General features: G+C 48.2%; 1 protein-coding gene and 1 long non-coding RNA gene across 3 annotated transcripts; one reads left to right on the top strand and one right to left on the bottom strand.

Moving 5' to 3' along the window:
• Positions 1-35,412: 35,412 nt before the first annotated feature.
• Positions 35,413-97,815, bottom strand: LZTS1 (leucine zipper tumor suppressor 1). 2 transcript variants are annotated; one of them, XM_070459712.1, is made up of 5 exons: positions 97,496-97,815; positions 46,428-46,538; positions 41,751-42,228; positions 39,610-40,398; positions 35,413-36,201 (listed from the first exon to the last, which is right to left on the bottom strand). In XM_070459712.1, exons 3-5 carry the CDS (start codon positions 42,093-42,095, stop codon positions 35,548-35,550), a joined length of 1,788 nt encoding a protein of 595 aa, XP_070315813.1. In that variant the 5' UTR covers positions 42,096-42,228; positions 46,428-46,538; positions 97,496-97,815; the 3' UTR covers positions 35,413-35,547. The 2 variants fall into 2 exon arrangements, with proteins under 2 accessions (XP_070315813.1, XP_070315814.1); XM_070459713.1 differs by lacking the exon at positions 46,428-46,538.
• A 9,328-nt stretch (positions 97,816-107,143) lies between these two features.
• LOC139032370 (uncharacterized) lies at positions 107,144-114,268 on the top strand. Its single transcript, XR_011484883.1, has 2 exons — positions 107,144-107,302; positions 114,060-114,268. It is a non-coding gene; the product is annotated as an uncharacterized lncRNA (long non-coding RNA).
• The last annotated feature ends 18,558 nt before the right edge of the window (positions 114,269-132,826 follow it).

Below are 132,826 nucleotides of genomic sequence, written 5' to 3'. Positions count from 1 at the left end.
TATGGACTTGAGGTTTTGTCTGTGAAACACTAAAACAGTGCTGGGTCAATGGTAGGTCCACAGTAGGCCACTTTTAATAACAAAGCTTTATTAAGGCAGACTTAACTACTCTTAAATGATACTTGGAACTAGTTCGTTAAGTAGCGCTCTTGTTAGTTATCTTTTAGTGAAAACATTTTAATTAAAAGACCAGTTAAAGTTATGCTTTAATGTAGACTCTCACTATGATTGAATTTTTTAAAGAGAAAAAGTTTTCTTTGCAGTTGGCTTAGAGTATTTGGTAGGTATCTTCAAAGTTCAGGCTAACTAAGTCATTAAAAATTTATTGCTTGAAGTTGACTGTCACTTCAGTCTGTAAGGTTTCGTGTAAGTGAAAAAATGTTTTCCGGCTAATAAATGCCTCACTGAGATGTTTTATTCTCAGCAGCTGTGGATGGTGTCTAATGTCTGGGGTGAACAAAGCACTGTCTGCTTTTGAAATTTTCTCTTATACCAGTAATGGAAAGTTAGCTTAGTCCAATATTAGGGAACAAATGAAAATAGTTTCCTAGGCCTAACTGAAAGTACAGTTTAAAGATGACAAGAAAAGCTCAGCAAGGCAATTTTTGAAGGACAGAGAACTTAAGTACAAAGAAATGGGTTTGGAGGACTTCTCTAGTGGCTAGGACTCCATGCTTCCAATGGAGGGGGCCAGGGTTTGATCCCTGCTCAGGGAACTAGCTCCCACATGCTGCAGCAGATCAGTGCAGTCAAATAAATAAAGATATATAATAAAAAAATTTTTGTTTTTTTAAGTGAAAATCACATTCCTAACTCAGCTACCAACTGCAGTTTTATTCCAAACTTTCTCCAGTCTGGAGTTGAATACCTGCCTAGCACTGAAGCAAATGATGTCATGTCCTAGCCTGCATTCACCCTGCAATAGCAACAGGGAACCGATGTTGAGAGACAGAAATCTCGCCAGTGACTTATCAGTCATAGAGCTTTGTATCTTCGGCAAGAATGGCAAAACCTGCCCAGAAAATGTAAATGTTTTCAGACAGCTGGGCAACTTGGACATTGTTGATCCCCTCCTAATGAGTCTGCTGCAGTTCCCTGTCGAGGAAAGAGCAGTCTCTGCCTGTGGCTGCCCTTGAGGCTGAAGACAGATGACTGGTGTTCAGTCGCTCAATCATCTCTGACTCTTTGCGACCCCATGGGCTGCAGGACACCAGGCTTCCCTTCTTTCACCATCTCCCCAAGTCTGTTCATGCTCATGTCCACTGACTCAGTGATGCCATCCAACCGTCTCATCCTCTGCTGTCCCCTTCTCCTCCTGCCCTCAATCTTTCCCAGCATCAGGGTCTTCCAGTGAGTCAGCTCTTCGCATCAGGTGGCCAAAGTATTAGGGCTTCAGCTTCAGCATCTGTCCTTTCAATGAATATTCAAGGTTGATTTCCTTTAGGATATTCTGGATGTCTGGGCTTGGTCAGTCCCCTGGCAGACCTAACCTTGAGTGGAACACAAGGCAATTTGCTGTGATTGGTGGCAATAAGTAGTACACATAGGACAGACCACTTTTCTCCAGGCTCTGCAGCATTTTATACGTTTAAAAAATTTGTGACTTTTTCAGGGCCCTGCAAGAACAGCAGAACATGAGCCAGAACCTGGATCTTTAAAGAGCTTACAGCACTTTCTAGAGTGCTCTTCTAACAGCCAAGAGTCACTCCATCACTGGAACAGGCATCCACAAATCTGGCCATCCTCTGGAAACTAGGACTTCACGTAGTGGCTAAAGTTACAGTGTTTTATGGGACATAGTGGTACTGTGGGTATAAACAAAAGCCTTGATGGGCTCGGGACAGGAACCTTGGGGGTCACAACACAAGCTAAGCTCTTTGAGACAGCAGACTCAAAATGCTACGAGGTTACTTTTCAGTTCGGTTCAGTTGCTCAGTCATGTCCGACTCTTTACTACCCCATAGACTGCTGCACGCCAGGCTTCCCTGTTCATCACCAACTCCTGGGGTTTACTCAAACTCATGTCCATTGAGTCGGTGATGCCATCCAACCATCTCATCCTCTGTTGTCCCCTTCTCCTCCTTTGTTCAATCTTTCCCAGCATCAGGGTCTTTTCAAACGAGTCACTTCTTTGCATCAGGTGGCCAAAGTATTGGAGTTTCAGCTTCAACATCAGTCATTCCAATGAACACCCAGGACTGATCTCCTTTAGGATGGACTGGCTGGATCTTCTTACAGTCCAAGGGACTCTCAAGAGTCTTCTGCAACACCACAGTTCAAAAGCATGAATTCTTCAGTGCTCAGCTGTCTTTATAGTCCAACTCTCACATCCATACATGACTACTGGAAAAATCGTAGCTTTGACTAGACAGAACTTTGTTGGCAAAGTAATGTCTCTACTTTTTATGCTGTCTAAGTTGGTCATAACTTTTCAAGCAGTTGTATTCTTCATCCCACTAGAAGGCAGCAGCTCCTGAACCGTCGGGCACATGCAGACACTTCTTGCAGCAGAAGGGCAGTCAGGGTTCACTGAATCACATGGTGTTTTTGTGGAGCTGCACGTTAGCCTGGGTGTCATAATGGAACATGCTCTAATAAAAATAAACCAAAACTTGTACAAACAGGCTCACACTGTAGAATCAGGAGATCTAGAAGGATCGTAAGGGTTTTCTTGCCCAACCCTCCTGATGACTAAAAGCCCTTTTAAGCCTCTGCAGTGGTGAGACTCAGCTTCTGGTGATTCTGGAAGTGTCTCAGGAGGCAGCCCACTCCAGGGATGGACCTCTCTCATGGTTGATATCTTCCTGAATCAAGGTAAAACTTGTCTCTCTGTAAGCCTTCCCAGATGACACTAGTGGTAAAGAACCCACCTGCCAGTGCAGGAGACGTAAGAGATGTGAGTATGATCCCTTGGTCAGGAGGATCCCCTGGAGGAGGGCATGGGAACCCACTCCAGAGTTCTTGCCTGGAGAATCCTATGGACAGAGGAGGCTATCTGTCCTATGTCAGGCTGCAGTCCATGGGGTTGCAAAGAGTGGAACACGACTGAAGCTACATAGCACACATGCGTAGGGTCACATAGTGGTGTCCTTGACCTTCCTCCCAGGGCTCTTGTGTGTGAAAACACAATACCGCTCTGAACATAGTTACCACTTCTATATCTTCAGTCTAAATATTTTCTAGATCCCTCAACCATCTTTCACTTCATGGGTGATAGGATTACAAATCTAGGAAGCATATTAAAAAGCAGAGACATCACTTTGCCTACAAAGGCCCATATAGTCAAAGCTGTGGTTTTTCCAGTGGTCATGTATGGATGTGAGAGTTGGACCATAAAGAAGGCTGAGCAGTGAAGAACCGGTGCTTTCGAACTGTGGTGTTGGAGAAGACTCTTGAGAGTCCCTTGGACTGCAAGGAGATCAAACCAGTCAATCCTAAAGGAACTCAACCCTGAATATTCATTGGAAGGACTGGTGCTGAAGCTGAGACTCCAACACTTTGGCCACCTGATTGGAAGAGCTGACTCACTGGAAAAGACCTTGATGCTGGATAAGATTGAAGGCGGGAGGAGAAGAGGGTGACAGAGGATGAAATGATTGGATGACATCATTGATTAAATGGACATAAGTTTGAGCAAGCTTTGGGAGATGGTGAAGGACAGGGAAGCCTGGTGTGCTACAGTCCATGGGATCACAAAGAGTCAGACATAACTGAGCAATTGAACAACAACAATGAGGATTATTTATCCCTTCAGTAACTGACCCAGATCTAATATAAAACAGGGATCTTTGTACTTCACTTTTGGCTTTATGTTGTAGCTTTATGTCTGTAGATGGTCTCCAAAATGTAGAGGTTTAATCCATGGAAATCGAGGAGTTGGAGTTGATCTTCAGTTGATCTCCTCAATTCTCACTGAGGCTAAGGTTCCTGGAAACCTCAGTATGCTCAAAGCTAAAACATTCTAATCTCTGGTTCTATTATACTTTCCCCCATGATCTGCCATTCAGCAGCAATCGGGTATAACCCAAGCACAAAGGACATTTCTTTAACAGTTTACTTAATAAATACATTACTCACTGTACAGATAAGACTCAAGTACAGATAAGTACAAACACATAAGAATCCCATAAACCTATCACTCAGAAAAACTGTGAACATTTTGTCCTACAGAATCCCTGAACAGTCATGCGTTTGCCAGCTGTGGCTTTGCCCACCCATCTTTCTAAGCCAAAGCCGTTGGCAATTATGGCTTCTTTTTCCCACAGACTGGGTATACTGACCGTGGGACTTACGCCAAGAAGAGATGTGTTTAAGCTATAAGTTCTCAGTGTGTTGTGCTCAGTCACTTCAGTCATGTAAAGCTCCTTGTGACCCGATGGACTGCAGCCCGCCAGGCTCCTCTGTCCCTGGGATTCTTCAGGCGAGAACACTGCAGTGGGTTGCTGTGCCCTCCTCCAGGGGGTCTTCCCGACCCAGGGATTGAATCCTCATCTCTTGCTTCTCCAGCGTTGGCAGGTGGGCTCTTTACCACTAGCACCACCTGGGAAGCCCCTTAAATTCTCAGTACATACACTTACAAAACAGTGAGCCACATGGTTTAATTAGAGTGCCATCAGAGTTAAAGCAACACAGATCATGGACCTCTCCAACCTCCATGAAGGGAATTATGGTCCCCTAGTACTACTTCTCACAAAGGTGTGATCACTCACCTAGAGCCAGACATCCTGGAATGTGAATTCAAGTGGGCTTTAGGAAGCATCACTACGAACAAAGCTAGTGGAGGTGATGGAATACCACTTGAGCTATTTGAAATCCTGAAAGATGACACTGTGAAAGTGCTGCACTCAACATGCCAGCAAATTTGGAAAACTCAGCAGTGGCCACAGGACTGGAAAATGTCAGTTTTCATTCCAATCCCAAGGAAAGGCAATGCCAAAGAATGTTCAAATTACTGCACAATTGCACTCATCTCACATGCTAGCAAAGTAATGCTTAAAATTCTCCAAGCCAGGCTTCAGCAATACATGAACCATGAACATCCAGATGTTCAAGCTGGTTTTAGAAAAGGCAAAAGAACCAGAGATCAAATTGCCAACATCCACTGGATCATCAAAAAAGCAAGAGAGTTTCAGAAAAACATGTATTTCTGCTTTATTGACTATGCCAAAGCCTTTGACTGTGTGGATCACAATAAACTGTGGAAAATTCTTCAAGAGATGGGAATACCAGACCACCTGACCTGCCTCTTGAGAAACCTATATGCAGGTCAGGAAGCAGCAGTTAGAACTGGACATGGAACAACAGACTGGTTCCAAATAGGAAAAGGAGTACGTCAAGGCTGTATAATGTCACCCTGCTTATTTAACTTATATGCAGAGTACATCATGAGAAACGCTGGGCTGGAGGAAGCACAAGCTGGAAATCAAGATTGCCGGGAGAAATATCAATAACTTCAGATATGCAGATGACACCACCCTTATGGCAGAAAGTGAAGAACTAAAGAGCCTCTTGAGGAAAGTGAAAGAGGAGAGTGAAAAAGTTGGCTTAGACCTCAACATTCAGAAAACTAAGATCATGGCATCCAGTCCCATCACTTCATGGCAAATAGATGGGGAAACAGTGGAAACAGTGGCTGACTTTATTTTTCTGGGCTCTAAAATCACTGCAGATGGTGATTGTAGCCATGAAGTTAAAAGACACTTACTACCTGTAAGGAAAGTCATACCAAACTAGACAGCATATTAAAAAGCAGGGACATTACCTTGTTAACAAAGGTCCGTCTAGTCAAGGCTGTGGTTTTTCCAGTGGTCATGTATGGATGTGAGAGTTGGACTATAAAGAAAGCTGAGTGCCAAAGAATTGATGCTTTTGAACTGTGGTGTTGGAGAAGACTCTTGAGAGTCTCTTGGACAGCAAGGAGATCCAACCAGTCCATCCTAAAGGAGATCAGTCCTGGGTGTTCACTGGAAGGACTGATGCTGAAGCTGAAACTCCAATGCTTTGGCCACCTGATTCGAAGAGCTGACTCATTTGAAAAGACCCTGATGCTGGGAGGGATTGGGGGCGGGAGGAGAAGGGGACGACAGAGGATGAGATGGTTGGATGGCATCACCGACTCAATGGACATGGGTTTGGGTGGACTCTGGGAGTTGGTGATGGACAGGGAGGCCTGGCATGCTGTGGTTCATGGGGTTGCAAAGAGTCGGACAGGACTGAGCGACTGAACTGAACTGAACTGAGTACTACTTCTCAGGCTTTCTAAGGGCTTCAACAACCTGTGAAAACATCAGGCAGTTATTTGTGTTTTGTCAAGGATTCTGAAAGATACAAGAACATGGGTGTGAAAGATGTTTTAACCCAGTAAGGGCTGGTATGGAGAAATGTAATCACAGGAGTCCTCTGGTGGTGTAGTGGTTAGGATTCCAGGCTTTCATTGCCATGGCTGGGTTCCACCCCTGGCCAGGGAACTGAGATTCTGCAAACCAAGTGGTGAAGCAAAAAAAAAAAAAGAAAGAGAGAGAAATATAATTATAGCTTACTTCTTCATATCATGCTTTCCAGGAGAATCTGTTTGACAAATCATTACCTGAAGCAGGAACACTGAAGGTCTGTTCTGGCAGAAGAATGGTTATTATGACTTTGTGCTTTTTTCTAAAAACAACAACTTTATTGAGATTTCATTCACATAACATACAATTCATCCATTTAAAGTATGCCTTTCATTTTTTTTTAAGTATAGTTATGGAGTTGTGCAACTGGCCCTACAATCAATTTTAAAACATTTTGATATTCACCCTCTCCCCAAAAATAACAAATCCTGTACCCATCAGAAGTTATTTCCCATTTCCCCCAAGCGTGTTATTCCTAGGCAACCCCTAACTTCTCTGTCCCTGTGGTTTTGCCTATTCTGGACATTTCACATAGATGGAATCTGCTTTCACTTAGCCTGATGTTTTCAAGGCTTATCCACATGGCAGAGTACATATGTCAGTGCTGCTCTCTCAATTCATCCCACCCTCTCCTTCCCCTCCCCCAACCCCCCATGTCCACAAGTCTGTTCTTTACATCTTCATCTCTATTCCTGCCCTGGAAATAGGTTAATCTGTACCACTGGACTTGCCAGGTGGCTCTCGCGGTAAAGAACCCACCTGCCAATGCAGGAAACATAAGACATGTGGATTTGATCCCTGGGTCAGGAAGATCCCCTTGAGAAGGGCACAACAACCCATTCCACTTTTCTTGCCTGAAGAATCCCATGGACAGAGGATCCTTTGGGGCTGCAGTCCATAGGATTGCACAGTGTAGGACACGACTGAAGTGACTTAGCATGCACGCGCATACCATTGTTATCACAAAATTCCTAACCTTTTCCACCTTGCATTTATTTTGATAATCCAGAGCCTGTGCTTTGCAAAGGTAGGTTTATTTCCAGGTCCCCACCTGGTGGGAAAAGAACCACATGATATCTAATCCCAAGGGCTCAGACTTGACCTCAGCTGTGTGCTGGGCTTGTGCCCAGCATCCCTCTTAAGGCTTCGTCCTTCCCGTCTTGCTTATGTAATGATGGACATTTTTTGCCCTTCATAAATTATCAGACAAAACTCTAGAGGACGTCGTTCTAGGATTCTATGACAGCAACAGAATTTTCACACAATGGGTGAACCATTTTACTCAAGGAAAGACCACTGTTAAACCCACAGTTCTGCTTCCAGACCAGTTTTTCTACTGGAGATGATCTTTTCTAGAACAAGAGAGAGGGAGGACGTTAGGAAGCCACTGCTCTTTCCCCCACATACCTGGCAGAAGCCTGGAATGAAGGAGCTCTTGTTTTTCCAGGGCTGGGAGCGACAGGACATTTTTCTGCAGCCTGCCTGCTGAGGTCTGTTCTCTGGTCTTCCCTTTATATTAAAACCTGGAAACTTACACATAGGAAGAGATGGCACCACAGATTCAGGTGACGAGAGCTTTTGGGGAGCACGTGGTTCTCTGCTGCTGCCACGTGAAGAGAAGGGATGTGAAACAGGATTTTACTCAGAGTCTCTTCGAAGATTCCAGCTGTATTGCTATTCTCAGCCCTGTCCCTCGATCTCACCTCAACCCACAGAATTATATTATTTACAACCATCCCAAGTTAGGCTGAGATAACATTGTTTCCCTTCACTGGAGAATCATGGCAGCCAAGCAACGGACCTGGATTTGATGGCAGAGCTGGGATCAGAACTCAGGGGATCCTGAAGTCAAGTTGAGTGTCCTTCTGTCATCCTGTATCTCTGTTGTGGATAGAAGCCTTCAGTCGGAGCCAGCCTAAGTGGGAAATTGTGTGCTTTGGAGCACAACAGACCCAAGCTGAAATCTATGATCTACACTAAACTATGAGAATGTAGGCAGGTCATTTACCAACTCTGAATTTTATCATACAATGGAGACAACACCTACTCTAAACTTAAGGATTAAGTGAAAACACTACAAAATACCTAGTCGAAAACATGGGTTTGAAAAAAAAAATCCTCTTTATTTTACTAATGGTAACTGATCACAGCTATGGAGAAATCAAATGCCTGCTTCTCAGTGATTAAGTCATTTAATCTTAGTTTCTTCAAATATAAAACAAAATGAGCACTGTAGGGTGGTGGTAGAAATCAAAAGTCATTAAGAGGACTTCCCTTGTGGGCCAGCGGTTAAGAATCTGGCTGCCAATGCAGGGGACACAGGTTCGATCCACAGTCTGGAAAGATTCCACATACCTCTGGGCAACTAAGCCCATTTGCCACAACTACTGAAGCCCACATACCCTAGAGGTGGGCTCATCAACAAGAAAAGCCACTTCAGCGTGAAGCCAGAGCCCCGCAACGAGAAAAAGCCCACTTGCAGCAACAAAGACCCAGCACAAATTAAAAAAAAAAAGTCATTAAGAACCATTTAAAAACTCATGATCTCAAAACAAGGAGGAAATATTAAGGCTCCATGTTTCTTTTTTTTTTTTTTTTAAGGCTCCATGTTTCTTGAAAGAATTTCTGATCTTAAGATGCTTTAAGGGAGTTCCCTGGTGGTCCAGTGGTTCAGTTCAGTTCAGTTCAGTTGCTCAGTCGTGTCCAACTCTTTGCAACCCCACGGACTGCAGCACACCAGGCCTCCCTGTCCATCACCAACTCCCAGAGCTTACTCAAACTCATGTCCATTTGAGTCGGTGATGCCATCCAACCATCTCATCCTCTGTCATCCCCTTCTCCTCCTGCCTTCAGTCTTTCCCAGCATCAGGGTCTTTTCAAATGAGTCAGCTCTTCGCATGAGGTGGCCAAAGTTTTGGAGCTTCAGTTTCAACATCAGTCCTTCCAATGACTATTCAAGACTGATTTCCTTTAGGAGAGACTGGTTGGATCTCCTTGCTGTCCAAGGGACTCTCAAAAGTCTTCTCCAATGCCACAGTTCAAAACCATCAATTCTTTGGTGTTCAGCTTTCTTTATAGTTCAACTCTCACATCCATACATGACTACTGGAAAACCAAACCTTTGACTAGATGGACCTTTGTTGGCAAAGTAATGTCTCTGCTTTTTAATATGCTGTCTGGGTTGGTCATAACTCTTCCTTCCAAGGAGCAAGCATCTTTTAATTTCATGGCTACAGTCACCATCTGCAGTGATTTTGGAGCCCATAAAAATAAAGTCTGTCACTGTTTCCACTGTTTCCCCATCTATTTGCCACAAAGTGATGGGACCAAATGCCAGGATCCTAGTTTTCTGAATGTTGAGTTTTAAGCCAACTTTTTCACTCTCCTCTTTCACTTTCCTCAAGAGGCTCTTTAGTTCTTCATTTTCTGTCATTTAAGGATGGAGTCATCTGCATATATGAAGTTGTTGATATATCTCCAGGCAATCTTGATTCCAGCTTGTGCTTCATCCAGTCCAGCATTTCTCATGATGTACTCTGCATATAAGTTAAATAAGCAGGGTGACAACATACAGCCTTGACGTATTCCTTTCCCGATTTGGAACCAGTTTGTTGTTTCCATATCTAGTTCTAACTGTTGCTTCTTGACATGCATACAGATTTCTCAGGAGGCAGGTCAGGTGGTCTGGTATTCCCATCTCTTTAAGTTCCAGTGGTTAAGACTCTGCAATCCCAATGCAGATCTGGGCTCAATCCCTGGTCAGGGAACTAGAACACACATGCAGAAAGTAAAGATCCTACAAACCCTGATGAAGATCTAAGAACCTGTGTGTTGCAACTACGACCTGGGGCAAAGTTAAAAAAAAAAAAAAAAAAAAATTAAAAAAAAAAGAAAGTCTTAAAAAAATTACTTTGTGTATCCAGGGGAAGTTATGCTGTACTGTGTCTATTATGTGTCTGTTGAAATACTTTCCATTTTGTTAAGGTCAGTACTGAGCTGAGACACTGAATAACTTGCCCAAAGTCACAGACATGGTATGATTGACCTGCCTGTGACTCGCAGCTTCTTCTTCAAAGACTGTTTTTTTCAGGATGTAAAGGTCACAACCAAGCCCTTGAGTCTTGTTGGGAAAATGAGACCTCTGGCCATAAAGATGGGTCACACAGAGACTTGGAAGAGCCCCATAGGGCTCCTGGAACTATTGTTGTTTTCAATTGCTCAGTCATGTCCGACTTTTTGCGACCGCATGGACTGCAGCATGCCCGGCTTCCCTGTCCTTCACTATCTCCTGGAGCTTACTCAAACTCATGTCTGTTGAGCCAGTGATGCCATCCAACTATCTTACCCTCTGTCGTCCCCTTTTCCTCATGCCCTCAATCTTTCCTAGCATCAGGGTCTTTTTCAGTGAGTCAGCCCTTTTCCTCAGGTAGCCAGTATTGGAGCTTCAGCTTCAGCATCAGTCCTTCCAATGAATATTCATGGTTGAGTTCCTCTAGGATTGACTGGTTTGATCTCCTTGCAGTCCAATGGGCTCTCAAAAGTCTTTTCCAACACCATAGCTCAAAAGCATCAATTCTTCTTCAGTCTTATTTATGGTCCAACTCTCATATCCATAAGCAAATCTGAGAGATGATGGGCTCAGGATTGACATTTTTTTCCAGAAAAGCAAAACAAAACCCTACTGAGTCCGTACTGCCTTCTCTCCTTACCCACCGTCACTGCCCCCAAATGGATCAGGAGAGAAGCCTCCAGAGACCTGGTGTGAGGCTGGTCACCTGGCATCTATGTGGTCCCATCCTTCTCCCCCACTGGGAGTGTGTCTCATTTCTGCTGTGTGGTATCCACCCAGGAGTGGATCTCAGGGGACAGGGTGGCAGTGATGAGGGAACCCTTGAAGCCTCAGGACAAGACAGGCTCCCGTGCCTCCAAGAAGGCATTACCCTGCAGGCTGCAGAGTCTCAGTGGCACATCCCTGTCCTCTCCGAGAGAGGTTCCCTTCCCCAAGGAGAAGCTCAGGAAGACAGCCTTGGCATCACCCCTAGGCAGCAGCTGAGAGCAGAGAGGCGTCCTGAGACAGGCTTATCTGAGCTCTGAAGTGCTTCTGAACTCAGTGCCCCCAAAGAGGAGAAGGCTTGCCTCTCCTCCCCAGCCTGATCAGTTTATTGAGATGTAATCGATATACACCACTTCCCTGGTGACTCAGTAGTAAGGAATCCACCCGACAGTATAGGAGATGTAGGTTTCTCCCTGTGTCTGGAGGATGCCCGAGAGAAGGGAATGGTAACCCACTCCAGTATTCTTGCCTGGAGAATCCCATGGACAGAGGAGTCTGGAGAGCTACAGTTCCTTGGGGTGGCAAAAGAGACACCACTTAGCAACTGAACAACAATTGACATATAACATTATATAAGTTTAAGGTATAACAAAGTAAGGATTTATGTATCTATGGCAAAATCATTGCCACAGTAAAAGATCCTTCACCTGGCAGGGTTAAAACTTTTCTTCCTTGTGATGAGAGTTCTGAGAGTTACTCTTTCAGCAACTTTTTTTTTTTTAAACAACTTTCAAATATGCTGCTGTTAACTACAGAAGAAAGCTGAGCACCGAAAAATTGATGCTTTTGAACTGTGGTGTTGGAGAAGACTCTTGAGAGTCCCTTGGAATGCAAGGAGATCCAACCAGTCCTTCCTAAAAGAGAACAGTCCTTTATCCTGTCAGGATAAAGCAATTTTCTTACTGATTTTGAATTCATTTATTTGGCTGCTTTTAATTTAGGCAATATGTTCATATGGCTCTTCTGATGCTTTTATTGTTCACTTCTAAAGAGAAAATACTCTGAATTTTACATTTCACAAGAGTGAATTCTTTACTTCACACTATTGCTTTTGAATTTTTGATCACAGTTATGGACTTTTTTAAAAATTCAATGAGATATTACATTGCACACACATGGTAGTATATTCAAGATTTATAAAACAAAAAATCTGATGCTGAAGCTGAAACTCCAATACTTTGGCCACCTCATGCGAAGAGTTGACTCATTGGAAAAGACCCTGATGCTGGGAAGGATTGGGGGCAGGAGGAGAAGGGGACGACAGAGGATGAGATGGTTGGATGGCATCACCGACTCGATGGGCATGAGTTTGAATAAACTCCGGGAGTTGGTGATGGACAGGAAGGCCTGGCGTGCTGCGATTCATGGGGTCGCAAAGAGTTGGACACGACTGAGCGACTGAACTGATCTGAACTACAGTCATTATGTTGCACATTGCATCCCCAGTACTTACCCGATAAGTGGAAGTTCGGACCTTTGGATCACCTTCCCCCAATTCTCCCTCCCCCACCACCTGCTTTTGGGAACCACCTTCTGGTCTCTTGTTTGTACAAGTTCAGTTTTTTTTTTAATTCATGTGTAAGTGAGATCACACAATATTATTTCTCTTTCTTATTTCATTTAGCGTAATGCCCTTCAAGTCCATCTGCATTGTTGCCAAAAGGGCCTGGAATTTAATTCTGAGATAGTTGTCTGACAACATCAGCATCCCTGTGCATGTGCATGCTAAGTTGCTTCAGTTGTGTCTGACTCATTGCGACCCCATGGACAGCAGCCTGCCAGGCCCTTCCATCCGTGGAATTCTCCAGGCAAGAGCATGGGAATGGGTTGTTATGCCCTCCTTCTGGGCATCCTCCTGACCCAGGGATCAAACTGGCACCCCTTATGTCTCCTGCACTGGTGGGCGGGTTCTTTACCACTAGTGCCACTTGGGAAGCCCATAGCACCCCAGGGAATACCAGCTCCTTCACAAGTTTTCTAGAAAGGGTCAGATATATCCTTCTCAACCTGTTCTCTCTTCTCTGCTCTCTCCTCCCTTCCTGTCTCCTTCTTGCAAATCTACACATGTCCTCAAACAGTTGCAGTGAGATGTCACTTCTGACTCCACAATGGAACTGCTTTTTTGACTTGCTTTCCATTGCTTTTGTTACTACGATCATACATAATGGCCTGCCTCAGAGAATCCTGCCCCTCTGCCTGACTGTTACAGTGCCTTTGTTCAGAACCCTGTCCACCTGTATGCACATGGCAGGAAGAAAGATATTAACACATCTCCTGGCCTGAGGCTTGTCATTCTAGGAGATATTTGCAAGAATTAAATACTCATTTTACTTTGTTTCCTCACCTCCCTCCATCCCTGATCTATAAAACAACCTGGCATCCAGACCTTGACAAGATGGTTATATTGAGACGCCTGCTCAAAATAGTCTGCAGTCTTCTCAGTCATCCCGCTTTCTGAGTAAGGTCGTATTCCTTGCAGCAACACCTGGTCTCTCAGATTCATTGGTCTGTTGTGTGAGGTGAGCAGAGCAAGCTTGGACTCAGTAACAAAATTAACAGCTGTGACCCACACTGCAGGCTTGGGAGTGCCCGTTCAGACAGGTTTTCTTACGCTAGTTGGAGGGCATGAGGCAAGTAAAGTTCATATCAGGCAGGCAACTGAAACTTCTACTTTAGAAAACTCTCCAGAAAGCACTGACTGATTTTTTCAAATATATACAGTATTATTATTTCTTAATCTTAGTTTGGCCACGTTCCTTGGCATGTGGTATCTTAGTTCCCCAGCCAGGGATTGAACCTGCACGCTCTGCAGGGGAAGCGAGCAGTCTCAACCACTGGACTGCCACAGAAACCCCAGGAAGCACTGACTCTTTCCTGAAGCCTGCTTTGGGGCTGGCCTGGCCTGGAAAAGTCGGGAGAGGCTCCTCCGCGGCAAACCCATCAAGAACCAGGACTTGAACTCCTCTGCGCTTTGAGGTCCATGTCGGTCACTCAGCAAGTTAGCTGGGGAAACAGATTAGCCATATACTGTTAGAAGAGGTGTCTGCGAAGTGGTAAAACTCCTCTAAATCCTGTTACAGGAAGAAAAGCAAACTGGAAACAAAAGCGAAAACAGAGTCGGACACGACTGAGCGACTGAACAGAACTGAGTGATTCTTGGTGCGTTTCCAGTATCCACCACAAGGTGGCAGTGGGCTACAGGAAAATAAGGGGCTCTTCAGGGCAGGTGTGGGCTTCCCTGGCGGCTCAGAGGTTAAAGCGGCTGCCTGCAATTGGGAGCCCTGGGTCGGGAAGATCCCCTGGAGAAGGAAATGGCAACCCACTCCGGTATCCTTGCCTGGAGAATCCCATGGACGGAGGAGCCTGGTGGGCTACAGTCCACAGGGTCGCAAAGAGACACGACTGAGCGACGTCACTTCCACTTTAGGGGCAGGCAGGCTGAGCCCGTCAGTCTGGATGTTATGGAAGAGCCCTACTGGCCACTCATGTGGGAGTCATCCCAGGCACCTCCTTTCCCTACCCTCATTCGACCCCTGGGTCTCACCATAGTCCAACAATCCTACACCCCAAGCTCCCTTCTGTGTGTGTTTTTTGTTTTTTTTTTGGGGGGGGGGGGAGGATTCATCTCCTCCCCTAGGACTGGGTAGCAATGGCTGGAATTTATATATTTACTCTGTGCCAGGCAGAGATCTAAACATTTACCCAGTTCATTTAATGATCACAACAACAATATGATGCTGGCACGGGTCACCCTGTAATGAAGTCGGTGAATGGAGATTAAGAGCGGCTTTCTTGATCACATGGATTAAAAGCCCTGGGTGACTTCCCTGGTCATCCAGTGGCTAAGACTCCATGCTCCCAATGCAGAGGTCCTGGGTTCGATCCCTAGTCAGGGAACTAGATCCTACATGTTGCAACGAAACAGTCTGCATACTGCAGCTAAAATTGATGATCCTCATGCCAAAACTAAAACCTGGAGCAGTCAAATAAATATATATTTTGTAAAAAGCCCTGAGCCCAGGCTTTACCAGAGGCTGTTTCCCCAGCAGTGGAGCCCCAGCCACAGAGTAATCCACACCTTCTTTCACAAACTCTTAAGTCACTCACAGCAAAACTCCCAGGGAACTAACACAACATTGTAAAGCAACTACATGCATGCATGCATGCTTAAGTCGTTTCAGTCTTGCCTGGCTCTGTGCTACCCCATGGACCATAAACTACAAGGCTCCTCTGTCCATGGGATTCTCCAGCCAAAGATACTGGAGTGGGTTGCCATGCCCTCCTCCAGGGAATCTTCCTGACCCAGGGATCTATCACAGGTCTCCTGCATTGCGAGCAGATTTTTTTTTTTTTTTTTTTTTTTTACCATTTGAGCTACCTGGGAAACCCCTCTTACAAAATGAACGCCATGTGAAAGCAGTGATGTAAAGAGAATGTCGTGTAATGATTATGATGATGCAGCTACAAGCCAAGGGATAGTGAGATGGCCATCAAGCCCCCAGGATCCGGGAGAGATATACTAAACAGATGCTCCCATACAGCCTTCAGAAATAACCTACCTTGCAAATACCTTGATTTGGGGCATGACTTTAACATGTTGAATTTTGGACCCTCAGAAATGTGAGGCTATACATATCTGTTCAGATGCACAGCTTGTGGTACTTTGTTATGGCAACCTTAGGAAAAGAATACAAGATTCTAATACTTCCTCTTAAGAGCCTGCAGGCATGTCCCCTGCTGTGGATCAGGACTGTCCTCCTTGGGGGCCCGAAGGCAAGGGGCAGTTATCATCAGCTGTAGGAAGCCTTTAATCTGCAGGCTCCAGAGTTTTGGTGGCCCAGCCCTGTGCCTCCCAGAAAGATGCCCTCCAAGGAGTTGCCTTGGTAGCCTTGGTATCACCCCCAGGTCACAGCTGGGCATGCCCTTGAGGGGTAACCCCACATCCCGGCTCTGGCTGAGTTTTTAGACCACAGGCCAGCTGCCCCTGCTCATGGTTTGGTCACCAGTGACGGCAAATGCCCGAGGGCCTGTCTACCTTCAGGCTGAGCACTGTGCAAGGACAGTGTCCTGTTAACCTCAGCCAAGATAGATCCAAATTGGGAACCTGAATGAAGCAGGGGACCCTGGGAAGTGACTGGGGCTGAGAAGGGCAGATCAATAGGATAGGAGGAGGAAGAAGGAAGGGATTCTATATATATATGAATTAATATATGATACTTTTCTCTCTGACTTACTTCACTCTGTGTAATAAGCTCTAGGTTCATCCACCTCATTAGAACCGACTCAAATACGTTCCTTTTTATGGCTGAGTAATATTCCATTGTATACATGTACCACAGCTTCTTTACCCGTTCATCCTTTGATGGACATCTGGGTTGATTCATGTTGATAGGTCAGAAACCAACACAACCTTGTGAAACAATTATCTTCCAGTTAAAAATAAATAAAAATTTTAAAAGCCATAAAAATAAAAATTAAAAAAAGAAGGAAGGGACTGATCAGATTTTACTTGGTCTCAGCACCAAGGATGGCTCTGAGGCTGCTGGGTCTCCAGTTCCAAGTTCCACACTGACCTGCCTTCCCCAGGGATAGTGCTGTGACTTAACCTTTCTGAGGCCCCTTAGGGTCCTAGTGGGGAAAAACCTTGTTGGAAAAAAAAAAAAAACACTTAATATTTATTAAAAAAAAAACAACCACAGTATTTCTAGAAAGAAAGCTGAGCACCGAAGAACTGATGCTTTTGAACTGTGATGTTGGTGAAGACTCTTGAGAGTCTCTTGAACTGCAAGGAGATCCAACCAGTCAATCCAAAGGAAATCAGTCTTGAATATCCATTGGAAGGACTGACGCTGAAACTAAAACTCCAATACTTTGGCCCCCTGAAGCGAAGAACTGACTTACTGGAAAAGACCCTAATGCTGGGAACCATTAAAGGCAGGAGGAGAAGGGGACGACAGAGGATGAGATGGTTGGATGGCATCACTGACTCAATGGACATGAGTTTGAGTAAGCTCTAGGAGTTATTGATGGACAGGGAAGCCTGGCATACTGCAGTCCATGACTGAGCAACTGAACTGAATATTTCTTTGTTTTAAAATTTTATTTATTTATTTTTGGCTGCTCTGAGTCTGTTGCTGAGCATGGACTTTCTCTAGATGCAGAGAATGGGGGCCACTCTTCATTGTGGTGCGTGGGCTTCTCATTGCAGTGGCTTCTCTTGTTTCAGAGTATGGGCTCTAAGGCACACAGGTTCAAGAGTTGCAGTGCTCAGGCTTAGTTGTCTGACTCAGGCTTAGTTGCATGTGAACTCTTCCCTGGACCAGGGATCAAAACCATGTCCCCTGCATTGCAAGGCAGATTCTTTACCATTGGACCACCAGGGAAGCTCCCTGTTAAGTATTATTGATCTGAGCTCTACATACACATTCTACGCCCGACCTGAATGACCAATCCAGGGGGGGTATTGTGATTCCTTTTACAGATGAGAAAAATGAGACTTGCATTCCATAACTTGACCACAGAGTCATGGAGTCTGGGTTGACAGCAGTCACCCTATCTGGTCTATGACTCCCAAGCCCTGGATTTTGGAGCAGAACCCTCCCTCTCCCCATGCTGGCTGTAGGCTGTGGCCTTGGTTTCCTTTTTCTGTTTAGCTGCACTGAGTCTTCACTGCTGCAGCAGGCTTCCTCTCGTTGCAGTGGCTTCTCCTGATGTGGAGCACAGGCTCTAGGCACTAGGCACTCGGGCTCCGGCAGGCGCACGGAGCAGGTGCAGGAGGCCACTCCGGGCTCTAGAGCACTCCGGCTTCAGTTGTTGAGGGGCCTGACCCAGTAGCTGCGGTTCCTAGGCCCTAAAGCACAGGCTCAGTAGTTGCGGTGCACGGGCGTAGTCAATCCACAGCGTGTGAGATCGTCCGGGATTGGGGATCAACCTGGGGTCTCCTGCATTGGCAGGCAGACTCTTTACCCCTGAGCCACCAGTAAGCCCTGTGGCCCTGGGGATTGAGGTGGGGTCACACAGTGCCACTGGACAGCCAGGCGGGACCCCCTCCTGCCGCCCCGGTGCTCTGAACCTCCTTATCACCAAGCTTGCCCTCCGACTCTCCATTCTCGTCAAAACCACCAAAAGCCTGTCCGCATCTCGGGCCAGAGCCCAGTGGCGCCCAGGGCCGCGGGGAAGTCAGCTGCATCGGAACAAAGGGCCGCCCGCGCGCTTCCTGCCCTCCCCCGTCACACACACAGCCCCGCGGGGACAGCAGGTATGAAAGCAAATGGGTAACAGCTCGGCAGCTGCCGGCAACACTCGGTTTTCTTAATTCCCTTTCCCGCTAAGTGGTGATTACTAGACTGCCTGGGGCCTGATCCTTCCAGCCACCTGACTTCAGCCAGAGGGGCTGCGGAGCGCCGAGCAGCTGGCGGGGCGCATTTCCGGCGGCGGGGAGAGCGGCGGCGGCAGATGCCAGGCCCCCATTATCCCGGGAGGGGCCGTATTTGCACTTCAAAGGGGGTCAGGCCCCAGCGCCCCCTTCTAAGGAGCCGGGTCTATTCTGGGGAAAATCCAGTTGCTTTGAGAGAGTTCCCCACCCGGGTCCACCCCCTTCTTAACAGGAGGGCGGGTTTAAACAAGCCAGGGAGTTACACCCCACTCGCTGGGCCCTGCCAGGGACCCTCTGGCTGTCAGCACTCCTTCTGGTGGGGTCTGTTCCAGGCTGAAGGGCTCTGGCGTTTAGCCCCCACTGTTTCAATGGCCTTTCATCTCAGTCCTCCCAACACCCCTCCTTAGGGGATAAATCACGTGCCCCCTACCCACCCCAATGTTGACATCCTGACTCTCAGTACCTGGGAACATGAATTTATTTGGAAATAAGATTACAACAGACATAATTAGTTAAGATGAGACAGGCCTCTAATCCAAGATGTCTGGAGTCCTTACGAGAAGAGGAGCGAGACAGATGGGGATGGCAGGCAAAGAAAGAGAGACGCAGGGAGAACACGGCCAGGGGGAAATGCAGGCAGAGACGGGAGTGATGCTGCCACCAGCCAGGGAACACCCAGGGAGACAGAAGCTGGGAGAGGCAGAGAGCAGGTCCCCTAGTGCCTTCAGAGGGAGCATGGTCTTGCCAACACCTCAATTTCAGACTTCTAGCTTCTAGAGACAGACAAGACATAAACTTGCCCAATTCTGTCCCCCACTGCTAAAAAGCCACTGTCCTGGTTAGCCTCTGGGCAATGGGGCTATAACAGCCATGCCAAGCTCGGGTGTGAGGGTCTTTGCATGCTGTAAATGCTGTTGTAAGCAGATAAGGATGGGGGCGGGGGTGGGTCCCTGGAGAAAGAGAATCAGACATGCTCTCTTGATATAAGAAAGGCCATTTTGGGGCTGAGTCATTTTGTGATCCAAGCCTGACCACAGTGAATGTTGAACCGTTTCAGTCATGTCTGACTCTTTGTGATCCCATGGACTGTAGCCCATCAGTCTCCTCTGTCCATGGGATTTCCCAGGCAAGAAATCTGGAATGGGTTGCCATTTCCTTTTCTGGGGGATCTTTCCAACCCAGGGATTGAACCCGCATCTCTTACATCTCCTGGGTTCTTTACCATTAGCGCTACCTCCGAAACCCTTAGGTCTCAGTAATTAGTGATTTTAAGGGAAGTAAGGGAATGGCAGAACAAAGGAAAAGTGGTCAAAAAGCAACAGAGTCCTAGTTCCTCCCCCAAGAACATGTGCATTTTTGAGTTCTGCAGTGACTAAGACCCACACCCAGGTAGAGGGTGGAATGATGATGCTGACCCTCTGAACTTCCATCAGCTAGAGCCTGGACTCTGTTCATCTTTGTCCCAGTTCTATGCTGAATTCTCTTCTGCTTAAGTCCCTTAGGATATGCATGTATCCTTAGTGTAAATGTTAGGCACTCAGTTGTTGCTGACTCTTTGTGACCCCATGAACTGTAGCCCACCAGGCTCTTCTGTCCATGGGGTTCTCCAGGCCAGAATACTGGAGTGGGTAGCCATTCCTTTCTCCAGGGGATCTTCCTGACCCAGGGATCAAAACCTGGTCTCCTGCATTGCAGGAGATGTGATTCTTTACCTTCTGAGCCACAAGAGAAGCAAAATTTCCCCAATTTTGCTGTTCAGAGAGGCACTGCTTTGGGAAACATGCCCAGTTCTCCTGACTTGCTGTTAGAAATGGGGCCTTCCTTCTTCTGCTCCTTGCCTTGATTGCCTTTGGGCTTCACACCCAGCAAGAGGCAAACCCCATTTTCAGGTAACACTGTGTCCTGTGAGACCCCGACCTACTCCTGGCAGTGGGTAACATAACAGGTGGGGTTGTGTCCCTACTCACAACCCAGGGCCCCCAGCCATGGCAGAACTGCCCTCCTCCTGGTGCTCCCCTTCTGGAGATGCTGGCCATCAGCTTTCCAGGGCAGGGCTAGTCCAGCACTCAGACCTGCAGAGGTTGCTAGCATTTTTTAAAAATATATCTATTTATTTGTATTTATTGGCTGCATCTGTTCCAGCATGTAGGATCTTTCATTGCAGCACATGGCTTCTTATTGTGGTTTCCAGGCTTGCCTGTGGCATGTGGGATCTTAGTTCTTGGACCAGGAATTGAAACTGCGTCCTCTGCATAGGAGGGTGGACTCTTAACCACTGGCTAAGAGGCTCTAGAGCTAATATTTCTCAAAATGTCTCTGCTGGCCTCAGAAAGTGCAGAAGGAGAGATGAGGGGGATCGACAGACAAGTGGGAACCAAAGGAAAGTGTTGTTCCAACAGTCACTGGGTGACTAGCCCTCATCCAAGGCACCTATGAAGTGAGGACAACATTCCTCACAGTGCAGGGTCATTGTGCATCCTGGGGGCTATGGACCTGCAGCTGTATCACCAGCGTACTTGCCCGGCAGAGTCTGCAGTCATCAGCCTCTCCCCACCAAGAGAAAGGAGGGCCAGTTATTGTGCTTGCCCTCATGGGGACACAAAGCAGGAGGACCCCGCCCCAGCTTCTTTGCCAGGGTGCTGTGGCAGCCTCAATGATCTCTGCTTGCCTCATTAGGTTGCTGAGTGGACATTCGCTGCCCTTCCCAGTCTGGCCGTTTGTCCCCTGGCCTTCTCCCTCCCCTCTGTGTACAGCACAATAGCCTGGAAATGGCCACTTCCTCTGTCATTCACTGCCTGGGACAGCCTCCCCAGGCAGTCTGAGGATGCGAGCTTTGCCAAGTATCCTCCAGATCACCATGGCCAAGGGGGTGGGGGACCCAGACCCTTGGAGGTTAAGGGGTTTGATCAAGGTTATTTTGACTTGTGGTGCTGGAGAAGACTCATAAGAGTCCCTTGGACAGCAAGGAGATCAAACTAGTTGACCATAAAGGAAATCAAAGCTGAATATTTATTGGAAGGACTGATGCTGAAGCTCCAATCCTTTAGCCACTTGATAAGAGCCAACTCACTGGAAAAGACTCTAATGCTGGGAAAGATTGAGGGAAGAAGGATAAGGGGGCAACAGAGGATGAGATGATTAGACATATCACCTACCCAACAGACATGAATCTGAGCAAACTCTGGGAGATAATGAAGAAGAGGGGAAGCTGGTGTGCTGTAGTTCACAGGGTTGAAAATAGTCAGACCAGCTTAGTGACTGAACAATAACAAGGTCATTTAGAGGAGCAGGCAATTGAGACCTGTGGGAAGTCTGACCCCCATCCAGAGCCTCCCTCTGAGCACTTGCTGTGGCCAGAGAAGTGCCCAGCCAGTTTCAAGGGCCCCTGCCTAGAAGTTACCTACAGCTGAACTGGTGGGCTGGCTCTTGGGCAACCCTCAAAACACACAGCACAGCACACCCCAAGCCCCCTCCCTTGCAGCCCCAATTCCTCCCCATTCCTAAAGTCCCAACCCTGGAGATTTGATTGGGACATCCCGGGGTCCTTAAAAGTGCCCGCCATCAGGTATGTCAGACATATCCAATCAGTTTTCCTTTTCCTCTCTGTAATTGACCCAGACTTGTAAACAAGTATGGTTCTCAGCAGGCTTCTCAGGTGGCGCTAGTGGTAAAGAACCCATCTGCCAATGTAGGAGACAAAAAGAGATGCAGGTTCTATCCCTGGGTTGGGAAGATCCCCTGGAAGAGGGCATGGCAACCCATTCCAGTGTTTTTGCCTAGAGAATTCCATGAACAGAGAAGCGTGGTGGGCTACATACACTCCATGGGGTCGCAGAGAGTCAGGCATGACTGAAAAGACTTGGCACACACGCACGGTTCTCAGCACCGAGTGTCGCCGAGCATCTGCAGACTTGTATTTTGGATGTGGAGAGAGCAGAGTTGTGGGGGTAGGCTGCACTTGAGCTTTGCAAGCTTAGGACTGTTGGCTTGATCTTGGTGGCGTCCATGAGGGCTTGGAGGCTGTGGTGGAATGAGCCGGAATGGAGGCCCCCATCCAGGAAGCTTTGGTTGGTGGTATTGGTGTTGCAGAAAGGGGGACCCCTTCTAGGACCCAAAAGTGGCCTCTTGCCTGACACTTGGAAATGAAGTGTCAAAGAGACACACACGCTGACAAAACAAGAGACTTTATTGGGGCACCCGGGCCGGGGGCGGGGGGAGCAGGAGGGTAAGCAAACCCAGGAGAACTGCTCTGCCACATGGCCCACACTCTCAGGTTTTATGGTGATGGGATAGTTTTGGGTTGTCTCTGGCTAATCACTGTGGCCCAGGGTCCTTCCTGGTGATGCACACATTTCTCAGCCAAGGTGGATTCCAGCGAGGAGGATCCTGGGAGGTTAGTAGGAAAGGTGGCCTCTCCTTTTGACCTTTCCTGAACTCGAGGAGGATTCTGGGAGGTTAGTAGGAAAGGTGGCGTCTCCTTTTGACCTTTCCTGAACTCGAGGAGGATTCTGGGAGGTTAGTAGGAAAGCTGGCCTCTCCTTTGACCTTTCCTGAACTCGAGGAGGATTCTGGGAGGTTAGTAGGAAAGCTGGCGTCTCCTTTTGACCTTTCCTGAACTCGAGGAGGACTCTGGGAGGTTAGTAGGAAAGCTGGCCTCTCCTTTTGACCTTTCCTGAACTCGAGGAGGATTCTGGGAGGTTAGTAGGAAAGGTGGCCTCTCCTTTTGACCTTTCCTGAACTCGAGGAGGATTCTGGGAGGTTAGTAGGAAAGCTGGCATCTCCTTTTGACCTTTCCTGAACTCGAGGAGGATTCTGGGAGGTTAGTAGGAAGGCTGGCGTCTCCTTTTGACCTTTCCTGAACTCGAGGAGGATTCTGGGAGGTTAGTAGGAAAGCTGGCCTCTCCTTTTGACCTTTCCTGAACTCGAGGAGGATTCTGGGAGGTTAGTAGGAAAGCGTCTCCTTTTGACCTTTCCTGAACTCTTCTGGTTGGTGGCGTCTCCTTTTGACCTTTCCTGAACTCTTCTGGTTGGTGGTGGCTTGTCAGTTCTGTGTTCCTTACCAGGACCTCCTGTAGTAAAGCAACACAGAGATGGTCACTGTGGTGCCTGACCAGGGCGGGCTCTTCCGGTCAGTGCTATCGCTAACACAGGGTTCTGAGGTGAGAGTGGGCAGTGAGGACGCAGGAGGGGCGGGGGAAGAGAGAGGAGGGGGTGCGGTGATCTGGTGGTCCAGACCCTCCGCCCACCCCCCACCACAGGAGGAGGCTCGCCCCCGTTCTGCCCAGGGTGCAGTGGCTGCCACGCTCAGCCGAGCCCTTCTCTGAGTCTTGCCTTGTGTCCAAGCTGCAGTTCAGCCCAGGAGTGGGAACAGGAGTAAGGCCCAGCCCTGCTGCTCCACCATGCACTAAGATTAGTGGAGGCTCACAGCAAAGTCTTTCTCCATGCCATCCTGCTTGCTTCCTTCTCTGCCATGCAGCTGGGAGAGATTCCCTCTCCAGGAATATCTCTAGGGGAAACTCGTCTGTGTCAAAGGCACTTTCTGGAGGTTGATCTGTGCCCAGATGGGGGGTAGGGGTGAGAGGGGAGACCTGCAGGGCCTTTCCCCATTTAGCAGTGGCCCCCACCTCGTCCTTTGCCACACACACCTACATACTCACACCCCTTGAGCCTTAATTTTCTTTTCCTTTTTTTTTTTTTTTTTTTTTGGCTGTGTGGCACGTAGGATCTTAGCTCCTCGACCAGGAATCGAACCTATGCTCCCTGCACCAGGGAAGTCTTGGGTCTTAACTCGCTTTTTAAAAAGATGTGTTTATTTATCATGTGTTTATTTAGTGGGTCTTTGCTGCTGTGCCCGGGGTTTCTCTAGTCACGGCGAGCAGGGGCTGCTCTTCACAGGGTTTCTCATTGGGGTTGTGTCGCTTTCTCATTGCATTGGCTTCTTTCGTTGCAGAGCGCAGGCTCTGGGCATGCAGGCTTCAGTAGTCGCAGCTCTTGGGCTCTATAGCTTGTGGCACATGGGCCACACGTGGGAGCTTACTGGACCGGGGATTACACCGGTGTCCGTTGCACTGCAGGGCGGATTCTTAACCACTGGACCACCAGGGAAGCCTGTAGGGTCCCAGTTTTCAACATCAACTTTAAAAACATCTAGAAACCAGAGAAAAGTAGCACTATTGTTTTGCTGCTTTAACCTTCTACGTGTGTGTATTTGTGTGTGTAAGAAACGTAAGTTAGCTTAGTAGGCATTTCCTATTCTTTTTTGGGAAGGCAGTTATAATTAAATTTATTTATTTCTAATTGAAGGTAATTGCTCTACAACATTGTGTAGGTTTCTGCCATACATCAACGTGAATCAGCCACAGGTACACTCCTTTCTCATAGAGGTATGCCCTTTGGGAATCTGTAGAATTCCCTACGAAACAAAGATATTTGAAAGAAGATGGCAGTGTGAAATTGAGCCTGAGAACGTCTGCTTTTCTCGGGTTCAGGAAGAAGGAGGAGGGAGGTGGTAACCAGATTGAGGAAGACAGGCTTTGGGGTGGGGGTAGGGGTTGGTTTACTAAAGTTTTCCCGGAGCTGTGTCTCTTTGCAGTGCCAGCTCTCGTTTGGAGCTGGCCAGTTGGCATCGCCATGGCCCCTCCCGCTTTCTAAGTATAGTCTTTGAGGCCCAGCCAGCTGGGAGGCAGAGCCAGAATTTCCCTGGAAAGCATTTGCTTTCACAGACCTGGGTAGGGGAAGCTGGTACAGGAGGCTGGGGGTCTGGACAGTGGGCACAGGTGCTCAGACTCCTCCTGTTTCTTGTTTTCTCGGGTGGGCCTGGCTTCTTTGGGCTCCCTGTCTGTCCAAGAAGGGCTTGGAGGGACGGTCCTGGGGCTTCTTCCAGGCTGGACCTCTGGCTGGGCAGCCCTCTCCTCCCATCTGCATGCTTACTAAGTCACTTCAGTCATATCCGACTCTTTATGACCATATGGACCACTGCTCTGTCCATGGGATTCTCTAGGCAAGAATACTGGAGTGGGTTGCCATGCCCTCCTCCAAGGGATCTTTCTGATCCAGGGATGGAATTCGTGTCTCTTATGTCTTCTGCGTTGGCAGGTGGGTTCTTTACCACTAGCGCCACCTGGGAAGCCCCTTCTCCCATCTGATGGTGACCAAAGCAGAGGCCAGGAATGGCCGCACTCTGTGCTGCTCAGACAGGCATTGGCAGGGGCAGGGGGTCAGGTGGCCCCCAAGGGAGCCTGACCCACTCAGATGGGAGTGGGGGAGAAAGGCAAGGTAGGCTTGAGCAGCTGACCCCCCTTGCTGAACCCCTGTCCCATCCGCCCCCCATCCCAACCCTGAAGCCCAGCAATCTCACATGACCTCACTCGTCTCCAGTGTGGGAAATACGTCAGAAACCAGTTCACTTCCTCTGGGGTCCCTCTCCTGGGATGTCGATACTTCTGAAAGCTCAACCTAAGGCCAGGCATTTCTAATAGTGGAATTTCAGGACTCTGTAAGGGACGAGCCTGATTGAGGGGAGATGGGGAAGAGGGGCTCAGAACACAGCCTTTTATGGCACTTCCAGATCTGCCTGCCAGTGGAAAGAAGGGTGAAAGGAAGAGGCAGGCTCATGCCAGAGAGAGAGACTGGGCAGTGGCCACAGGTAGGCCTCATGCATGCGGCAGGGGGTAGGTTTGTGTGTGTGCGCGCAGCCATACTCAACTCTGCAACCCCAGGGACTGTAGCTGCCAGGTTCCTCCGTCATGGGATTCTCCAGGCAAGAATACTGTAGTGGGTTGCATTTCCTTCTCCAGGGGATCTTCCCAATCCAGGGATTGAGCCCGTGTCTCCTATGACTCCTGCACTGGCAGGCAAATTCTTTACCACTGTGCCACATGGGAAGCCCAAACCCAGCTTCTTCATGTATAAAATGCAGCCTCCAGTGAGGGCAAACCTCATGTGGATTTGGGAAGTCATCCAGCCCCGGCCCAGGAGCTGATAACTCCCTTCCGGGAGTGGATGGCACCCACTGGTCCTCACCCCACCATCTGCCTGCTCCGTCGTTCCCATTGTTCAGCCTGGAGAACCAATCAATCCAAGGGAAGCCTGGGCCTTGAACCCTCCGGCTACGTACTGCCTTGCACTTGGCCCCACAGCCCAGGAGGGTGTCACCGTGTGATGGATGCTGGCAGGCAAATTGTCCTGTTATTTTTGGTGCAAGGAATTTAATTTGCCTCACCTGTCACTGGTTACAAAAGCTGTCGTGAGCCTACTTACTGATCAATTAGCCATACATAATTAAGGCAGTGGGACTGGGGGCACGGGGTGAGTGGAAGGGAGAACACGACGGTGACTGTGTGTGCATGGGGTCACATGTGCATCAGTGTGTGCAGGGTGGAGAGGGGAGGGGCTGTGACAGAAGAAGGACTGCACTGGGGAAGGTGGTGAACTGCCGTCTAACAGGCTCCCTCCAGGCATGGGGTTTGGCCATTGTCACAGTCTGGCTGGGGCTCAGGCCTGCTCCATCATCACCTCCAACTCCCCCCCCCCCCCCACCACCCCAGCAAATCCTTCTTTGTTCCTTTCTTCCCTCAGCTGTACCCTCTGTCCCAGGAGCTTCTTCCCCACACATCAGCCTTCTGGAGTTTAGAGCTGGGGAGACAATGCTGGGGGGTGGTAGGGAGACAGTTGACCAGAGTAAAGTCAGCTGTTCTCCAAGGCAGGGAGCTTTGCTGGGGCTGCAGGAGCCTGGGCCAACACTGCAGTTTATCACAGCGTGAAGCAGTGACATTATATTAACAAATAATAATAATTATGGTGGGCTTCCCAGGTGGCGCCAGTAGTAAAGAACCCGCCTGCCAATCCAGGAGATGAGATGAGGGTTTGATCCCTGGGTTGAGTAGATCCCCTGGAGAAGGAAAAGACAATCCACTCCAATATTCTCGCCTGGAGAATCCCATGGACAGAGGGGCCTGGTGGGCTACAGTCCATAGGATCGCACAGAGTCAAATATGACTGAAATGACTTTGAATGCACACACAAGCATACAATACTTATGGTAACAATAAAATATGATAGCAGTGTAAAAATAATAGCAATGCTCAAGCTTTTATTAGACATCATTTCACTGAATTGTCAAAACCACCCTCCAAAGCACAAGGAAGTTAAGTCACTTAGCCAACATCACACAGCTCAGCAGCATCAGGGGCTGGAGGTGAACTCAGCTAGCTCTGAGTCTGCATTTGACCCTGGCCATGCTGCCTCCCATTGAGGCTCCTTGGCTGGGTCTCAGGGTGGAACACAGGACTGGGCAGCAAAGTGTGTTTTATTTATCACTGTGCTCGTCTTTTGTTGCTGCATGGACTCTGTCTAGTTGCAGTGAGCAGGGCCAACTGTCTAATTGTGGTGCACAGGCTTCAAGTTGCAGTGGTTTCCTTGTTGGGGAACTCGGGCTCTAGGACACATGGGGCTCAGTAGTTGTGGCATGTGGGCTTGCTAGTTGCCCCGAGGCACATGGGATCTTAGTTCCCAGACCAGGCATCAAACCCATGTCCCCTGTGTTGGCAGGCAGATTCTCAACCCACTGGACCACCAGGGAAGTCCCAGAGTGGGTTTTTTACTTTTCATAAAGATTGTGTCTGACAAGAAATGCGTTTGTGTTTGTTGAGCTTATGTTGATGGTAGTTGTGATGGTTTAGGGTTCTGTGCTTTGACCTGTGGTTAGAGTCAGGTTTGCTGAGATAGATGTTGGAACCATAAAAGGCAGAGACTTAAAGCCAGCTAAGGGGACTCAACTTTATTCTGAGGTTTGAGGGGAGCCCCTGAAGGTTCTGAGCAAGTGGGGAACCTAGTGGGAGCAGCACTGGGGGTAAAAACCTGAGTGTTGTGTGTCAATGGATTTAATGGACCAGAGTTGGGAGAGAAACCAGTGGGGATCTGAGAGTCATCAAGGTGACCAAGCTCTGTAATTCACTAGCTGTGTGACCTTGAGAAAGTCCTCTCCCCTGTCTGGCTGGCCTCTCTTTTGCACATTTGTAAAAGTGAGGTGGTTGGAACTTATTTGGATTATTATTTGGATTGGTTATTTGGATGACCTCAGCTGGATCAGTAGATGTTGGAAGAAAAGAGGACAGGAGGAAGGCTTTAAAGAGGAGGCTCTAGAGGATGTGGGATCTGACTGGATAGACAAGATGATGGAAAGGTGGTGGTGGGGGGGATCAATGATGGCTCCAACCTGCAAGGATATATTGATAGAATAGGGACATTGTGGGAAAGCAGTTTGGATTATACAATAGGCTAATAAACTTCTGCTTGCACACCCAGTAAGGCAGACCCCTCCCACCAAAACAAACAGGCCAAAAAATACATAAATACCTAGAGAGAGAGATGGCTAAGTTAATTAAAATGGCTAAATTAGTTAAAATTGAACATTTCTCTGTCAGATTACATGGAAAGATGCTCTTTTAGCATTTATGTAAGGATTGTGCTATTTCACAAAATTTGATTTTTAACTTTTACATGTGGAAGAACAGCATTTAATGCTTCAGACTTCTCAAGGGTCTTCATGGGACATGCTGGGTGGAATTGTTTTTTAGTGAGAGGAAAGGGAGGCTCAAGGTTCCTCAGGACTGGGGATGTTTGGGGCCAGTAACAAGTGAATGCTAAGGTTATGGAAGCATGGTGAGCCACCTACCAGGAAAAGGTCTGCTGAGACCCTGTGAGAAGGTGAAGTTTCCAAGGGAGAGAAATCGGGGTGAAGAGGAGTCCACGTTATGAAAGGATGATGGTTGGCACAGTCTCCCCAAATGTTGAAATGAGGGGATAATTTGGTTTTCTGATCTTCTTTTCCTGAACCTATTCCCCCCACCCTTCTAGACACAGTGCCACCTGGCTCCCACTGGCTCAATCATCCTATTTACTTCCTTCATCTCATTTCTCAGGAAAATCACTTGATTTATTCGTTTAGTTCCAGAGTGTGAACTCCATCAGGAGAAAGAACCTTGACAAAGTTCGTTTGCGGCTGTATAATTCCTGGCCTTTAGAACAGGGCTGGGCATAGAGTTGGAGTTCGGTCAATTTGTGTTGAATAGATCCAGGCATGCAGGCTTCCCAGGTGGCGCTAGTGGTAAAGAACCCACCTGCCAATGTAGGAGCCATAATGTAGGAGCGGGTTCGATCCCTGGGTCTGGAAGATCCCCCAGAGGAGGGCATGGCAACCCACTCCAGTATTCTTGCCCGGAGAATCGTGTGGACAGAGGAGCCTAGCGGGCTACAGTCCATGGGGTCACAAAGAGCTGGATACGACAAGCAACCGAGCACGGCACAGCGCAGTGGATACGCGCGTGCACACGTGGATAAATGCAGCGCTGGTATTTCAGGCCTCGAGAAGCCTGAGCCGGGAAGAAATTTAGGGCAGCGTGACCTTCCTCATATAACTCAGAAAGCACCTGCTGCGGGGGCTGCCGGGACCATCGCTGGTCTGCCTCCCTCCTGACGGCCACAGCACAGTCTGTCTATGGCTCTGTGAGAAACTCTGAGAAGCTATATATATCGTTCCCCTTTTGTTCTATTTTTTCCCTAAAATAATAAGGAGGTTTGAGGTGTGTGTGGGGGGGTGGTGCTCAGGGAAGGCTTACAGCCTTGACAGCACTCCAGAGCAAGTGGGGTGGCGGAAAGCCTTTGCCCTCCACCGCTCACGTGGCTGCCTTTCCTGCAGCTGAAGCGGTTTCCCACAGCCCTGTCCCTTTCCAGATACCCGGCTTCTCTGTTAGCCCTCTGGGTTTCCCAGATGGCTCAGTGGTAAAGAATCGACCTGCAGTATATATAGGAAATGCAGGAGACGCAGGTTCAATTCCTGGGCTGGGAAGATCTCTTGTAGGAGGGTATGGCAACTCACTCCAGTATTCTTGCCTGGAAAATCCCATGGACAAAGGAGGCTGGCAGGCTACAGTCCAAAGGGTGGCAGACTCAGACACGACTGAGCGCGCACATAAGCCCTATGGACAGAAAGAGGTGTGTTGGGGTGGTAAGTAAGGGGATGGCCACAAGGTGTTTGGGTTACCCTTTTCTGTGAAGTGAAAGTGTTATTGTCTGAGTCGTGTCCTACTCTTTGCAACTCCATGGACTGTAGACCGCCAGGGTCCTCTCTCCATGGGATTTCCCAGGCAAGACTACTGGAGTGGGTAGCCATGCCCTCCTCCAGGGGATCTTCCCAACCCAAGGATCAAAGCTACATCTCCTGTATTGCAGGTGGATTCTTTACCGTCTGAACCACTAAGGAAGCCCACTCTTTTCTGCACCACATGGTAAATCACCCCGGGTTTTACTAAGAGGCTTAAAAATAGCACCATTCCATGTGCTCTGGTAAAGATTCTAGAAGGGCTTAATGGGGGAAGTGAGCCTCTGCTTCATGAGGGTTGGCTGGATCCTGGTCACTCGCAGGACAACAGGACCTCTCTTGCTCCAGGGGGTCTCCCAGCAGACTTGAAGGGTTTCTCATACGGCAGCTTGTGGGGCCCAAGAATATACATAAAAGTGGAAGCTGCCAAGCTACGCTGGAACTGGTGGAGCATCACTTCTGCTGACTTGGATTAACTTAAGTGAGTCCTAGGGTCTGCCTGGGGAGAGGGCTACACAGGGTCATCAGTGGGGGCATATTCCCATGGGCGTCACCAATGCAGCGGCCTGCCAGCCTTGGGCCAGGTCCAGGAGAAGGGGAAGAGTCACCTAGGCCTGACATGGCATCTTTGCCCCAATACTGGGGTTCTGGATTTAGATGTGGGCTCCTGTCCAGGCTTGGCCAGCTGCCAAAGTTCTTTGCACTTTGAAGCTCACCCCCCACAACCCACCCCCACACTGGTGGGAAGGGACATCACCTTTCTTACTTCAAATGCAGGAGCTCCAGGGAGCTGCCATGACACAGACAGGGAAAGGAGGGTAGCTTGCTTGGGAGGGTGTGACCACCGCCCCCCGCCGGCCCCTGCACATCCCCATCTGCCTCGCTGGCCTGTCACCTGTGCAGACAGGCAGGGAGACCACAGCTATGGGAAGGCCGCCCTGGGCTGCATTGCTTGTCTTCCCTCTCCTCTCCACTCCTCTAATGTCCCACTCCTGCCCATCACCTTCCCAGAGACCCTGATCTTTCCCACCCAGAGGCACTGACATCTACCCAACAGGGGCTCCACAGGCTGCCTTGTATTTGTAATTACCTCTTTGCAAGTCCCTTCTGTCTCCTGCCACCTGAGTAGAAAAGCTCTTTGAGTTTCAAATCTGGGCCCCAGAGCAGTAGGGATTGCTCGTCAGGGTGAACAAGGCAGGCTGGCACAGAGAAGGCTGGACAGATGGCCACTGTGGTGACTGCACCGTCCTAGCTGGGAGGCCCGGGGGTGGTGACAATAGCCACCCTGGTCTCCAGCCAATGAGGCCGTGTGTAATAGGCCAAGGAGCTGGCTGGCGAGGTGAACGGCTGGAGGGAAGAGGGCTCTCTTTCGGAAAACCCTCTGTCTTTGCAGGGGACCACAGCCCTTGGTTTCCTTTCCACCTCCTCAGGTTCTCCTCAAGACCTGGTCACACAGATACGGTCACAGGTTTGGTGAGGGGCAGGGACCAGCTGAAGATCTACCTGATGCCAAGGCCCCTGCTTTCCTACCAGCCAATACAGCCGCTATCAAAGCTGGCCCTAACCCCCCCAACCCCCCGCCCCCGCATCCCTCCCTCCCCCACTGGTGGGAAGGGACATCACCTTTCTTACTCCAAATGCGCGAGCTCCAGGGAGCTGCCATGCCACATCCAGGGGAAGGAGGGTAGCTTGGGAGGGCATGAGAAATGGCATTCTTTATTCATAAATAAAAACATAAAATTCCCAGAAATAGTTTACATGGCCAAAAGGGGGCATCAAAAATAAAGCTGTCAAAAGCAGAGCAAACCAAACAAGACACAACCAAGAGAAAAATGACTCTGTACATAGTCTTCCAAATGCCAGTCCATCCATAGTAAGCCTGGGCCGGGGTTCGCGCTTTGCCTGAAGAGGAAGCGCAAGGGGCACCACAGATAGATGAGGAAGGCAGAGCACGAAAGCACACAGGTGCGCACATAGGTGCGTGCCCTCCTGGCAGGGACAGCTGCGGCTCTGACCGCCCAGCGTGCCTTACCCCTAAGATCTCTCTCTCCTAAGAAGTGGCCCAGGCTGGGCCGGGAGGCGAGCAGGGGCAGAGGCTTGGCGGGTGCTTCTCAGGGGGGAGGTGCCCCCCAACCCCACCCCAACGCAGTCCCCATGGAACTCGGTGCTCATGGGGACCGACTGTGCCCAGCAGGGGTTAACCCGAACGCAGAGACCAGAGGATAAATCCAGGGTGGGCGCCACATGAGAGTCTGGTCGCTCCCAAGCCCAGAGGCAGAGCCCCCCTCGGCGTGGCTGACTCCTTGCTCCCGGCAGAGCTTCACCATCCTTTGGGTAGCAGAGCCGCGGCTCTGATCCAGCGAGCATACGTGCCAGCAGCCGTGCTCGGGGGAAGGGAGGGAGAGCTCCCGCTGGCCCCGGGCCAGGCCGCCTGTTCCGAGGCTTGCGTGGCCAACTTCTCCAGTCCTGCTCAGCCTCTGCTGCTCAGAGGCTCCTTCCGGAGAGAGGCTGGGTTTGGCAAGGTCCAGGAATAGCACGGAGGTTTTAGCACAGGGAAGGGAGGGGAAACCACACCACGCGAGGTCGCCGTGTTACAGGACACTTGGATTCTGGGGCAGCTGGGCTGCCCTGGAGCCTCGGGCTGGCGGCAACCCAGGGAGGGCTCTATGGGTTGGCCCGGGGCAGAGATGGGGATGGGGTGCAGGGCACTGTCACACTGCGGTGGAGCTGCTGTACCCCTGAGTTCCCGCCCCTGGGGCTTAGCCCCCACCTCTTTGCAGCTTAATCTTAAGGGCAGAGCAGTGGGCTTTTGGCTGCCCTTTGGGAGGGGAGGTCTCCAGCCTGAGGAGGGGGCAGCAGCCTCTTTTTCTATCTGGCAGAACAGTCTCTGGGAGGAAAGGACTCAGACAAGGCATAGGCTGGTGGAGATGGAGCAACCAAGAGACAAGGGGCGGGAAGTCTGTGACCTGGGGAACGGGGGTAATCTGCCTGTGTCCTGTGGAGGGGACTGGCCTCCAGGCAGAGAGGGGGCTCTGGGCCTGTGGATTCCAGGCTTAAGTCTAGCCTATGACTAAGAGTAATGGCTTGAAATTCCAGAAAGGCTCCTCTGTCACATGAAGGCAGGACAAGCACAGCCTAACTTGGGGAATGGAAGGCAGACCCAGCATTCGGGAAGGCGGCCCTGCTCTCAGTTAGGCTCAAGGAGGGACCCTGGCAGGATGGGGGGCTGGAGGAGAAGCAGCTCCCCACTACCACCTGGGGCCTGGAGGGGTCTGCAGTCGGGGACAGAACTGGGGAGCAAGGGCCTGGGGCTGCTGCGTACTCAGACGTTTGGTGAACCCCCCTCAGCATGCGGGCGTGAGCCCAGGAATCCAGCCGGGGCTGGCTGTCCCAGGAACAGCAGCTGCAGCTCGAGGCAAAAATAGAACATGGAACAGCCTGGCTGCCTGTAAGATCTGGCTTGTGTCTGAAAAGACAAGAAAGGAAAAAGAAGAAGAAAATTCCCTGATCCAAGCAACTGAGAAACAATCTTTTCTTCACACATCTTTGAAAGGGAAGGCCAGCGTTCTGCAGGCTTCTGCAGGGGTCCTTGGCTACAGGGCTCATGTGGGGCTAATGCAAGTGGCGGGGGGTGGGGGGGGGCAGCCGGGGGCCCCAGGGTCGTTCAGAGGCTGTGTTTGAGCCTCTTACTGTCTTTGGACACTGGCAGTTTGGGGCTCCCCCCCTGACCTGTAAAGGCTCTGTCTGCACTTGGCCCTGGAGGTGACAAGGGACATGACTGGCAGCAGGATGGAGCTGAAGGTGAAGGGGGAAGGCCGAGCCCAGCTGACCCTGTGCCATCTCAGTGGACACAGGTTAATCTGAGTTCAAGCAAAGACTTGGTTCTTAGGAATGAAAACCAATACAGGGTAACTGCTGAGCAACTTGAACAGGAGGAGAAATCCCTGTCTCTGGTCTCATGATGAAAAGATCTGGGGGCTCCCCTGGGGACAGCTTGGAGTCACACACTCCCTGCATCCCTGAGCCCTCAATCTTTCCTCCTCAGCACCTACCCCAGAACCTTGGGGCTATGGCTTTAAGAAGAGATTAAAGGCCACCAGTTACCCAGAGGCTGCTCACGTCCAGTCAGCAGGGCTAGAGGGTCTGGCTGTCACCACCTAGCTTCTCCTTCAGACCCCCTCTGGTCTGGCTGAGTCTCGACAACCCCCGGGTGGCCCCAGCTTCCCCCTCCTTTCTGAGACCAACAGTGTCGGGAAGCTCTGATTGCTGTTCGGCCAGGTTCTCCACATCCCACTCCAACCCCTGTCCCTCCGGGGCTGGGGGAAATAGCTCAGGTATGACCAGGTCAGATTCCAAAGCTCCTGGTCATAAATGCTTGTGTTCTGTTCCCAAGGGGCACCCCAGTGATTTGGGAGCGGGGATGGGGGGCGAGAAAAGTTGTAGGAAAAGAGGTGGAAGGGAGCTTCCATCAGTCACCACCCTCTCTGGGACAGCATTTAGGGAACCCTCTAAATGCTTAGAGCATTCAAAATCTCTAAGCATTTTGAACAAAGACCAAGTTTTAGGAAGCCCTTAACCAAATCTTGATGATCCCAGGACTCCTCTCTTGGCAAAGCTGGAGGTCTGGCCGGCTGCAGGGTTGCTAAGCGCTGGATCTTGGGAAAGGCCAGGAGAGGCCCTGTAGCCGCAAGCGTCCCCCCACCCCCACCCCCCACCCAATCTCCCCGCCCCGAAGTCTCTGCTGCTTTTCTCTGAGGCCTGAGCAGGGGATCAGGGCACGGGAGCCCCCACTGACGACTCAGCACCTGCCTCCCAGTGCCAGGTCCCGAGCCCTCTCCCAGGAGGCCCCTCAGATCTCGGTGGCGATGATGTCCTCGTAGGGGATGTCAGCCCCTTCCAGGTCGATCTCAAAGGGCTCCCCCGCCCCGTCCCCGCGGGCCAGCTGCCGCAGCGCCTTCTCCAGGCGCTGGTTCCGCTGGTACATGGCCAGGTAGCCCTGCTGCAGCTGCTTCTGGTACTGGATCACTTTCTCCTTCTCCTCCTTCCACACCAGCCGCTCGTGCTGGAAGCCGGACGACATCTGGTCGTGCCCCTGCCGCTCCTCCTGGAGCTCCGCGCGCAGCCGCTCCAGCTCGCGCTGCAGGGCGGGCACGTCGTCCGCGGGGGCGGGACCCAGCGCAGCCGCGTCCCGGCTCCGCTGCAGGGCGGCCTGGGCCCGCAGCTCCAGCAGCTCCTGCTCCAGCAGGTTCACCTTCTCCCGCAGCAGCTCCGCCTCGTTCTTCTTGCGCTGCAGCTCGTTTTCGCAGACCTCCAGCTCCAGGCCCTTGGTGCGCAGCGCGCTCTCCAAGTCCTGCGTCTTCAGCTCCAAACCCTCCAGCCGGCCCCGCGTGTCCTTCAGCTGGGCCTTCAGGTTGAGGATCTCGCTGGCCTTGGCGTTGATCTCTGTCTGGGACTCCTTCAGCTGCTGCTTCAGGAGGGAGATCTCGCCGGACTTCTGGCACACCTGCCATGGGGCAGGGGCAGGGCAGGGACAAGAGAGAGCCAGGGGGTGAGAGTCCGCACGTAGTGGGCAGGGGTCACACCTCACTGCTTAAAAGCACTTAATCCTACGCCATCCAGTGATTGGGACTCGTGGTTTTCACTGCCGATGATGCGGTTTCCATCCCTGATCGGGGAACTAAGCTCCTGAAAGCCACCCAGCGCGGCCCACCCAGTCCCTTCAGGGTGCCTGGAAGGAGTCCCAGCATGGTGGTCTGGGAGACCCACGAAGGCCAAGCCCCTCTATGAGGCTCCTTTCATTCTGAATCTGGCTGGGTCTGCCCACAAGCCTATCTCACCCCCAATTCAGAACCTAAATCTCAGTCCGTACCCAAACCCATGTCCCTGCTGTTTAGTCGCTAAGTCGTGGCTTTGGGACCTCATGAAGGACCCCACCAGGCTCCTCTGTCCATGGGATTCTCCAGGCAAGAATGCTGCAGTGCCATTTCCTTCTCCAGGGGATCTTCCCCACCCAGGGATCGAATCTGTGTCTCTTATGTCTACTACTTTGGCAGGCAGATTTTCTTTTCTTTTTTTTTTTTTTTTACCACTGGGGAAGTCCACCCAAACTTATAGTTATGTATAAATTAAGGGCCAGTGGTTTAATCTGCCCACAGCTGGTAGCTCCACTGTCTACATTAACAGCAATGATGTCAATTTTGGGTCTGCCTAATTTCTATCATCTGTGTATACTCTCTTACCCTCTGGCCTCACCCCTGCACATACTCTGTTCTCCTTCCTCTTGGGATAAAGACAATATTCACACAATCATGACTGCACCCCAGCAACCAACTGGGCTCAGAAACAGTGCCCAGCTGGTATCTGCCAAATGATGAGCCACTGTTTTCCCCAGTGTCCTCCACCATTTCTACTTCAATCTCCATCAAAAGTTGGCTAAGAGCAGCAAACAAAACTAATGATACCAATGACACTGACTCAGACCCATGTGTCTATGGAGTCCAGGCCACTGGGGGTCATGTGTCCAAGGCCAGTCTTTCTGGCTGTGTTACAAGAGCATTTTCTGCTGGCCTGCAGGGAAGATGGCTAGAATGAAGGCCAGGGCCTGGGCCTCCACAGAATAGATTCTTTGAGCAAGACTGGAAGTTTTAATATTTCCTCTTTTTTTCTTGAGGTAGAACCACCCCTTGCTCTCACGCACCACCTCCGAAGTGTGCACAGCCCCACCACCATGGTTGGCTGGGGCTGAAACAGCCTTCCGAGGGTGAGCCTGGATTTGTGTCATGGAGGGGGTGGCAGAGCCGTGGCTGAGGCCGGGGCCTCGCTTTGAATCCTGGCTCTACCAGAGTGACCCGGCCAATTCTGCATCCATTAGCACAGTACCGTTACGAACATGAAACTCTGAACTCTGGGACCTAATTCAGGATCAGATCCTGGCTCTGATACCTGCTCTGTGGTGACTTTGGCAGGTCATCTAACGAGCTCTTTGCTATTATAATTGTTCTCCATGCTTCAGTGTCCTTAACTCATTGGGCTGTTGTAAAGGTTAAATGAAAGGACCTGGGGCCTGGCATTAATAAACACTCTATGAATTATTGTTGTTATAAATATGTTTGTTATAATGTCTATGTTTTTGTGAAAATTTACTTCATTTATTGTTTTACTAATACTCTGGACACCCTGGGAGTGAGGTCACAGCCATGTCCAGCTTAGTTCTGGATTAGACAAGCAAGGATGGATGCACAATGCTAGCGTCGGCTTATGTTCTGAGATGGGCCAAAGTGTTCCCAAGTCCTGGCTGAGAAACCATGGCCTGGAGAGGGTCTCCTGAACCAACAGTGATGAGAAGAAGAAAAGCACTGGTCCCATGGCTGAGGTCCCTCCCTCTTTGGGAGACCTGGCAGACAGAAAGTGAGACTGCCTGCCCACCTCTCTAGTGCCTCTGCCCATCACTTCCTCAGAAAGGATCTTTCTCCTCTCCCCTTGATAACATCTGTCACTCTAATTTCCAGAATAAGCACAGGAGATCAGTTCAGACAGATGGCTGTGTGGCTGATGGCGTGTCACCCCCACCCAGGGGTGATGCTGGTCTAACCAGACCCAGTGAGCCCTCAGCCCCTTCCCAGGGCAGGAGTCTCTGGGGTGAATGCCATGCACGAGCCTCTTCTGGTCCCTGCACTACCTTTAGAGGCCCATCAGGTGAGAACAGTGAGCAGGATGTGGGGCTTAGGCTGTTCTCTAGTGAGACCAGGTGCAGCCACCGTATTTCCAGGAGTGCCTGAGGATGTGCGTGTGTATGTGAGCCCCCTTTCTTCCTGCTGTCTTCTTCCATCTCAGCCCCCCAGACAGAAGCTCCACTTGCACTTCTGTGAGGACTGGCCAACTCTGTCCCTGAGACCTGCACAGTTGTGACCACTCCCCGCAGTGGGTGGGGTCCCTTTCCTCAAAAGTCACAGACGAGGGACTTCCCTGGTGGTCCACTGGTTGAGACTCCATGCTCCCAACGCAGGGACCTTGGGTTTGATCCTTGGTCAGGGAACTAAGACCCCGCATGCCATGTTGAAGCCAAAAAGTTAAAAAACAAAATCCCGCAGCTTTGGAACTGTGACTTTTTCAGAGTACAAACAGAGCCTTCCATAAAGAAAACAACAACAACCAAAAGATGAAGAAAAAACATCACAAATGGTGCTATGGTCTCCTGTGGCTTTGGGACCATCATGAACCAGGGATGATTCGCGGTCCTGCAGAGCCTCTGTGAGCAGATGCACTGAGGTGGCCCTCACAGCCTGGCTGGGACTTGGTTCTCTTGTTCGTTTCTCAGCCAATGACTCAATTAGTAAATGCAGTTCTGGCCATGAGGCATGGGGTTGGGGAGATGAAGAAGCCCAGACTAAGAAAATCTCCAGCATGGTTTCCTGGGGAGCCCTTTCTTTGGGTCAGGAGGCCAGCAGTCCAGCCCAGTTTTCCAGGGCAATTGTGTTCCCACCCTTGTTGCTACGGTAGCTCAGCTGGTGAAGAATCTGCCTGCAATGCAGGAGACCCCAGTTCAATTCCTGGGTTGGGGAAGATTCCCCAGAGAAAGGATAGGCTACCCACTCCAGTATTGTTGGGTTTCCCTGGTGGCTCAGATGGTAAAGAATCTGCCTGCAATGCAGGAGGCCTGGGTTCGATCCCTGGGTTGTGAAGATCGCCTGGAGGAGAGCATGGCAACCTGCTCCAGTCTTCTTGCCTGGAGAATTCCCATGGACAGAGAAGCCTGGCGGGCTACAGTCAGTGGGACTGCAAAGAGTCGGACATGACTGAGCGACGTCACACTTCTCCCTGTTGCCTAGAGCCTGGAGGAGACCTGGAGAAAGTGGTGGGGAATGCAGGCACTGAACCCCTGCCCACCCCCTGCCCACGCCCTCATCCTCACCTCCCACTGCGTCTCCTCCAGTGCGGGGGCAAAGCTGGTCTTCTCCTTTTCGTAAGACCTGAGTTTGGTCTCCAGCAGATCCTGCTCCTTCATGAGGCTCTCGAGCTCCTGCCGGAGCTGCCGTTTCTCCTGCTGCAGCTGGAGCACCTGGAGATGCAGGACCTGCTGGGCGCGCTGGCTCTTCTGCGCGGCCACCTTCAGCTTGCCCTTGGCCTCCAGCCCCTCCAGCTCGTCCTTGCCACGCCGCGGCCGCTCCTCGTGAGGCTGGCTGGCGGCCGGCTCCTTCTCCTCGAAGCTGCGGTGCAGCCTCCGCAGCTCGCCCTCCCTCCCCAGCAGCTGTTTCTCCAGCTCCTGGATGGTGCACTGGTCCGTGGAGATGGGGGAGCGCACGGAGCCCTTGTCCTTGCTTGCGTGGGCCAGCTTGCTGCCCCCGTCAGAGAAAGACAGGGCCTTCAGGCTCATCATGTTGCTGTCCTGGAGGACAATGCCCTGTGTGATGTTGTGGGCTGAGCCCCCAAACCGGCTGGCGGGCCCCACCGGAGTGACCAGCGGGTCCAGCTGGTAGCTGCTGCTGGTACTGTGGGTGGGCAGGCTGGACATGGAGTTCCGGCCGGAGTCGGACAGTGCCCCAGAGCACAGGCTGGGCTTCAGCTCCTGCTCCTTGGGCTTGTCCAGAGGCACGGGATGCAGCTGGTGGCCAGTGCTCTCAGGGGATGAGTGGAGGATGGCGCCTGACCGTGGCAGCACTGGCTTGAAGGCCGTGGGTCTCACGGCACCCTTCTCGGAACCCTGGGGAGGAAAACAGCCATACTTACCCTGTGTCTCCCTGAGATGAGCCCTGAGTCAGGTATGTATGCCAGCTACATGGCACCTTCCTGGTCACGGGCTGCAGGTGACCTCACCCGTTACTCTGAAGGGGCCGAAGGTGGTGAATCTCCCTCAAGGAGGAGGAATTCCTCCATGCCTATCCTTAAAGATCATCAGGCCCTTTGTTTTGTGAACTACCAACCACTTTGTCACCAGTTTCTCCTAGATGACAGCCCTTCTAGGCTCACTGGCTGAGACCCCATGCCAGGGTTCTGGGGCTCCATGTGCTGCAGGTAAGGATGCTGGATACACAGTCCTCAGGGAAGTTCATCCCTGCTTCTTCCCCATTGCTTCCAGTTGGCCAGCAGCTGGAACTCTGGCCGTGGCCTCCCCCAATGGTTGGGAGAACCGCTTGAAATAACAATCTTTTCCCTAAAGCCATCATTTTCATTATTAGAGGACTTCAAAGTTTACAAGCTCTTTACTTTGAAAAGCTTAAAACTCTATCCAATATGTGGGCCGTTTCCTAGCATATCAATGCATAGATTCATCCTCCCAGGTGAGGCCAGGGTGCTGATAGGACAATGCTTCTAGCATCGACTGGCAGGACACATGAGAACTTAAAGTGGGACGAGGGCTGCATTTCTGAGCTCCTGGGACTCTCTGCCCTCATCCTTGCTAGATTGGTGATGATAACAAACCCAAAGGACTTCCCTGGTGGTCCAGTAGTTAAGACTCCATGCATCCACTTCAGGGGGTTCGAGATCCATTCCTGGTCAGGGAACTAAGATCCTGCAAGCCACACAGCATGGCGAAAAACTAACTAACAAACTGACAGCTCTTATCCCACCAAAGATGCTTTGGGGCTGGTTTGAGTGAGAGCTGCTGTCCCACCAGAGCAGTGGAGGAGGAGAAAACCCACCTCCGTGAGTCCTAACAAGATAGCCTCTGCAGGTGGGCTTTCCACCTGCTTTTCCAGATGGTAAGTGAGCCCCTCCCCCTTCCCATGCACTTGAAAATACTGCTCTTGGTCCTGCCTTGGCTATCCTGAGTCACAGTCCAGCAGAGTTCAGAAAGGCTTGCATTCTCTGATTGCTCTGTGCTAAAAGCTCACCCGGGACTTTTGCATTAGGAGACTGATCAATGTGTTTATTCCTTTGTCCAATCTTGCTCTCGGGTGTGGCTGAGTACTCCTGCCCTCTCTGCATCACTCAGTAATGTAAGCGTTCTCAGTGATGTAAGCATTTAAGACCTTCACCACCACCACTCTCAGCCCCAGGCCTCTTTCCTGCCTTTCCAACCCAGCCACCCACACCAGAGACCTGTCCACTTACCATCTCCAGCTGATTGGAGAAGGGCATGAGCTTCGGTGGGGTGGACGGGTCGAAGTCCACCCCTGCCTGGCCCCCTAGGTCCCCACTGGACAGTGCCGTGTAATCAGGGCGGTGGGAGCCCCGGGCCTTCTGGCTGACCTTGATGTAGAAGAAGTCTTCGCTCTTGCCCATTTTGGAGCTGGACTTGCCATGCCCCGAGTCCTGGGAGAAGCCAAACCTCAGCAGCCCGTCTGAATAGCGGTTGAGCTTCTTGAGGTGGGAAGACTTGCGCAGCTTGTACTGCGAGGCCCGGCAGTGCTTGCTGTGGAAGCCGTGGCCGGAGATGAGGCTGCTGACACTGCCCATGCTGACACGGGCGCCGGGGACAGCGGGCGCAGAGCAGGGACCTGGCGTGGCCGGGGCGGCGAGCGGCAGTCCTGGCTCCGAGAAGAGACTGCAGTCATAGCAGAAGCCTCACACAGCCTGGGGGAGCCAAGACCTGGAAGGAGACATAAGCAGAAGTCAGCCTGGATGGGGTGGTCATGGCACGTCCCCACTGGTGACCAACCTCGAGATCTGGGCAGCAGAGAAATGCGTGTTTCCCCTAACAGAGGCTCAGCCCTGTCTGTCTCAGTGGGCTCCCCCTCTCATTCTTCCTTCGTCCTCTAATTCAGCAAACATCTGCTAGAAGCCTACTATGGGATGGCTCTTTTCTTTTTCTTTTTTAGAATTTTTATTTTTTTTTTAACACCAAAACCATTTTGTATTGGGGTATAGCTGATTAACAACGCTGTGATAGTTTCAGGTGAACAACAAAGGGACTCAGCCATGCATATGCACATGTCCATTCTCCCTCAAACCCGCCTCCCGTGCAGGCTGGCACATAACACTGCGCAGAGCTCCACGTGGTATACAAAGGTTTCTGTTGGTTATTCGTTTTAAATATAGCAGTGCGTATATGACCTTCCAAAAGTCCTTGACTATCCCTTCCCCCCAGCAACTGTGAGTTTGTTTTCTAAGTCTGTTGGTCTTTTTGTGTTTTTTAAGTCAGCTCATTTGTATCATTTTAGATTCTACATGAAAGGGATGTCATGATATTTTTCCTTCTCTGTCTGACTTACTTCCCTCAGTGCGACACTCTCTACGTTCATCCATGTTGCTGCAAATGGCCTTATTTCATTCTTTTTAATGGCTGAGTAATATTCCATTGTATATATGCACCACCTCTTCTTTGAGATGGCTCTCTTCTCAGCACTGGGATGCAGGGGTGACTGGGACAGTTACAGTCCCTGCACTTATGGGGCTTGTGAGTAGTGTAGTGTGGACTGGCCATAAACAGATCAATGTGTGTGACCTCAAGAGATCTGTGCGCTCCAGGGGAGATAAAGCCAAGTGAATGGGATGGAATTCTGTTGTTGTGCTAGCTGCTCAGTCAGACTCCTTGTGACCCCATGGACTACAGCCCACAAGGCTTCTCTGTCCATAGAATTTTCCAGGCAAGAATACTGGAATGGGTAGCCATTCCCTTCTCCAGGGGATCTTCCCGGCCCAGGAATCGAACCCAGGTCTCCCGCACTGCAGGCAGACGCTTTGCCGCCTGAGCCACCAGGAAGGGGAGGTGGCTGCTTTATGCAGGGGATGTGAAGGAAGCCTCTCTGTTTGGTGTCATTTGAAGAGACCCTAAGAAAACGAGGGAGAAAGCTATGTGGAGACCTGTGGGGAGAAAGAGGAAGCTCAGGCAAAGCCCTGAGTCCCCGAGTGGAATGTGGTGGGCATTTGTGAGACCGGCAAGGAGGCCAGTCTGGCTGGAGGGTAGTTAGCAGTGGGGGTTTGGAGGACGCAGACGTCAGAGAGCTAGTAGGGGCCAGGCAACAGAGAGCCCGACTGGCCGTAAGGGTTTCGGCTACAGTCTGAGATAAGAAGCCCCCAGATGGCTTTAAGCAGCTGACAACTTGGTCTGACTTGCGTTGTGGAGGGCCACTCTGGCTGCTGTGTGGGAGAGCCAGTGAAGAGCTTGGGTGGAAGTGGGGCCTGTTACAGCAGGTGCATGACTAGCACGGCTAGGCTAGGGTGGTAGCTGTGGATTCAAGTGTTTTTCAATTTTATTTATTTTTATTTACGTATTCTTGACTGTGCTGGCTCTTCACTACTTTGTGGGCTTTTCTCTAGTGGTGGAGAGAGGAGGCTATTCTCTAGTTGTGGGGCACGGGCTTCCCGTTGCAGTGGCTCCCCGCGCTGCAGAGCGTGGGCTCCGGGGTGCACAGGCTTCAGTAGCTGCAGCTCCCGGGCTCCAGCGCACAGGCTCAGTATTTGTGGCACACAGGCTTAGTTGCTATACTGCATGTGGGATCTTTCCAGACCAGGAATTGCACCCATGTCTCCTGCACTGGCCAGCAGATTCTTTACCACTGAGCGAGCGGGGAAGCCCTGGATTCAATTTTAGATGTAATTTTAAAGTTGAGCTGATGGTACTAGTTAAAAGATTGAATGCAGGGAGGGAAAGAGTGGAATCTAGGATGACTTCAATGTTTTTATCCAAGTATCCAGAAGAAGTAAGTTGCCATTTATTGAGATGCAAAAGACCACAAAAGGAACCAGTTTAGGATGAAGTGGGGGTGGAAATAGGACTTTGGTTGAAGACATTAAGATTGCAAAGCCCATTAGACATCCAAGCAGTGATGGAGAGTAGGCAGCAGAATGGGTGTGGAGCAGGGCAAGCTCCAGATTTCCTTGTGTGAGCTGTTTGTGCATAGTCTCGGAGCTAGTTCTGAGACTAGATGAAAATGCAAGGGCAAGAAGGCAAGAGAAATGTGAGGACTGGTTCACAGAGGCCAGGAAGATGAGTGGGGATGAGGAAGAGACACTAAGAAGTCTCTGACAGACATGCAGGAGACCCGTGAAAGGTAAGGATGAAGATGGTGTCAAGTGACGCTGAACTAAGATGGCAGCTAAGAACTGGCGAGTGGATTTGGCTGTGTGGAGGCACAAGTGACCTTGACAAGAGTGGTTTTGGGTAGAAAGGTGTGAAGAATGGCCTGACTGGAGAGGGCTCACAAGAAGAGGGGAGAGACAGCTGCAGCCTTGAACAATGACTAGCAACGTGGCCGACTTGGTTTGGGTTCCCAGTTACGCTCCCTGCCAGCCATGACGTGGGAGGTTAAACTCTTAAGAGAGTTTACCTTCATCTTTACGTCTTTACCTTCAGTGTCACAAACCAACGCTAAGATACACTTAAATTTTTTTTTTTTTAAGTAATAGGATTGCATCTTATAATCAATGTTGAAAACAATAACAACAGCCTTGCTGGTTATCAGACAGAGGAATGCACTAGAAGGCAATGCAGGCACCCTATAAGGCGAATTGCTCAAGCCTGGGTCACCTGATTTTCAGAGCTTGGAAATGCTGTGTGATTGTCATGCATTGAGAAGGAGTATTTCTCAGTCAGTCAAAAGACAGATGATTCAATTAAGAAGCGGTGGGAGGGGAGGGACATGGCAAGTTTAATAAAATAGGAAATGCAGAAGGAACCCTGCATTCTTTATTCTGCTCTAAATTACCCTGTCAACTGAAAGGGGCAGAAGACATCCCAGGTGGGTGATAAGAGGGTATTATGGGCACAGCTGAGGGAACCAGAAGACTCTTCAGACCCTGAAGATGAAGGCTCAGGTTCAAACATGCATTGTCATCTTGAAGAATAAAGTAGCTATGATATGAATAAATACATCCTACATTCCTGGGAGGAATTGGGGGCAGGAGGAGAAGTGGACGACAGAGGATGAGATGGCTGGATGGCATCACCAACTCGATGGACGTGAGTTTGGGTAAACTCTGGGAGTTGGTGATGGACAGGGAGGTCTAGCGTGCTGCGATTCATGGGGTCACAAAGAGTCGGACACGACTGAGTGACTGAACTGACTGACTGACTGACATTCCAATCATAAGAGCACCACACAACAAAACAGCATTCTGTAAGTGTAATATATGCATTTCTATGAAAAGCTTTTATTAAATTGATGGTCTCTTAGAATCAGGGAAACATGATGATATCTCATGGGGCCATCATGAGCAGTTTATTAGATCTTACCAGAAGCTAATAGGTCTGATACATTTATTTAAAGCCTAGTATATAGTAGGCACTCAATGAATAGGAGGTATTTTCACTGGTATCTATGATATATTATCATTCTTTTTCTCTCCAGGCATTCAGCAGCCCTGTGTTATCTTCAATGGCCACATCTCATTTTCCAGAACTAGTTCTCTCCTCTCCAAATGAAAGTTTCCTGCATTCCATTCCCTGACAGCACTACTTAGGCGCATGAAGTTCTTCTGCTAATTTAACAGTTGACAATGACAAAATGTGTTTCTCATGCCCCAGCTCATCCATCTCTTGCTTAGTTGAGGCCTCAGGGGCCTATGAGGCAATATTTTACAGATGTCCATATATTGGGAAGCTATTTTTGGCCAAAAGACTCTTGTGCACTCTGCATCTGCTACCAGTTGGACAACTGGTGACTTAGTTTTTGCTCGTCCAGTTACACATTTGTGAACATCTGCATGGACAGTGTTGTAGAGATAATACCATAGGCTATGGCATCAGAGAGACTGGGATTTGAAAATTAACCTCTCTGAGGTTTCTTTGCCACAAAATGGAAATAATCAGGATTTCACAGGCTCAGTATGGGGATGAAGCAAACTCACAGAAGTCAAGTGCAGTGCCTCAGACATGGCAGGTGCTGTCCAGGGAGTCCATGATCAACTGAAATGCAGGATTAGGGTGACTTCTAGAAGTGTGTACTAGCTGGAACAGAACTATAATACCAGGAAGACATGTGAAATTAATCTGTTTGCATCTCATGCAATTCAATAATAAAAAATGAACAAACTTAATTGAAGAATGGGCAGAAGATCTAAATAGACGTTTTTCCAAAGAAGACAGACACAGGCATACAGGCTGACAGGCACACAAAATTATGCTCATCATTGCTAATAATCAGAGAAATGCAAATCAAAATAACAATGAGGTACCACCTCATACTGCTTAAAAGGACCATCATTAAAAAGTCTACATATAATAAATGCTGGAGCAGGTGTGGAGAAAAGGGAACCTTATACTGCTGATGGGAACGTAAACTGGTGCAACTCTATGGAAAACAGCATGGACGTGCCTCAAAAAATGAAAAATAGAGTTGCCATATGATCCAGCAATCCTGCTATACGATGTCTATCTGAAGAAAACTGTAATTCAAAAGGATACATGCACCCCGGTGTTCACTGCGGCACTATTTACAATAGCCAGGGCATGGAAGCAACCTAGATGTCCATCAACAGATAGGAATGGATAAAGAAGAGGGGGTACATATATATGATAGAATATTACTCAGCCATAAAAAGGAATGAAATAATGCCATTTGCAGTAACATGGATGAACCTAGAGATTATCATACTAAATGAAGTAAGCCAGACAGAGAAAGACAAATGCCATATGAATACCACTTATGTGTGGAATCTAAAATATGACACAAATGAACGTATCTACAAACAGAAACAGATTCGCAGACATACAGAACAGACTTGTAGTTGCCAACAGCGGGTGAGGGAAGGATAGACTGGGAGTTCAGGATTAGCAGATTCAAACTAGTGCGTACAGGATGGATAAACAACAAGTTCCACTGTATAGCACAGGGAGCTATATTCAATATCCTGTGATAAACCATAATGGAAAAGAAAATGAAAAAGAAAATAAATACAGATAACTGAATCATTTTGCTCTACAGCAGAAATTAACATTGTAAATCAACTATACTTCAATAAAGCTAAAAAAAAAAATCTGTTTGCAGGTCTCCTGCTGCACTGCCATCTCCTTTCACTTGGACCCTGAGACAGCCTCCAAATTTATCTTTTCCCCATCTGCTCATCCTAAGCATCTGGAGTGTCACAGTCCTCCGGCTCACAGGTGAAATCCTTTCAAGGCTTCCCATTGCTTGTAGAGTGAAGCATGCTCCGCACGAGTTCAGCGGGCTCGGCGTCCCTGATTTGTCCACCACTCCAGTCTCCTCACCTCAGTGATGGCGCACTGTTTTCTTCTGCTGGTGGAACACGCCAAACCTCTTCTTATCGAGGAGCTTTACTGCCTCTGTTTCCTCTGCTGACAGCTCTCTGCCTTAGCTCTTCCTCCTCACACACATTTCCCTTTCGCACACTGTAGTTTTCAATTCAAATATCACCTCCACGGCTTTCCTAGTTACTCATAGAAAAATATATTTCCCCCATTCCTCTCTGTTAGAACCAATCTGTTTATTTCCTTCACAACACTTGATTTAATCAGTGAACTCTAAAGAAACCAACCTTGAGTATTCACTGGAAGGACTGATGCTGAAGCCGAAGCTCCAGTATTTTTGCCACCTGATGCAAAGAGCTGACTCATTGGAAAAGACCCTAACGCTTGGAAAGATTGAAGTTAGGAGGAGAAGGGGGTGGCAGAGGATGAGATGGTTGGATGGCATCATTGACTCAATGGACATGAGTTTGAGTAAGCTCTGGGAGATGGTGAAACACAGAGAAGCCTGGCATGCTGAAGTTCGTGGGATCTCAAAGAATTGGACACTGAACAACAAAATCTTTTAAAACAAAGCTTTATATTATATATTGGAGTACAACTGATTAACAATGTTGTGTTAGTTTCAAGTGTATAGTAAAGTGATTCAGTTATACATATACATGCACCTATTCTTTTTCAAATTCTTTCCCCATTTAGGTTGTTATATAATATTGAGTTGAGTTCCCTGTGTCCTACAGTAAGTCATTGCTGCTAACCTATAAAAATCTGCTGATAACTTATAATAATAACCACCAGAATTTCAGCTCTATGAGAGCAGAGACTTTGTCTCTAGACTCCTAGGGTAAAAATGAAGCAAAACTCAGAGGGGCTAGATGTCATTCAACTGACCAGTGACCAAGGTGGGATTAGAACCCAGACCCAAATTGTATGATCTTCACATGACAGCACATTGCTGAGGACTACAGGTAGAGGCTGAGATAGGGTGCCTAGTCGCTCAGTCATGGCTGACTCTTTGTGACCCCATGGACTATTAACTGCCTGGCTCCTCTGTCCATGGGATTTTCTAGGCAAAAATACTGGAGTGGGTTGCCATTTCCTATTCCAGAGATCTTCCCAACCAAGGGATAGAACCTGCATCTCCAGCATCTCCTGTGTTGCAGGTGGATTCTTTAGCACTGCGCCACCTGGGAAGCCCCCAGAGATTATTAGGGGGTCCTATCCTGAAAGGCAGGTCAGTTTCAAGGGTTGACAGAAAGAAAGTTAGGAGGGGAAATTAAGCTCGTGGCCTCCAGCCATAGCTTCATTTCCCAACTGGGCAGAAGACAAGGTTTTAGGTATAGGTGAGCTCCTTCACTGATGGGAACGGCAGCCTGGAAGATGCGCGAAGGGCAAGCACTGTGCTGGGCCCCCGGGGACTGAGAGGGAGAGGACAAACGGTGCTGGGAGCAGAGGCGTGGAGTGGGGGAAGGACGCTGGCTCTGATCCTGAGAGCATTTCTGTCCCTGGAGCCTCTGCTCGCCATTCCCCAGGTCTTAACACACAGAAGAGCTTTGAAGTTTGAGATTCTCCCCCAGATATATTTGAAGCTAACCTAATTACCTTTAAATGTCTAGACTTGTTCGGTTTTCAACTGGGAGAGAGCATCACAGAAAACCTGGCCGTGATCCATCCTAGTTCCCAAATCTTGGGTCTTCCCACCCACCCCCTACCAGACTCATTATCTCTGCCCTCAGGCAGGCAAGGGGAAGGGCACACTTTTCTTCCTGGGAAAGAAATCCCCACTGGCCGAGAGTGTGGGATGTGGGATGAAAGTGAGCAACCACACAGATCTTGGAGACTGCAGAAGGGGAAAGGAAGAGGCAAGGAGGACTGGAGAGGGAAAGATGAAGGAGCCACAGCTCCTCAGCCTGGGCTCAGTTATGTGAGCTCTGTGATCTCCATGGATGTTACAAAAGAGATCCAGCAAGCATTTTAAAGAGAGGAAAGAGAAAGGAGCCCCTAGGATACACTTCTCAGAATCTGGGCCCAGGGACCTGAGGGGACCTGCCTCCCCACCCTGCCACGTGGCCTTCCCCACCGAGGACGGTTGCAGCCCAAGGCGAGGACCACGGAGGCCTGGAAGCCCTGGACTTTGAGCTGCTGCTACTCCCACGGCAGCTGCTCCCTCCGCATCCGTCTTGTATTCTTTTAACCAGGGCTCACGCCAGGGTGACACATTCCTCCCTTTCTGGAATATGGAGCTGGAGACACAAACATGAAAAGGGGTCTGTCAGGACTCAGGAAGGTGAGAAATATTACCACCTCCCCGTCATCTCACACCAAGGGGAGAAGCAGTGATGGCCTTTATTGCTGTTCAGTCACTATGTCGTGTGGACTCTTTGTGATCCCATGGACTACAGCTTGCCAGACTTCCCTGTCCTTCACTGTGTCCCAGAGTTTGCTCAGACTCATGTCCATTGAGTCGGTGATGCCCTCCAACCATCTCATTCTCTGTCATCCCTTCTCCTCCTGCCTTCAATCTTTCTCAGCATCAGGGTTTTTTTCCCAAGAGTCTATTCTTCACATCAGGTGACCAAAGTATTGGAGCTTCAGTCCTTCTAATAAATATTGAGGATTGATTTCCTTTAGGATTGACTGCTTTGATCTCCTTGCTATCCAAGGAACTCTCAAGTCTTCTCCAGGACCATAGTTCAAAAGCATTGACTCTTTGGCTATCAACCTTCTTTATGCTCCAACTCTCACATCCATAAATGACTCAGGAAAAACCATAGCCTTGACTAGATTTTTGTCCACACCAAACTCAGACTTCCTGCCTGGGTAAAGTGAGGATACACAGCTGCCCTTCTGTCTGCCCTCTTTGTCTGGAGAGACCACCTACAAGATCAGGATGCTAGCCTCCAGCCACCCTGCTCCTTCTCATGCCTCCGTCTTTCTCAGTCCAGGTCATTCCCTGACTCCTTCCTTTATCGTCTCCCCATCAGCACCCGGGCCAGCCTACGGGGCATCTCTGTGTCCTTCTCAGCACTCTCCCACCAGCTGCCTCCGTCTGGGGCACCCACGGGGTTATGCTGCTGCAGCTGGAGCAGGGAAGCCCTCGCTGAACCCTGAGGAATTCTCCTCCAGCGTCCATGCAGAGGGGGAGGGTGCCCCCACCAGAGCACACTCCGTGGGGTGTGTCCTCAGTGAGCAAGTAATCTCACCTGTGGGCTGAGCAGATGGTGTTGCTGTGTAGGGGTTCACTGGGTCACTAATTCAACAAATATTTCTTTCTCATCTGACAAGGACCAAGTACTATGCAAAGTGCAGGTGAAAGAGGGTGAGGAAGGAAGGAGAGGAGAAAATGCATAGAAGGAAAAAAAGAAAAGCCAGAGATGAAAGTGTCAGTTGTGTGTGTGTGTTTTCTACTTTAGTTGCAGTGTCCGGGGAAGATCTTGGAGAAGATGGTATTCAGGAAGAGTCGGGCTGATGAAGGTTTTGGTAGAATGGTCCCCAGGCTCTGATGCAGGAATGGGCTTAGGGGTTTAGAGCAGAGGGGTCTCCAGGGTGGTGACCTGGCAATATCTGAAGACAAGACTTCTTTGACTGTCACGATCAAGGGTGCCATGGGCATCTGGTGGCCAGAGCACAGGACAACTCCTGGGACAAAGAATTATCTGACCTGAACCCTCAATAGTACTGAGGTTGAGAAACCTGGATTTATAGGAACAGAAAGAAAACATGAGATTTAGAGCCTCAGGTCTGCTGCTTTTGTGGTGTGACTTTGAGTAAGTGGTTTAAGCTCTGTGCCTCTGTTTTCTCAATTGTAAAATGGAAGTAACCACATTTTCTCTGTCACAGGGCTTTATCATGAAAGGAAGTGAGAGCTTAGCATATACCAGAAAAATCACCAACGCTGGTTACTGTATGATTTCTCACTGTGATCCAGGACAGTTCTCTGAGAGATTCTATTGCACAGTAGGGTTTATCCGAGAAGCACCATGGGGCTGCACCCCAGTCCAGACCCTGGCCTGGACGCAGAAGTCTCAGCATGAGGGCTGGCCTCCCACAGCACCATGAACTGGGGTGTAGACAGAGAAGGGGCTGGAAGATGTAACAGTCCTCCCCTCAGTTGGTGCAAAGCTGGGCTCAGTTTCCAAACAGAACACGAGGGGCTGGATTCAGTTCAGCTCTTCTCTGAGACCTGAGAATTTAATCTCCTAAGATCTCCTGAGAGCTATCCACACCCTCCTCACAAAAATGTCACCTCCCACGCCCCCACCCCACTCCAACATTTTGACTATCATGTCTTAGAATTCCTTGACCCCAAACACCCCTCGATGGACCTAGTTTAAAAACAGATGAATGCATCCTGCTCTGGGGGATCAAACATGAGCTTTGGAGTCCCGGGTAAAGGAGCAGTCACTGAGTGGTGTCTGACTCTTTGTGACCCCGTGGACTAGAGCTCTCCAGGCTCCTCTGTCCATGGAATTCTCTAGGAAAAAATATGGCAGTGGGTTGCCATGCCCTTCTCCAGGGGATCTTCCTGACCCAGGGATTGAACTCAGGTTTCCTGCATTGCAGGCAGATTCTTTACCACCTGAGCCACCAGGAAAGCCAGAATGAATAACTTGCTTCAGATCATTGACTTAACTAATGACTCCCTGCTTCTCTTCAGAAGCAGGGGAGGAAGGGAACTGAAAGAACTGTGCGCCACCTCAGTGCAGCCCTCCACCTCCTACACTCAGGATCCCATGACTTGGACATATCTCAGACCTACTTCAAAGGGAGTCGTAAGGTAAAAGGCTAGTAGGAGTGGGCAGCTACCTACCTACCTACCAGGGGATGAATAAGGCTCCCTTGGGCAAGATTTTCACCAAAGCTTACCCCAGTTCTTGATGGGCCATTATTAAAGCTTTCTTCTATTCAATTCTAATTTTAATTGATTTTTAAAATATCAAAATCCTATAAAAATCACCTAAGTAACTCATGCAGAGGTGACAACTGTTAAAATGTTGTCATATCTGTTTCGGAAATAAAACATCTGCAAGTGGAAATCCCCCTTCCCTGCCCCATCTCTCCCTCCCCAGGGGAAATCCTTATCATGACTTTTGTGGGTACATTTGTTTATCATTAAATGCATTCTTCACATATGAGAATAGTCGATGTACTGCTTTGATTTTTACTTTATAGAAATGGTATCCTGGGACTCAGCTGGTGGTCCAGTGCTTAAGAATATGCCTTCCAATGCCAGGAGTGAGAGTTCAATCCCTGGTGGCAGAACTAAGATCCCACATGTCACGGAGCAATTAAACTGGTGCGCCACAACTACTGAGGCCCAAGTGCCTAGCGAAGCCAAAAGAAATCATATCCTGTTGTGTGTATCACTCTGCAACTTTGTGCAATGCTTTATACTCGGGATCCATTTGTATGTTTCCTTTGGGTTTCTAGGTGGCTCAGATGGTAAAGAATCTGCCTGCAATGCAGGAGACCCGGGTTCGATCTCTGGGTCAGGAAGATCCCCCGGAGAAGGGCATAGCAACCTGCTCTAAGCTTGCCTGTGGGGGCAGTGATCCTCACATGTCCTTCACCAGTCCCTGCTCAGATGTTCGCATTTCATTACAAGAACCCTCTGTGAGGTGATTACTTTTCCACATGTGTGGGAATTTTTCTAAGGTTCATTTTTCTCTGAGTCTTGGAAGCTGTTGAGTTTTTAAAGCCACTCCCCACCCCCTTAAGTTGAAATCCTGGAGGAGAGGAAGCATCTGAGACCCTTACGGGCCCAAACATCAGAGGAGGGCGCCGAGAGTGGGAGGATCTGGGAGGAGGCCTCCAAGTCACACTTGGAGTATTAATTACCCTGGGGTGGGGAGGGCCCAGCCGCCGTTATTAACAAGGGAGTGTCACCAGGCCATGAGAGGCGGGAAGGAGGGGCCCGGAGGAGCCTCGGCCAAACAGACAGGTCCCCCGCTGCAGGTGACGAGGCTGCTCTTCCTCACTCCGAGGCAGCCTGGAGGCCAAGGGCAGCATCTTCCCTAGTCAAATCCCAGACTCTGGAGCCACGTGGGACCTTTACTCCAATTCCTTCACCGCCCAGAGGTGACATGGAAGTCCCAGAGCAGGGAAGGGACTTGCCCAAGTCACGTCACAACTTCCCGACCTGAGACTAATATCCTTTCCATTCTACCCAGAGCACAGGGCCAATTGGAATCCATTTTCCAGATGAAGGGTGGGCAGTTCCTGCTTCAAGTGGGCCACGTGTGTAAGGAGGAGGTATGGAGTGAGTGTGTGTGTGTCTGTGTGTGTGTGTACGGCTGCCTGATACAAATGAGATTCTGTCCTGTGGGCGGGCGGCATGCTCCATTCAGAGATGCTCAGCCTGTGGGTCTGGTGCCGGAGAAGGCAGGGGAAGCTGCTGCAGGCTCTGCGTGGGTCCCAGCCCTGGGTGGCAGGGCTGGCCGGCCTCCAGGAATAGCTGGAATAGCTGGTGGCTGCTGGGCTGGGCCTGGAGCTCTGCCTGCATCACCAGCCTAGGACAATTGCTAATCTTGGGAACCACACCTTTGCGTTCTTATGTTCAGTTCCATCTGTGGGACTTAGCAAACTTCACACTCACTGTTATTCATCCACATGGTCCTCAGGGTAAGCCATGTGCAAGCGTTGGGTGTTGAGAAGGAGGGAACAAGTCCTCTCACAAAGAACTTGAATGTGGTTGTGAAATCTTAGCTTCCTTTTCTTTTTTCTTTAATTTTTTTTTTTTTTTAAGGCTGCAACATGCAGCATGTGGGATCTTAGTTCCCCAACCAGGGATTGAACACATGTACTCTGCATTAGGAGCATGGAGTCTTCACCCCTGGACCACCAGGGAAGTCCCAACCTCAGCCTCCTTTGAAAGGAAGACTTGGTTTCCAGACCTGGCTCTTTTCTCTCTACTGTGAGAAGCCCCACTGACCACAGGAAGCCCCCCACTCTGGGCCCAGAGCTGCATCTCAGCTCACTTGGCACTCAGCCTGCACAGACTGCAGACAGCTCTTGCATTACTGAGTTTTTCAGAAGCGAAGGGTCTTTAAACTTTCTTAAAGGCTGGGATGGCACCCCAAAGCTTCCTTGTATCTCACATGGTATGGTGAACAGTGCTGAGAACACAATACATATTTTTTAATTAAATCAGCTCACAGAGAGCTCAGGCTTTACTGACCAAGCTCAGCGGGGAGGATAGGTGCCTTCAGCTGGGGTCCCTTACATGTAGACTGTATGTATGCCAAGTCTACAAAACTAGAAGACTAGGAAGCCAAGTCTACAAAACTAGAATCCAAGCCTGGTTTCAACCCAAACTTCCATCTCTTGGATTTCATTGGAGTCAACAGTTCACCTTGGGAAGAAGGAAATTTACCCTCTCCTTGACCTCCCAGTCCCGTTCAAACCTGGGGCCAAAACAGAAATACTGGGCTGCCCAAAGTTCATTCAGGTTCTTTTGCAGTGTGAACTTTTTGTCCAACCCAAGAAAAAGCAAAGTATCTGTTTTCAGCGGCTGAGTTGAAAGATAAGACAGAGACACTTAAAGAGAGTTTAAAAGGTAGCACCAGTTTAACTAAAGATGCAAGACAAACTAGCAGGAGTTTGCTGGATTAAAGCCAGCTGTCTGACTCCAGCATATGATAAATTTTTAATTTTTTCTCTTGTATAGGAGTGAGATAATTGTCTGCTGTGAATGCTTGTGTGCATGCATGCTAAGTCGCTTCAGTCATGTCCAATTCTTTGTGACTCCATGGACTGCTGCCCACCAGGCTCCTCTGTCCATGGGATTTTCCAGGCAAGAATACAGGAGTGGGTTGCCATTTTCTTCTCCAGGGGATCTTCCTGACCCAGGGACCAGACCTGGGTCTCTTGCATCTCTTGCATTGGCAGGTGTGTTCTTTACCACTAATGCCACCTGGGAAGCCCTTATGAATGTCTGTGTCCCACTAAAATTCATATGTTGAAGCCAAAAGTGATGGTGTTGGGAGGTAATTAGTTTTAGATGAACATGTGGGTGGGGTCCTTATGATGGGATTAGTGTCCTTATAAGAAAAGATCAGAGAATACCTGTTTTTTGTCTCTTTCCTATTCCCTTGTCCCCAACCACACCCAATGTGAAGACACAGTAAAAAGTCAACCATCTAAAGAAAAAAAAAAAAAAAAAAGCCATCTATAAGCTAAGCAGAGAGGTCTCACCAGAGACAGCATCTGCCAATGCCTTGATCTGGGATGTTCCAGGCTCCAGAACTACGAGAAGGAAATGTCTATTGTTTAACTCCCCAAGGCTGCAGCTACTTTGTTATAGCAGTCTGAGCTAAGATGGGCTTCCCAGGTGGCACCAGTGGTAAAGAACCCACTTGTCAATGCAGGAGACATAAGAGATGTGGGTTCAATCCCTTGGTGGGAAAGATCCCCTGAAAAGGACAAGGCAATCCACCCCAGTAGTTTTGCCTGGAGAATCCCACAGACAGAGGAGCCTGGAAGACTAATCTATAGTATTACAAAGAGTCAGACATAATTGAAGTGACTTAGCACCTATGCACCGGAGAAGGCAATGGCACCCCACTCCAGTGTTCTTGCCTGGAAAATCCCATGGGGGAGGAGTCTGGTAGGCTGCAGTCCATGGGGTCTCTAAGAGTCGGACACAACTGAGCGACTTCACTTTCACTTTTCACTTTCACACAATGGAGAAGGAAATGGCAACCCACTCCAGTGTTCTTGCCTGGAGAATCCCAGGGACGGGGGAGCCTGGTGGGCTGCCGTCTATGGGGTCGCACAGAGTCGGACACGACTGAAGTGACTTGGCAGCAGCCGCAGCAGCAGCACCTATGCACAAGCTAAGATGCTGTCCCCCTCCCTACCCTCCAGACCCCCTGGCAGAAGATGCTGTCTGGGCTGTCAGGTCACCCATTTCTGGCATTGTCCTTTCCTTTTATTCCTCTCCTGCTCCTCGGTTCATGTGGTGAAGGCAGCCTCACAGCCTGCAGACATGCCAAGCTTTGTGGGGAGCTCCATAATGGACAGACACTTGCTGAGAAGTCAGGTACTCGGAGCTCTAGTCCTGGTTCTGCACCCCACACCCCTCCACCCCTTCCCCAGCTCTTGGACACCAGCAACCAGGGCGCTGTCTGGCCCCATCTGCTATGACTTGCCTGCCCCTTCCACAGGAGAGAACCCCACACATGATAATATATGATAAATATACATCTATCAGATCCCATCCCTGGAGCCTGTTCTACTTGCATTATTGTGTTAGGCCCTCAACAGAGAATCACAGAGTGATGGGTCTGTTTTGTCACCTGGCAGAAGAGTGAACATTTCAGCATCTCTATTTCCTTCTGTTAGATAAGCACAGCTGATTCCCACACCTCACAGAACAACCGTCAGGATTAAATGAAACCACATTTATGAAAATGCTTGACCACAGTAAAAACAGTACACACAGGATGAATTTAAACCAAGTGCTTGTGGAACTATAAAGCAGTATGGAAAGATGCTAGAACTAGATCCTCCTGTATCTTTAAGTTAAAAGGGCGAATCTTTAGGGAAGGACTACAGCATCCCCCCCACTTCCACCTCCCACCCCCACCCCCATCTCCCACTATCTCCCTTTGGCGAAAAGCTGGTGTCCTGGGAACCTGGCAGCCGCCGGATCTCCCTCTCAGCCTCCAGAAGGGCAGCTGGGGCTTGCAAGGATGTGAGAGCAGTCTCGTGGCATCTGCCAGCTGGGGCTGGGAGGTGGCGGGGGGAGGGGCGGTAGGGAGGGGGGGTGTTGCTGGCTGCACCAGGCTGGTGGGAGGGCCCCCAGCCAGCTTCCCAGCAGAGGTCTCTCAGGGCTAAATGGGGCACGTGCCCAGGATTAATTGACTCCCCTTTTAAGATGCCTCTCCCCCGGCCCCTCTGCCCCTCCCCACAGCATGTTGCCTGATTCAGCTTTCCTTATCTGGAATTCTAGTGCTAGTATTCCTGTCCTTGACCTCTCCTCCCATTTGTCACTCTAAAGGAAGGTCAGGCAGGGGCTGGGGCCAGGGCTGGGGCAGGGGTGAGCCAGGGAGCTGGTTAATCATCTCAGCCCAGTCTGCAAACCTCCCAGCACTCACTTGGTTTCTTGCCTGAAGGGCTCCACGTGCAAAGCACAGTACATCTTTTTTTTTTTTTTTTTTGAGTGAATGGATGAATGAAAGAGGCGAGGATGAAGGAGGGAGGGGGTGGCGAGCGTGGGCAGCCAGAGGAGAGGATGAGGGGGAGCAGGGGCCCACGCAGCTCTCAATTAAGTGTACTTGGGTTCCGTGGAAAGGCAGAGAGTGAAAGAAAAATCGCTGGCAGGCTGAATCACACCATCGGGGTGAACAATCGGAAGCAATTCTCCTTCCCACTGCCGGGGAGGAATCAAAAGCCATTCTGCCCTGCCGCCTTTTGTGTGCAGGCTGGGGCGCTGCAGCTGAGCCTTCCCCGTCCCGGTGGGCAGCTTGTGTCTTAGCAGTGCTGACTGACGGTTCTCCCCAGGAACCAGACTACCCACCAATCCCAACCTGCCCTTCTCCCTTCCAAAAATAAAGCCACAGTTACATGCAAAGCTCATGCAAATTTAACCCCACAGCTGCTAGCGCAGTGGCTGCTCCCACGTGAGGGAGCAGAAGGCAAGCCTCATGCACATTCATGACTCGGGTACCACTGAGCCCCGGGGCCCGTGAGCTGGGCAGTGCGGGTGAGGGGAGCCACTTCTCCTCCTGGTCAAGGGGGCGGCATATAAAGAACCAGATCTTAAGTAGGGGACACGAGACATCCAGGAGGGCTGGGAATCTGGCTAGACTTCTTCCCGTCCTCTCTGGTCAGAGATTAAAAACCCAGGAGCAGTTGGGCTTTGGAGGCCTGAATGCAAGGGACAGATGAGTCCCCTTGTCTGCCAAACCCTTGCCAGCCTAGAGTACAGACCAAGTGGGTACCTCCTAGAAGGGTCTGTGTCAGAACCAACAGGATCTTGGACAGGCATTCAAACTTAGCTTTGACCTATTTACCATCTACAAAGTGTTAGTCAATTGTGTCCAACTCTCTGGGACCCCATGGACAGCAGCCAGGCTCCCCTGTCCATGGGATTCTCCAGGCAAGAATATTGGAGTGAGTCGCCATCCCCTCCTCCAGGGGATGTTCCCGACTCAGGGATCGAACGAACCCGGGTCTCTTACATCTCCTGCATTGCAGGCAGATTCTTTACCATCTGAGCCACCAGGGAAGCCCTATCTCCCATCTTGGTGGCTGTCTAAAGAATACTGAGGTCAGATTCAGGTTCGGTATGGACAAATCTGTGTTAAATTAGCCACTTGGGTCGTGGGCTTGGGAAAGGGCAGTGGTGACACACGGTTAGCTACATGACATGCCTGGTCCATGTTGTTCTTTACTTGCTAAATTGTGTCTAATGCTTTTGCAAACCCACGGATTGTAGCCCGCCAGGCTCCTTTTTCCATGGGACTTCCCAGGCAAGAATACTGGAGTAGGTTGCCATTTCCTTCCCCTGGGAATCTTCCCGACTCAGGGATCAAAACTGAGTCTTCTTCATTGCAGGTAGTCTACTGCATTACAGGTGAATTCTTTACCACTGGGAAGCCCTGGAACCTGGTTAGTCTTTGGCAAATCAGATGACTCAGCATCTTAAGCTGAGTGGGATTTGTCTCGAGTTCTCTCAGGATCTGACACTGTGGAATGCTTCTGTGGCTCCACCTCTGCAGACTCATGACCCTTCCTTCCCCTGGCCCAGCTCCACACTGGGGTCCTCCTTCACTCTCCAGACCAGGTTCCTGGGTCTGAGGAAATCAGCAGGGGAGTGACCTCACATTCCATTTCATCCTAGGAGCCAGGGAGAGGGAAATGCAGGGAGCCTCTCACTAGAGTCACCGTTTGATCAGGAAAAGGGCTTGAGGCTCCTTCCAGAGCATCACAGATATACCTACCTAATCATGCCACCTGTGCATGAGGTCCATCCTAAGACAGTGGGAGCCCCCAGGGAAATTGGTAGGATAAGAAACAAGTTGGTACCAGATCACAGAATGAAGAGAAGCTTTTAGAGACTAGAGGTGCTGCTTCAATGCTTCACAATAAGAGGCCAGAGAGGTGAGGTGACTTGTCCAAGGACACACAGCAAGGCAAGTGCAGAGCTGGGGCTAGAGGCCTGTCTCCTAGCTCCCCAGATGACTTACTTCCCACTTACAGCTTTCTCTAACAAGAGAGAAGGAAGGGCAGGAGTGAAAATGCCATTCTTCATTGAGAGGTACTGATTTTAAAAGTCTCAGATTAGGGACTTCCCTGGTGGTCCAGTGGTTAAGAAGCCACCTTCCAATGCAAGGGATGCAGGTTCAATCCCTGGCCGGGGAACTAGAATCCCACATGCTGCACAGCAACTAAGCCTGCCTCCCCCAACTAGAGAAAGGCTGTGGTGTCACAGTGACGACTCAGAACAAAACAAAAGACAAAAAACCTGGACCAAAGGATCCAAACTAAAGATGAGATGGAGTGCCCACCCCACGTCGCAGCAACCTGCGCTGTGTCACCATCAGCCAGACACAGGGGCTGAGGGCAGGTAGTAAGAGGTACCTCTCCATGAAAAACCAACGGCAAACTGGAACTTGTACGTTTGGCTGGTGCAGGGCTGTGACAAGGACTTCCCCAGGGGCTCGGGGTAAAGAATCTGCCCGACCAGTGCAGGAGACACGGGAGATGTGGGTTCAGTCCCTGGGCTGGGAAGATCCCCTGGGGGAGGAAAAGGCAATATTCCTGCTGGGAAAATCCATAGACAGAGGAACCTGGGGGCTACAGTCCATGGAACTGCAAAAGTCAGACACAACTGACACGCACATATAGGGTAGAAAGCTCTTGACCACCTACAACACCCTAGGGAGAGCTCTGCCTCAGGAATAAAAGAGAGATCTTGCAACAGAAGGCTCTGTGTCTTCCAGAAGCTTGTAGGTGTGAGAGAAGGATGGAGCGTCAGTGCAGGAGGGCAGTGTTTGTTCTAAAGAAGCTCCCCTTCCCTCCTCACCTCTCCCCTCATCCCCACCACTGACTGGCTTTTATACTCACTGAGTGTATTCAGGACACGGGCTTCCCCAGCTGCCACTACTGGTAAAGAACCCGCTTGCCAATGCAGGAGACGTAAGAGACGCAGGTGCGATCCCTGGGTTGGGAAAATCCCCTGGAGGAGGAATGGCCACTCACTCTAGTATTCTTGCCTGGAGAATCCCACGGACAGAGGAGCCTGGTGGGTTACAGTCCACGGGGTTGCAAACGGTCGGACGTGACTGAAGTGACTTAGCACACACAGCACTGAGTGTGTTTAGTATGTGTGAGTTTATGCATGCGGTGGGAGTGGGGGTGGGCATCTGGTGAGTTTCAGAGCTCAGAAAGGAAGTGGGAATTGAGGAAGCCCTTGTTCTGGATGCTGGAAGTGACCTAGAGCAGCTTGAAGAGTTTAACCTGGTCCCTTAGAGAACGTACCCCTCAGTGTCTGAGGTTGTCTGTGGGCATCTGAGCGTTCTTTGTGGGCTCAAAGGAATGGCTTGTCTGTTGAGATCTCTGTGCATAGCAGGGGAACCTCCCCAAACCCCGATCATTTCTGACGAGTCTCTACAGGTCCTGAGTTAATCCTTTCTTCAGAGTATCTGATGTGTCTGGCCAGGGAGTTTTGACTTCTGCGTCAGCTCTGCCCTGATCGCTCAACCTTCTGCTTCTTCCTCCTCCAGGGCACGTTCCTGGCAGTGAACTAGGAGCCAGAACAGGAGCCTCTGGTGAGCATCAGGCACCCCTCTACCTTCTTGGAGCCCCGGGCCCATACTGGCCCTGACAGTGGGATAGTTAACCTCCCTTCAAAGCCCAGGGGTCCCACAGGGCTGGCCCATGGCGCCCCCTAAGTCCTCATTGCTGTCCTCCCACCACTGTGCCTCTGCACCTGGTAGACGTTACCATCTGACAGAGCCACAGGTGTGCAGGGCTCCAAAGGGCCACTGGCGATGCTGAGCTGTGGGGGTCTCTTCCGCTGCCCTTATAACCCTCCTTGCCCTGTGCCCCAGAGATGCTGCAGGGCTCCTGGCTGTCCAGCTGGCCCCTCAGGGCTTTCTAGCATGCTCCTTCCTCTGCCAGGAGGACCCCCCCACCCCCAACCTTGGCTGCTTCAAGGGGAAAGATGGACAAGCACCTTTCCTTTCCCACCTTCTTCCTCAAATTGAACGGAGCAAGGCCAGTTCTGTACCCTGCTAGGACATCACATTCAAGGACACAAATACACACCCCCTGCACTCTGGGGAGAAGGAGGGCTAGGCACCTGATTGCTGCTGGGGATGTCCTAGCAGATGCTGAGATCTGGGCTGGGGAAGGGGTTTAGACCAGGACTTTAAGATTATTGCCCCTTCCCCAGGAATGTCATGAAGACTTCTCAGGCTGAGCTGTCCTCTCAAAATGCAAAACTGGGGCACAGGGTTCTGAGTCCCATGTCCCCAGCCCACAGATTCCTTCCAGGGTACCCCTGAGTAGCCTGTGTGTTGTAAGCCACTGCTCAGTACCCAGGTGGAAGAAAGCAGAGGGTACTGGGGCTCCCCAGGCCCCACTGGGGCTTTGGTGCCCCTTCCCTGGGGCCTGTGGAAAGTGTCACTGAGAGATCGGGCTGATTGCCGCCAAGGAGACTTGCACGCAGCAGCAACATGCCAGCTAGACTTGGTTCTCTCTGTGTCCAACTGAAGCCACTGACCTGCAAACATAAGCTTTCCCAGGGACACACAAACTTTGAACAGAGCACAGGCGCTAGAGAGCATGGCCATACAATCTGGACACTTTCATAGTTAATGGTAGGGTGGTTGGGAGGGAGGCTGAAGAGGGAGGGGATGTATCTATACTTGTAACTGATTCACTGTTGTACAGCGGAAACCGACACAACATTCTAAAGCAGTCATCCTCCAATTAAAGATTAAAAACATAAACAGATAAAACAGGTAACAACAACAACAAAAGTTAATGGGATCACTAGTGTTAAACACACTAGGACAACAGACATAAATTAGGATGTGTCTATGTATCAACCATACTTCTTCTCATGAGGGCCAGACCAGGGGTGAGGATGTCAAGCAGGAAGTCTGACATCTCTTGACCTCCTGTCCCCTTCCCTTAGTCACTTGAAATTTTGTTGACTACATAAGGGATAAGGAAAGGGAAGCAGCTAGGAAGCAGAGTCCCAGCTAAATGGACCACTTACCAGGTGCTTTGCATACAGTGGTCTGTAGGGAGCTATGGCCCCTGATACTTTAAGCTCCTTTGAATTGGGTCCTGATCTCATCTGTCCTTACAACAACTGTGGTGACTCAAAGAATCTGCCTACAGTGTGGGAGACCTGGGTTCAATCCCTGGGTTGGGAAGATTCCCTGGAGAAGGGAATGGCAATCCACTCCAGTATTCTTGCCTGGAGAATCCCATGGACAGGGGAGCTTGGTGGGCTACATACAGTCCATGGGGTCTCAAAGACTCGGACATAACTGAGTGACTAACACACTTTGGGGGTCTCAGCTAAAAGGACTGATTCTAGAAGCCAGGACTGCTGGTCATGGGCCAGAGCTCATCGACTGCCTCGGACAGCCTTGTCATGGAGCAGGCAAGGTGAAGGCAGGATGGATGCACCCGGTGCGTGCACGACAACTCCCAGTACTTGTGTCAGCAGATGCCGCGACAGGGGAACTGCTGGGAGCACCCGTGTCTTTGTTCCACATTCCCAAGTATTTGGTGAGCACTTGTTCTGTGCAGTCATCATCAGGACCCTGTAGATACAGCGATGAGCAGACAGACGTGTAGAATTGTGCAGGAAGGGACAAACGTAGCTTGCCTTCAAGGCCCTGTACAATCTCCCTTCTCTTTACCTCCTGTTATGGTGCTTCCCGGCTGGTAAGGGCACAGCGTTGTACACACAGGGGTGCATCTGACATTGAGAGTGACCTCCTCGCCAGCATCCCTGATGCCCTCGAAATTTTCCTGTCTCCATGCCTTTGTTCATGGGGCTTCTTCCTATCTGAAGTTCAGATACACACACACACTCTCCCTCTCAGGTCCAGCCCTCCCTGGTTTCTCCTGCTCAGTAGACTTTGTACTTTTGTTAACCAGATAGTAAACACCCTTTGAGCCCAGATTCTCAGGGACACACCAAAGAATCAAGATCTCCTAGCAAGCTTGGACTGTGACTGCTGCCTTTTGAGCTTCTCAAGTTACATCCATTAAAGCGTGTCTACTCTAAGCCCTGTACCCACTTCTGCATCTTACTCCTTGTAGGCAGCTTCATCTCTACAATCACTGGGAGGAAACTCCATCACGTTCTTCAGCTCCTAAACTTACATGCAGTTGACATGATTCTTGCCTGTCTGTACCTGTCACAGTGAACTTGTATCAGGCTAATCCTTCCAGCCCTGCTATGATTCCACCAACTCCAACCATCTCAGAGGTCTCCTCTAAGAATCATGTCCTTTTCTTCTATTTCTTCACATTCTTGCTTTCTGTTATTCTTAACAAAGAGCACTTAAACATGCAGAAGCCTGCCAACTCCAAAGAAACATCTGAACTCCATTTTCCTTCCCCAAATCATCATCTTTCCTCCTGTGCACAGCCAGCTGCTGCTGCTTCTTTTATGAAAACATTTATTTCTTTGGTTGCACCAGGCCTTATTTGTAGCACACAGCATCTTCCATCTTTGATGCAATATGTGAGATCTTTTAGCTGTGGCATGTGGATTTTTCGCTGCGGCATGTGGGATCTAGTTCCCTGACCAGGGACTGAACCCAGGCCCCTTGCAATGGGAGTGTTGAGTCTTAGCCACTGGACCACCAAGGAGGCCCCCAGCCAAGCTTATTGAGAGAGAAGGTTATCCTTACCTTTTCCACTTGCTCCTTCCCACTTGGCCTTAGTCCACAAAAGCTTGGCTTCTGTCCCTCCCAATCCACTAGAATTTCTCTCCAAGGATGTTGCTCATCCAGCTGATACTTTTCAGTAGTTATCAAACTCGACCTCCCAGTCACTCCAAATTGTTTTTCAACTCCATCCTTTAGGGAACACTCTCTCCTTACTTGCTGTGCTCAGTCACTCAGGTGATATTGTATCTCTTGACTTTTCTCCTTTCACCTTCGGCTACTCCCGTCTGTCACTTTTATTTCTTTCTTCCTGAAAAGCTGGTGGCTCTTCAAGGGTCCATGGTGGACCCTGTTCTCTGCTCCTGGTTGGCCTCTTTCCCCATGGTTTCAGCTGAACCCACACCATGATTTTTGGATTCAGGTCTGCAGCCCAAACCTCTCTCCCAAGCTCCTGACTTGGAGCATCCAGCTGCTCACCTTCACTGGGATGGGCCAATGCATCTGAAACTAACGTGTCCAAAATGGAACTCACCATTCTCTCCCTGCTATTACCCGCCTCCCCTATACAGGTCCCTCCTTCTGAGTTGCTAGGCTTGAAGAATGGTACAACCCAGCCAGAACTCTGATTCTGAGAAATCTGACCATGACAGGAACCCTTGATCCCTTCTCCTTTCATCTTATATCTGAGCAGTCACTATGTCTTATTTTTTTATAAACTTAAAAAAATTCATTGCACATCCAGGTGGGCTCTTTAGCTGCGGCATGCAAACTCTTAGTTGCGGCATATTGGATCTAGCTCCCTGGCCAGGGATTGAACCCAGGCCCCCTGAATTGGGAGCTTAGAGTCTTAGCCACTGGACCACCAGGGAAGTCCCAATCCTATTTTTATTATTGATTTTTCTCAAAACCATTATTTCCCTCCAAATCCACAGCATTATCTTAGTCTAGTTCCATCCTATTTCCCTTGGGATATTGGTAGGCCTGTATTTTGCACTTTTCCAAGCTTTCCCCAAAATTCCCTATTGCCCAAAGTTTAAATAAAGTCCAAATTTCCTAACATAGTAGAGAAGACCTTTATGATCACAACTATTTACCTTGTATCTCATATTATACAGCACCATGCCCTTCCTTCCCTCACCTCCATCCATTTTCTGTGGATTTGAGTTTGAGAAACGTATAGTATTGTCCAATGACCTTCTTCCAAGTTTTCCCACACTGCTCCCTACATCCACATACCCAGGACTTTGCTGAGATAGGACTTCCAGTCTGAGGCTTTCCTCCATGTCCTCAGTGTGTCCATATTCCTATCACGGCTTCAATCACCCCACAGTGCAAGTCCTCTTCATTCATGTCTCTTTCCCAACAGACTTTAAGACTATGTTTCATTCAGTGCTGTATTCTTAACTCCTAGCATTGTGCCTGATCCAGAGCTTTATAAACATTTTCTGAATGGAGAAGCATATGTTTGAAAATCATATTCTAGGGACTTCCCTGGTGGTCCAGTGGCTAAGACTCTGTGCTCCCAAAGCCGGGGGCCAGGGTACGATCCCTGGTCATGGAACTAGATTCTGCATGCCTCAGTTAGGAGCTTTCATGCCACAACTAAGATGTGGTGCAGACAAATAAATAAATAAAATGAAAACCATATTCTATTTCAGTGCACGGATTCTGTGAGCTGCAACACCACAAAACATTTCACAGTGGTGTTTATAAACATTTTCACCCTAAGCCCGATCCTGGGGGGCTCCCTGGAACACAGCTGTGACCGTCCCCACTTGGCCACACTCCAGAGAAGGCTCCTTTGGGTAGCACTAGTGTCTCAGTGGCACCACGTCCTGAGTGTCTGGTGGGTACATCGGAGTGTCTTGACCTGCTAGGCCTCAGTGTGTGCGCTATGTTCAATGTTCCTATTGGCATCAGGTTTTTTTGGGTCATCTGCACTCTGAGCTCCATCTGTGAAGACTGTGGGACTCACAGAGTGACCACCCATCCTGCTGTGCCTGGAACTTCCCTAGGAGGCAAGACTTCAGCACTAAAACCCGGAAAGCACCAGTAAAACTGAGATGAGCTGGTAGGCTCAGCGAGTCTGGAGGGTGCGATCAGTACAGGAGAAGACTGAACTAGCCCTGGTGACACCCTGACCTGCTGCCTGGCCTCTCACTGAGCGGCTGCTGTCTGCGGTGATGTGATAGGAAACCGAGGGAGGACAGCTGCCTCAGTGCCTCTCAGGGCTGTGGTCTAGGGCTCCTGGAGGGAAGTGTCTGTAGGGATGGCTGTGTCATCAGTTGGGAGGGGATTGGCAAAGAAGAGTGTATGTGGACGGGGATAGGTGAATCGTTAAGTTTGAGGGAGAAACAAAGGGGAGAATCGAGCATATGGGTTAGGCCTCATGCCCAACATTCCAACAGGCCTGAGAGAGACAGGGAAGCAGCAAGTGGAGGAAGGACCTGAAGGAGAAAGGGTGATGAGGAGGAGGTCCAGGAGGATCTGAGAGGGGGAGGGTCCAAAAGGCTGAGGGGAGCGCTCAGAAGGGGGGAGAGCATGGGGAGGAGAAGATGGAGACTGCGGGAGTAAGACAGAGAGCGCCAGTCGGTCCAGGGTGCAGCAGCAGAAAGAAGGACCAGACAAAGACGCTGGGGCGAGGGTGGGGCCTCATTGTGATGTAAATGCAGTGATGGGGAAAGGGGGGAGGCTGACGGAGAAGGGGTGAGGGTTCAGTGCAGAAACAGCCGTGGAGATGAATGCAGAAATTATATCAGAGCTGCTGCTCGGGAGATCTGATTTCTTCTGTGCAGCTGTCACAGGCCGGGTGAGCTGTTATTAACTAAAAGAAGTCAGGGCTTAGCAGAAAGGAGGTGTGTGGCTGAGTGTATCTTAGCATGGCAGAAGAAACCATGTGGCCTGCAGAAACGAAGCTTTCAGGGACAGAGCACACTTTAACAGCAAGAGATGTCTGTGAAGCTAGTACCTACTACTCTCTCCCCCACTGCCAAAACCCAAAACATTTAAGAGTAAGAAATAAAGAATAAAGTCAAAATGAATCTTCAAAACCTCCCAAACTAGAACAATTTTTAAATTAAAAGATAAAATAAATTATAGAATCCTTGAAGATACTTGTTTTATTTGCTTTAAAACACAAAATGACTTGGACTTCCCTGGCAGTCCAGTGGTTAAGATTTCATGCTTCCAATGAAGGGGGAGCAGGTTTGATCTTTGGTCGGGGAAGTAAGATCCCACATGCCTTAAGTGGTGTGAGCAAAAAGAAAAAAAAAATACAATGATCTGAAGAGTGGATAACTATTAAAGGTATTTTCAGTACTGGACATCAGAAGTGAAGGTAAGTATACAAAAGTGGTGTTTTCACAGGATGAAACCAAGAAAAGAATGGTCTAAGAACAATGCTTTTAACTGGGGATTTTCATTCTTGAAAATCATTGAGTCAAAGGGAAGAGGGAAGAACACTAGAAAAACCCCAGGAGCCTTGGAATGACAAACTCCTTCAAGCACCATTTTCTTCTGTTTCTCCCCACTGAAGAACAGGATGTGTCAGGGCCATCTGTGTTGATTGCTAATCCTGGTTTAGCACAGAGTTTGGGGGTTCTGGGGCTGGAGGGAAGACAGCAGTAAGAGATTATGTGTGAGAGCCCCTCCATCACCCAGGAGGGTTCTGGCGCCTTAGCAAAGAAGGGTAGAAACAGCCCCCCTGATTGTGAGCCCTTGGAATGTGTCACCAGCACTGTATCACTGAGCACAGTGCCGGGCACACAGTTGGAGCTCAATAAATGTTCAGTGAACATATACATAGAACAGATAACCAACAAGGACCTACTGCATAGCACAGGGAACTATATTCAGTATTTTGTAATAACCTATAAGGGAAAATAGTCTGAAAAAAGAATATATATACATATGACATGACTGAATCACTTTATTGTATACCTGAAACTGACACAACCTTATAAATCAAATATACTTCAATAAATTTTAAAAAAAGCTTAAAATAACATGTTTTCAAAAAGTTCAATGAATGAATGAATGAACTTCCTACCTTAGAACTCTCCTGGTGCAAATGGATCTTCCCTATTCTAGCAGCTTAAGTTTCATTTCGAAAGCACAGACCTGATTGCTTCAGGCTGAGATTCTTTACAGCCTCTCCCCCCTGGCAACAACCGTCCTAATTTCCTTCCTCAGAGACTTGCACTCCCAGGGCACTGTTCCCAGCCCCCCTTTTCCAGCTCTGTTCCACCCTTCACCCTCCCCTGACTGCTCACATTTCCTCCAGAGACCTCTCAGCACATCCTACACCCTGGGCTTTGCTCAGGCTGTTGGCTCAATCGAGAATCTGTTTCGCCACTTGCCCCTGTGACCCCAGACTTCAGCCTGTGATAACCCCCTCTCCAAGGTCCCACTCAAACATCACTTCCTCCGGGAAGTGCTCCTGTGTCTGTCTTGGTACTTCCCGTGTCATTTCACAACAGGTGGCTGGAGGTAGGTGAAGCCCTGCACTGGTTTCCTCCTTTCTCTTTTAAGTCCTTTATTCTTTACTTACATTCTGCCCTAATCTTTGGGCTTCTTGAAGACTAACACTGTTGTCTTTGTCTCCACAGACTCAGCTACATGACTCTTAAAGAAAGCAGTGAAAGTGAAGGTGGCAGCTGCTCAGTCAGGTCCGACTATCAGTTACCCCATAGACTGTAGCCCACCAGGCTCCTCTGTCCATGGAATTCTCCCAGCAAGAATACTGGAGTTGAGTTGCCATTCCCTGCTCCAGGGGATCTTCCAGACCCAGGGATCAAACCTGGATCCCCTGCATTGTAGGCAGATTCTCTACCCTCTGAGCCAACACGGAAGGAGGGAGGTAGCCCAAGAGGCTCAGAGAGGTTGGAAGAAGAAATGTTAATGGTTGGTTATAAAATGGCAGATTTCCCAGACTTCCCTGGCGGTCCAGGGAATGCTAAGGCTCCACATTCCCAATGTAGGCCCTGGGTTTGATCCTTGGTCAGGGAACTAGAACCCATATGCCGAAACTAAAGATTCTGCATGCTGTAGCAAAGATCAAAGATGCCACATGCCAGTAAGACCTGGCATGTGCAGGCCAAATAAGTAAATAAACATGTTGTTTTAGGGACTTCCCAGGCGGTCCAGTAGCTAAGATTCTGCCTTTCCAATGCAGGGGGCTGGGTTTGATCCCTGGTTAGGGAACTAGATATCATGTGCAGCAACTAAGAGTTGACATGCCACACCTAAAGATCCTGCGGGCTGCAAAAAAGAAAAAAAAATTGTGTACTTATTCACCTTTAAAACATATAAATATTTAAAAAATGGCTAATTCCCTGGCTCTTTGCCTCAGAAATTGCTGTTATCAGCACTGAACTTCCTTCTCCTGACACAGCTTCCATCCCAAGACGTACAATTACTACTGAGGGGAGCCGGAGGAGCCCTGGACCACCCTCCTATCAGAGCAACAGTGAAGATGCTCTCATTCCCTTAGGCACCCCACTCCCATTCTGAGTTTCATCAGAGATAAGATGAGCGGGGATTTCCGTCCTTTTCTCAGTTCTTTCTTTCAAAGAATTGGCTGTGGTCTTCTCAGAGCATCCCACAGTCAGCCTCGTCCTTCTTCTTGCTTTAATCTGCCCAGTAATGGCGCTAATTGGCAGGACTTGGGCTCTTTCTCCAGTCCTGTTTTGTCAGGCGTAAAAGTCCTCTCTAATTTTCTGTTTGTGGACACTGTTCCCGCCGGCACTCTTCCTTGGGAGTCCCATTGTCACTCGGGCCTCCGCTTCCAGCTCGCTCACTTACTGTCCCTCACTGTCCACATCCATTCACTGACATTCACTGGGATAACTCCTCCTCCCTGCTGCCACAGGCATGCAGGCACGTGCACATGTGTTCAGATCCCTGGTCCCATTAGCAGTAGGGACACTTGAAGCAAAGGACAGTGCTGCCTGAATGGGGAACCACCCTCCCCGTCTAATAGCTGAGCAGTCCACTGTGCTCATGTGATTTCAAGAAGTATCAGGAGGATTGGTATCCTCTGCAGAGCAGGCTGGGAGGAAGGGGCAGGGGAGGGTCCTAATCTCAAACACTGTCAGCTACATCAGTCTAGACAGATAGCTTTACCACCCATTCCTCCCAGAAGCAGCTAGTTCTGTTAGGGGAAACATTGAAACCGTCCACCCACGCCAGGCACCATAGTAACTTCTCTCACGAGTTATCTGACAACGGGAGGTTTGGATAAGGAACACGGAACTAAAAGCTACCACCAACTGGAAGAATTCGGCAAAAGTCAAAAGGAGAGAGGAGAAGACCCAGAGGGATCGGGTGGAGAGGGAGTGGGAGGGGGATCGGGATGGGGAACACATGTATATCCAAGGCTGATTCATGTCAATGTACGACAAAAACCACTACGATATTGTAAAGTGATTAGCCTCCAACTAATAAAAATAAAATAAAATAAAATAAAATAAAAATTAAAAAAAAAGGAGAGAGGAGATGCCAGTCCATATGTCCTACCAACCTCCCAGAATCCTCCTTGCTGGAATCTGTCTTGCCTAAGAGATGCACGCGCCACCAGGAAGGACCCTGAGTCAGAGTGATTGACCAGAGATGACCTGGAAAGTAACCCGCCACCATAAAACCTGAGTCTGTGAGCCACGTGGCAGAGCACTTCTGGATTCGCTTACTCTGCTGCTCTCTGCCTGGGCGCCCTTTCCCAATAAAATCTCTCGCTTTGTCAGCACGTGTGTCTCCCTGGATAATCCATTTCTGAGTGTTAGACAAGAGCCCACTCTCGGGCCTTGGAAGGAGTCCCCCCCCTTCCTGTAACAGTTCCAGAGACTCAATCTTCACCTCCCTCTTGGCGGTCAGCCTGGCATTCAAGGCTCCAGAGGACAGCTCTCAAGTGCCTTTCAGGCTTTTCTTCTATTTCCTCCCTACAGTGAATTCCATTCCAACCAGCCAAGTCTGCTTCTAGGATCTGTGGCTCATACTTGGCTTATGTATTCTCTCCAATCACTCACTGCTTAAGAGACTGGGTGGTCGTGATGGCAGAATGGCTGTTCTATCTGAGCAACTCAGCAAAAACAGTTTTCAATATTTTTTAAGGTAATAGTTAACAAGGTGGTTGTTAGGACTGTGGAGAAGTCATTAGAGGAAGCAGAGCAAAAGTAAGTCTCTTACATAGGAGATATAAGAGAAAATAATCAGTGGACTTTCATTATGATCTAACTCTATCACCTGCCCATCAAACAATAGGCCCAGCCCCTCCTGACCTGAACCCAAAATCAGGCTTGTTTCTCACTAGTTAGGACAGCAATACTCCCCTGAGGACTGAAATCCCACCACCAGGCCTTCCAGGACCTACTCTAGGCCTGCCCTTCCATGAGAGAGACATACTCTGCTCCCTACCAGGGCCTGCAATCCTTCTGACGACTGCGGGCTTCGTGGCAGTCCCTCACGCAGCACCCAGAAGGGTCCTGCTTGTGCTAACTGCGTAGGACCCTATGGGGCCTGCCCCAGACAGACCCTCCCCCTTATCCTCGGCTTTAGCTCCTCTGCGAAATACCTAGATAACAGTATTTGATGCACATTTCCTGAGTTGTTTTGCAGAAGTGACCTGCTCCCCTCCCCCCAAATGGAGGACCTGATTGAAGACCCTGAGCACATAGCCCCAGGCCTCCTGGAGCCTAAGGATAGAAAACGCTAAGCCCCGTGACATCACCCCCCCCCCCCCATCAGCCAGTCAGACAACTATGCACAAGCTGATCAAGTACTGAGAGACTTTCGCCCCACCCCCCACCCCCACCCCGGCTTTTTTTTTTTTTTTCCACCCCAGCTTTTAAAAATGCTTTGCTGAAACCTTCTGAAAGCTCAAGGCTTTTTAGGGCATGAGCCATCCATCTCCTTGCATGCATGTGCGCGAGCATATCCAGCGCTTTAGTCGTCTCCAACTCTTTGCCACCCCATGGACTGTGGCCCACCGAGCCCAGAGGTTCATGGATTTCTCCAGGCAAGATTACTGGAGTGGGCTGCCATTTCCTTCTCCAGGGGATCTTCCCAACTCAGGAATCAGACCCGTATTTCGTGCATTGCACTCAGATTCTTTAATGCTGCGCCACCAGGGAAGCCTGTCTCCTTGCATGGCCTTACGATAAACCTTATTCTGCTCCAGACTCCAACGTTTCAGGTTGTTTGGCTTCTCTGTGCATCGGGTACACGAACTTGTGTTAACACATGTGCACACATAGCTATTCAGATGACAGCCCCGATGTCTGGAGGGAAGAGGCAGGGGTTCATAACTCTGTGATTTCCTAGAGCACCTGTGGGAAAAGTCTGTAGCACAGCAGCTGCTCCCAGGCTCCCTGACTGGCGGTGCAGATCAGTGTTTGCTTGCCTAGTGAGAAATGATGACGTTTGTTCCGCCAGGATATAGGACCTGGTGGGTCACTGCTTTTGAATAGGGGCATTTTGTAGTCAAAAGATCACAGGCTTTCAGATCACACTGATGTGAACTGTACTGTCCCTGGCCATGGACTACTAACTGTAAGGCCTTGGGGAAGCTACTTAACTGCTTTGAACCCCCAGTCTTTCTTTTTCTTCTTGAAAATTGTAGTTGAATTTCTTGGGCTAGAGAATTCTTTATTATAAGCTGTAGTCCCATGTATTGCAGGAAGTTTAGCACCATCCCTGGCCTCTATTTACTAGATGCCAGTTGTACTCACTCTCTGCCCCACTTCCCCTGTGCAGGCATGACATTGAAAAATGTCTTAGGGACTTTCCTGGTGATCCAGTGGTTGAGAATCCACCTTCCAATACAGGGGAGTAGGGTTTGACCCCTAGCTGGGGAACTAAGATCCCACAAGCTTCGGGGTAACTAAACCTGCGTGCTGCTATTAGAAAAGACTGCGTGCCACAACAAAGATCTAGTACAGAAAAAAAAAAAAAAAGGTTTAGATATTGCTAAATATTTCCCATGGGAGAAAAATGGATCCCAGTAGAAAAGCACTGATATATACAGCCCAGGGTTGTTCTTAAGTTTGTGCTTAGTTGCTCAGTCTTGCCCAACTCCTTGCCACCCCATGGACTATAGCCCACCAGGCTGCTCTGTCAATGGGACTCTCCAGGCAAGAATATTGAAGTGTGCTGTCATTCCCTTCCCGAGGGCATCTTCCTGGTTCTGAAGATTAGATGATGTGCTAGTGAATGTAAAATAAAGTATCTGCATAGAATAGGTGCTCAATAAACTTTAGTTCCATTGCCATTTTAAGTAGAATTTGGCATTTCCCTTCCATCCTCTGGGGCTTCAGAAGTGGGTGAAGTGGGGATGGCTCAGCTTGGTGGAGGATGGCTGAGCCCAGGGACTTCCCCCAGAAGCTTCCTTGGTCACAGAGGAGACTTTCATTCATGCTCAGGTGTGTCTAGAAGTATCTGATGGGAAAGGGGCGGTGGATCCAGAGGTCCAGAGATGGATGTGGGTTCAACAGTTTCCTCTAGAAGACTTTTCCAAGGAGACAGCCTGTTTCGGTTTCAATTTCTCCTCCCCACCTGGTTGTTCCGGGAAGACACATGGTCAATTCTAGACAAAGGACCACAGCTCACAAAGAGAAGCAGTTCAAAAGCAGGAAGGACTGTGGAAGTACTGCTGAAATGCTACATAGGGTGGGGCCCAGGAAGCAAGGATCGGAGCATCCTGGCTGTACTGCAGACCCCAGAGAACAGACTGCCAGCCCGCCTCGGCCTCAGCGCATCTGGCCAGTGCAGCTACCAAGTCCTGCCTGCCCGGCTCCAGGCCTTTCCATGGAGGCAGGAAGACAGAGGAAGAGGGAACTCTCTAGAGGCTTCACTTCCTACTGGGCCAGAATCCATGGAAATCTTTCAAGTTCACAGTTGGGTTTTCATGGCAGGCAACAGTGACCCAATATACGGAATCTCAGAGATGCTCCTTATCCATATCCCTACCACCCGCCTCCCCCTAACTCCTGTGTGAGTTTTTGGATCTTTTGTTGATGTTGTTTAATGGTGGAGTAGTAAATATTTATCAGAAGGACTGAAGCTGAGGCTCCAATACTTTGGCCATCTGATGCAAAGAGTGACTCATTGAAAAATACCCTGATGCTGGGAAAGATTGAGGGCAGGAGAAGCAGGCGGCGACAGAGGATGAGACGGTTGGATGGCATCATTGACTCAATAGACATGAGTTTGAGCAAATTCTGGAAGATGGTGAAGTCAGGGAAGCCTGGTGTGCTGCAGTCCATGGGGTTGCAAAGAGTCAGACATGACTTAGCAACTGGACAACAACAACAGCAAGTAATGACAATGGCCTAGAGGCTTAAACTTGCTCCCCTGGGCTGTTGACTAGGGCGGTCTTGAGTGGTTCTGAGTGAGTAATTCTCTCCGAGGCTCCTCTCCATCCTCTGCCCTTGGACATCGAGGTCAATAGTCTCTCTGATACAGACACTTTAAGAGAAACTGATGAGATCAGAAACCAAAGAGGCTTTGAATGGAAAGAGGATTGTTGGTGTATACCCAGTGCCAAGTTCAGCCCCATGCTGAGAGAGCGCAGCCTGCAGCAGAGCTATTTAAAGAGAGTCCTGGGATGAAAGAACCAAGTTAGAAGAGTGAGCACAGACCACAGCTGGCCATCTCCGACAGACCAGAGCAGACTGTCCTTGGAAGATTAATGAGGTCAGTGTGTTCAGAGCTGGGAGCCCGCAGCCTTCTGCTGGGGAAAGGGGTCCAGCAGAGCAATGGGCAAGGTGGGGAGAATTTATTGTGTTTGGTTTGGCTTTAGTCATGAGAAGGGCTTTCCAGGTGGTGCTGTGGTAAAGAATCTGCCTGCCAGTGCAGGAGATACATGAGATGTGGGTTTGATCCCTGGGTCAGGAAGATCCCTTGGAGGAGAAAATGACAACCCACTCCAGTACTCTTGCCTGGAGAATCCCATGGACAGAGGAGCCTGGTGGGCTACCGTCCATGGGGCCACAAAGAGTCAGACATGACTGAGCACACAACCCAGAAATAACATAAGAAAGGGTAAAAGAAATGGACATTTCAGAGGTTTTCCAAATGGGAAATTGAGCTTCAGAAGCCCCAAAGGTACTTTCCTCAGTGGATCTGTCTCACGTGGGGGGAGCCGGGCACCTGACTGGGGGTGTAACTGACCACCCTCTCTCTGTTCCCACTCCGCCCTCCCCGAGCATCTGCGGCGTCTCTCCCTGGCACACGGCATGACCTTTAAGAGGCTCTGCACAGGGGCTTCCCTGGTGGCCCAGTGGTTAAGATCTCACGCTTCCAGTCAAGGGGCTCAGGTTCGATCTCAGGTTGGGAAACTAAGATCCCACATGCCACATGGAAGGCCAAAAAAAAGGAGACAAATAATTGTTAAAAGGACTTCCCTGGTGGCACAGTAGTTAAGACTCCACACCTCCACTGCAGAGGGTGTTGGTTCAGTCGCTGGTTGGACATGTTCTGTATGCGAAGTGGTGTGGCCATAAAATAAAAGTGTGTGTGTGGGGGGGCTGTGTCTCTTTCCATTAACCCTTCTGAACAAAGGTCTTCTAAACACAGATTTCAACACTCACATCACTTATCTTCCTGATAACCTTTTCCTGCTCCAAGGGCTTATCTCATCAAGACCCACAGCACCAGTATCAGCAAACTTCTGCCTTAAGAGGGGAAATCAAGACTTGTGCTTGATGCCTGTCTTCCCACTGACTTCCTCATGGACAGAGCTTGGCCAAGACGCTTAATTCTCTGAGTCCCTTTCTTATCTCTCAGAAGGACAGAAAGATCTTACATCCATGAAATTAAAAGACACTTGCTCCTTGGAAGAAAAGCTTTGACAAACCTAGACAGCATATTAAAAAGCAGAGATATCACTTTGCTGACAGAGGTCCATATAATCAAATCTATAGTTTTACCAGTAGTCACGTATGGATGTGAGAGTTGGACCATAAAGAAGGTTGAGCATCGAAGAATCGATGCTTTTGAACTGTGGTGTTGGAGAAGACTCTTGAGAGTCCCTTGGACTGCAAGCAGATCAAACCAGTCAATCCTAAGGGAAATCAATCTTGAATGTTCTTTGGAAGGACTGGTGCTGAAGCTGAAGCTCCAATACTTTGGCTACCTGATCCGAAGAGCTGTCTCACTGGAAAAGACCCTGATGCTGGGAAAGATTGAGGGCATAAGGAGAAGGGGGCGACAAAGGATGAAATGGTTGGATGACTCAATGGACATGAGTTTGAGCAAATTCCAGGAGATTGTGAAGGACTGGGAAGTCTAGCATGCTGCAGTCTGTGGGTCACAAAGAGTTGGACACAACTTAGCAACTGAAGAACAACCTAGCTATGCAGTGAGGACCAATCACACAGTGGAGAAAAACTGTGGGTGCAGCACCAACATTACATCCTATTCAGGTCTCTGGGACTTCTCTCAAGGTCTATTCAAGGTGGTGTCTGGGCTTTCCTCGTGTCTCAGTGGCAATGAATCCACCTAACAATGCAGGGGACTCAGGTTCGATCCCCAGTCCGGGAAGACCCCACATGCTGCAGCCCAACTAGAGCCTGAGACCAGGAGCCGCAGCTCCTGAACCCACACGCCACAGCCACAGGAGCCCGGACGCCCTGAAACCCGTGCCCTGCAACAGGAGAAGCCATCTCCGTGAGAGGCCTGAGCGCATCCACTAGAGAAGAGCCTCACTTCACCACAACTAGAGAAAAGCGTGCGTGCAGTAACGAAGACCCAGCATAGCCAATCAATCAATCAATACAATGACAAGGCAGTTTTCTTATGGTTCTTGTGTTGTTTCTCTCCATAGGGATTCACCTTCCTTCAGTTGGCCCAGCAAATCCTGTCCTCGAGAGCTCACTGACTTTCCCAACCTGATGGCCTCATCCCCTTACTAAATGTACCCTTAGTAGTGAGTCCCTTACTCGCCTCATCTTTGGCACACAGATAGGAGTTGGCAAGCTCCAACAACATGCTGGGGGGTTACCTGCTATCTCATTTAACCCTTGCAATAAATTTAGAAAAGTCTCTGGATACAAGGCCAGTATATAAAAACAATTGACTTCTGTATACTAACAATAAACAAAGAAAGAAAAATTTTAAACATTAAAAAAAAAATGTGTATGCCTGGAAACAAGAGAAGGTATACATGACCTCCACACCATAAACTGTAAAGTATTATTGTGATAAATTAAAGAAAATCTGAATGAATGCAGACATATGTCAAATTCATGGATTAGAAGAGTCAATATCCCAAAGATCCGAATTCTTTCCAAACTGACTGATATGATCCCAGTCTAAATCCAGCAGTTATGTATCAGAATGCAAAAGACCAAAAATAACCAAGACTGTCCTGAAAAAGAACAAAGGTGGAGGGTACATGCAGCCAGATTTCAAGATTTACGAAATAACAGTAATTAAGACAATGTAATCATCACAAAGGCAGGTAAATCAACAAATAGAATAGAGCGGAAACATTCTTGCACACGTATGATCGCTTGATTTATGACAAAGAGGACAGTGCAGAGCAACTGAAAAATAAAGATCATTTTTTAAATTGCCGCTGGGTATCCATCTATTTAAAAAGTGAAACTTGATTCCTGCCTCATACTGCACACAAATAATTTCAGATGAACTGTAGATATAAACGCAAAACATCACACACTAAAGCATCTAGAAGGAAGCAGAAGAACAATTTCTTGGCTTTGGATAGGCAAACATTTCTTTACCAGGACAGAAAAAACAGTAACCATAAAGGAAAATTACTGAAAAATGAAGAACCCATCTTCATCAAAGGTCTCCATTGACAGTGAAATGGCCAACCAGAGAGTGGAAGAAGATATTTATAATACAGTTAACTGACAAAGAACTCCATAAGAACACAGAAAAGAACTCTTATAACTCTCTAATAAAAAGACAGAAGCCAGGGGCTTCCCTGGTGGTCCAAGGGTCAAGACTATGCCTTCCAATGTAGGGGACACAGGTTCAATCCCTGGTCCAGGGAGCTGAGAACCCACATGGTGTGGAGCAACTAAGCCCAAGTACTGTGACTACTGAGCCCGCACATCACGGCTAGAGAGGAACCCACACGCCATAGAGCCCGCATACCACAGCTAGAGAGGAGCCTTGTGCCACAAACCAGGAGCCCACACTGCAATGAAGACCCAGCCCAGCTGAAAAAATAAAAGAACAGAAGCCAAATTAAAAATTAACACCAAATTTGAATTTGACCCTTGATAAAATAAGATATGAAAATGGCCAAAATGTATACACAGGTACCCACCATGACTGGTTCAGGAAAATGCAAATTAAAACTGTAATTGTGAGTGTTTAGTCACTCAGTTGTGTCTGACTCTTTGTGACCCTTAGGACTGTAGCCCACAAGGCTTTTCTGTCCATGGAAATCTCCAGGCAAGAATACTGGAATGGGCTGCCATTTCCTCCTTCAGGGGAACTTCCCAATCCAGGGATTGAAACCTCATCTCCTGGTGTCTTCTGCATGCAGATGGATTCTTTACCCATGCACTATAAGTGAAGGGAAGTCGCTCAGTCATGTTTGACTCTTTGCGACCCCATGGCTCCCCCCATGGAGCCCACCAGGCTCCCCCGCCCATGGAATTTTCCAGGCAAGAGTACTGGAGTGGGCTGCCAATTCCTTCTCCAGGGATCTTCCTGACCCAGGGATCGAACCCGGGTCTCCCACATTGCAAGCAGACACTTTACCATCTGAGCCACCAGGGGAGCCTATAAAGACAAATTAAAAAGTCTGCCCGACAACATCAAGCATTAGTGATGATGTAAAGCAAGTGACATCTCCTATACCACTGGTAAAAGTGCAGATACGTTTAGCCACACTTGAAAAATATTTGGCAAGGTCTATTCAAGTCGGACATGTGCACACCTAATGACCCAGAAATCTGACTTCTAGATGCACACCCAGTAGACACGATCACATGTGTTTCCTAAAAGTCCTAGCAGCATTCTAAGAGTCCCAAACTGGAAATATCTACTCTATCCAAAGTAGAATAAATGAGCCATGGCCTATTCTTATAGTAGAATGTTATGGAGCAATAAGAATGATGGAATTACTGCTATATGGACCTGTCTCTCAGAAATGAATGCATACTATATGATTCTATTAATAAGAAGTTTAAAAAGAGGTATCAATTATGGTGCCAGGGTGAGTGACTGGTAGGGGGACCAGAGGAGTTTCTAGAATACTTCTAATGCTCTGTCTTTAAACTTGGGCTATATTTGTATGAAGTTCTTGAAGTTCACCTAGTTGTTCATCCATGGTTTGTGTACACTTTTGTATATAAATTATACTTCAATAAAATTTTCACTTAAAATTATTCTCATAATAACTTCTCCAAGGTGGTTTTCTTTCTAACTCACCAATGAGGAAATGAGACTCAGAGAAAACAAAGAACTGTTCCAGTGTCATAGAGGCAGATGAGACGCAGATGAGGATTCAAATCCACCCTACGTGCATTCCTAAACACTGTGTCCTGACTTTACAAGCAGTGCTGTTCTCTCCCAAGTGTTCCTCACTGGAGCTTTGTGCCCTTGGAGGCAGGAACCCTCATTTCTACTGGTCTTGTGCTCCAAAGGCACTGCAGCCCAACATAAGCTCAGTGCTATGGACTGAATGTTTCTGTCCCCCAAATTCATGCGTCTAAGCCATAACCTCACATGCGATGGTATTTGGAGGTGGGCCTTTGGAGGTGACCAGATTTAGATGAGCTGGTGAGGGTAGGGCCCCCATGATGGGATCAGTGCCCTAATAAAGAATAGAAAGATATTAGGGCTTCCTCTCTCTCTACCACTCGAGGAGACAGCAAGAAGGTAACCATCTGCAAACCAGGAAGTGAGCCCTCACCAGACACCAGATCTATAGGCAACTTGATCTTTGACTTCCTGGCCCCCAGAACTGTGAGAAATGAAAGGTCATTTTTCAAGCCAACTACACTATGGTATTTTGCTATAGCAGCCCCAGCTGACTGAGGCACTCAGTGAGAAAGAGAGGAAGGCCAGAAGCTCAATCTATAAACCTGGCCACCCACTCTTTCTCTCCGTCTCTTGTACTCTCCTTTCCATCCTGGTTCCCCAAAGTGCTCCTGAGCTTGCCTGGCTCTTGACTTGGCCTCCCCACTTGGCAGAGCGACGTCACCTTCAGGACATGGGAGGCAGGGTGACCTCAGCAGAGCTCCAGAGTTGGAGTGGTGGCGGAGGAGGGGAAGCAGAACGCTGTCCTGGCTGCCTTCCTCTCCCCCAGGCCACCTGCGCCTGAGCCACCACCAGGCAGGGTCGGGTCTTTTCCACTCAGCTGCTCCCAGTGAGGTCCTCAGGGTGAGGCGAGGGGGCTGGACTGACCAGCTCAGCTCCCCGCTCTGGGCCTCCAGGGCGTGGTCGTGCCTCCTCCACCTCCAAGTCAGCTTTCCTCTTCTGCCCAGAGAGAAGAGGGACTGAAGCTGTCTGTGATGGCCCGTCACCAGAGCAGGGATTTCTTCCCTCCAGCTCCCTCCCGCCCCTACACAGCTGGGGGATGTTTGAGTCTCTGCCTCGATGAAGAATCAGGACCTGGATACAGTCAGCAGCCTCCTCTGAACAGGCTGATCGCCAGCCTCCCACAGCTTAGGAAGGGGGTCGCTGCCAGGAAAGGCTGGGGGTGGGGGACGGCCGCCTTCTCCTTCCATTTCCTCTGGCCAGAGGAGAACGCTCAGCTGACCTGCAGAGTCTGAGGATGTCAAGCGGGGGGACTGGTTTCCTCTCAAACTCCCACTGCTGCCTCCTCCGGTCTTGGACTCAGCGCTGTACACACATGATGGGACGCAGGCTGCACCCCAAGGCGCCCTGAGAGGGCACTATTATCATCCGCATCTGACAGAGGCAGGAAATGAGGCCTTGGGTTGTGTACTAGCAAGTGGCCATGCCTGACTCTGAACCTGGCTGAGGCCAACAGTGCACTAGTTCTTTACTTCCAACGGTGTCAGGGTCGGGCATGCAGGGCCTGGCCCAGGGCAGACCTCACCGCCAGTCAGGGAAGCCAGCTCCCACCCAGGCTTGCAGGCTTCTCTAGACCTCACCTTCACCGTGTTTGCTCCTTCACCAACCCGTGTACTCCAGGTTGGTCTATAATCCCCTTTATCCTTACATCCCTAGTCTTGGGACCTTGCTCTAAGCTTCTATTCCTTGCTTGTAAACTGGGGCTGATTGCAGTACCTACTCCATAAGGTTTCTGTATGTACTAAGTGACTTTTTTTTTTAAAGATCAAATAAGACTTTGTTACAATGCAATTGATAAGAAAATTTAGTTACTTCTGTGTCACACAACATTATAGGATAATAAGAATTACAGTAACATTATACCAGGACATATCATATTTCTTAAATTTCATGTAACTTCTAAAATATTTATATTACTAACGCTCACCCATACAATATAACCTAAGACTTTTTCCAGGTAATATAAAGTACCAGATAAGCCTAATGAACGTAATATGTCTCTTTCTCTCTCTGTGATGTTTCATTTGCAAATTATTCAGGATACAATCGAAAGCTTAGTAAATGGCAGCTAGTTTTTGCTTTTGTTTATTCAAATACAGGATTTGGTAAATCAAGATACTATTGGGGTCTAACCCTAGGCTCAAACTCTTGATATATTTTTCTCCAACTTTCCCTGGGCTCTATTTCTTTTCCTTCATCATCTAAAGAACTGGGGGCACTTCGTTCCGGACCTTTAGAGACTGTGTCTGCGTGCTCAGTTGTGTCTGATGCTTTGCGACCCCACAGACTGTAGCCCACCAGGCTCCTCTGTCCATGGGATTCTTTAGGTAAGAATACTGGAGTGAGCTGCCATTTCCTCCTCCAGGGGATGTTCCTGACATTGTGATCCAACCCACATATCCTGCGTCTTCTGCTTTGCAGACAGATACTTTGCCTCTGAGCCATTAGATTTTTTTTTTTTTTAAGATGAGTAATCAGTATCCATTGTTAGTCAATATTGCTCTTAAAGTGCTTAAAAGTCACAGGTCTGACCAATAGATAGTAAACTCCCTGAGGCCACTGATATCCCTGGGGACTGTCTTAGAGTCTGCCAGGCAGGAAGAAAGCATATTCAAGGAGAGGAGAGAGTCAGAAACACAGTACAGTACGTCCAGCTTCCTGTTGGGGTGATACAGAAGGTCAGAGGTTAGGGTGTAGCTGGAGCCACCTCCTTGTGCCCCCTGTAAGCCCCCTGAGTCCCAGACAGCTAACACCTGCTCAGGCCCAGATACTGATGAGATGAGACTTGTCTGTCTCCCCTGGAGTTATTTCTGTGGGTCTCTGGCTTTAACGTTCCTTTGGACCACCCCTTATCTTTTGCCTACATGTTTAACTCAGGTTGTTTTCGTCACCACCTCCTTGTTGTTATTTAGCACTAAATTGTGTCTGACTCTCTTTGAGCCCAAGAACTGTAGCACACCAGGCTTCCCTGTCCTTCACCACCTCCTGGAGCTTGCTCAAACTCATATCCATTGAGTCGGTGATGCCATCCAATCATCTCATCCTCTGTCATCCCCTTCTCCTCCTGCCTTCAATCTTTCCCAACATCAGGGTCAGTTCTTTGCATCAGGTGGCCAAAGTATTGGAGCTTCAGTTTCAGCATCAGTCCTTCCAATAAATATTCGGGGTTGATTTCCTTTAGGATTGACTGGTTTGATCTCTTTGCTAACAAGAACACTTGTAGGCTTCCTTTTCACCTGAGTCCAGGGAGGGGAGAAGGGAGAATGGAGTTGAGGAACCCAGGGTACCGCCTCCACTCCATGCTGAGGGCAGGGACAGTGACTCAGAGCAGGGCCAAGGCTGGTATGCACCCAGCAGCAATGCTCAGTTTCCCAAGGGATCTGGTACACGCTGAACACCCTGAGATGGGACTTTCTGGCCAAAGAAACCTTTACCGTTACCACTCTTAGAAACCAGACTCTCCCTCATGGTGGCAAACATTTGTCTGCGAAGATTGAAATCCTAAAAGGCCTTTCTGGTTCTCAGAAGTGGCTCATCACCTGGGTCCCTTTGCTCCTGTGGCCTCAAAAACGCTGAGCAGCCTGGACAGGCCTGTACAAGGCAGGAAGACAATGCTGCTTCTCCCAGAAACCCCCATGGCCTCCCTGTCCATCATTCAGCCACTCCTGGGCCAGGCAATAGAGCATGGTCCTTGTTGCTGGTGGAAAGGATGGCAGGGCAGGGAGTGAGGGGAGAAGGGTTCTGGGGAGAGGAGGAGGGTTCTGGTTGAGGGGAGAAGGTTGTCATCTCTTCATCTTAACTTCCTGTCTTAGGACATATCTCCCTGTGGCCCTGCTGGGTGGAGAATCTTAACATACACCACTATATCCGACTCTTGGCAGACTTCCCTAAAACCACATCACGCCAACGAGACAAGACCTAATTCTGGGTTGCCTCATGTGGCTTTCACAAGCTCTGCATCTCAGCTTCTGAATCCAAGAAGCAAGGGCAAGTGGGAGTTTAATAGCTGCCAGCCTGGGATGGTGCAGAGGGCAGTCCTTTGAACTACGTCTCCAAGGTTCAAGGGAGTTTCCCACCACCCCTTAATTTAAAGGAGGAGACAGAGACAGCCTGGAGGCAAGTCCCAAGGCTTCCTTTGTTCTGGGTGGCTCACTGAGGTCTCTTCACATTCTCCAAGTCTTAGTATTTGCTGGCCCCTCAGCTGAGTTAGCATCCCCTCTCCCAAAAGTTCCTAAAAGCTAGGTGCTTTTCCTCAGCAGATGCCAGCATGCTAGAATGGAGAAATTGCTGGACTCTGAAGATAAGACCTAGTGTCAGATCAGGTAGAGGAAATCATCTCAATTTTCTGGGTCATGCCGTTACCATGAGAAAGTCTTCTCCACTAAACCCACATACACAGGGACTTTCCTAGGAGTCCAGTGGCTAAGAATCTGCCTCTCAATGCAGGGGACCAGGGATTGATCCCTGGTTCGGGAACTAAGATCCTACACGCCGCAGAGCGACTAAGCCTACACCACAACTAGAGAGCCGGGGCACTGCAAGGAAAGATCTGCAGGACACAGAAGAATCTTCACGGCAGACCTAAGACTCAATGCAAATAAACAAATGAATATTTATACACAAATACACACACACAACCGCAGAGGAGGAGGAAGAAGGCAATATTGAGCTCTCCTGGAAGGAGCATGAAACACCAGTTTGCTTGTCCCTAGAGAGGACTCAGGTATGGGATCCTAGAACTGACTCTGCCCCCAAAAGGAACAATTTTTTCTGGGTCCCCCCAGGCTGCCTGCTCCCATCTTAAAAGAGTTATTTGCATACGTGCATGTTCAGTCATTTCAGTCATGTCTGACTCTTTGCAACTGCATGGACTGTAGCCCACCAAGCTTCTCCATCCATGAATTCTCCAGGCAAGAATATTGAAGTGGGTTGCCATGCCCTTCTCCAGGGGATCTTCCCGACCCAGGGATCAAAACTGCGTCTCCTGCATTGGCAGACAGTTTCTTTACTTCTGAGCATCTGAGAAGCCCTAAGTGCCACTGAAGGAGAATAAAGGTCCCTCAGATTCTCCAATGTGGAATTCAACCCCCTCAGCCCCTTGCATCCTCCTATGGGAGACTCTGCCAGACCTGGGCCGTCTTGCAGCTGTGCATCTCCTACGGACAGAGTGCAGAGACAGAAGTTCCATTTCATTTTTCTTTCTTCTCCCTTTCCTGACCATACATGCTACCTAATCCAGAAAACTTCCAGATCGTAAAGACATTGCCTTTGAGCCAGAGGCAAGAGGAAGAAAGGGATGCAGTCTAAACCACTTCTCTCCAGCCATTCACCCTGGGGAGATATCTTCCTCTCCTAAACTCTGTCCCACACACGTGCACAAGATGGCTTTGTGGGGTCTTCCTGAGGCAGCAGAAAACCCCAGGGTCTCTGAGTAACCCCCTCTTCGCTCTTCCTTCTCTGCACACACATTTGGCACAAGCCAATGTGAGCACCCGGGCTTACCTGGTGGCTCACAAGGAAAAGAATCTGCCTGCAATGCAGAAGATCTGGGTTTGCTCTCTGGGTTTGATGCCCTGGGAGAAGGGCACGGCAACTCACTCCAGTATTCTTGCCTGGGAAATCCCATGGACAGAGGTGCCTGAGGGCCATAGTCCATAGGGGCTCAAAGAGCTAGACACTATTAAAGCGATTTAGCACAATGTGAGCAAGAGATTCACTTTCAGTGCTGAGCCTTGATGTCAGAGCACTCAAAGATGTCTTGCTCATCTGTTCTACATAATTTTATAAGCCAATTTTAATTTAGTCAATTTGACAATGGCAATGGGGATCCAGAGTGACAGAGGTGGTCGGGATTCCCTCCCATCTGTTTTCAGTTACAATTATCCCCCTTCGCCAGAGTGAGCAGACAAGAGGGCAGCTGTCACAGGTATCGCTGCCTGACCCCCTGGCCGTGTACCTGGACCAAGGGCTCAGACCCCTCTGCATGGACAGCTCTGCCGCCTGCCGGCTTTCCTGCCCTTGGAGCCGATGGAGAGGGGACGAGATGGACGGGGACTGAGCCCCTGCTATGTTCCACGTGCTTTGACTTACACTCGCTCTTGCAATTTTCATAAAATTTCTATGTGGGACACAAAACATTTTACAGATGACAGAGTTGAGGCTCAGAGAGGCTAAGTGACTTGCCCAATATCACGCAGCTGTTTGGTAGCAGAGCTGAGATGTGAACACGGGTCTGATTCCCAAACATACATTCTTTCTGCTGTCCCCTCCCAGACTCATCCGCAGGACTGGCAAGCATGAAAAAAATCTATGCTTTACATCTATTAGGCTTTACCGACTCTCTCTACTAGAACTGAAGGTTGACACCCAGGTGAGAAAGAACTGCTCTGGGAGCCTAAGAGCATGTGGCATGGGCTGGAATGTTTTGGGAGAAAGAATCTGTCTCCAGGGCTCACTGGAGTCTCCTCACTGGAGACTTCACAGGACACTGCCACGGCCTTGCCCTTGCCTTGGCTAGCCAGGTTTTAGCAGGTAAGAGGTCACTCTTGGGTAGGTATCTTGCTTGAGGAACCTTCCAGAGGAAGACGGGAAATGGCGTTCCGAGAGCTTCAGAGATCAGGGCAGGGGACTCCCGGCACCCTGTCCTTCTGAAACTGAAGGAGGTCCCTGACTGATGAGACCAGCCTCTCCAGCCCCGGAATGCACACCCGCCTCCTCTCCAGGAGTCTCTGCTGATGTGGCATCAGACATGCCGGGCGGCACCTGCAATCTTTCCATTTAAACGTCCCAAGCTGAAACTGGAGCTCCGATCGTTTGGACACCTGATTCGAAGAGCTGACTCATTGGAAAAGACCCTGATGCTGGGAAAGCCTGAAGGCAAAAGGAGAAGGAGGCAACAGAGAATGAGATGGTTGGATGGCATCACCAACTCAATGCACATGAATCTGAGGAAACTCTGGGAGATGGTAAAGGACAGAGGAGCGCGGCACACTGCGGTCCGTGGGGCTGCAGAGTCAGACACGACTTAGCAGCTGAACGACAGCAGCAGCAAATCTTCTCATTTAAACTGAGCACATGTGAGACAGGGGCAGAGACCTCATTTCTCATTTTTGAAAGATGGCAACTGATAACTACGGCCACTGGCCTCGTAAACCTCACTGTCATGTTAGCCGGGAGCTCCTCAGAACTTTTTGGACAAAGGAACCATCGGAGAAACAGAAGGAAATAAAGCATCCAAAGCACTCAGAGAAATAAGACGAGAGAGAAAAACGGAGACTGTGGGTGTCAGCTGTCCCCGGCACACAAGGAGAAAGCCTCAAAGCCTGAGAGCACCCACTGCTGACAAGCCCTCAGACGTGCCCTTGGGCAAACCTTCCTGACACCCCAGGTGGAGGACCTGATGCCCCCAGTCGTTGTCTACAATTAGCAGTGGGTGAATGAAAGGAGTCTGAAGTGGGAGCACCAGTCCTGGTTCTGCACAAATTAGTTGTGGGACCCTGAGTAAATAAGGCCCTCTCCTGCCTAAGCCTCTGTCTCCATACATTAAAAAACAACAACAAAAAGCCCAGGGCTTCCCTGGTGGTCCTATGGTTAAGAATTCATCTTGCAATGCACGGGTCACTGCTTCGATTCCTGGTCTGGGAAGATACCACATACTGCAGAGCAACCAAGCCTGAGGGTCACAACTACTGAAGCCTACGCCCTGAGAGCCTGCGCGCTGAAATAGGAGAAGCCACTGCGATGGGAAGTCTGCACGCTGCTCCCTGCTCGTGCAACTAGAGAAAGCCCTCATGTAACAGTGAAGACCCATCACAGCCAAGAAACCCTCCACTCCCTCATCCTCCTTGATTTCTTCCAGGTCCAAAGCTATGAGGTGTTCCCTATGCCTTCTGTCATAAATAAGGCCTAGACCCTGCACACTGACCTCTGACCTTTGAACCTGGACTAGGAGCGCCCCTCTCCTTGAAGCCTCGGCCACACCATGTTTCCAGACTGCGTGGGATCTCTGGGAACGTGTGCCATCAACTGGGACATGGGAGGAGACTAGAAAGGCATTCTAATAAATAATGTTATTTCTAGAAAGAAGCCTCTCTACCTCAAATCCATCCTATACTCCGCTGCTATATGAACTTCTCAAAACCAAGGTCTGTTCAACGCCACTCTTCTCCCTGGGACTTCAGTGGCTCCACATTGCCTGCCAAACTCTGAGCCAGACACACAAGACCATCCTTGATCTGACTCAACTTGCCTTTGTCTCCTGCCACTTCGGGTTCCTATCTGTGCCACCCACTCCCCCACCTCTTTGAATCACACCCAACCCACAGGGTCCTTCTCAAACTGTATCTTCCGAGAAGACGTTTTTAGACCAACTGGGCTTTGTACTGTGATTTTGTAAAATGTGTCTGTCTCCTGTCCCAATGCAGGATGCTCCAGGATTCAGCAGAGTATTTGCCACGAACCTAGCATTCTGTGACTTTACAAGAATGAAACTAAAAGAGAACAAATTGTATTCCTGGAGTCTGAAACAGCAGTTCTTAGGGGTAAGTAGAAAAAAGACTTGAGGAAGGTTTTGATGCGACTAGATTGGGATTTAAGGGGATTCCCTAATGGTCCATTGGTTAGAACTCTGTTTTCACTGCTGAGGGCACAGGTTTGATCCCTGGTCAAGGAACTAAGATACCTGTAAGCCCTGTGGTGTGGTTAAAAAAAAAAGATATTTAAGGGTCCTTTCCACCCAGAGACTTTGTGTTTTATGCAGAGTAGGTTGCACTGCTTCAAATAAGTCTCTTTAGTTTCCTAATAAATCTTGGAACACTGGCCTTGATGGTCCTGTGACAGCTCTAGCATAGATGTGAGTATGTCATCTGGAGAAGTTTCTAAGCCAGCAGATGGCTGAGGCACTGCTAGGAGGCTTGGGGACACTGACAGCCCCACACTCCTGGTTATCCTTGTAGATGAGACATCGGCTCGGCTCGGGAAAAGCCAAGCATCCTGCCCCTGCCTGACCGCAGCCAGCCCGGAGCCTTTGAGCAGGGCAGCTGCAGGCCCTCTGAGGGGAGGGGCGCCGGCAGCTGGGGAGCCTTCGCGGGTCCCTGGGGTGGGGCCCTCCCTCCTCTGTGCAGGTGGACGGCTGGGGGCTCTGCCCACCGGCTCTTGTTTTCCCCACCGGCCTGCAGTGCGGTTTGCCTGCCGGCGCCGACAAGGCGTAGGGGCTGGGGGAATTTGATCAGCAAGGAGGGGGAGGTTGTCTCCCTGAGATATGAGCACAGTCTAATCCCTTCCTCCCTCCCTCCTCCAGGGCAGGCAGGCCTGCTGTTGAGATGCAGGCGGGGGAGCAGACAGCTGAGGCTGAAGTAGCTGAAGGCTGCCATGGGTCAAGAGGTGCCCTGGGTGCCTAATTGTCCTTCTGAACCTCTTCTGCCCTGACCTCTTGACCACTAAGGTGCTGAGGCAGAAGTGGCCCAGGCATCCTCCGTGTGCTGCCTCTGAGCAATTGGTGGAAGGTCAAGGGCAGATTCAGGGCTCCTTCACCCAGACTTATACCCTTTGATATTCTCAGCGTGGTTCCCTGGTGTTCCTACCTCCCTAGCCGTGCGGAGGCTTCTGTTCACAGGGTTTTCCCATTATCTTCCTTGAGAAAAGGGTGGGAGGGAAAGGAGGCTGGGTCATGGGCCCACCAGGTTTCAAACCAGCTGGGGCTGGCACTGAGACCAAACAAATGTTATCAGCAACTCAGAGAGCCTCCTGTCAAGGTCACTCTGCTCTGCCTGATGCTGTCTCTGCCGTCTGACATGAGAACTGACTTTGCTGTCCACTGCCCGCCAGCTCCAGTGTGCCGATGACAGTCTTGACCCCTGGCTGGAGATCACGGGGGGCCTTCCATGCCAGGATGGAGGGCCTCCAGGTTTCTGCTTCCTTAGCTGATCTGTTCTTTTGTGGCATTAACCCTTTCCCTCCCTGAAGCTTCCTCACCCAGATAGGAGACCAAGCCCTGTAAGCCCCCTTGGGATTCCTCCCCTTCTCGTGTGCCTGGGATCCCAGACCCTACGGTCCTAGGGCAGCAGCTTAGGAAGTGTTAGTCTCTCAGCAGCCTCGCATACTCCTCTGTCCATGGAATTCTTCAGGCAAGAATACTGGAGTGGAGAGCTGTTCCCTTCTACAGGGGATCTTCCCAACCCGGGGATCAAACCCGGGTCTCCTGAATTGCAGGTGGATTCTTTACCGTCTGAGCCACCAGTAAGGGGGACCTGAGATGGCTGGGTAGGAAGGAACACCATAGCCCTCACCACCCTCAGTCTCGACCATGTGGGGCTCAGCCCCGCGTGTGTCCAGGGTCTGGTGCTAGGCACAGGGGGCATGACACACATTCCTTTTCAAGAAGTTTATCACTGAGAATTCCTGGGCAGTTCAGTGGTTAGGACTCCAAGCTCTCACTGCTGAGGGTCTGGGTTCAATCCCTGGGTGGGGAACTAAGATCCCACCTGTGCAATATTGCTAAAAAGAAAATTTTAAACGTTTATCAACTAGGCAGGGAGGAAGGATATAAGTTACGTTTTAATTCACGGGAACAGATGTTCAAGGGAGAAACAAAAGACCAGAATGGGCAGGGCAGCCCCAGTAGTGAGTGTACCCCCCTCTCCCTGGAAGGCCTGGGGCTCCTAATAGTCCAGCACCCACTCACCTATGGCCCATTGCCCCACCACCCAGAGTGGCTGGGGTCACGGGGACAGGTGCCGGCAAGCCTGAGTTTTGTTCTCCTGCCTCCTTTGCTTTCTGTTACCTCCTTCCCTCTCCCCTCTGCTTGCATGCCTATGCTCAATTCTCTCTCTCTTCAGCAGGAATATAATGTTCGGCTGCTTTCCACCCACTCTCTGAATGCTGCCAGCGAATAATGACTAAGGTGGTGGGTGGAAGTACAGCAAGTTGAGACCAATTTAGCAGTCCGGGGTGCCAGGAGGAGGGTGATTTAGCAGCAAATAGCTTTGCAAACAGCAAGGAAAGTGAAGATGCCCCCGAAGCCAACAGACCAGTGAGCCAAGTGCACAACCCTGCCCGGGTGCCTAGGGCAGGGACTGTCTCAGCCGCCTGGCAGCCTGTGTGGGGAGGTTAGGTCATGTGAGGGGCAGGGCCTGTCCTGAAATGCCAACTCATTTTCAGAGCCATGCACACCCCTGATCTCAGCTCTACTTTGGATATCTTTGAGGGGCCCATGTCCCTGTACATCCCTGGGGCTGGCAGTTTCACTAGATAGGTCCTTCTTCTTCTAATGGATGCTGGGGTCTCGGATCTACAGCCCTGAGGGGCTGATGGGAACTGGACAGACTGCTCTGGGCATGGCAGAAACAGAGGTCCTGTGGTTTCAGGGGAGGGGGCTGCCCCCAGCATGCTGTGGACCATGCCCCAGAGAGAGGCCTACCCAGGTGGCCATTGGTGTGGGGCTTGCAGGGCCTGCCAGCCAGGAGTCTTGAGGACTGGTATTATGGGATGTGACTGCAAGTGTGGTGGGTATCAGAGGAGAGCTCATTTGAGATGCAGAGATGATGAGAATGCATGGGATGTGTGTGTGTGTGTGTGTGCACATGTCTGCCCACAGTCATCTTGAAGGCAGTTCTCTTCTCCCACAGTGATTAGCTGACATGGAAGCAAATCTGTGGGTGATCTGGGGAGGGCGGCCCTATCCTGCCTTTGTTCCAGACGCTGGACGAAACCCATGTCACATCTGTTCAGATACCAATTTGGCCTGTCACTTAGGAAGAAAAATCACCTCTCTGCTGGATTGATTAGGACAATTAGTTTTAGCTGTTAGGGCACGTATGCACCCGCGCATAAACACACACACACTCACTCACTCTCTCCTCTGTCTTTCACCCTCCCCCTGTTCCCCACCTCACAACTCCACTGCATCCCCTAGTTGAAGCCCCACTGCACACTCTTGCCACCAACCCTCCATCCAATTCTCTCATCTGGGAGGCAGCCTCCATATGTGACCACCCCTGAAGTCTGGTTTCCACACACTGCTCACATTACCAACGAAGACACTGCTAATCCCATTTTAGCTTAGGACTTTGTTGCATATGTATAAGGTGGGAACACTGAATTAGATTATGGATGAAAACTTGGTATTCCAATGAAACGTCATTAATTCAGACTCTGTGAAGACAAAATCTGCATAATTTCAATGCAGCATGGACTAAACCTTATGAGTTGACTAGCTATAAAGAGAAAGAACGCACATAAAATACATTTCATTCCTTAAAGTGCATCTCAAGTAGAGATCCCATTATGCCAGATACTTCTTATTTCTTGTTTATAGCATAACAAGTGTTTGGGGTTAAGAAGGGGGTACACAGAAAAAGGGGAGAAAACTCTAAGACTTTCATCAAACTTGAATTATAATAATTACAGAAGTAAACGAGTTCTTATAATTTTAAAAATCTCCCTTCTTTCTGTACGTTAATCACTTGACAACAATTCACTGAACCTAAATCTATTTACTTAATTCGGCTATGTGGTTACTGCTCGGACTGGGAGTCAAGATGGCCCAGTTCAACCCCAGAATTCCACTTAAAGTCTTCAGTAAAACTCCTTTACTTCTCATTCAATTTTCTCATCTGTCAAATTGCAGAAGAAATGTCAGAGTTGTAAATAACAATAATAATCCATTTAAAGTTAAAAAGTGCTATTAAAATCACTACAATAGGAAACCCAGGGATGGTTAGGCTGTCTGGTGGGAGCCTGTTGTCCGGCAGGAAGTAAGAAAGAGAAGCAAGATGGAGATTGCAGATACAGAGGCAGCATGCAAAACAGCAGCAGCTAGAAGTCCAACTCACCCCACCTGACTCTGGCTGACACATCCGGGCCCACTTTTCTGGACCCCTGGAAGAGCTCATCTGCGGCTAAGCTATCCAGTCGCTTGGCTGGAAGCAGTTGTTAAGAGCAGAGTGACCTCTCACCCGGCATTGCCCAGTTTTGTCCGGTCTGCATGGCTGGTTAAGCCAGTTAAAAGGAGGTAACAGGCTCCCTCCAGGGGCTCCCCTTGGAGAGAGAGACCCATCTCCTGGACTCTGAACTTGCATCTGGGAGCTATGACATTGCTGCTATGCTTCCTCTCTATAGGGAAGGTATAAATCTCTTCCTTAGGTTCAACTTCAAGGTCTCGTTCACAGCCACCTCTTACCTCCCTCCTGGGGAACAGCTGTCATGTTCAAAGTTGTCCTGATCCAGTTTTCAACATACTTGTCACTGATTTATGGGGGCTGGCTCCTCTTCAATCCTCATCACAAGTTTCATTTAGCCAGATCATTATTTAGTCATTTTGTTTATCCCCCATCACCCTGGCACCTTGCATGAATGAGACCTTCAATAATGAAGCAACTTAGCATGCATGCACATCCATATAAGGTGCCAGGGAGATGAGGGATAAACTGGGCTAGGGTGGCACAGTGGTAAACAATCTGCCTGGTAACACAGGAGATGCGGGTTTGATCCCTGAGTTGGGAAGATCCCCTGGAAGAGAAAATGGCAACCCATTCCAGTATTCTTGCCTGGAAAATTCCACGGGCAGAGGAGGCTGGTGGGTTACAAGCCATGGGGTCATAAAATAGGCAGACACAACTGAGCACAAGCATGAAAGAATGCAACACGTGAGATTTTCAAACTTGGGTGATGATCTTTGAAAGGAAAATGAAAATCATCAAGGACCTCTGAGAAAGCATGGGAAATCCTGACACGAGGAATAACGGGGTGGTGCAAAGGGCATGGGAAAGGAGTCAGCGGACTCTGAACCATGTGACCTTGGGCAAATCACGGCCCAATGACCTCCCCAAACAAGGGAGCAACTTACACTCCCAGCAGAACCGTGAGAGTGTCCATTTCAGAAGAGTATTTTTTAAACTGCAGCAGCACAAAAATCTATTCAAAAGCCAGCTCAGTGACCCACCATGTAAATCGTCTAAAGATTTCCCAGGCAGTTGAAAAGATTTCCCATGTTTGTTGGCCAGACCCCAGAAACACCTCATCGCAGCCCTGGAACCACTGCCCCCTGGGGGTTCCAACTGCAGGATTTTGAAACCTCAAATCTAGATCACACCTATCACCTCCTACTTGTATAATTATACTTCTCAGTCAAAGGACCTGGAGATAGAGTGCGTAGGCTGGCAGGGTGGGTGGAGGCTGGGTTTTCTTTAGGCTCCCAAACTACTGGAGGCAGGAACCAGGATGGAGGAGCCCAAGTTAGGCAGAAGCCCTGAAACAGCTGGCCCAGTAATACAGACAGGAAAATCAGAGGTCATGCCAGTCAAGTGTCCTTCAGCAGAAATCTGCTGCTGGGAAAAGTGCTCCCACAAAGAGTCTCTAATACCTGTTTTCTGTCCAGTTACTTTATTAAACATGCATTTCCTAAGGACTTCCCCCTAGAAGCCAAACACTACTCTGAACTGGGATTGATGACACATCTCTGCCTCTAGGAACTTTGGAGGCTCTTCAGAAGCCTGTGGGTAAATGCCAGGAGAGCGAGGAATGACAGGAAGGCAGGTGACCCAGACTTAAAGAGAGAAGGGACACGTTGTTGGAGGAGTTGATCCTGTATGGTTAAAACCTGAAGTGCAAGCGGGGGCTAGTTGGGTGGAGGTAGAGGAAGAGAGCAAGAATATTTTGCACAGAAGATACATGTTCAAAAGTAGCAGAAGAATGTGCAAAGAGCCAGGGTCAGCGCTAAGCTGAGCTCAGACCCTTGCTCCTCCATTTCCTATCCTGGCAATGGGATTGAAGTCTCCTCCTCTAACAATCATACATACCCTACGGGGCTATGCTGAGAATTAAAGGAGATAATGAGCCAAAAGTACTGGGCACACAGGGTACTTAGTGAAGGGTATTAAATGTTGCTAAATATTTCCCATTACACTAGTCTGTAAGATACGTAACCACTGGGTTGCCATCATCGGTTTATTCATCTTTGTAGACTCACTTTCAGGCCCAGAGCCTTGCCTTTTGTAGGCACGGAATGAATATTTTTTAAATGAATGTTGAAAAAGTGCAAAGGCGTATACCTATGTTTTGGGGATCAGAAAGCCATTTTTCCATAGCTAGCGTCCATCTATGTCTATGGCCATATAGGCAGATGCATGCTTTCTCAAAATAGCTCAGCAAGTTTTTCCTTCACATGGTCCCAATGCACTGGCTCTCCCCAAGCCACACTACCCAGCCGCACCCCTTCAACGGCAACTATCCTGACACATATCCACTGGGACACACGGGCAGACAAGGGGCTCCTCCTATAGACAGACAGGAGCAGAAGCTGAACTATTAAAACAGGTTTTACTTGTGAAGCACAGAGGCTGCCATCAACATTCAAAATCCCCACCATCTCTAATGTTCCATCCTCCCTCTTGCTCTCATGCTGGAACCTTCAAAGAGACACCCTTCTTTTCCAACCTGAGTTTCTTCTCATCACCAACAGATGAGTGTCCCCGGGTCATATCCACCCAGCTGATCCCTCCTGCTTGGTCTCCCACTTGTTATGCCTGACTTTGCTCCCATGAACTGTGGACCTCAGGAGTCTTGCTGCTCTGTGGCCTCACTTTTTTCACTGTCAGAACACAGAGAGTCAGCGATGCTCCATGCTCACCTGGTAGTTTTGTCTCAAGGGTAAAGGAGATAACAAATGAGATAACGTCTATGATGCACAGAAAACACCTCAAGAAGAAAGGCTCTGGATAAATACAAGGTGTAAACGCCACACCTGATTAGCATGTATGCCTCTGTCCACAGACTTCAACCATAGACTCCACTCTCCTCCACCCCTGAACATAAACACCCTTCCTGCCTGTAATCACTGTCTCTGCTACACATCTTCATGTGTGTACATATACCCACAGACTTCCAGCACATGTATTTCCCCCAACATGCCCAGGGAAAATTGTTCTTGAACTCAGAGGAAGCTCAGGTTACAAACGCTCTCTTGCCCCTACACACAGGCTCTTTTTCAGGACGCAGGAAGAAGTGCCAAGCAGACAGCTTATCTCTCAAGCAGGGCACCTCAGCTCCCACCATGAGGCTGCAGGAGATCCTTACCTGGCACAGCTCCTGCCAAGGGCTCTCCAGGATGAGGTGCCTCCTTACTAGTTTGCCAGCACCCAAGACCAGAACAGAGGGGCAGCGAGAGGATGTGGTTGGAAGGCCAGAGGAAGGACCCAGACACTTCAGATGCTCAGTGCCCTAAGTACTCCTCATTCCTGGGAAATTAGGGCCCTGAAGTCAAGGAATCAGGAGCACTTTCCTGGGCGTGACACAGTCGTGGGCAAGCAGACCGCCCAGGCCCTCCCCAGTTAGTCCTTTTCACCTGGAGCGAGAGCTGCAAAGCCCGCAGTGGTTGGCGCATGTTGCTGCTGAGTTCTGTGCTCTAAGGGCTGGAGTTACACGTGTGGAAGGGCGTGTGTGTGTGTGTGTGTGTGTGTGTAGGGGAGTGGGGAGAGAGTGAGGGGCTGGCTGTCTGTGGTGGGTGAGAGAAAGAAATGAATGTGATGTGTGTGGAGGTGTGAGACTGTGTGTGTGTTACTTTGGCTGAATGACTCAAGGCAGTGCTAAGTTGTTTCACTCCTGTCTGACTCTGTGTGACTCCATGGACTGCAGCCCTCCAGGCTCCTCTGTCCATGGGATTCTCCAGGCAAGGATCCTGGAGTGGGTTGCCATGCCCTCCTCCAGGGGATCTTCCTAATCCAGGGATGGAACCGGCGTCTCTTACCACTAACCTGCATTGGCAGGCAGGTTCTTTACCACTAGCCCCACCTGGGAAGCCCCAAGCAGGCAGGGGGCCACTTAAATACCCAGGTTCATCACCCACCTTCTCTATCGATCTCAGCCTCTGTGACCTATTCCTTCAGTGGAACAATCTATACTTCCAACTGCACCCGTGTCCCTGCCACCAGTGCGGACACACACAGCCCATCTCCAAAGTTCCAGACAGCAAAGTTCAGTGGCCCGGCCGCGGCTGTCAGACCCTGCTCGCACATCTCCCGCTTCCTCATTTCTGGACTCCGGTGTCACCCAACACCTCTGCCCCCGCAGACCAGACTCGGGACGGGGAGTGGATAAACCCGGTCTGTAGGAGACAAAGCCGGAAGGACGGGCGCACCCTCCTCTCTTCCAGGCGGGGACCAGACTCGCCGCACGCGCCCGGGCAGAGGGGAGACCCTGACAGTCACATGCGGAGACAAAGACACCTGGACAGACGCCGGCACAGACAGACAAAGACAGACTGACGCGCTGGCACGCCGCAGTTTCCCCGGAGCCCGGCTCACTCGTTGCGGAATGAGCGAGACCCCTGTCCACCTCACCTTATCTGTCCCTGCGCCTGGGGCTGACTTCAGGGTTTGTTTGGTTTTTTTTTTTTTTTTTTTCTTTTCCAGTGTATTTGGCGATGTGCTCGCGTCTCTCTTCTCGCGCTGGCCGGGCGGGTCCCGAGATTGCTCGCAGCTCCGGCTCGCTAGATGAGGAGAGCAGAGAAACTTTCTACCTCGCTTCCCGCCCGGCGCCGCCCTTCTCCCGCCCGGCCGCCCGCCCGCTCGCTGGGTCCCTGAGCTCCGGCCCCAGCGCGGGTCCCGGAGCCTCGGGCGGGAGGGAGGGCAGGGCGGGGCGGGAGGGCCGGGGCGGGGTCGACGCCGCTCATTGGCCAGGGCGGGGCTGGGCGGGGCGGGGCGGGGCCGGCGCCGGCGCCGCTCGTTGGCTAGGGCTGCCGGCGGCTCTTCCTAGCGGCTCGGCGGCCTTTGTTCCCAGCTGACAGCTGGGGTTGCCCTCGACCTCCCGCTCCCCTGCATCCGCCTCCCGCGCGGGGTCCCGACTCCCCCAACTCTCCGATCTCACTTTCAGCAGATCCCTCCGGGTAGCCCCGTCTGCTCGATCTTTTTCTCCCCCCTCTTTCACTTCCCCCATTCCTCTGTTTTGTCTTTTTCTTATTTCCCCCTTCTTTTCACCCCCTTCTTCTTACGTTTAATTTTCCCCAGCACCATCTCCCCACTTCAGTCCCCTGGATATCTAGGTTCAAAGACGGCACCAGCAGCCTGGTAAGAGGCATTGGTTCGCCAGGATTGCAGGTTGGAACCTAGACCACTGGCACTACCACTCTGAAAAATTTAAGGTGAAAGTTGAGGACTCTTTATAGCTAGTAATCTTACCCAGTACCACTATCATTTTCTCTACCACCCACTTTCAACTTCTAGCGTTTGAGCTAGGAGGGAACCCAAGTTTACAAGATTTGGTTGGACAAAGGGCCAGTTTATTGGGTTTCCAGGAGTTGCATTAGGCTGGGATCCTGAGGATGCGCGGAATCTAATTCATTAAAACCAGGCATGACCCTGCCCAGGGAGTGTCGAGGTGGGGTGTGGGGAGACTGAGGTGCCTGGCTTCTGATTACAAGTAGAATGAGGGAAGATGGCCTGAAGGGAACCACACCATATTGTTTCTGCCATTTCTCCACCTGAAATCCTGTAGAGGATCCTCCCCACCTCCAGTTCCTGACCCTAAAGACTCCATCCTTCAACTCCTGGCTTCCTGGGAGGCAGCGAGGCATGAGGTTTAAGGGGTCAGTCAGATAAGCTCCGCTACTTAACTGCATGACCCTGAGTCACTGCCTTACATTCCTTATATCCCAGTTCCTTCCTTTATAAAATTGGGATAACAATTCCCAGAATGTAAACTCTCTGAGAACAGGGACTTTCTTTTTTGTTCATGAATGAACTTGATTCCTTTTGTTCACATATATCCCCAGCACTCAGAACTTGATACATAGTAGGCACTCAATAAATAATTGTTGAATGAATGAATGTCTTATTTATAGATTAGTTGTGAGTATTAAATAAGGATCCCAATATGTGGTAAGTATGGGTTTCCCAGGTGGTGCTAGTGGTAAAGAACACACCTGCCAATGCAGGAGACATAAGAGACGTGGGTTTGGTCCCTGGGTTGAGAAGATCCCCCAGGGGGAAATGGCAACCCACCCCAGTATTCTTTTCATACTGTTCATGAGGTTCTCAAGGCAAGAATACTGAAGTGGCTTGCCATTGCCTTCTCCAGTGGACCGCGTTTTGTCAGAACTCTCCATTCTGACCTGTCCATCTTGGGTGGCCCTACACCCATGGCTCATAGTTTCATTGAGTTAGACAAGACTGTGGTCCATGTGCTCAGTTTGATTAGTTCTCTGTGATTGTGGTTTTCATTCTGTCTGCCCTCTGATAAGGATAAAAGGCTTATGGAAGCTTCCTGATGAGAGAGACTGACTGTGGGGGAAATCGGGTCTTGTTCAAGTATTCTTGCCTGGAGAATCCCATGGACAGAGGAGCCTGGTGGGCTACAGTCCGTAGGGTTGCAGAGCGGACACCACTGAAGTCACTTAGCACACACGCAAGCACGTGGAAAGTACATATGTGTGCATGCTAAGTCGCTTCAGTGGTGTCTGACTGTTTGCGACCCTATGGACTGTAGCCCACCAGGCTCCTCTGTCCATGGAATTCTCCAGGCAAGAATACTGAAGCAGGTTGCCATTCTCTTCTCCAGGGGATCTTCCTGACCCAGGGATTGAACCCACATCTCTTATGTCTCCTGCATTGGCAAGGAGGTTCTTTACCACTACCGCCATCTGGGAAGTCCTGAAAGTGCATATACATGGCAACTATTATAAATCTTGTGGTTGACACAAAGAAATTGTAGCATTGTTTATAATAGCTGCCATGAAAGTACATATACATAACAGCTATTATAAGTAATGCTACAATTTCTTTGTGTCAACCACAAGACTGGTTACTCAGTTTTCTCAGACACTTCTTACCCACCTTTGTATGTACTCATCCCTCATTGGAAAACTCATTCTCTATTTGACAAAATTTAAGACCTAAAATGCATTCTAGGGTTTGATGTACAGCCCACTTAGAAGGACTGAGTTAGGCAAAGGGTCTGGGCAGAGCGGTGATGTGTGTGAGAGGTGAAATCCAGAAACAGTATGGAAGAATAGAAACCCCCTGTGCAGGGAAGCTTCAGAGATAAAGTGGGGTGTATGGAGAATGGGGGCAGAAGTAAGGATGAAGAATGAGAGAGGAGAGCCATGATGGTACAGTGTGTGTGTATGTGTGTGGTCATAAAAGCCTCAGGAATGTGGTCTCCTGAAGTACGAGGCCATAATTAGCTTCCTGATTCAGCTGTTGGGTATGGAAATGCAATGCTTGGGTGTGTCTGCCTCTGAAACCTCTGGCGGGGTTCTCACTGTGGCTCCTCTTCCATTGAAGGTGTATTACCCTCCTAGGCCCTGGCTATCCCATTTGGCCCTCTGCCTCTCTTAGACTCTCCCTTGCTTGACGTGAGTCTAGAAAACTGGGTCACAAATTATGCTCTTATAAAATATTCCCTGCCATCTTCATCAACTCATTATCTGAGGTTCAAATGGCTTACTGTTCTAGCTTATTATTCTGTTACTCAGCTCTGGGACCTCAGATTGGCCACAGAGGACCAAGCCCATGGCCCAGTAACCCAACAGCTGGTCTGAGCTAGAAGCACTTCGGCTTTTTTCAATGTACTTTCTCCTATCACAATTTAAATAACTGCCTGACTTCTTGTTTGTCTTCAACTCTCCTGTGAGTTTCTTGTTCAAAGCCCAACATCTTTTATTTGACATTGAATCCCTAGCACATTGCTAGCATGCAGCAAGCACTCAAAAAGTACTTAAATAAATTCTATGGTGGAAGGCAGGATGATGTTGCAGAGAGAGGAATGAACTCATATACAAAAGATTCACATCTAGTCACGCTTTTTCAAACTTGTTGTCACCCTATTGAGACTCAGTTTGCTCGTCAGTAAAATGGGCCTAATAATATTTGCCCTGTCTGTGGCAGTGATGCAAATATGAAAAGGATTATTGAAGTCAAAGTGGTAAGAAAAGTAAAAAATGTTAAATAACAGTTTAGTGTTATTTTGAGTCTAAAAATTCAGGGCTTTGTATTGGGAGGTAAGAAAGGATGACTGTAGTTAACTGAGGCTGGGTAATCTCTGAAAGCAGGTGAGAAAATATTATTATGCTAGATCATGTGGTGCTAGTGGTAAAGAACTCACCTGTCAGTGCAGGAGACATAAGAGACATGGGTTTGATCTCTGGGTTGGGAAGATCCCCTAGAGAAGGGCATGGCAACCCACTCCAGTATTCTTGCCTGGAGAATTCCATGGACAGAGGAGCCTGGCAAGCTACAGTCCATGAGGTTGCAAAGAGCTGGACATGACTGAAGTGAGTTAGCATGCAGCAGAGCATTGAGAAAAGCTTTAATGGATCAACAGGCTTCCACTGCTCCATCTGTCTTCCAGCTAGCCTAGGGAAGTAGGGGTAGGTTGGCTTTCCTGCAGGCAAAGCCAATGCCTCCTGATCTTAGAAAATGCCCAACCAATGTCCTGTCTCCCTCCAGGATGTGAAGCTCTTAGAACCAGAATTTACATTTCTTACTTGTACATCTCTGGGCACCTTACATCTCGCATCTCTGGATATCACTAAACTCCTGTCCTTTGAGAGGGCCATCTCTTCCTTGACTTCTCTACCTGTTAAGAAAACAAGTTAGATAAAATGCAAATAGTGTTTGTCCTTTCCTAGAAAGTACTGCATGACTTCCAGAAACTGTTTAGCATCACTGTTATCACCATCATTATTATCGGTGACATTATCATCTGACATTATTATATTATTATTCTGAATTCTTAACCTATATTCCCATTCAGGAAACCAGGGAAGTTGTGGAGGGAACAAAGACTCCTTCAGGCCCTGGGGAGAATGTGCTGACCTCAGAATTCTTATCCTGGGATGACTCATCTCCATTAAGATGTTCAAGTCACCTTAGGAAATATGTCCACCCCATTCTTTCATCTAAAGAAAAACCGAGTCATAGAGCAAGATAAGAAGTTGGCCCAGCTTCCCTGGGACCCCAGGGTGGTAGGCATGGCTCCTGCACCTGCCTCAGCAACTGCGTGACTGATCCAGTGCCAGATGTGCTTTGGTTTGGGCAGTAGAGACCACAGGCCGGCAGCCTTCCCCTGAGCAGAGAACAGTAAAGCAGTCGCCTCAGCTAAAGCAAAGGATTCAAATGGTGTTCATGCATTTTAAGTTGCTTCAGTTGTGTCCAACTTTTTGTGACCCTATGACTGTAGCCTGCAAGTCTCCTCTGTCCATAGGATTCTCCAAGAAAGAATTCTGGAGTGGGTTGTCATGCCCTCCTACAGGGGATCTTACTGACCCAGGGTTCAAACCCACAGCTCTGGCATTGCAGGAGGATTCTTTACTGCTGAGCCACCAGGGAACCCCACTCAAATGGCACTAACTAGCTTTAGTGTGAAGAGGTTTTGTCCAGCCACCAGCCAGCAAAACTCACAAGATAACTGTTTAGCAAATGCTTCAATGTAAATCAAGGTTAAACTAGATTATGAAAAAATGAGAAGAAAACATTCTGACTTGATTCCTCCTATCCCAACATCATTTTCAATAGGAGATGGTCAGCTATTTCTCATTCAGCATCCTCGCTTTGAAAGGTTCTGGGCTCTATCACCTGCTAGGGAATCTGTCTTCCAGGGTTTGGACTAGTTTGTCTAAAAGTCTGAAGCAGGCAGATGTTTCCACTTTGTTTCTACTTACAGTATTAGGAAAGCTTGAATCAAACTGGGTTAAACAAAAGAAAAAAAAAATAATCATGAATGAATAAGTGAAGAGATCAGCTCCCAGATTAGTGCATGCCATGGATTCACAATATCGTCAGAGATCAGGTCTCCATTTCCTGGTTTGGTATCTTCAGAGTAAGTGCTTTGCCCTCAGAATGAGTGTTTAGGACTACAGGCTGAATCTTTCAGTCCCACTGGCACACCCAAAATCCAGCAACGGTTTGAGGATTAAAGTACCTTTGTTTCTGCATCTCTTTCCTAGGATCAAGAAAACCTTTCCTGAAAGGTCTTTCCTGCTGACACTGAACAAGTTTAGCCACATCATCAAGCAGTCATTGGCAAATCCAATGAGATTATTTTGATTGGCTTTTACCAAGGGATTGGGGAGTGGAACAGATATTGGGACATAGCTGTATCTCTTGCCTTCAAGGGAGAAGGGGGAAGCTGTGGAGAGAACTGACAATCATTGCTTGTCTATTTCATCCCTCTACTTGGCTGGGCATCTTATATACATTATCTTACTTAGTTGTAGAAATCATTATTATTTCTATTTTCCAAGTGAAGAAACTGTAGCTTAGAGTGGCTAAGTAACTTGCCCCAAAGTGTAAGTGAAAGTGAAGGTGTTAGTCACTCAGTCATGTCCAACTCTATGTGACCTCATGCACTGTAGCCCACCAGGCTCCTCTGCCCATGGGATTTTCCAGGCAAGAATCCTGGAGTGGGTAGCCATTTCCTTCTCCACGGGATCTTCCCAACCCAGGGATTGAATCTGGGTCTCCTGCATTGCAGATGGATTATTTATCACAGAGCCACCAAGGAAGCCCTCCACCATCAAGTTTAAATTTCTTTCTTGGCATCTCTGCAGTGTGCCTCTTTCTTACCTGTGCATTCCTTTTCCTCCCTCCTCCCAACAGATGTGTCCTTTTACTTCCACACAACTTCCCCACCTCCATCAAGGCCACCACCACGCCCTTGCCTCCCTTCAGGGCAGAATGGAAGTGTCTTTCAAGGCCCTCCCCAAGCCCTGACCCTGCCCTCCTGCATCCCCTACTCCCACTCCATAACTGGAAGTCCTGTCAAATTGTGTCATGTCTGTGTCCTGCTCTGCTTTCCTTCTTGCACACTTTGTTACTTGCGCTTTCTTGTTTTAGGCGAATGTACCTTATTTTCCTACTAGATTTTTCAGTGGCCAGCTCCATGCCTAGTCCATGAGAGGGCCTTCCACAAATACTTAATGACTAAGTGAGGGCAGGGACCAGCTCTTACTTCTCTATCTCCCTCGTGACACTCAGCCTGCTGCTGCCCGTGGGTGGTGACTAATGGACTAATTGGCTTTGGGCTGATTCTTCCCCAGGGCTGAGGAAAGACAGGCAGACAAAGAAGCTGGCATGACCTTTGTCAGTACTGAGGGAGGCCTTCGGTAAATGGGCCCCGTCAAGCCCACATTTGCTTGTAGCCCTCAACTCATTTAAGCAAATAGAGCATATGAGACCCGTGACTTCTGGGAAATCATTTAGTTAGCCTATGCAGCATGTTGCCAGGCTCATTTCCTGCATCCAGGGGGGAGAAGAAAACAAAAGCAGAGAGGCTTTTGAGACCCTGTGGGCTGAAATAGAATTTACACATTTACTTAGCTATTTCTGAAGAAGCAGTTCAGGGAGGCCCAGACTGAAAGGCTGATGCTGTCCCCTAAGAGTTGGTGACATCAAGACTGGTCACCTGGGACCTGCCCTGGACTTGAGCTCCTGCTGGCCTGCCTGGCTTTCTTCATTTTTGGGTGTGTGGGGGGGTTGGGGGTGTGTGTGCGCTGGATCTTTGTTTACTGCTGTATGTGGGTTTTTCATTGTGGCGTGTGGGCTTTTCTAGTTGTGTCACTTAGCTGCCCTGTGGCATGTGGGATCTTAGTTACTCAACCAGGGATCAAGGCCAGGTCCCTGCATTGGGAGATGGAGTCTTAGCCACTGGACCATCAGGGAAGTCCCCTGCCTGGCTTTCTAACTGAATCCTCCAGGTCACTCCACTCCTCAAGTAGTATTGCCATTCTTCCCTCCCATCTTCTGGGACTAACTTCACTGCCTTTACTTTGTGTATCGAATTCTCTAGGTGTTCACCCTATATTTTGTCTTTATTCCCAGACTCACTGTGTTTGCTCCATGCTGACCATTCCTTTTGCTTTCATTCCCAGAATGATTGAGAAGGCCTCCATCTCACCAGCTCCAGAAACAGAGGAGGACAGAAAGGGGGCAGAGAAGGGAAGGTGGCAAGTGGCTATACAAGGTGATCTCTGAGGTCACTTCTGGCGTTTTCTGACTCTTTTTACCTAAGGTTACTGGGAGCAGCAAAAAAGGACACCTGGAGGTGCCATGTGAGCACTTTGGCAAGAAGAGGCTCTTGGTGACCTTGAACTAATTTTTCCTGTGAAAGAGCCTCAGTTTGCTTGAAGTTCCCTATTACACCTGCCTTACGGAGTCGCCTTGAGTGTTTAATGCATCAACACCTGTGACATGCTGAGCCCAGCATCCCACGTGCAGGAAAACCCTTCAGTTGCTGTTGCTCTCTGTGCCAACTATCCGACCCCCATCAGAAACCCAGGGCCTTTTCTACCCTATTTCTTCCAATTAAAAACATCCTCATGATTTGGCCCAAAACCCATTCAGCATGGTGAATTGGAAAAGAGAACATTTTTAAAAATATATAGTTTATTTGTTGTTTTGGGCTGTGCTGGATCTTTGTTGCTGCACACTGGCTTTCTCTAATTGCAGAGACCAAGGACGACTCCTCATCGTGGGCGCGGGCTTCCCATTACAGTGGCTTCTCTTGTTGCAGAGCATAGGCTCCAGGGGATGTGGGCTTCAGTATTCTGGTGCACAGGCTTAGCTGCCCTGAGGCATTTGGATCTTCCTGGTTCAGGGATTGAACCTGTGTCCCCTGCATTGGCTGGTGGATTTGTATCCACTGCACCATCAGGGAAGTGCCGAGAACAGCATTTTGAGTCTATCGATTGCAATTGGAGCCTTGAGCTTGAATCAGACTCTGCCCTCAGTCCCTGTGTGATCTCGGCCAAGTCTCTTGCTCCCATATCCTCTGCTTCTGGAACTTTTGAGTGATTTTAACACTATAATCCCACAGAGAGGGATGCAAGAAAAATTACAGGTGATTAAAATAATATCTACACTACTTCCCTGGTGGGCCTATGATTAAGATCTGCTTTGGGGTGGGGCAGGTTCGATCCTTGGTCAGGGAAGTTCCATACACCTCAAGGTGTGGCCAAAACAAACAGCTACAATTCTGTGGGTTCTGTAACTGTTGTTGTTGTTGTTTTTAATTGATTTTTTTGGTCTTAGTTGCAGCACACAAGGGGCCTCCCAGGTTGGCGCTGGTGGTAAAGCACCCACCTGCCAGTGCAGGAGATGTGAGAGAGGAGGGTTTGGTCCCTGTATCAGGAAGATCCTCTGAAGGCGGGCACAGCAACCCACTCCAGTATTCTTGCCTGGAGAATCCCATGGACAGAGACTGGCGGGCTACGGACCCAGTCCATGTGGGTCACGAAGACTCGGACAAGGCTGAAGCTACTGAGCACGCGGCTCGCATCTTCCGCACGTAGTGCAGGATCTCTCCTTGTGGCACATGGACTCTCTAGTTGCCGAATCTGGGCTCCAGGCCTGCAGGCTCAGTTGTTCTGCGTCATGTGGGATCTTAGTTCCCCGACCAGGGGTGGAAGCCATATCCCCTGCACTGCAAGGTGGCTTCTCAGCCACTGGGCCGCCAGGGACGTCCCCGAGACATGAAAGAGCCTTCACACCAGGGTGAACATGATTCGTCCTCCACAGCTTAGGGCCGCTCCCGTCCTGCGCCACTGCTGCCCACCCCCTTCCCTAAGGTCTGAATTTTCTCTCCGAAGATAATCAGTCTCAGGGAATGCAGCAGAGGGCACTTCCTGGCACAAGCAGTGGGTGGACGACACTCATCTGTCCTCGAGCTCCGTGAAGCGAGGTTCTGAGCAGGGAGCTGTGATGCCCAGTGGGAAAGAAGTCGCTGGAAGTTAGGAGGGCAGCCCAGGGAATGAGTCCAAAATGGCAGCTTGCGAGGAAGTAGCCGGCTGCCGGCTCTGGAACCTCACAGAGCGGTGTTTAGCATGTTCTCGCTCATTAATCCTATTTAAAGCCTGGCTGCTGGGAGGGGAGGGGGAATCCTGTTTCAACTAGCAGTGCTGAGGTTCCCGCCACCCCCGCACCACCCCACCCCGCGACCGCCCCGCAGTGGGAGGGGAACAGGGTTCAGTGGGGCCACCCTGCCGGTCTCACAGCCTCTCAGAAGAGCGTCTCCAGCTTCCCCTCCCCGGAGACCTGCATTTTATTGGCCTGGCCCTGGACCTAACGTGTGTGGAGGGAGCAGCTGCTTGCTAAGAAGGCGGGAGGTGTGGACTGGCAGGCTGCCGCGCTGGTGATGAAGGGGTGCTGGAGCAGGTGAGGATCCCTGCATTGAGGTGCAGAGGGAGGGGCAAACAGTGGGGGCTCTTGTACAAGAGGGCTTTCTGGGAACGTCCCGCTACCTCTGGCCTGGGGAAGTCTCACTGGTTCAAAAGCTAAGAACAAACACTCCCAGCGTGGAAAAGCCAGGTCTAGGGAAAGGGGGCCTCCCTGGCCTTGGCAGGAAAAGTGTGAGTGAACCTACCCTGTATACTGCAGGATCAGTGGCGGCCGGGATGGGAGGGGAGTTTGGGGGAGAATAGATCCACGTATGCTGCGCTGTGCCCACTCACTCAGCCATGTCTGACTCTTAAAGACCCCGTGGACTAGTCCACCAGGCTCCTCTGCCCACGGAACTCTCCAGGCAAGAAGCCTGGAATGAGTAGCCATTCCCTTCTTCAGGGGATCTTCCCAACCCAGGGATCGCACCCTGATCTCCTATATTGCAAGTACATTCTTTATTGTCTGAGCTACCAGGGAAGCCCCAGATACATGTGTAGGTATGACTAAGTCCCTTTGCTCCTGTCCAGTCACAACATTGTTAATCAGCTATCCTCCAACATAAAACAAAAAGTTTAAAAAAAAATAGTGCAGAGTCAGCCTTTTGCAGAGAGAGAGAATAATGGGCAGTGTTTACCTCTGTGGTATTATTTCTGGGAGACCAAAAAGAGCCTTTCCAAATAAATCCCTGTAAATGTGAGTCAATCCTTGAGATTTATTTATGAGCAAAATACCTTCTTCTAGTGTTGTTTTCCAAAGGCCAATGTTCATGAGTATCTCTATCTAGCTGCATGACCATGAATATCATTTAACCTCAGCTGATTAGCTGTAAAGTGGAGAGAGTCCCCCTCCTCCCACTCAGCCCCGCCCCCACTCCCATCTGACACATCTCACTGAGTTTTTACCAAGACCAAATCAGGTGACAGTGTGAAAGTGCTTTTGAGTTGAAAGTCACTGTCTACACTTGGAGGGCGCAGCTCTAACTCAGCTTCCTCCTGTCTCAGGGAGACTTTAAGCCCCTCACTGGTGTCTCTTGCCCAGTATTCCAATCAGCTGCAAGAACCAAACACTGAAATTTCACAACAGAGACACGCCTGCTCTCCAGGTTACATCCTCTTGTTCTGAGACACTTTCTTTGCTTGGGGCTCCCTTGGGTTGTCTGAGAAGGTGCCATGAAAAAGCCTTTCCTAGCAAGACTGGTCAGGATTGAAAAGTCTGCATGCCATGATCCTAAGAGTGGGTTGGGAATACAGTCAACCGATGGGAAAGGCAGAGTCATCGAAAAGTGTCTGAAGATATAGGAGTAAGAGTACTGGGCCAAGAGGAAGCCAGATTTGTAGGTTTAAGTCCAGCCCTGATAGGATCAAGGTGCTGTATTGTTGTTGTTTAGTCTCAAAGTCAGGTTCAAGTCTTTTGCAACTCCATGGACTGTAGCCCACCAGGCTCTTCTGTCCATGGGATTCTCCAGGCAAATAGACTGGAGTGGGTTGCCATTTCCTTCTCCAGGGGATCTTCTTGGCCCAGACACTGAACCCGGGTCTCCTGCATTATAGGTGGATTCTTTACAATTGAGCTGCCAGGGAAACCCAAGGCACTTTATAAAGGCATTTAATTGTTTTGTACCATAGTTTCCCATCTCAGTGTAATAGGAATAATAAAACCTATCTTGTGTTTCCATTTAGCTTGCATGATGGTTACAGGGAATTGTGAATGAAAGGCTGCAAATGTATGGTTATTTGGGATTGTCAGGCTGCCCTTGATAAATGCCCATTTGGCGGTGCTGTTGCTGTCTTGAAGAACAGTCAACTTCACTACGATTTGTTAAATTCCCACCATGGCAGGCACATTCTCATTGCCTTGAAAGCAGTAAAGCAGTGGGGTAGAGTATGCTATTTTTAGCACTTAAAACTGAAAAGCAAAAAAAAAAAAAAAAAAAATCAATGCGCCCATAAAGGGATAATTTAACAGGATTGTGCTCATGAGGGAAGGGAAGACATTATGTATTAACTTCTACCCAAGTGGAACTTGACATTTATGTAGCAAGTGAAATCACCACAACTAAAAAAACAAATTAACAGCCCTGTTATCACCAGGCAGGGAGACAGAGAGAAGTGCAAACTATCTCTGAGATGTCTAGGGGGATTTGAGGAAAAATACCCTTGTTTTAGATTGACAGAATCTTGGCCCAGGCATCAGATGTGGGCCTTCAAGATTTCCTTTTTCTCAACAGAGCAGAGACTTAATCTATTTGTAGAGCACTTCATACTTTTGAACTTCAAACATTCTCTTGTTTGATCTTTGCCAAACTTTTAATGTAGGAAGGGTAGGTATGATTTTTTAAAAAACATATTGAAGTAGAGTTGACTTACAGCCTCCTGTTAATTTCTGCTGCTGCTCCTGCTGCTGTTGCCCAATCGCCCAGTTGTGTCCGACTCTTTTCGACCCTAAGGGCTGCAGCACGCCAGGCTTCCCTTTTCCTTCACCATCTCCCAAAGTTTGCCCAAGTTCATGTCCTTTGTATTGGTGATGCTATCCAACCATCTCATCCTCTTGATGCCCCTTTCTCCTTCTGCCCTCAATCAGAGACCCTTCCCAGCAGCAGGGACTTTTTCCAATGAGTTACTTGTTCGCATCAGGTGACCAAAATGCTGGAGTTTCAGCTTCAGCATCAGTCCTTCTGCCGTACAGCATAGTAATTCACTTGTACACACACATATATATATATATATGTATATATACATACATACATATGTATGCATGTATGTTTATATGCATATATATGTACAAGTGAATTAGTATGCTATATATATGTATATATATGTACATATTCTTTTCATATTTTCTTCCATTCATATTCTTTTCCATTATGGTTTATCACAGGATATCAAATATAGTTTCCTGTGCTATATAATAAAACTTTGTTGTTTGTCCACCTTATATATATGAGTTTGTATCTGCTAATCTCAAACTCTCAATCCATCCCTATCCCACCTCCACCCTCCTTGGCAACCACAAGACTGTTCTCTGTGTTTGTGAGTCTGTTTCTGTTTAATAGTATGTTCATTTGTGTTGTATTTTAGATCCCACATATAAGTGATATCATATGATATTTGTCTTTCTCTTTCTGACTTACTTCGCTTAGTATGATAATCTCTGCATCCATCCATGTTGCTTCACATGGTATCATTTCATTGTTTTTTATGTCAAGTCAGTCATCTCAACAAGGATCCCTGAATCCTTTTATTAGAGAATGGTAAACCAGCATTTGCTCTAATCTGCTCATTGTTTTGAAATTGGAATGTCATTGCCTTTAGGCCCTGTCAGTGCTAGAAAGTAAAAAAGAAAAAAAAATTAAGTCATTCAGTTGTGTCCAACTCTTTGCCAGTCCATGGACTGTAGCCCATCAGGCTCCTCTGTCCATGGAATTCTCCAGGCAAGAAAACAGGAGTGGGTAACCATTCCCTTCTCTGGGTGATCTTCTCCACCCAGGGATTGAATCCAGGTCTCCTACATTGCAGGCAGATTCTTTACAGTCTGAGCTAGAGAGTAAAGGTATATAGTAATATATTAAACTGTGTATCCATACAAGTCTATGTTATTTCTCCTATTACTCACCAGTTCCTAAGTTAAGTTAAATAAGAGTTCCCACTGATGTCACAGACTCTAGTCCAGAACTACATGGTTCATTTTATTCTTTTCCCCTTATCTGTAACTTCTTACTCCAACTATGAGAAATTTAGCTTCTACCATTCTCTATCCTTTTACTTATTTTTTCAATCCCAGTGTTCAGAACTCAGGGTTCTGACTACCAGTCCAGTACTCTAGTCCCTACCATGCTAATTCTGCTCATTGAGCAACCCAAGTAAACAAATTCCCTTTTCCACTTGAAAATCTTGCAGAATTTAAAAAATCACAATCTGGTCCATTTTGAATTACTTATTTCCAAATATAACGTTCCCCCACCACCACCATTTTACCATATTACTCATGTAATATAGTTTTCTTATTTATTCAACAAATATTTCAAGAGAACCAGTCATGCTTTTCACTGTGCTAGGAACAGGGCCATGAACAAGATAGATACGTCCTTGTCTTCATGAAACTTACAGTCTCGGTAGGGAATATGGTCATTGAGAAAGTAAAAGAGGGTGCAGTAAATGTGATGCTATAGGAGGTACAGAGAATCCAGAAACTATGTTGAGGAGGCTGCCTAATCTATGCCATCACTAATCATCCTTATAGCTGTGTGCCCACACCTGTAATTAGGGTCACCATAGCGTGTGGGGCCCTGAAGAGGTCACATTAATTCAAATATTTTTTTATTGGAGTATAATTGCTCTACAATGTTGTGCTAGTTTCTGCTATACATTGAAGGGAATCAGGTGTATGCACACATATATGCCCTCCTTCTTGGATCTCCCTCCCACCCCCTTCCCATCCCACCCCTCTAGGTCGTCACAGAGCCCTGAGCTGAGCTCTCAGTGCTATAGGTAGGTTCTCTTACACATGGCAGTGCACGAACATCAATCCCAATTTTCCAATTTACCCCCCATCCCCATGACCACGTATCTGTTCTATAGGTCCGTGACTCAACTTTTGCCCTGCAAATAGGTTCATTTTTTGAATGAATGGTACCCTGCAAATCGGTACCATTTTTCTACATTACACTTATATGTGTTAATATGCGGTATTTGTTTTTCTCTCTCTGAATTACTTTACTGTGTATGACAGATCCTAGGTCCATTCATGTCTCTACAAATGGCCCAACATTGCTCCTTGTTTATCACTGAGTAATAATCCATTTTGTATATGTATCACACCTTCTTTATCCGTTCATCTGTTGATGGACACTTAGGTTCCCTATTTGGAACCAGTCTGTTGTTCCATGTCCAGTTCTAACTGTTTCTTCCTGACCTGCATACAGATTTCTCAAGAGGCAGGTCAGGTAGTCTGGTATTCTCATCTCTTTAAGAATTTTCCACAGTTTGTTGTGATCCACACAGTCAAAGGCTTTGGCATAGTCAATAAAGCAGATGTTTTTCTGGAACTTTCTTGTTTTTTCAATGATCCAGCAGATGTTGGCAATTTGATCTCTGGTTCCTCTGACTTTTCCAAATCCAGCTTGAACATCTGGAAGTTCACGATTCATGTATTGCTGAAGCCTGGCTTGGAGAATTTTGAGCATTACTTTACTAGTGTGTAAGATGAGTGCAGTTGTGCGGTAATTTGAGCATTCTTTGGCGTTGCTTTTCTTAGGGATTGGAATGAAAACTGACCTTTTGCAGTCCTGTGGCCACTGCTGAGTTTTCCAAATTTGCTGCCCTACTGAGTGCAGCACTTTCACAGCATCATCTTTTGGGACTTAAAATAGCTCAACTGGAATTCCATCACATCTGCTGGTTTTGTTCAGAGTGATGCTTCCTAAGGCCCACTTGACTTTGCACTCCAGGATGTCTGGCTCTAGGTGAGTGATCGCACCATCATGGTTATCTGGGTCATGAAGATCTTTTTTGTACAGTTCTGTGTATTCTTGTCATCTCTTCTTAATATCTTCTGCTTCTGTTAGGTTCATACCATTTCTGTCCTTTATTGAGCCCATCTTTGCATGAAATGTTCCCTGGGTATCTCTAATTTTCTTGAGGAGATCTCTAGTCTTTCCTGTTCTATTGTTTTCCTCTATTTCTTTGCACTGATCAAGGAGGAAGGCTTTCTTATCTCTCCTTGCTATTCTTTGGAAATCTGCATTCAAATGGGCATATCTTTCCTTTTCTCCTTTGCCTTTTGCATCTCTTCTTTTCCCAGCTATTTGTAAGTCCTCTTCAGGCAACCATTTTGCCTTTTTGCATTTTTTTTTTCTTGGGGATGGTCTTGATCCCTGTCTCCTGTACAGTGTCACAAACCTCCATCCATAGTTCTTCAGGCACTCTGTCTATCAGATCTAACTCCTTGAATCTATTTGTCACTTCCATTGTATAATCGTAAGATATTTGATTTAGGTGATACCTGAATGATCTAGATGTTTTCGCTACTTTCTTCAATTTAAGTCTGAATTTGGCCATAAGGAGTTCATCTACTCCAATAAAAATAAAATGAACAGCTCTGTATTGCAATAAAAGGAATGGGGACAAGTAGATTCTCTCCATTAACGCTAGATGTTTAACCATGGATCTTAACCATTAAGCTAAGAGTCAACCAAGAATAGGGTCCTCCCCATCAAGACTGGGAATCAGCACTAAATTAGGTCAGTGGTGCTTCCTCGCTTCAGTCTCTTCTTCCCAGGGACCAGCTATGGCTTCTTTGAGAACCTTACTGGGACTTCTGGGCAGTTTAGTTTATCCTCAAAAGCTCTGAAATGGATCAGAACAATCCTCTAGTTGTACAAGCACAAGACTCCTCCGTACCTCTGGTTGACAGATGACTCAATTTCCCATCCCAAATTATATCTGAGCATATTTTCTAACAAAGAATATCAGAGGTTCTTTAATAAAATTAAATGACCCACTAAAACCTTCCAATTACAAGTTATATAAAGACAATTTAATAATAAAATGTCAACAATTTAGGATTGCCTCAGATTTGAATATAAATGCCCCTCTTTATCGAATTCCCAGGGAGAATTTAAAGTTCAAAGACTGAATTTCCTCGCCAAGTCAAAGTTCAAAGAAGCTGATCTCCATAATCAAATTCTCTTGCTTTTATAAGTTACAGTTCACAGAAATTAGACTCATCCTCTTCTATCTCTTACTCTGCCTAGACTCAGCCAGAGGATGGTTGTGTCAAATGAGGATTCCTTCAGTGGCTGCACCCTGGACTCTCCCTGATGGTGGAATTCCTTCAGAGCCTCAGGAGTTTTATTAATCCAATGCCAAGCCACAGCGATCTCACTTTTAAAAAGCTTGTTTCTTAATAAAGCACATAGCTTATCACAGTGGGAGCTCCATGTATCCCCACAGGACTGACAAAGGTTGTCTCCTGTTTTGTTATTTTTTAATTGTTTACTTATTTGGCTGCCTCGGGTCTTAGTTGTGGCATGTGGGACCTTTGTTGTGTCATCACTGACATGTTTCAGCAGTTACTGACTGCATGCAGGCTTATATGCTACGAGGCATGTGGGACATTTGTTCCCTAACCAGGGATCAAACCGGCGTTCCCTGCATCACAAGACAGATTCTTAACCACTGGACCACCAGGGAAATCCTCAAAGATTCACTTCTTGACCACACTTTAATCAGTCTCCTCTGAGCTCTTTCTCAACTAGTCCTGGTCCTTGGCCATGTTCTCAAGAGCCCAATTTTAGCATGAGTGTTGCTGAGTCAGTTTAGCTGGAATCCCCCATCCTTAATATATGATCACCCTAGGCAGCCTTCTGGAGAAGGCAATGGCACCCCATTCCAGTACGCTTGCCTGGGAAAGCCCATGGACGAATGCACCTGGTGGGCTGCGGTCCATGGTGTCGCTAAGAGTCAGACACAACTGAGCGACTTCACTTTCATTTTTCACTTTCATGCATTGGAGAAGGAAATGGCAACCCACTCCAGTGTTCTTGCCTAGAGAATCCCAGGGACAGGGGAGCCTGGTGGGCTGCCATCTATGGGGTCGCACGGAGTCGGACATGACTAAAAGTGACTTAGCAGCAGCAGCAACAGATAGCCTTCAGCAAGAATCCTTTTAGGATGATTTAATGAAAATCTCCCCTTCCCCCTGATGTTTTCTCTTAGTAATTTTCCATTCACTGACACCCCGGCCCCCTACCCCTAGTCCTGCTCTTTGGCTATAAATTACCACTTTTTCTTCTTGTATTCAGAGTTGAGCCCAGTCTCTCCCTTACTGCAAAATCCCATTGCAATAATTCTTATAATCTATTGTGATAGTTCCTCCAAACAAAGTCTGCCTTACCATTCTTTAACAACCAATGTGAATATTTTTGTCTTTAATATCTGCAATTAAGAAAGCCAGTCAAGGGACTTCCCCAGCCGTCCAGTATTTAAGACTCCGTGCTTCACTGCAGAAGAGTTTGATCCTTGGTTAGGGAACTATGATCTCTCTTTTTTTTTTTTTTTTTGAAGTCATATGATTTTTTATTGTTTAGGTATTCTAGTTTGTTCAACCATTCTTTTTTTTTTTTTTCTTTTTTTTTTTCCATTTATTTTTATTAGTTGGAGGCTAATTACTTTACATCATTACAGTAGTTTTTGTTATACATTGAAATGAATTAGCCATGGATTTACATGGAACTATGATCTCTTATGTCTTCTACATTGCAGGCCGATTCTTTACCCATTGAGCCAGCTGGGAATGAATCTCAATAAAGCTGTTTAAGTGCAAACTTGTGTGCTTCATGGAAGCAGAGGCTCAAGTTTCTTTGTACAATGAGTATGAATGAAGGAGTGGGTGTCCTTGATTTTGCCTTTGGTTGCACTCCCGCCTGACAAGGCTTGATAGCATTGAAAACAGTGAAAAGATTCCATTTTTTTTGCTTTTTTTTTCTTGGCCTTGCTCAGTTGCTTCAGTCATGTCTGACTCTTTGTGACCCCATGGACTGAAGCCTTCCTGGCTCCTCTGTCCATGGGATTTTCCAGGCAAGGATACTGGAGTGGGTTTTCATTTCCTCCTCCAGGGGATCTTCGCAACCCAGGGATTGAGCTCCAGTCTCCTGCGTCTCCTGCATTGCAGACATATTCTGCCTTATCATGCAACATGTGGGATTTTAGTTCCCTGACCAGGGATCAAACCCATGCTCCCTGCACTTGAAGCAGGGAGTCTTAACCACTGGACTGCCGGAGAAGTCCCCCAGAAGGTTTCATTTCTTAATGACAGTTCTGAAGACTGCATATCAAAAAAAAAAAAAAAAAAAGACTGCATATCAAAGCAGTAGAGTTCCCTACCCAGCCTTATCTTTCTTTTGCAGTTTTTTTTAATAAAGATTTTTTTTGATGTGGATCATTTTTAAAGTCTTTATTGAATTTGTTACAATATTGCTTCTGTTGTTTCTGTTCTGGACTTTTGGCCCCAAGGCATTTGGGATCTTAGCCAGGGATGGAACCTGCATCCTCTGGAATTGGAAGGCAAAGTCCTACCTACTGGACCACCAGGGGAGTCTGCTCTTGGCAGTTTCCTTAAGGAGCTTGAGGGAGGCTGGGTCCAGAAATACCAGGAGCACGCGCTGGAAGGCCAGCCCCCCCGGTGTGTGCCCATGGCTGTTGCACAGGCCCCTGCAGTTGAGTTGGACCTAGCCCTGACCCTGTTGGTCACTGTCATTCACAGTATAGGGGCGCATGATCAGTGCCTCAATTCTGTCCAGACAAGCGAGGGGCCCTCCATGCAGCCCTGAAGCACAAGCTCTCACGGGGCCTGCTGGTGGCCCTTCACTCCTGGAGAACCTCCGTGCTGAGACTTGTCCACAGGCATTCCCCATCACTTTGTGCTGGGCACTGACCCTAATGCCACCTCCAGAAAACCAAGCCCGAGGCTCTTAACCATGTTGAACCCAGAGCACCAGTTCCTTCTCCTTCTGTCTGCTTCCACCATCATCCTCTTCCCTTCTCCACCCTCCTCCTAGAGTTTCCAGCCTCTTTTTTGCCAAGTGGGATCACTTGGAGTGACAAAGAATTTGAAGTCAGAAAAACCCTAATCAGCACCTGCCCTCTTCCTGCTGTTATCCGTGTAAACTCAGTAAAGTGACTTAACCCCTCTGAGCCTTTATTTTCATTATTATTAAGTACTGATAATAGCTTCCTGGGGTAGGGGGGACTGAGTGATGGTTAAATGAGATAATGTAACTTAGGCATTTAGCATAGTGTCTGGCCCCTGGGAGGTGGTCCAAAATTGGTAGCAGCTGTTATTATTTCCGCCTTGGACTTGGGCTGGAAACTCACTGCAGATAGTGGGTGTGGAGGCACCCTGGGGTGCTCAGCCCCACAAACTTCTTTGTCTGTGTTGTTCCCAGGGGACTGGGCTTGGAGGATCTTCCTTCCCCTTCTTTTTCTTTCAATACTTATTTATTTGGCTGAGGCATATGGGATCTTTAGCTGCAGCATTCGAACTCTTAGTTGTGGCATATGGGATCTCAGTCCCTGACCAGGGATCAAACCCAGGCCTCCTGCATTGGGAGTCTGGAATCTTAACTGCTGGACCACCGGGGAAATCCCTTCCTTCCCTTTCTTTATGGATTAGCACTCCCCGAGTGCTTTGAGGAGAGGCAGCTGGCCCAACCTCCACATACAAAACAATGCTTTCCCAAGTTTGGCATTTCTAGGTTATTCCTGGGATGGGAGCTGGAACAGAGCAGAAAGGGCTCACAGCTGCCACCCAGGATTTCCACTGCCCTGCCTCAGGACATTCATCTATACCCTCCGGATCATTCAAAGTTGGAGAAAAGTCAGCCATTCTTGGGACGTGTTTGCATATGCAGGAACTTCTCTGGTGGTCCAGGGCTAAGACTATGCTCCCAATGGAGGGGGCCTGAGTTCAGTCCTTGGTCAGGGAACTAGATCCCATTCCACAACTCAGACTTTGCATGCCACAACTAAAGATCTTGCGTGCTGCAATGAAGATTGGAGATCCTGAGTGAGACAACTAAGACCTGGCGCAATCAAATGAATAAATATTTTCAAAAAATGCATCCATGCACGGAGACCCCTTGGTCCTAGGCACTTTCTGGCTACTTCCCATCCCAGCCTCTCGCCAGCCCCGCACCCTCCAGTCTGGCAGCAGCTGTTCTTTCCCAGGGCTAGTGGGGTCCTTGCAAAGTCCCCAGGCAGCTCTGAAGCCCTGGACTCGAGATTCTCCTTCTCGCTTCCTCCTACTGCACAGTCCTTGGGCTGTGCTCAGTAAATGCTTCTGGGCTGATTAGCAGCGTGGGCTACTTTCCTTCCCTTTCCTCCTCTGAGAGCCCAGCTGAGTATGGAATGAAAGGGAAATGAAATAAACATCTCAGGCCCTGCAGCCCACTGGGGTCAGGATATTCACAGTGCTGCTGTGAGTCAGAGCTGACCCTTCTGTTTCACCTACTGAGTCACCAGAATGGAGAGTGTACACATAGGCGGAAGAGGAGGAGGGTTTCAGGACAGGGGGTTTGTCCCTGGGCGACGCTCTGTCAAAGCCAGAGCTTCCAACAGTGAACTTCTGGGAGAAACGCTTTCTAGGCCAGACCGGTTGGCCAGTGAGCTTTTGTACACAGCATCCCATGAAATCTTCATGATGCCGTAGCAAAGGGCAGTTTTTCACAATAATTCAGTCAGAGCCATGATCGTGTTTTATGCTAGGTTGCTTCAAGCTGTGTCTGACTCTCTGCGACCCTATGGACTGTAGCCTGCCAGGTTCCTCTGTCCATGGGATTCTCCAGGCAAGAATACTGGAGTGGGTTCTTCTCCAGGGGATCTTCCTGACCCAGGGTTCAAACCTGTGTCTCTTTCATCTCCTGGGATGGCTGGCAAGTTCTTTACCAATAGTGCCACCTGGGAAGCCCAGAGCCAATGATTTTTTACTTTACCTCATTTTCAAAGAGTTTCACTGCATTAGGGAGGGAGGTATGTGCTCTGTCTACTCAGGTATGTGGCCAGGACTTGGGAAAGGGGAACAGATGCTTCATCATTAATTGTTCCTCGTTGTCTGAGGGTTCACGATTCAAAGTTAGGCTTTCAATTTTGTCCACAGGCCTTTAATGGAGGCATTTTAGGGCTATTTCCTTGGGGACTTGTAATAAATGTTGTTGAACTGAAAGCTTTTCTTGAATTGAAACCCTTTCTTGCCCATTTTGGTTTACAGATGCCCATCAGCTAGAGTTAGAAACATTTAAGTGACTTGCTCAAAACACTATAGAAAATTGTGATGTCGTTGAAGTGCTAAGTTGCTTCCGTCATGTCCGGCTCTTTGCGACACTATGGACTGTAGCCCACCAGGCTCCTCTGTCCATGGGATTTTCCAGGCAAGACTACTGGAGTGGGTTGCCATTTCCTTCTCCAAGGGATCTTCCTAACCCAGGGACTGAACTCATGTCTCATGTCTCCTGCACCAGCAGGCAAGTTTTTTTTTTTTAACCACTAGTGCCAACAGGGAATTACAATAAATTAGTGTCAGTAGTAAGACCAGAACCAAAATTTTCTGGTTCCCAGTTCGTGACTCTTTTCAACTCATCAAGCTGGTTGCTCCTGATGTTTGTGCCTTATTTCCCCTTCAAAGACTGTGAGCAGAGACTTGGAATGCTTGCTGGCCTCTCCTTCAAACCTTAGACTCAACTTACTGGGTTTAAGGGAGTGGATGAAAATAAAAGAGAAGAGTTAAAATCTCCTGCCAAGGTCAGCTCTCAAGAACACAAGTTGTGGCAAATGGCTCAGAAATGCAGGGTTCTGTTGATCTGGCTACTGCCAAGTTTCTATAACAAATAATCCCATGCAATAAATGATTTTCTTGGCCCATGTCTGCATAACATCTTACAGTGAAATAACATATACATGAACACTTGCATCTGATGAGATATGTTTGTAGTTAGTCACTAACCTAATATGGTTAATATCATCTGTATGTTGCTTTTTGTTTCCTCATCAGATCATAACTTTCTTGACAGTAAGGACTATTCCTTAAGTTCCTTCGTAATTTCAAAATATCTAGCAAAGCTGAATGTTACGATTGTCATATTGTCAAGTGCTAGAGTATGTTGCAGGCTTCCACGTGGCATAAGTGAGTGGTAAAGAATCCACCTGCCAATGCAGGAGACGTAAGAGATGTGGGTTTGATCCCCGGGCCGGGAAGATCCCCTGGAGGAGGGCATGGCAACCCACTCCAGTATTCTTGCCTGGAGAATTACATGGAGAATCCCAGGCTCAGAGGAGCCTGGCAAACTACAGTCCGTAGTGTTGCAAAGAGTCTGAGCGACTGAGCACACATGCAGAGTGTTACAGAGTGGATGCTGAACAAACATGAATTAAATGGGATTATAAACAGAGCTGAGATGAGCTCTCCTGGGCCCACTATCAATTTGTGCCAGTGCTTCTGCTTCCTTAATCTCTCACCTCCTCAGACATTGCAAACAGTAGACTAGCCACTTACAGGTCAACTTTAGAAATCATGAGCTAGGTTGGAGGAGAAAAAAGAAAGTTCTTGACTGCATATGGAGATCTAATAACTAAGAAGATGTTAAAGGTATCAAGACACCATAGGGGTGAACTAGCTTGAAGCTTCTCATTGTTTTTCTTCTGAAGCCAAAGCAGAATAAACATCTCCCCAGGAATGGTATATACACATTTCTTTGAATTGATGTGGTTTTTATTTTAAAAATCATGTATCTATGCCTGCTGACTTTCTGTACCCACTGGGCTATAAGGCCCACCTCCAAGCAAAGTGAGTGAAAGTCACTCAGTCATGTCTGACTTTTTTGAGTCCCCACAGACTATACAAGTCCATGGAATTCCCCAGGCCAGAATGCTTGAGTGGGCAGCCTTTCCCTTCTCCAGGAGATCTTCCCAGCCCAGCGAGGATGAACTCAGGTCTCCTGCATTGCAGGCAGATTCTTTACCAGCTGATCCTCAAGGGAAGCCCAAGAATACTAGAGCGGGTAGCCTATCCCTTTGCCAGCAGATCTTGCTGACCCAGGAATCGAACCGGGGTCTCCTGCATCGCAGGCAGATTATTTACCTACTGAACTATCAGGGAAGCCTCCAAGCAAATTTTTCACTTAACTAATGCATTGGCAGACCCCTTGTCCAGGCCAGGGTATTCAGATTCAGTCTACTGGGGAATTTAGAATTTAAACCAAGACAGCCTAGGAGTCTAGAAGGACTTCTGCTGCTGAGGTTTTCATATTTGCCCTGGCTCCAATGCCACAGTGTTCAGACAATGAGATTCTCCAATATTCTATCAATACTTCCCTTTTGTTCTTAAACTAGTTTGATTTGAGTGGACATCGGTTCACTTGCAAGTACAAGCTCTTTAAAAAATATATGTCTGTTTTATACTCAATTCTGTTCTCACAAACAATTATTTCTGACATTTTAATTTAATTAGTAAAGTCCTTTGCCCCTGATTTAGGTATCCTATGATTTTTACTAGTGTGACACACTTTGCTAACGAGTAGTTCACAAATAAATGGAGGAGAAAGTGTATTGGACTGAATCGTATTATGTGACTGATATGTGACTATTTTTGAATCTCTAGCAATTCCAAATAGTTAAAACTAATATATCTTAAATTAACTGGAAGGAACAACGAGGGACGTGTGAAAGCATCCAAGTAGTCATTCATCTTTTCAATAAACATTCACTGAGCATCCTTCTGTGCAGTTCAGTCCATTAGAAGCGTAAGGATCACAAAAAGGAATGATATATAGACTCTACACTCACGGTGTTTATATGAGGTAGACAGTGATGTATATGATAAATGAGGCTTAGATTGAGTACTTGAGGCAGGAGAGGAAGATTTTTTTTAAGAATATTAAAGTTTTCACGAATGAGTTTGTGTTAGAATTGGGCTTTTAAAGATAGGTAATACTTCTGAAAGTGAAAGTGTTAGTTGTTCAGTTGTGTCTGATTTTTTGTGACCCCCACAGACTAAAGCCCCCTGCCAGGCTTGCCTGGGATTCTTCAGGCAAGAATACTGGAGTGGGTTGCCGTTCCCTTCTCCAGGGGATCTTCCCAACACAGGGATCATACCTGGTCTCCCGCATTCTAAGCAGATTCACCATCTGAGCCACTGGGGAAGCCCAGGTAATACTTTTACATTCAAATATTTTGGATAAGAAAAGTATTCCAGAGACAGGAAAGAAAGTACGAGCTGGGAGAGAAAGAAGAAAACTGTGAAATTATGGTTTGTACCCAAGAGCCGGAAATAGATGTCTTGGATAGAACACAGGAAAGGAAAATCATGGTGCAAAACATCATAAGAGAATATTGTAGCCAAATTATGGAGAACTTTGTAGCAATGAGGAATTATAAAGGTTTTTCAATGACAGCATGATGTAACTAAAGTCGAATTGCAGTAAGTTCCCTACATACAAGCAAATTTGTTTCTGAGAGTACATTAATTTGTAAGTCCAAGTTAAGTCCAACAAAGTTAGCCTACCTAACTAGTCCAACTAGCATAATCAGCTATGGAGTACTCTAATAGGTTTATAATACTTTCCACACAAATAACACATGTGAAACAAACACAAAAGATAAAGAAAACATTTTGAATTTTACACTACAGTATCTTGAAAAGTACAGTAGTACAGTCCAATGGCTGGGATGTAGGGGCTGGCCTCAGGTGAGCAGGGAAGAGTTACTGATAGGAGGAGGGAGAGGAGATGGGAGATGGAAGGGTGAAGGGATGTCAGCAACAGGAGATGGAGGGCAAGCTGCAATTCCACTCTCGCCTGACATTGATGGAGCACATGCTTGCATTTTGAAAGTTCACAACTTGAAGTTTCATATGTGGGGACTTACTTTATAGGAAATATTACCAAAAAGCATGAGGAGTTTGAATTGGAGTGGAGATGACCCATGACAATAGTCCAGGAGCAAGGCTATAGGAAAGAGCTAAGGCCACAGCTCTAAGATAGACCCTTGAGACTTTGCTTGGTCTAAGTAGACCAAGGGGACCATGCACAGTGTTGATTCTCTTTGATGCTTCAGAAATGAAGATCAGTCATATGGCCTCCAATCTATGAGATTCTTAGAGAAGAGACTTGCTTCCAACAGGCTTCCTGCATTAACCTGAGGTAAGCAGACAGTCAAAAGGACTTATGTTAAACAAGAAAAAAATACCAATTTGGAACTCATTTATTATAACTTTAAATACATATTTAAACATGCACATTGTTATGTCTATGAAAACACAAAGTCTGGACGCGCAGGGTGCCTACGTGCTCGGTTGTTTCAGGTGTGTCCAATTCTTTTCCACCCCACGCCCTGCAGCCTGTCAGTCTCCTCCATCCATGGGACTCTCCAGGCAAGAATCCTGGAGTGGGCTGCTATTTCCTTCTCTACACTTGAACTCATTAGTGAGGCCTCAATTCACTTCTTTTATTTGCTCTTAGGCAACTGCAATCCAGTGTTTCTCAGACCTATGAAAGCCAATGTACAAAGAATTCTGAAGTTTTAGCCAAGAAAGGCTCTCCAGGTGAAATAGGGTGACAATAAAAATAGCTCTGAATGTTCACCCTGTATTTCATCTGGGAGGTCTCCCACATGTAGCCTTGTTGGCAGAGCCACAATGGATGTTTAGATACTGTTCTGGAGCTCTCTGTTGCTCAAACCAAGGAAAGTTTGGTGGCTATAGACAATTAGAAAACTAGAAAAACAATCTGAGACCAAAGTTTCTTTACATTGCACAATAGATAGTACAGGACTGTGGTCCAAGAGAAAAAAAAAAGAAAACAAAATGGTGAGCTCTAAGATTGTTCTAACTTCCTGCCTAAAGGCACTTCCTGTCATCACAGGGAAATAATCCCAAACAAAACACAGTAGTCTTTCTGAGTGGAACGAACAGAGAACACAATTTGGGAAGGCTAAGTAAGTCAGAATTTCTGGAACCATGTGCCAGAAATGAGTAAGCTGCTTGGCAAAAGAGACCCAGAAGTCTGTATACTAGTCCCCTTAAATCCATATCTTAGTATTAGACTACACATGCATAGGTTGAAACAAAGACAGGTCAGTGAAAGAATAATTCAGGAAACCACTGACCTTAACATAGTCTGGAGGTGTCAGAGTTCCACCACGTGGAGAGGACAGTCCTCACTGAGCACCCAGGGCTTCCTGTGGAAACTCCAGAGAGGTCTTGCCTTAATAGTGAGGCTAAACTAATGATAAAGTAAGGGCTCCTCTAAACATACTTAATAAAGTTTAAAGACAAGCTTTGACAGAATCCAACTGACCCACAGTGAACTTAACTGTCTGCCAGAATAAAGTCCAATACTCCCAATACCTTTAAAAAATCCAACACATAAAATATAAAACATGATTTATAGCATCCAGTTAGAGATTACTAGATATGTGAAGAAGCAGAAATATGTAGCCCATAATCAGGAGAAGAATCAACTAATAGAAATAGACACGGGAATGATGGAAATAATGGGGTTAGCCGACAAGGACTTTTCAAACAACTAACACAAATATGCTCAGAAATTCAAAGGAGTACATAAATAAAAGAAAGAAACCTATCAGAAGAGAAACAAAAGGAATTTCTAGGAAAAAACAGAAACATGAAACTAAAAATCCACTCAGTGGAATTGACAGTTTAGATTCTCAGGGACAGGGAAGCCTGGCACGTTGCAGTCCATGGTGTTGCCAAGAGTCAGACATGACTTGACAACTGAACAACAAAATAGAGATTGCAAAAGAAAAGATTAGTGAACCTGAAGACATAACAATAGCAACTTAGTCAAATAAGCTGGACTTCTGCTTTAAAAATATAGGGGGAAAAATGAGCAAATCAAACCTAAATACCTAGAAGGGAAAATAAAGAACAGAAACAACTGAAATACATAATCAGCAAAAATAAGGAAGATTTTTTAAAAAGCACAGAACAAAATCTTATTCTTTAAAAAGACAGATAAAATGTATCAATCTCTATTTAGAGTTACCTCAAATAAAAAGAAGACATCAATTAATATCAGGAACAAAAGAAAATACATCACTACAGACACCGACAAAACTGCATATTTCTTTGTTTGATGTGTGGCAGACAATATCTGCCATGATGAAGAAGCAGATTGAGAGCAGAAAGAGGGGACAACAGTGAGAAAGGGTATGTATTTTGGGTAACCCTTGCAGAAATCTTAACTCAGTCTAGTCATGGAGCGATGTTGCATTTAAAGAGTAACAAGGAGGACATCAGCTTCTTACTGGTATCACCCACAGTTGTTCAAAGGAATGTAAGTACAGTCTGTTTTCTTTAGTCACTAAGTTGTGTCTGACTCTTTGTGACCCCATGAACTGTAGCCTGCCAGGCTCCTCTGTCCATGGGATTCTCCAGGCAAGAACGCTGGAGTGAGTTGCCATTTCCTTCTCCAGGGGATCTTTCTGACCTAGGGATCGAACCCGGGTCCCCTGCATCACAGGCAGATTCTTTACCACTGAGCCACCAGGGAAGCCCCCAGTCTGTAGGGTCTCCTATTCTGTAACATCCTCTATCCTCACCCAATCTCTAGCATTTAGAAATTCTGGGAAGCCTCTAAGTCTCCTATCCTAGAAAATAATCTTACTCTGCAGGCTTTCCTGTCTTTACAATATTGCTCTCTTTAGCTGTCTTTCTTGATCTGTCCAAGTTCTACAGAAATATGTGCTTCAAATACTTGATCCCTCTATCCTGCCATGTAAAACTCCCTAGGGAGTGTGTTTCATCTTCTTTTTGGCTACTTTTTATTTTTGGAATAAGAATTGTTTGGATTTTTGTCCATGTCTTGCTCTTAAAATAGAGGAAAAGATGAAGCCCATGGTGTTGGTGCTGATAGTGGGATAAATTTTTGAATTCCCACACAAACATTTTTAATTGACATTCTTGTAAAGCTTGGTTACTTAGTTCAGTGTTATTTTAGGCATTTATTTTCCCTTTTTATTCTTAAACTTTCAGCAATGTTTTGTTGGAAGTTTTATCATTTGTGCTTTTAGAAAAAAATAAAATTTGTAGATAAAAGTTAGCATAGTGTATCCCAAACCTTAAGAATATTCATTTCTAAGGAAAAAAAAACTTAATGAAATCATCATGAAGTTGTGCAAATAAACTATCTACAAGAATATTTCTACAATAATGTTTATAAAAAGTAATGTATTAAAAAAAAAAGTAATGTATTAGAAAAAAATGCTTCCCTGGGACTTCCCTGGTGGTCCAGTGGTTAAGAATCTGCCTTCCATCTCTAGTCGGGGAAATAAGATCTCACATATCTCAGTGCAGAACTAAGCGCATGTGCATCAACTACTGAGCTCACAGGCTCCAGAGTCTGTGCTCTGCCACAAGGAAAGCGCATGTGCCTCAAATGAAGACCTAGCACAACCTCCAAAAAATAATAAGAAAGAAACTGATGTGGAAAATGGTGGAAACCAAGTGGAAAAGGTTAATAAAATAAATTTTGATAGGCATCATCTAAAATTATGCTATGGAGTACTTCTTGATGGCAAGGTTTTAAAATGATCGTAGAACATATTATTAAATAATCATGGAAAACAATAAAACATCTCACTCTTTAATTGAAGAATGTACTTTGTCTTTATTCAGAAAAAAATTGTCATGTGCAACAAAACATCATAGTAGTTGAGTAACGGGTGATTTTTCATCTCTGCTTTTCTCTGTCTTTGACAATGTACATGCATGCATATCAGTTAGGAATACTCTTGGATGCCTATAAATTATAGATACCTGACTTTAGTGGCCTACTTAAGTAGATTCTCCTTTCTTTTATTAGAAGGCTCTTTTATTAGATGGCTGCCATTCCTGGTTCTTGACAGCTGGAGAGGACAGATTCTTTGAGATTATTGTGACCTTTTCTTCACATTTGCCACCTGAACCACAAAATGGCTGCTGAAGCTCCAGTGGTCATGCCTGCATTCCAGGCAGAAAGAAAGAAAAAGAGGAATGTGGCCACACAACAGACTATCAATTCAGATTAATTGACCAGAATTGGAACGCGTGTCCTCTGCTCCTCCTCGGCTCCACTTTAAAGTGAAAGTTGCTCAGTTGTGTTTGACTCTTTGCCACCCCATGGATTATAGACTGCCAGGCTCCTCTGTGCATGGAATTCTCTAGGCCAGAATAATGGAGTGGGTAGCCGTTCCCTTCTCTAGGAGATCTTCCCAACCCAGGGATCAAACCCAGATCTCCTGTATTGTAGGCAGATTCTCATTGCAGGCAGTTTCTCTACTGTCTGAGCTACCAGGGAAGCTCTCAGCATCAATGGATGCTGGCAAACCGAGTGTTTTAGCTTCTCCAACCTCATAACTACAGACAAGGGAAAATTGTTCAAGAGTGTCTGGTTAAGCCGACTTCCGGTGTTTGCACTATTTTTCATGTGATATGTATGTCTGTTAGTATGTATTACTTTGATAAAGAGATTAACTTTTAAAGAGTTTACTAAAAATCAAAAGGTCATTTTAAGTGGAGACAAATAATGTAGAATACAGAATGTGATACCTTTCAATGAGTTGTTTTGTTTATAATATTTGTTATATACACAGCATTGTGCAAAATGGTGTGAAGTAAAAGGACACAGTGGGAAATTGAAGACTTATAATCTAGCCTAGAAGATATGTCCTACACTCAGAAAAGAATCTAGGATAGACTATAACAGGAAAAATGCGTCAAGCCAATGGTAAAAGCAAATACCTGAACCTGAATTGTCAGCAAACAAATGTTAGGTGTGACCACTGGAGGAGAGATGAACTGAGCTGGGCTTTAAAGCGTGTGAGGATTCAGAAATATGGGTGTAAAAAAGCAGTCTTCTTTTTAAACTATGACCTGACTTCTGGGGATTAAGCAGGTGTATTTTAATAAATATTTTAATTTATTTGACTTAGCACCAGATCTTAGTTGCAGCAGGCAGGATCTTTGATCTGTGTTGAGGCATGTGAACTCTTAGGTGCAGCATGTGGGATCTAGTTCCCCAGCCAGGGATAGAACCAGGGCTCCCTGCATCGGTAGCTCAGAGTCTTAGCCACTGGACCACCAGGGAAGTCCCAGGAAGACTTCAAACTTGGCAGCAGCCCTGGGGAAGGCTGGAGATGTCAATGGAAATGCCACGTGTGAGTCTGCATGGGAGTTGGGTGAACTTGAAGAGTAAGGAGTGCTACAAGGGACTTGAAAAAGTTTTCAAACGCATATTAGAATATTTTCATTCCAAGGTGATGGGAAGGCCAGTTTGTGCTCCAGGAAGCCCTGACTGCATTCTGGGACATCTGTCTTGCTGACTCAGCATCTCTACAGGTCTTTTCCTGTTGTTTCCAGGGGCCTGGATGCCAAGAGCTGACTCCTGCCATCAAGCACCTGACTGCACTTTCTGTCTTCTCCCCAGGAATGGCCCAGCTTTGGCCTATGGCTCCTGGCCTCATGCACCTGCTTTGTCAACTCTGCCAACTCTGGTTTTCTACCACCCACCAGGAAGAAGCCAAGCCAAGACTTTGTGAGGCCGCTTCAAGTGCCAGCATCTGCGGTTTGTGCTTTATGCTGTGTCACTGGGATCCTTGACTAGATGCTTGAAGGTGATTTTATGCCCCATTGAAAATAAGAGATGAATGATAAGTGTAGTATTGACCTGAGAAGTATTAGTGGATGTGTGTGCTCAGTTGCTCTGTTGGGTCCAACTCTTTGTGACCCTATGGACTGTAGCCTGCCAGGCTCCTCTGTCCATGAAATTTTCCAGGCAAGAATAATGGAGTGGGTTGCCATTTCCTATTCCAGGGATCTTCCCAACCCAGGGATTGAACCCAGGTCTCCTGAATTTCAGGCAGATTCTTTACCTGCTGAGCCTCCAGGGAAGCCCAAGAATACTGCAGTGGGTGGCCTATCCCTTCTCCAGGGGAGCTTCCTGACAGAGGAATTGAACTGGGGTCTTAAGCATTGCAGGCGGATTCTTTATCAGCTAGACTACTAGGGAAGCCCTGCTTCCTATATGCATTCAAGATGGTCCCTTTCGGTTAATACTTCTTGGACCAATACAGCACCTCAAAGGACTTCCCTGGCGGTCCAGTGGCCAAGACTCTGAGCTCCTGCTACAGGGGGTCCAGATTCGATCCCTGGTCAGGGAATAGATCCCACAAGCCGCAACTAAGAGTTCACGTGCTGCAACTAAAAGAACCTGCTTGTCGCAACACAGATGTGAGATTGCTCATGCCACAACTAAGACTGAGTGCAGCCAAATAAATAAATCAATAAATATAAATACTAAAAAAAAAATGCTGCTCAAGTTGCTTACAACCTGAGGAGGCAGACACATATGTTAACACTGCAACATAGTGAGGTTGCACAGGGTTAAGTCAGGGAACTGAGAGCTCAGTGATTCAGGAGAGGTTCCATAGAAGAGAAGATGTCTGAGCTTAGCCTGTTGTGAGGAGTAAATGTTGAAAAATAGAGCAGTGATCAAATCTAAGAGACAGTTATTACCCAATAAAGCTGCCAGAGACACGGATCATTGACCATTAGCTCCTGGAGATTGGCTCCACTCTGCTTCTGTTTTACTAGTTGCTTCTTTCACACACAGGTGAGCAGGAAGAAAATGAGACATGGAATTCTCAGCTACTAGTAAGTGATGATGTGACCTGGGCATGCTCTCCGTCCGTCTGCATCACAGTTGCCCCTGCTGTGAAACGGGGCAGGGGTTGGGGGAGTGGGATGGTTGATGGATGTTGCCATTGAATCTCTTCCCTGGTCGGGAAATCCCCCACCCAAAGTCTCTTGGTCAGAATCGAAGTCCACATCTCACTAAAGACAGCAAAAATATACTTGTTTCCTGTCCTCCTCTGCAGCTGGGGTGGAGACTGGTGACTGAGGCTCTCCTGGCTGATGTGCACTGGTCAGAGTCTCATCCAAAGGGATAGAGGACAGAGGAGGATCCTTCTGGCAGCAGTAGCTTCACAAACAGGACTGTCTCACCTGGCAGCAGCGGCCACAGTGAGAGCTGAGAAGTTCTGGGCCCAGGGAGCGGTTGAGGTTTTCTCATCTGATCCGGATGCTGGGCTTTGCTCCAGGCCCCTGGGTCTCCAGCTCTCCCAGTCTCTGTCTTTTTTGTCTTCCTTTTAGTATTTATTCATTAGGCTGTGCCAGGTCTTAGATGTGGCACTCAGGGTCTTCCAGTTTCAATGGATAGGGTCTTGGGGTCTTCCCAGGTGGTGCTAGTGGTGAAAAAAAATTGCCTGCCAGTGCAGGAGACGAGAGAGAATGTGGGTCCAATCCCTCAGTCAGGAAGATCCCCTGGAGGAGGGTATGGCAACCCACTCCAGTATTCTTGCCTGGAAAAATCCCATAGACACAGGAGGTTGGTGAACTATAGTCCATAGGGTTAGTTGCAGCCTGTGGGATCTAGTTCTCTGACCTGGGATTGAACCATGGGCCCCTGCATTGGGAGCTCAGAGTCTTAGCCACTGAACCACCAGGGAAGTTTCTATTCATTTTTTGATAGGTAAGCAGTAGATTTATTACTATCCTTCTCAAAGAGGTTGCAGCAAAATCAGTCAGTTCAGTCTCTCAGTCGTGTCTGACTCTTTGCGACCTCATAGACTATAGCATGCCAGGCTTCCCTGTCCATCACCAGCTCCAGGAACTTGCTCAAACTCATGTCCATTGAGTCGGTGATGCCATCCAACCATCTCATCCTCTGTCGTCCACTTCTCCTCCTGCCCTCAATCTTTTCCAGCATCAGGGTCTTTTCCAATGAGAAAAGACCTTTTTGCATCAGATGTCCAAAATATTGGAGCTTCAGCTTCAGCATCAGTCCTTCCAAAGAATATTCAGGACTGATTTCCTTTAGGACTGACTGGTTTGATCTCCTTGCAGTCCAAGTTATTCCCAAAAGTCTTCTCCAACACCACAGTTCAAAAGCATCAATTCTTTGGCGCTCAGCTTTCTTTAGAATCCAATTCTCACATCCATACAGAAGATGTTGAATGTTCCAGGTCTTGAGCAAATTCCTGGGACGAGCCACCAAGTGAAAGATCCTTGGCTTGGAGCAGGAAAAAATTCAAGAGAGAGCCATAGTAAAGTGAAAGCTGGTTTATTGAGAGAGATGCACATTCCATAGGCAGAATGCAGTCTGTCTCAAAAAGCGAGCGCAGACCTGGGAGATACACATTACTTAGACAGACTCTCTCCTTATTGTCCTTTTTTCAAAGGATTTTTTTCTTTTTTTGATGTGGACCATTTTTAAAGTCTTTATTGCATGTGTTACAATATTGCTTCTGTTTTATGTTTTGTTTTGTTTTGGCTGAAAGGCATGGAGGACCTTAGATCACCTGGGTTTGGAACAAGTTCTCTCTGAGGTTCCTTCCAGCTCAGTGTTGTGTGATTCTAGAGCTTGCCTTTAGACCAGTAGGTTCAGTGCTGGCCACTTAGTGAATGCTGACTGAACAAGGGACCAAAGGGGCCAGGATCTCAGCCATAGACTCCCTTCCGCATGCTTTTCACTATCTCATTCAGTGATCTAAGTGATACCCACATGCAGGCAGCAGAAGTCACATCAGCAGGAAAGAGAAATGCTGATCCACAAAGCCCTTTTGGCAAATCAGTCCCCACAGGAACACTGTCTCCTTGCATGGTGCTCATCCCAGGAGGATGCAGAAGAGGTGGAGACATGTGGTCTGTCCCCAAAGAACTATAATTAGAGAGATGTGTGTGTGCTCAGTCAATCAGTCGTGTCTGACTCTTTGTTACTCTACGGACTGTAGCCCACCAGGCTCCTCTGTCCATGGGATTCTCCAGGCAAGGATCCTGGAGTGGGTTGCCATGCCCTCCTCCAGGGTCTCTTCTCTCTTCAGGGACTGAATCCATGTCTCCTGCTTCACAAGTGGATTCTTCACTGCTGACCCACACGGGAAGCCCATTAAGGAGATGAGACCAGCACATTTTAAACTTCTGGTGCTGAACAACAGGAAAGAAACATAAAGACTCAGAGTAGAGAAATCAGTGGATGGATAGAGGCAGGGAGGAAAGGTCAGAGCAGAGAGTATATGAAAGTTTGAGTAGGATTTAGATCAGACTGTGTTTGGTGAGGAATGCTGCACCACCTGGGGTGGGTGACCCCCGAAGGCAAGAATGAGTCAGACAGTTATGCAGTTTGCATAATTGTGGGGCAGAGAGTTCGCACTGCAAGGTGGCAGGGATAGAGGTGAAGTCTCCGGTATTCTTGCTTGGGACATCCCATGGACAGAGGAGCCTGGTTTGCTGCAGTCCATAGGGCCGCAAACAGTCGGATACAACTGAATGCTGCTCTGAGCTTTCAAGTGCCTTGATCGCTCAGTGATTTGGGGGAAAAAACACAGTTTACATATTTTCCTTCCTTCCTTTATTCCTCCTTCTTTCTCTCTTCTCTCTTTCTCCCCCCCCTCCTTCCTCCCCTCCTTTCTTTTTAAATTGAAGTACAATTGACTTACAATATTATGTTAGTCTCAGGTGTAGAGCAAAGTGACTCAGTTATACATATACGCATGTATTTCAGATTATTTTCCATTATAGGTTATTTCAAAATATTGAATATTGTTCCCCATGTTTTACAGTAAATCCTTGTAGTTTATTTTATGTCTTGATGTGTCTGTTAATCTCATACTCCTAATTTATCCCCTCTCCCTTTCTCCTTTGTTAACCGTAACTTTATTTTCTATATCTGTGGATATGTTTTTGTTTTGTAAATAAGTTCATTTGTATTATTTTTAAGATTCCACATATAAGTGATAGCATATAATATTTGTCTTTGTCTGACTTCACACAGCCTGATAATCTCTCGGTCCATCCATGTTGCTGAAAACGCAATATTAGTTTTTAAGGCTTAAAAAATTGTGTATGTGTATGTATATGTATATATACATACACACAGATATATATATCACACCTTGTTTATCCGTTCATCTATTG

This window comes from Odocoileus virginianus, chromosome 31 (genome assembly GCF_023699985.2).
Source record: "Odocoileus virginianus isolate 20LAN1187 ecotype Illinois chromosome 31, Ovbor_1.2, whole genome shotgun sequence".
NCBI lineage: Eukaryota > Metazoa > Chordata > Mammalia > Artiodactyla > Cervidae > Odocoileus > Odocoileus virginianus.
Note: the sequence above shows the minus strand (reverse complement) of the source record. Positions and strands in the feature narration are given on the sequence as shown.

Bases quoted from the DNA above. Each gene is read 5' to 3' on its own strand.
- LZTS1 (XM_070459712.1), bottom strand. From the start codon at position 42,095: ATGGGCAGTGTCAGCAGCCTCATCTCCGGCCACGGCTTCCACAGCAAG. The intron at 40,399-41,750 runs GTAAGTGGACAG...TTTCCTCCCCAG, and splicing joins TCTCCAATCAGCTGGAGATG to GGTTCCGAGAAGGGTGCCGT. The intron at 36,202-39,609 runs GTGAGGATGAGG...GCCCCATGGCAG, and splicing joins TGGAGGAGACGCAGTGGGAG to GTGTGCCAGAAGTCCGGCGA.